Genomic DNA, 119924 nt, shown 5'->3' with positions numbered 1-119924 from the left:
ATTAGAAAAGGGAATATCGGGTTTGTTGTCAATCATTAAGTGCACAACTAGGGTTTCGCCACATATCCCTATGGAGATCTTTCTAAGGATCAGCTTTCCTTTCACTTAGGGACCCTCATAATTCATGTGTGCTTCTACTTCTTGCATGCCTTACTTAATTGATGTGGCACCAGTGACATCACCATTTGGCAGATGCTGTCTTGCTAGCCTTACATGGTGCCTCGCTGCGTTCATCCCCCTGGATATTGCATACGCAGGTGACGTTTGGACAAGGTTCCTTAGTAGGTCATGGCATCGCAGTGGTTGAGGGTTTATCACAGATCCATGTGTATGCAAACCTCTTCATGGGTTCATCGTAGAGGGAAAGTTAACTGTAGGCTGATCGCAAGCATCCATGTGGTATCAATACAGTGTTTAATGTGCTCTGAGGGACTGAATGAGCACTATATACCTACATTAACCCCCCTACTTATTGGTAAGTGGGAGCTTATCGATAAGCATTTTTCTTTCACATTTGTTTTTAAGTCTTGTGGTGGGTTTGTTTGCTTGCGTTGGGTCTGACGATTTACCCTATTTTGTAATTTTTGTGTAGATGGTGTGCATTTCACGTCTTCGATGGGGGTTTCTTGCATTTCATGGTTTAGCTGAAGGAATGAAAGATCCATCATATGTATGGCTGAACCTTGCAAGAAGGCTGGGTGAAATTTCAAAAATTTCTCTCTCTCCCCTCTGGGAATCGTATTCCCTATTTTAGAAATCCGCATTTTCAAGAATCAATCTTGAAACAAACCGGACCAGATCTGAAACCAAAAGGGAGGAGAGGGATATACCTGATACAGAGTAATAGTAACTTCCAATGAAAGTGTTCACGCCCAAGGCGAAGACCAAAAATTGTTTCTACTAAAGATGACACAGTGTGAGGTGAAGCAAAATCAGTAGGATGACTCTTCAGTAAGAATGTAGTAGAGGGCTGGTGAGCACAACTTCAGATTACCTCTTCTACCAAGAAGAAATATCAAGAACGACTCTTGATCACTCCCACAGGTCGAGATCGAACTGGGTAGGGGCAGATAGAACAGGAAGAAAAAAAAGCAGAAGATAGGAGCAATCAAACTGTGAGTTGTCTTCTCTCTTAATTCAATAGACTGTGAGTCTATTTTGAGGTCCGTCATGCTCTCCTATTTATAGCCTTAAAGAGAGGATCTCCTAATCCTATTAGGAGTTTCCTAATCCAAATCTTTTATTTGGATGTGGACTCTCTTTAAGAGATAAGGATAATCCCTTATCTTATCTACAGATAAAGATCAGCCTTCCTAATCAAATTAGGAGTTTCTTGATCCAAATATTTATTTCGATCTGGATTTTTTAAGTGGATAGGGATAATCCCTTATCCTATCTAGTAATCCAAATTCCTAGAACCGCCCCTATTTAATTAATCTCATTAAGCCAGTTCGAATGGCCTTTAGGCCCATTAAATTTATGTACTCACTTAACCTCTTAATTTGTTGCCAAGTTGGCTATCCTTGTATGGCATGGGACCCAAACATTGATCTACACATCAGTCAGATGGGTTCAGCCCAGCCTTTGTTACAAGGCCTGTCTGAATTCACTGTAGGAGACAGTGAACCCCTGAGTCCATCACCATGGGCTCTTAATGGGCCCAACATTTACACTAAATGGTCCTTGGGTCCAGCCACCTTATGAAAACCCAAGGACTGTGGGCAGATGCAAGATTATCCCATCAAGTATTACCCTCAATGGTCTTACACTTAACCTCTTAGGCCATAATGATTAAACACTACCCAACATGAGATGACCTCTCCCCCGGCTACAAGGTGCAGTGCCACACTCTCTACTCACATGGATCCTGGGAATTAAAACCTTTTGTAAACATTTTGAAACCATAATATATATGTATATCTTTATATAAATATATTTTGCAAAACAAATTTCAACGGTTGAAATCAACTACCAGCAGTTTAGGTTACCATCATAGAGAGTTCATTCCTGATCATTCACTTTGTTCGACAAAGGGGATGATCTTGTCACTATGATCACCCACTCAGATGAATTCTCAGGCTATCCCAATATACCCGGGTTTTGACCGCTCTAAGGATCTCATTGATTGGCAGGTGTAACATTCCAATTTTGCCCATCTGTCTCCAAGGCCTGGCAATATTGGAATTTTGGTCCGGTTCAGTGTTTCAAGAAAACCCACACTGCATGCACCTCAGGTCTCACCCTAGCAGCTAAGACAAGCCACCCCAACCAACTTGGCGGCACATCAGTGTCAGCCTTGGCAGGATAAATCTCCCCAGATCTATCCAACGACTATGAAGATTCTAAACTAACACAAGTTTCATAAGTGTCCAATTTAAGGGTATTACACAAAAACACACCACAATGACATGAATCAATTATGTACTTTATTCATTTATAGTAAATGTCAAAATGGTACATCAATCTGATTGGAGCTAAGGGCATAACTATCTAACATTAGCCCACTTGTCTTTTGATGATTTCCTTTCTGTCAATGGGCAATGTTGTGCCTCGTTTGTGTGTTTCAGCCCCCCTGACTGTTGACAGGAAGAGAATTAGCAAAAAACACTACGAATTGCACTATGCATTACCCCTTTCTACCAATGGGAAAATTCATCTTGAGTTTTTGAATTTCAGCCCCCTGATTGTTGTTTGGAAGGGGCTGAGCAGGAGGCATAGGGTATTGCATCATCTGTTGCCCCTTTCTGGCAACGGGCAAGTTTGTATTGAGTTTTTGTATTTGAGCCCCCTGACCATTGTCAGGAAGGGGGTGAGGAGGCAAACGGATGTGCAGTGTGTGTTACCCATTTCTAGCAATGGGCAAGTTCGTGTTGAGTTTTTGGATTTCAGCCCCCCTGACCAGTGACAATAAGGGGCTTAGCAAGAGAAACTAATGTGTTTTGTGTCGGTGTGGGGTTCTGTGCTTAGTGCATGGTGTAAGTAGTATCAGTGATTCAACAACGTATCATATTCTATTGTTGATGGGAAATCGGGAGAGTCATTGGGAGATGGCCACGTGGCAGTTATGATTAGCAATATCTTGTTCATCACTCCATAATTAATGTGGCATGCCTACTCGTGTGGCACCATTTTAGTCTCTGGTATTTAAATGTGGCGGTTGTTGATGTGGCGCTGCATTTAAATTAATGCGCCGATATGTCCCTTCCCTTTGGAGGGTGTTTTTGTAAATTAACATATTTTACTTTTTTGATAAGCAACATGTGGGTGCCCGTGCTTGCACCTGTTCATCTTCCTCAGTACATTTTCCCTTCCCGACACATGAGAGGTCTTTTATAAAAGGATTGTGACTCGCATTGAATCCTCGCTTTGTCTTCTTTCTCTTGCTGGCTTATTTTGCTTTCGTGTTTCTTCCTTTGCCTTTTGTTTGTTTTTCTGTTGACCTCCTTGTTTTGTTTTTCTTCCTCTTGTCTGTGCATCATGGATCCTCGTCAAAAGAAAGGGGAGGAGGGGATGGATTGTCCTTTCTATGATTTCATTAGTGAGGGTATATTCGACCCCATCCATGGGACCGAATTGTTGTGTCTATCACCGAGTCGCCACTGCCTATCACCACCAGACAAATTGACAAGCTAAGATTTCCAATCGAGAGGTCAAGTCCATTTTAGAGAAGATGGTGAATCCAGGTAGAAAGGATTGGAGCTTACGTCTAGATGACGCACTTTGGGCATATCGAACCGCATACAAAACACCAATAGGGATGTCTCCTTATACGATAGTTTTTGGAAAATCTTATCATTTACCAGTTGAAATTGAACATAAGGCATGTTGGGCAATCAAACGTTGCAATATGGACATAGGAGAAGCTGGCAAGGCAAGAAAGCTCCAATTACAAGAATTTGAGGAGTTGCGGTTAGAAGCATATGAGAATTCGAGAATCTACAAAGAGAAGACCAAGTTGTTCCATGATAATTTGCTTTTAAGGAAACAATTTATGGTTGGTCAAAAGGTATTATTATATAATTCTTGACTCCAACTCATGCTAGGTAAGTAACGTTCTAGTTGGATGGGTTCATTTGTTGTTACTAATGTGTTTCCTTATGGTGCAATGGAGATCAAAAGTCTTGATACAAATAAGGTTTTTAGAGTGAATGGGCATAGATTAAAGTTGTTCCATGATGATGCAAATGTCTCCTCCTTGGTAGACATCTCGTTGGATTTCCCTCATTATTCATCAAATTAAGGAAGCAAGGAAGGACGTCGAGCATAACGATGTTAAACAATTGTGCTTGTGAGAGGCAACCCATTGTGTTTAATTATTTTTGTTCAATTATTTTTATTGTTTTTAATTTTAGGAACATGGTCGTGTTTAGCAGCTGATTTCACATCGGAAGGATCTCAAAAAGGCATTCAGGGAAGTTCCCTTAAATCTTTCTAACGTACACACAGTCATATACATTCAAAATTCTGACGGGTTGTCGAAGCCCTCAAAATTAATTCTAGTCCCACCTTACTATAAACTTGTAGTAATAGTGGTACCAGGTCGAATCCCACAGGGAGCCAGTCATTAATTTCCTAGCCGAATGCGCAATTTAAAGAGTGGAAAATTTGAATAATTAAAATTCTAAAATAACAAAAGAGCAAATAACAACTAACAAGGAATATTCAGTCTTACCAACTCTGATCCAAGGGTTCAAATTGAGTCAATTGGTCATCGATCATAGGTAAAAATCAGCAGTCTTGCAATTCAAGCATTTAACCTTTGGATTTATTAGGATAGCCATAATAAACCTCGTGTTTTCCTAATTTAGTTAACCAAACCCAGCATTCGATCAACACTTATCATTGACCGACTGGGCACGATAGCGCTCCATATCAATTAATGATAGCAATAACCTCTATGAAAATAGTTAAACCAAAATAAAAATAATTGAGATAGCTGCAATTATCCAATTTTGTTCCTTTGATTCTCTTCAGGTTAAAACATGCCAATACATTGGTCAAAGGCTGTCATGAACAATTGACCCAAAAAGATATTAATCTAATTGCTACTTATACCACTATTCGTGACAATTATGGATCATCGAATTATGGATAGCAGTAGGAAGATCAATATTAATTAATTTGTCAGACTAATCAACATTAACTTCCATAAGAATATGCACAAGAATCAACGAATACTTGAATTAAAAATAAGAAATTAAATTAAACACACCTCACAATGACACAATCGAATCAACAATCCCCCTTGAATCAGAAAAGAAAAGCTCAGCCGCTCATAGTTGTCGTCTCCTTCTTGCTTTGCTTCCAAGATGGGTGAAATGCTTGCTTGCTTGATTGCTTGATTTCTTGATTGATTGATTTCTTGATTGATTGACTTCTTGATTGCTGCCCAAATTGCTACTTCTTTTGGAAACAACCTTCTTGCCCCGTTTAGAACTTGATTCCTTCAAATCCGAATCATCTTCCTCTTCTTCCTCAAACACACGTCTTCTAGTGGACTTAGAAATAGATGGGGATTGCAAATCATCTAGCCTCGCATTCAACTTTCTAAATTGTTCATTAATAGCCCTTATGAATAATTTCATGCCAATCTCTTGTGGTTCTCCTTCAACACTCAAGTTTATAATCTGCAAAAACTCACTAGAAATAAAAGAAATTTTGTTCCTCACCTCTTTTGCCCCTTTTTTTTCACTCAATCCAGCCCCCTTTATGTTCTTAACAGAATCAAGATCAAAAAATCTCAAGGAGCAATCGGTTAGATGGTGACAAATCTCAAAATCAGAACATTAAAGACTTAGTTGAGGCAAACAATAGAAATAAGGAAGGAAAAATCAATTATAGGAGCCAAAAAAATAAAAAAACTTCAAAAGGGAGCAAATGACATGCAAAAGAAATTCAAACTCAAAAAGGATTGAGTGAATCCTTTTTGAACCCAAATAGAATAACTATGGAGCATGAAATTAAATTAATGTAGACACAAGAATCCTTATTTGATAAGGATTAGTACTAAGTAAGACAGTTGTTTAAGGAAAAGAAATTCAAACTCAAAAAGGATTATACAGCTGGCTCTTGAATTAGTCAACTAGTCAAACCCAAAAAAGAAGGGAGAACTCGTATGGCTTATAGGAATATGACCTTGAAATTCAAGAAATCTCATTCTTGCTGGGAAAATGATTAAAATTAGATCTGCAATCTAACTCCCTTTTTTTTTTTAATTGGATGTTCTTTCATGTCTCTTTTTTTTTCTTTTGCCAAACTAAACACACAAAACTGAATTGTATCTATTCAAAAACACAAAGAAGCTGAATTGAAGAATTCAAAGAAACTATGCAAGGACAACACAAGAAACGTGCAAAGATCAAAGAAAAACACAAAACAAGGATAAGAAAAGGATAAGTAACCTGTTTCTAGAGCCAAGGCTCTGATACCAAATGATAAGAACCCACTAGACGACCTGCTCTAGGAACTCTTGAATCAATTTGTTATGCACACCCAGAAGCTAGAAAACAAGTTGTAGTTGATCAGATTAGAACCTTAAGGAAACTAAGTCCTTAAAGAATCCAATCTTGAAGATGCCACAAAAATTGATCACTCCCTTGATAAGTCAAGATATTGTATTCTACCAAGAATACAAGAAGGCAAAGCGAACCTTGCAGAAAATACCTCTATATTATTGATGATCTTGTTTTACATAGTTGTAGCCTTTATATAGGCATGTAAACATCATTATCTTATAAGGAAATTCCTAATCTAATCATGTAAACATCATTGTCTTATGAGGAAACTCCTAACTAATGAGGATCCCCTTAATTTAGAAAAACATATCTAGCTTGATATAGGAATCCTTCTAAAAGACTACAACTAATGACAACTAAGCATAGAAAAGTCAAAGTAAAACAAAACAAGACAAAAACAAGCCCATCAATACATCTTAGCATGTGCATTGGGCCTTTCCTTATCATGTCCATGCACTTTGGTCTTATGTCATGGATTCCAAGCTTTGTTCTTCCAGATCTAAGCCTTGCACATCGTCTTGCACATAAAGATAAGTGATTATCCTTGGTGAAGCTTTGGAAACTTCTAGAACAGTCTTAGAATCTTCTAGAACAACCTCTTTGTCATGCACTTCCATGATTAAGCCTTGTAAAGCCTCTTTCATCTTCTTTGTCCTTGCCCTAGTCATTGGACCACTGATTCCTTGCAAAGGATCTTGAGAATATTTGGGAATATTAGCTTAAGCCATTTGTCTAGCACCTCGATCTCCACTATATCACAAGTTTACTCTAGCCAAACCTCATCACAACCCATTTTCAATACGGGTTCATCGTAATCATGTGATGAGTTATGATTTCATCACAAACATCCAATGAGTTGTAAACTCATCGCAAGCATCCATGTGGTACTATTTTGACACTTATGCTCTGATGATTTGAATAACCACTATGTACCTACAACTCATATGGATTCCAATGTGAAGATGATTAATAATCAAGGGGAGCCATTAAAGGACCTTACAAAGTATCAAAGACTAGTAGGCAAGTTGATCTATCTTACCATTACTAGGAGGCCTAACATCTCCTTTAATGTTGGAGTCCTTGATCAATTCATGCAGAATCCAACAGCTGGTCATCGAGATAGTGTTATGAGGGTGCTAAAGTATCTAAAGGGTGCTCTTGGTTGAGGGCTTTTGTATAAGAAAGGGGGAGATATGTCTTCGGTAGGGTATTTAGATGTAGATTGGGCAGGGTCTTTGATGGACAAGAAGTCTACTATAGGTTATTGTACCTTGTGCAGAAATCTCGTTACTTGGAAGACTAAGTAGAGTGGGGTTGCTAAGAGTAGTGCTGAAGATGAATATAGGGCAATGGCCCATGCTACCTGTAAAATAGTTTAGTTGAAGCATCTTCTTCAGGAGATGAATTTCACAATTTGTCAACCCATTAAATTGTTTCGTGATAACAAAGCTACAACACATATTATCTCCAATCTAGTGTTTCAATGAAGGGCTAAACACATTGAAGTTGATTACCATTTTGTGAAAGAGAAAGTGACAAGTGGAGAGGTTGTTACTGCCTATGTTAAATCTAAATACCAAGTAGCTGATATTTTTACTAAAAGTGTGGGTTGCTCAAGGGTGGATTATATTCGTAACAAGTGGGAACTTTATGATATATATGCTCCAACTTGAGGGGGAGTGTTAAAATTGTTAGAATTAGTTAATAGGGGCATTATTGTCTTTTTTATGTTATTATTCTCTCTTATGTCTGTTGTAACTTTCCTAAGGGTATTGTAGTCATTTTAGCTTTAGTAGAATGCTAATACAATCCGGGTCGATAGCAAGGAGAGAAGATTAGATTTCTCCTTACTAGTTTTCCTCCTTTCTTCTCCTTTTCTTCTCTTTCCCTTCTCTTTCTCTTCCTATATTTTCTTTCTTTCTCTTTTCCTTTTCTTCCCATTTTCTTTTCTTTATTAAATTTGGAACACCCACAACATATTATAGGTCTGATGATAAGACAATATAGGATGGTGTCCTTGAAGGATGAACATGGGGTAGAACTTAGGTTAGGGTCTCTAGGTTAGCGTAAGATTTTGGAGAAGAATGGGTTGATTTTTGGATAATGGATTCTCAAAGTTCTATCTTGTGTCATGCAATTTGCTTCCTTCCCTTTTTATAAAGGCGATCCCAAAGCCATAGGGAGAAGAGTCCAAATGAGGACTTTTCCTATTGAAGAAGGAGATCCTTGTCCTCATGTCAACCACTAGATAAACACTACTAGGTTTTTTCCACGTATCCAGTGGGATTCTCTAGGAACAAAGTTTCCTTTATCCTTAGAATTCTCACATAGCACATGCTAGCTACGTCCCTCTATGGGTTCTCTCATGGCCATGTGCCAAAGACAAGATCTTACTCTAGTTAAAGTGTTCAAACGTCTCATTAATCATCACCAAGGTGCCTCGTCACAACTTGTTGTGACCGAAAGAAGTGTAAGTCGCCAATGAGCAGGTATTGCAGGTCTTGGGCTTTATCTATCATTCATCACGGCATAAACTGCTATTCAATGCTTATCATGGGGTGTTGGTAGCACAATGAGTCAATCACAGAGTTATGATATCATTTTATACCCATTTCTGGTCTCGGATAGCACTTTGTGTTCATCGCAAGTCCCTAAAGGGACTTCATGCACATTGCAATCCTTAAATGGCCTTCTGTGCTCATCACAAGTGTTTTATATTACTTTGACAAAGCATCATCGTGCTATTACAGAGGTGTCTCAGTTTCCCTGGCACTTCATACATCTATTATTGCCTTGTTTAATCTAACTACATTGTTTTTTCTATCTGGGATCTCTTTATGTCATCTTCATTTAAGGCTTTTATTGTAATTTCCATAATGATGAGCTACATATAATTCATTTCAATTGGCCCCCCTACTTATTGATATGAGTATTCTTGTTGATGTGTGGCTCATTGTGACACTAGCAAGTGCACTATCCGTTCAAGTAATAAAGTAGTGAGTGAAGTATCATTCCCACGAGGATTTAAGAAACAATTACCAATACTAAATTGAGCACTTCTTATCTGATCAACAAATAAATCAAAATTTAATGAAAGCTAAAAAAATCCTAAATTAAAATCTATCTAATCATTGGCCCAATTTCCTTCAAATCAGGTTAGAAGAGTAAGCAGTAAATGTCAATCTCAGAATTCAGCAATCTATCAATTTGGATCATTCGAATAAATCATGATTGAGCCTTGGTTTGGTGAAACCCCAAGGTCATGAACAGCCTCTCTCAAGCGCATGTTCATCCTATGCATGAGTGACGATTCTTCTATCTCTAGCAAGAATCTAATCCCCATGCATGCATTTCTTCAAACACTTCTAAGGCATCAATTCAAATCTGAATTGATCACCAACTGAATTGTGCAAGTTATCTCTAACCTTGCACTCAATTCAGTTCTTGAATAGTAGATCTGAATTCCTAGAGTCTCTCTCAAGCACTCTAGGAATTCCAAGCTGTAGATTAATTCGCCCAATCTGAAAATTGCAGATCTGAATTCTCTTTCAAGCAATTCAGATCTTGCAATCTCAGATCTGAGAATTCAGATCTGAGTTTTGAAGGTTAGTTGGCCGAATTAATCTACAATAACACCCTTATTCAAGAAACTTCAAGTACAATTCATGACCATTTGAATGAATCAAAAAGAATTAGATTGCTGAACTAAAATTTTACAAGCTGAAATACATCAAGGAAGAATGGAAAAAAAGGAGAAAGAAGAAAGAAAATATAACAAAGAAACTGAATTCGAATCAAAAGAGAATGAAACTACAATTGATTTATTACAAAAGATCTTTGAATCACAAACCCTCAATTCGAACTCACCTTCTCTTCTAACTTGCTTGTCTTGAACTTCCTTCAGCCCTTCTTCTTCTTCTTCCTTGCGCCTAGCCTTCTTCTCTTCTCTTCTCTCAAGGTGGCCGAACCTCTAAGAGTGGGAGAGCCTTCCTCTCAAGCAATTGAACACCTCTCACCCCTCCTAGAGGCCTCCTTATATAGTTTTTCAAGGGGGCTCTTGCCCCTTCTTGAAGTCTCTAGAATTGGGTGTATTACACCCCTCATGAACCTTCTAGAGTGCTCCCTCCTTCTCTTCAAGAAACTTCTAGGAGTTGCCGCCCCTAGCTCCCTTTGGGCTGCTATTTGGGCTACAACTTAGCTTGCTTTTGAGCTCATGTGGGCTACACTCTAGGCTGTTATTTGGACTAAAAATGGGTTGGGCCGAAATTTCCTTCTTGCTAGGCTTCTTCCCTTGGGTTTTCCAAAGAGTTAGCTTGCACTACTTGGGCCGAATGAAACTCCCTTGCTCTCATGGCTGGGCCGGGCTGAACTTGATAAATTTTGGGCTTTCTTTTCTTGCTTTTGCCTTCTTTTTGTTGATTTGGCTCCCCCTGAAATCTTTCTTGCAATCAAGTTAAAATAGGGCAAAATCTAATTAAACCAGCATAAAATTTCATGCAAAAACCTCATAAAATATAGATAAATTATAGGTTCATCACTCGTCAATAAGCATCCTTTGCAGCTTGGTTTTCACTTATTTGGGAGTATATGTTTGTAATTAGGTGTTTTGATGATGGGGGAGTACGTTTCTTATAGATTATGATTCCATTGGCGTAATAGGAGGAAAAGGATTTGATGATTTTGTATTTTTTGAGGCAAAGGGAATGATTAATACCTATTCATTCAAATTTGATATTGTTCTACTGCTATTGCCACATTAGTTTATATTACTTTCTAGATTATTTAGGTTGTGTGCATGGTGGTGGCAATGGGACCATGTAAAATCTTGGTAACTCTGTAGATTGATGCCTTAAGGGCATCATTTTAGGGGTATTTTGGGCCTTAGAATAGTCAAAATGTCTCTTTTTCTTAGTTAAATTCAATATTGTGATTTCTGAGGGTCTCTGTGCAATTCTTTGAGAAATCAGGGGAAGTTTCAAGGCTGAAATGCAGTTTTTGGGAAGCTAATGTGAATTCCAACCAAGAGAGGGCACCCCTCCTATTGTATTAGCATAATCCCCTCTCCCTAGTAAACCCTAGGGCACCTCTCCACCCATTCTTTTCATCTCTAACAAACCCTAGCTGTCCCTAACTGCAAAATCCTCTCCTTCCATCCCTTCCTAACATCTAATCTCCACCCTCTATTCTAGGGCACCCTCTTTGAAGTGCATTCTAACCCTAGGGCGCCACCTAACTTCTAACCCTCACCATTCAGCCTTTAGCCACTAGATCTCAGCCCTTTATTCCACTCTCTATCTCAGCCATTCAACTAGGGTGCCACCCATTACTTTTAATCTCCACCTTTCAGCCCTAGGCGCCCAAATCTCCACCATCCAATTCTGAGTGTCCTAATCTCAGCCCTACATGATATCGGGCACCCTCTCCTTCTCTTCTCAGCCTTAGGATCACTTTAGAACCATCCTAACCCTTCATTCTAAACCATATGGCACCCATATTTTTGCTAAAACTCAGCAGCTGCCCCACTCTTTATCTCTAATCCCAGTTTTATCCACCATTCTCTATAAAAAGGACTCAATGACCCATGGACTCCTGATAAGGGGTTGGATTCTACCCCCAGGTCAGACGGAAGGCTAATCTTGAGAAGTTCAAGGGTAGAGGAAGAGGAGAATGCCCAGGCAAGAGGAGGGGTTCCTGCTTGCATTTCGCCTAAGCCACTATTGCCACCTCTGGATTCAGATCTGAACCAGTTTACTTTAGTTTTAGATTTAGTTTCTGTTCTTTAATTTTTAGTCCTTATTTTTCCTTTCTACAATTTACTTTTATCTAGTTTAATTTTTGTTTTCTTTTTTGCAAGTCTGGGATTTGGCCAGGTAAGACAGAAGGCCTAGCTCAAGGAGTTTGAGGGTCAAAGGAGAGATCTAGAGATTCCTACCTCTGACCGAGTTGCAGACTTTTCATTTAGTTTCTTTTATTTATTTATTTATGTTATTTATGTACTCTTCTGCACTTTTCACTTCCAGCTTTGTTCAAATTTTATTTTAATAAATTCTAGTTTAATTAATTAAAGTTTTGTGTTTCTACAACTTCCAATTGTGTTATTTTGTCTGGATTGAAGTATCTAATGATTTTTCCCTCGCTTCCCTATGGATACGACCCTTTTCTCACCACTAATTATGTTTGTAGATGTTTTGAGAATCAGAGAATTTTATAAATATTGAAACTGGTGTTCCAAAATAGTTAACGACATGCTTTCAAACACACCATGTTTTGGGCGCCGTTGCCAGGGAAGCAACAGAGAATTTTTTATTTGCTTTGTCAGGATCTGTTTCATCATTTTTTTATTTTTGATTGATTATTTGATCAGTAATCTCATATTATTTCTTATTTCTCTTTTATTTTGCAGGGCGTAATAGCAAAAGGTGGGGTACCGGAGCATTACCAGACTACTGAAGAAAAGAGAAGAGAATAGAAATTGGATTGCGTTTTAGGTGTAGTCATCCTAATTTAGTTTGGTTTTTCTATTATTATTTTTGAACTCCTTTCTTTTTTGGTAAAATAGAGATTTTTGAATTCTTAATTAATTATTTTTTTCTTTCTTTTTTTTTCTAGATCCGATTTATTTTTTTTAGTATTATTTATTTTTCATTTTGTTTTTAGATCTATTTTTTTCTTTTAATTTATTGAGTGAAATTCAGTTTAGGATTATTAGTTTCTATTTTTTTATTTTCATATTAGAAACTCACTTCCTTTATTTTATTTTATTTTCTTTTGTTTCAGCATATTCTTATTTTTTTTATTTTCTGTTTAATCCTTAGAATTTATTTTTGTCGTTGTTAATTTTTTTTAGCATAACTAATCCTTTTATTTTCAATTTGCTGTAATTTTTGGTTGCTTCATTTAATTGCCCTTTAATTAGTTATTTAATTGAATAATTAATTGTTAGTAGGAAATTATTCAAATTTTCAAATTTGAGTTTATATTTCAATTTTTAATTCAAATTTTAAATTTTAATTCGAATCTAAATTTGAATTTAAATTCAAATTTAAATTTAAAATTATGAATTTCAAAAAAATTTAAAAAATTAAAAAATAATTAAAAAATTAAAAAAAAATTAATCAAAATTTTAAAAGTTTTGAATTTGCATTCCAACATTTAGGGTTTGATGTTCTAGAGCATGCATCATATAGGATTATTTGATTGTTGAAATTATCTTGTTAGTTGTTAATGTGTTAGGGTTTTTATTTTTTTTTATTGTTCCTTTTGCTGAATTAGTGTTATTTTATTATTTTATGTTAAATTGCTGAATTGCATATTAGAAATAATTGTTCATGCATTGTAATTAGTTGCATTTATTTTGTTTATTGTGTTTTTATGTTAATCCATTTAAGGGCAATTTAACTTAAATAAGATAAGGTGGGGATTTCATCACCCTTCCTTGGTCCAAAAACCACCATCCTTTCACATGCGGTTCACCCTAAACCCTAATTTAAAATTTGGATAGCAAGATCCTTTAGGGAGCCTCACATTTGGTTCAAAAGTGTGTTGAATTTTAGGGAAGCTTGTAATTACTTTCCATAACTAGTGGTTGGTGTCTAAGGAAAGAGATTAAACAGCTAAGCCTAAGTAGGTTTTGTAGTTACTTAATTAGGTCCTTGCGAGAGCAAGGGGAGCCTCCCACATTCCCACCTCTTACCTTCCTAACCAAAGGAAGTGGTGTAATTCCAAGTGAACCTAAAAGGATTCACATTATTTGAAACACTAGTTTAGGAAACCTTAGGTCAGCCTATAGGTGGTGTGCTTGAATTTATTGCATTTTTTTTTTAATTTAAAAATTCAAATTTGAATTTAAATTTCAAAATCTTAAATTTCAAATTAAAAAAAAAAGAGAAAATAAAAAATAAAAAAATATAAATTTGAGTTTAAATTACAGAATTTAAATTTCAAAATCTAAATTTCAAATTAAAATTCAAAATTTAAATTTCAAATTTCAAAAAAAAAAGAAGAAAAAGGCAGTTAAAATGAATTCAATGGCCGAAGTTTGTGGAATGAGAAACTACTTCCAACCTGTGCCACGGATAGATTGGAACCATGTGTCTCAACAACTGGATAAGATTAATGGGATGGCCCAAAGACTTGATCAAGTCCTTGCATTTTGTCAACAAAGTAGTCCATACCCAACTGGATAAGAAGTAGGGCAACTACCGAGTCAACCGATTGTGAATCCCATAAATCAGCCATTGGGTTTTCCTCCAAAACAGATTCAACCACCTCCTAAGAACCCTCAGCTTGAAAATACCAAGGCTATTACAACCTTAGGGAGTGGGAAGATTTTAGAGGACCTATATAAGAAAAAGAGAGTAAGTGAAGAAGAAAAGGAGCAAGAAGACCATAAGTTGGGGGGGGGGGGAGAAAAAGGAAAGGAAAATTTAGAAGAAGAGCTTATAGTGAACCAACCTGTAGTTCCCTTTCCAAATGCACTCACAGTCAGGCCGGTGCAAAAGAAGAAAGAGATTCGCAATGAGGAGATAAAGGAATTATTCAATCAAATCCATATTAACAGCCCTCTCCTCGATGCAATCCAACATGTCTCGGCCTATGCCAAGTTCTTGAAAGAGCCACGTTTGGCCCCACAAAAAGTGATGCCCTTGGCAGATATTAGTGCGTCTCTCCTAAACCAACTTCCCCAAAAAATGAAAGACCCTAGTGCTCTTCTCATAAGCTGTGTCATCTCTGGAATCACTCTTGATCGGGCCCTATTTGATCTTGGGGCCAGAATATATTTGCTTCTGTCCATTATTTATGATAGGTTTAGGATCGGCGAGTTAAAATCTACCCTGATAATTATGCAACTCGTTGATCGATCAGTTAAGACTCTTCAAGGTGTTATTGAGGACGTCATTGTCAGGGTAGAAGGTTGTCACTTCCTAGTGGTTTTTATCGTCCTAGACATCACCCCAACCGAGGAACTGAATAATAACCCGATAATCTTAGGATGTCTGTTTCTGGCAATGGCCAATGCAGACATCAACTATAAATTGGGAGAAATGGACATTTCATTTGGGGAGTAGAAAGTCTGGTTAAATGTTTTTAGTGCCTCTAAGTATCCAAACCTAGGGGAAGATGAGTGGAAAGTGGATGTAGTAGACGATCTTTTAAATGCCTTGTCTACCCCTTGGTTAGCCAATCAGAGCCCTGTATGTGTGAGGAAGAAAGCGAGTCTAAGAGTGTAGATGAGAGAAGTGCATGAATGTGTCCAGCTGAAGACGTTAAACTTAGCACTGGTTAGGAGGCAACCCAACATAGTTTCCAATTGTATGTAGGATTAGAGTTTTTGTTTCTTTTCTTGATTTGAGACCAATTGGCAAACCTTGAACCCCTCAGGAAAACCCTCTTAATTGTTTCCTTTGGCCCAAGTCCTTTTTGCATCAGTCTAGTCATGCCATTGGGGACAATGGCATTTAAGTTGGGGGTGAGGAAAGAGAGAGAGAAAAAATGAAAAAAAAAAGTTGAGAAGCTAAGCCTTTAAATATGTAGAATTAGAATTTTACTAAAAATTTTAAAAATTCTTTCCATTAAAAGAGATTCCCAAACAAAAAAATATTGAATTTTGTAGAAATTGGTAGCAAGTGATAGGAGTCAAAATTGGTCTTATTTGAATATTGTCAAAACCGAAAACATTTAGAAATTGGAAAATACTCCCAAATTTGCCTCTACTAAGATAAGAAGAGAAAGATTGAGAAATCAAACACAAATATTCTTCAAATTGTTGGAGACAGTGAACTATCCTGAACAATGTTTCAAAAAAAAAAGAATAAGAGGTCAATGGACACCCTAGACTTAGTAACTGGGTCTCTTCACCTAAGTGTCGAGATTTTTGTCAAACGAAAAAGGGAATGCCAAAGACAATCACCTAACACTTAGTAACCGGGTCTTCACCTAAGGCAAGTGTCGAGATTCGCGTCAAATGGTGAAAGGTAGCAAAACAAATAAGTGTGCATATCAAGTTCAAGGGTAGAAATCCACTATTAGAAATGATAAGAAGAATATCCACCTAATTTTAAAAATCAATCTCAACTTATCGAGACAGTCTGCAAATGGAAGGGTATATAAGATTTTTAAGCCAAGTTTCTATAATGTTCAAAGCAAGACAATTTTACCCTTAAGCCAAATACAGATATATACAAAGTTTGAGAGTTCTGAAATCAAGATACTTAGCTAATTTTGTCAATGATGATATTGCAATGGGAATGATCTCTTTACTTAGTATAATTTTAAGGCTGCATTGCTAAGGGACTAGCAATGGTTAAATTGGGGGTGTGATAACTCTATAGTTTGATGCCTTAAGGGCATCATTTTAGGGGTATTTTGGGCCTTAGAATAGTCAAAATGTCCCCTTTTCCTAATTAAATTCAATATTGTGACTTCTAAGGGTTTTTGTGCAAATCTTTGAGAAAACTGGTGAAGTTTCAAGGCTGAAATGCAATTTTTGGGATGCTGATGTGAATTCCAACTGAGAGAGGGGGTGTTTTTGTGAAAAACTAAGCACAGGAGGGCACCTCCTATCTGCTAAACCCAGAATGGTACTCCTCCTACTATATTAGCATACTCCCCTCTCCCTAGTAAACCCTAGGGCACCTCTCCACCCATTCTTTTCATCTCTAACAAACCATTGCCGCCCCTAACGGCTAAATCCTCACCTTCTATCCCTTCCTAACATCTAATCTCCACCCTCCATTCTAGGGCACCCTCCTTGGAGTGCATTCTAACCCTAGGGCACCACCTAACTTCTAATCCTCACCATTCAGTATTTATCCACTAGATCTCAGCCCTCTATTCCACTCTCTATATCAGCCATTCACTCTAGAGTGCCACACATTCCTTTTAATCTCCACCTTTCAACTCTAGGTGCCCAAATCTCCACCATTCAATTCTAGGCACCAAAATCTCAGCCCTACAAAATATTGGATGCCTTTTCCTTCTCTTCTCAGCCTTAGGATCACCATAGAACCATCCTAACCCTTCATTCTAAACTCTAGGGTGCCCATATTTTTGCTAAAACCCAGTTGTCACCCCCATTTTTATCTCTAATCCCAGTTTTATCCATCATTCTCTATAAAAAGGACCCAAGGGCTCCTGAGAAAAGATTGGATTCTACCCTAGGTAAGATGGAAAGCTGATCTTGAGAAGTTCAAGGGTAGAGGAAGAGGAGAACGCCTAGGTAAGAGGAGGGGTTCCTGCTTGCAATTCGCCCAAGCCACTACTACCACCTCTGGATCTGGATCCCAACCAGTTTACTTTAGTTTTAGATTTAATTCCGTTCTTTAATTTCTAGTTCTTATTTTTCCTTTCTGCAATTTACTTTTATCTAGTTTAATTTTCGTTTTCTTTTCTGCAGATCTGTGATTTGGCCAGGTAAGACAGAATGCCTAGCTCGAGGAGTTCGAGGGTCAAAGGAAAAATCTAGAGACTGCTACCTCTAACCGCGTTGTTGATTTTTCATTTAGTTTCTTTTATTTATTTATTTCTATTATTTATTTATTCTTCTGCACTTTTCACTTCCAACTTTGTTCGAATTTTATTTCAATGGATTCCAATTTAATTAATTCAAGTTTTGTGTTTCTGCAACTTTCAATTGTGTTATTTTGTTCGGATTGAAGTATATAGTGATTTTTCCCTGGCTTTCCTATGTATACAATCATATTCTCACCACTAACTGCATTTGTAGTTGTTTTGAGAATCAGAGAATTTTACAAATATTTAAACTAGTGTTCCAAAGTGGTTAACGACATGCTTCCGAACACACCAATGCTTCACGAGATATGGTTTGGTACCTCATCTAGTTGATTCCCCCTTATTTCTTGATGGAGGGTCTTCTGTCAAGAAACATGTGTTGTGATTTATGGGTCTTTTAATTTACAACCCCCCATCTCTTGATGTAAGGCCTTTTATCAAGAAACATGTGTGTTGTGATTTGTTGGTTTTCTAATTTTCAGCCCCCATGTATCTTGATAGAAGGTGGTTTGCAATTTTTGGAACCCCCCTATGTTTGTATAGAAGGAGTTCTATCAAGAGTCAAGTAGAATTGGGTAGACAAAGTGTAAAGCCCCCTGTAGATCAAACATGCGATCGACCATTTGAATCATAATGGGAAAATGCCCATGCAGCCGCCGACACATTGGGTTGTGTGCAGAGTCACTGTAATCATCCAAATGATTTGGGGGGCGTGGCAGCTTTATTTAATGTCTTTAATAACATCTCACCCCTTTGAGGATAATGGTGTAATTGTTTGTTTTTATACTCGATCCGGATTGTACGAGTCATATAAAAGTGTGGGCGGTCATTTCAATTGTTGTGCAGCACGACCTCAATCCTCGATGTGTGTCATTATGTTTGAAAGGACATGCAAGGGGGTCTTCTTCTTTCCTAAGTTTCCTTTGCTTTGGTTCTTCCTTTAATTACCAAAGACTTTTGTTCGTCTCTTTGTGTTGCCCATAGTTTGTTCCTTCCTTGTGGTGGTATTCTCTTTGAGTATTTTTAGGGTTTAATATTTTTCTGAATTAAATGGCTCCCTGGAAGTAGAAGAAAGTGGTCTAAGACGTCTACATGTTCGTGGATTTCATGAAAAAGATTGATATGGTGGAGCTGTTCTCCGATTATGAGACAGCCAAAACATCATCTCTTGGCAAGGTATTTTGGCCCCCTGTACCGGTATCGTTGGGAAAAGACAATACTTATGGCATTGTGGAAGGCAACAATCTCCTTTGCTTATATGGCCGGCAGAAATGGAGAATAACGTACAGGTGTTCGGCGCCAAAGACTGGAATTGTTAAGGGCTCCACTAGTTTCACTTCCTGGGTGCTGTATATTTTGGAAAATCCCATGTACTAAAGGATTCTACATAATGTCGGTCTTCTAAGGTTAGTCAACTATTTCATGCATCTACCTGGCTGTGATGACGTGGATTTTATGGAATTGCTCTTGGCTTATTGGTATTGTTAGACCCACACCTTTATTGGTGCTTTCAACAAATTTAGGGTTACTATTGAAGACATCACTACTCTATTGGCACTCCCTTTGGTTGGGACTGTTTCAGCCCATCACTTGGAGCACTCAGAGTCTGTCCCTTGTGAGCTTTCAAGCATCTATGAGGAATTCGTGAAGGAGGTGGAACAGTTCAAGGCCAAGGTAGATGCCACTTTGGCTCACAGTAAGATGCCCATGGATGTGTGGATTAAGCATTGGTTCGAGCGTAAAAGTGCAACAAATGTTATGTTATGGTTAGGAAGGTGGACAGCCAATGTTACTTGGTCTTGTTTATCCTCTACATCACGTTGTGATTCTTTCCCTGGCAGTCCTGACTATGGCATCTAGATGGTATTATCACCGTTCGTCGTTCTTACAAAATACAGGCATCAACTTCCTTTATCTTTGATGTTCTTGGGGTATTTATATGAAAAAATGGTATTATCACCGTTCTCCTTAGCTGTAGTAGGCGGTCTTCATACATTTTCTCCCCATTCCTTTTTATGTTTATTTGTGAGAAGTTCTATTTGGATGTGATTCCCCGGGATCTCTCCCCAATGGATGTTTATATGACTACCTTGGATGGGATGGATTTAGAGGATGTTTATCGTAGCAAGCATTGGTTGAATGCCAGGAGGGACAAGGGCTTCAATGCTAATAAAATAAAAGCCCAATTCATGTGTATAGAGAGGGTTTCTTTTCCTATCCTTACGCAAGGCATGTTGCACATTCCATACCATTTTGTATTGGCACGAATGTTCCTGAAGGAGGTGACTAGAAATATGCAGTTGGCATTGATAGTCCAGTAATGGGTGTTGCTCATCTTGTCATGTAGCCTAGGGTTACTAGTTATCTGGATAAGATGGGGGAGGCCCAATTCTGCATATACTGACACGATCGCCACCTCCAACAGTTCATCTATGACAATTTGGGTCCTAGTTTTTGCATTCCGATGGCGAGGACGTCTTCTGGTAGAGACACAATGGCCTCGCCTTTGCGAACATTATGCGCTTCCCATTAGTCGGGTTCAAGTGCGTGGAGGTATGCAGTTCCCTCCACCGTGGGTATTTGTGTTCTTTGTTCAAAAAGTTTCAGTTGTTTTTTAGTGACCGAACCACGCCCAAGGCACGTCATGGCTCCTCCACCTGGGCAAGTTGTAGAACAACCGGAGGAGAGGCCTCACACCACCCATAGTCGGCAAGTTGTGCTGGTGTTGGTTTCTGAAACACACATTCCTGAAAGGTAGTCGATGACCCCCACTGACATAGGGAAGCAGCTCATTGATGAAGTGGGCAAAAGTAGTTGACCTACCCCTGCGAAGAAGCAAAGGATAGAGGTGACAAGGTGACTAAGAGAGCAGGTCACATCCGTCTAACTCCCATGAAAATAGTAGGGAGACGTTTACACCTCATCTCACCCGTGGACGCTCCTACTAAACAAGGTGTACAGGTGACTGTGCCTATTATGGAGGTTCACCAAGCAGAGAAGGGGGGGTCTGAAGTGCCCCTATGTCTGTGACTCTATCAGAACAGGCCACTCCTATCATTGAGCCTGAAGTAGGTCAACTAGTGAATTAACCACCTATAGAGGCAATAACAGAGCCTTCGATGACTCCTAGTGTTGAGATATAAAAGCAAAGATCAAAGCCTTCGATGGGAGGGGATGTGACCCATGCAGAGGTGGTCGAAGAGGAAACCGTCTAGGTGGATACAGTGTAGAGAGATACGGTGCAAGGGCCGACGCAAAGAGAGGTGGTACAAAAATAAATGCAAGAAGATATAACTCAAGGGGAGTTGTGGGGCTTTGGTGATTGCCCCAACCTATCAGTAGGGGAAGATTCTGTTCCTGGAGTTGTTATTACTGTCCCTATCACCAGTAAGCGTGTGAAGAAGATTGCTACTCGTGCGTGGGAAAAGGTGACTAGACCTAACTTGGTAATTCCTTGACTTGATCTTCGTGCTTAATTGCTTTATGTTTATTTCATCGCTCGATTCTAACTAATGAATTTTTTGAAGGGGGAGATCACTTCGATCAACCAGAGTTCATAGGCCCTCGTTTCCTATTAGGCAATTTATTCTTGAGGTACACTATTTGGATTCGCTACTATAGGGATGGCAATTTCTCCCATTTCCCAGATCCCTGTGGGGATCTGCCTTGAATAGGGTGGGGATGGGGATGATTTCCCACCCCCCCCCCATGGGAACGGGGATGGGGAAATTTTTCATCCTTGTTAGCGGGGACGGGGAGATCACTCCCCACTCCATGGGATCCCGACTAATTTTTCATCCATTAGGATCATGCTAACTGTAGCAGCATACCATGACTACGAGATTTGGCAAATGGATTTCAAAATTGTGTTTCCGAATGAAGATCTTATTAAAGATATCTATATGCAGCAACTACAAGGTTTCATAGCTGCATGTCAAACACATGGTATGAAAATTAAACAGATCATATATGGACTCAAGCAAGCTTCTAGGAGTTGGAACATCCAGTTTGACTCTACTATCAAAAAGTTTGACTTTGAGCAGAATCTAGATGAACCTTGTGTTTACAGGAAATCCAATGGGGATAAGGTTACGTTCTTGGTTCTGTATGTAGATGACATTCTACTCATTGCGAATGATGTAGAAATGTTGACTACGGTGAAAGCATGACTTTCACAGCAATTCTCCATGAAAGATCTTAGAGAAGCCTCCTATATACTGGGTCTTTGACTCTATAGATATAGATCGAAGAGGATAATTGGATTATCCCAATCTGCTTACATTGACAAGATAGTCAAAAGATACAGCATGGAGAACTCCAAGAAAGAAAATGCTCCTTTCAGGCACGGAGTCACTCTCTCCAAGGGGATGTCTCCCAAGACTTTCGAGGAGATTGAGGGCATGAAGGACATTCCCTATGCCTCAGCTGTGAAAAATATACTTAAGTACCTTCGAAGGACAAAACAGTTTTGTATGGTATACGATGATAGTTCACTATAGATCCAGGGATATACTGATACTGACTTCCAATCAGATTCAGATGATAGAATGTCTACATCTGGTTTATATCCTCACGATAGGATAGTGTGTTGTTTCTTGAAAGTCAGCAAACAGGGGTCCTAAGTAGTGAGAATAACAGTCCACAACCCAAGTCGAACACATTGCCATAAGTGAGGCTACCTAATGAATGAAGGTGTTCATTCTTGAATTAGGAATTCAGCACATCATCCATTCCACTATTGTGTGACAACACTGGATTTACGAGAGATTGATTTTAAAAGGTAGCACCAACGGAGAATGTGGCAGACCCATTGACTAAGCCACTGACACTGAAAGTGTTTATGAAACACGTGAAAATTCTAGGACTCTGGCTGGTACCAGATTTGACCTAAGTGCAAGTGGGAGCTGTTAGACAGTGTATGCCCTTAGCTCCAATCAGAATGATGTACATTATGACATTTATTGTAAATGAATATAGTAGATATTTTATTCATGTTATTGTGGTGTGTTTCTATGTAGTACCCTTAAACTGGACACATATGAGACTCGTGTTAGTTTAGAATGTTCACAACTATTGGATAGATCTGGGGAGATTTATCCTGCCAAGGCTGACACTGATGTGCCGCCAAGTTCGTTGGGGTGGCTTGTCTCATCTGCCAGGGTGAGACCCGAGGTACATGTAGTGTAGTTTTACTTGAAACCCTGAACCGAACCAGAATTCCAGTATTGCCCAGGACCTTAGTGATTGGTGGGCAAAACTGGAACGTTACACGTAACCCCTAGACTCGATTATGATACTACAAAAGGTGTCGGATTGGGCTGTCTTTGATATGCCAAACAGTAAGATCCTTAGAGGGGGTCAAAACCTGGGTATGTTGAGATAGTCCAAGAATTCATCTGAGTGAGTGATCGTAGCGACAGGATCAGCCCCTTTGCCGAAAAAGGTAATGATCGGGGATGCACTCTCCCTGATAGAAACCTAAACTACCGGCAGTTGATTTCAATCGTTGAAATTTGTTTTGCAAAATATATTTATATAGAGATATACATATATATATATATATATATTATGGTTTCAAATTGTTTGTAAAAGGTTTTAATTCCGACGATCCATGTGAGTACAGAGTGCAACACTGTTCCTTGCAACCGAGGGAGAGGTATTCTCTTGTCGGGCAGTGATTGATCATTATGGGCTGAGAGGTTAAGTGTAAATACCATTTAGGGTAATACCTGATGGGCTAATCTTGCATCTGCCTACAGTCCTTGGGTTTTTATAAGGTGGCTTGACCCAGGGATCACTTAGTGTAAGTAAGTGTTGGGCCCATTGAGATCCCATGGTAATGGGCTCAGGGGTTCACTGTCTTCTACAGTGAATTGGGCCATGCCTTGTAACAGAGGCTATCTGAACCCATGTGGCTGATGTGTAGATCAATGTTTGGGTCCCATGCCATACAAGGAAACCCAATTGGACAACAGTTTGGAGGCCGAATGAGCACATAGACTTAATGGGCCTAAAGCCCAATTCGAACTAGTTTAATTTGATTAATTAAAGAGGGGTGGTTCTGGGATTTAGATCAGCAGATTGGATAGGGAGTTATCCCTATCCACTCAGAGAGTCCAGATCCAAATAGAGATTTGGATCAGGAAGCTCCTAATGAGATTAGGAGGGCTTGTCTTGATCTTCAGATAAGATAAGGGATTATCCTTATCTTCTAAAGAGAGTCCAGATTCAAATAAGGATTTGAATTAGGAAACCCCTAATGAGATTAGGAGGAGCTCTCTTTAAAGCTATAAAAGGAGGAGGAGGACAAACCCCAACTCACTCAATCAGATATCAGATCACAGAAAGAGAGAAGACAACAACAGTAAGACTGCGCCATCTTCTGCTCTTGCGCCCTCCTCCTATTGCCGCCATTACCAGTTCGTTCTCCACTATAGGAGAGATCAAGAAGGGTTCTTCATATCAGTTTTTGGTGAAAAACTGATCTAAATTCGTGCTCACATACCCTCCATCGAATTCTTGCTAAAGGATTCGGTTCTTGTGAAGAACCACCTACTGATTTTGCTCCATCCTGCACTCGGTCATCTTTAGTGGGAGTAGTTTTTGGACTTTCCTTGGGCGTGAACACCTTCATAGGGAGTTATTATTTCTCCTTATCAAGTATCTCCCTCTCCTACCTATTGGTTTCAGATCTGGTTCGGTTCTTGGTTCAAGATAGATTTTTGAAAAATGCAATTTTTCTAAAACAGGGAATGTGATTCCCAAATGGGAGAGAAAGAAATTTTTGAAATTTCGCTCAACCTACCCACAAGGTTCAGCCATCCATATGATGGATCTTTCATCCCTTCAGTGGTATCAGAGCCAGGTTCAAATCCTGAACTGAAATAGATCAAATCTGAACCTGCGCAAATGGGCAAAAGTTGTTCTACCCGATTTGCGCTGATAATTGATTTTCTGGGAAATCGGTTCCCAGATTAAGGGTTGTTGATCTGAAATTAAATCTTTATAAATCTGAATTATATTCAGAATAGTTCTTTATATTTTTCTTGATTTATGGGTTGTTCGTACGGTGGAGACCGAAGTCTTTATTGGCGCAGCAAATTTGCGATTTTGCAATTCTATTACTTTTGGTCTGTAATTAATTTTTTTTTTATTTCTAGACTGAATGTATAGGAATTCGATCAGATGTAATATTAAAAGAAAATTAGGGCTTTTCTATTTTATTTTATTTCAAGATCAAAGTTGGATGCGTAGGAGAAGGAGATTTCGCATATGGAGAAATTGCTATCTGCGATTTGCAGTTTGTGAAGCTGCACACTGTGATCTAACATCTGTTTTGTAGGTTGCAAATGTACGAATAGCCCTAGTTCTGATTTTTTGTTTGTCTTTAATAAGAAATTTAATTTTTTAGATCAATTCTTAAATTATTTCTTGAATTAAAAATCAAACCCTAGACCCATTCGAACTAGATTGGATCAAACTGGTTGGACCGAATCTGTGGTTCGATGGGGGCTGATCTCAGCCCCAATTTTCCCACTCCTGGGTCAAGAGATTGATATTTAATTGGACCATGGCTGACTGCACATCATTGTCATGGTGTCTCTAAAGATCATTGGATGATCTCCCTTTGTAGTGGGCCCCACACTTCCCTAAAGAGGATCCTTGCGGAACCCTAGCCATTTAGGGCCCACCGAAATCTGGCTTTATGAAAGTCAATGGGAGCCACTATGGTTTGACCTAAATTAAACTAGGGCCTAATAACTTTGTCCCCTCCTAAAATATGAGTGCATGTGATAGGGAGATTCATATGATGAACTCTCTAAAGGCCTTCCATCATTAGCATGAAAATGGGTCATTCAAGTAATGAGGAAACGCACCATAAAATTGGGCTATCCATTTGCTGCTGGATCTGTTAGAATGTTTCATAAGATGATAGGGGCATCATAGACCAATGTGGGAGGGGCATATCCTAAAATGGAAGACTCTCTCACGGTACCTTGTCTGACTGGACAGAAAGGTTTAACCTAAAATGGAAATGAACCTTGTCTGACAGAGGCCAAAGGGAAAGCTCATACGATGAGTGGATATGATCCTTCACAGAAAGATGGTGGGGTTATGTAGCTGAAACAGTTGGCTCCATGCACCCTATGTGATTTCCCACATTTCCAGAGGCAATTCGCAGTCTCCGTCACTGAGATGGGAGAAAAATCTCAGAGATGAACAAATGGAAATGGAACATAGATTAAAAGTCATACCTATGTAGATAACATGAATCAAATTAGGTTGTGGACTAATGTTTGCTCTTTATCAGAAATGGCAAACGGACAATTTGCAAAGCTGTTGGATGACAACAAACTGAAAGGACCAAACTATGCTGACTGGCACTGTAACCTTATGCTGGTCCTAACTTCTGAAAAGTTGGACAAGGTGGCTAAAAGCCCTGCCCTGGAGCATCTAGGAGATAGGGCTTCTGAGGCCCGCAGGAGGGACTACCAAGAATGGGAAGAGAAAAATTCTCTAGCCAGGTGTTACATCATTGCCTCCTTGGACAATCCGATACAGAGGTAGTTCAATCAGATCGAACTGGCCAATGACATATTGGATAGTATAAAGACAATGTATGAAGAGCAAAACTATTCTACTCGCCAAAAGGTCTTGAAACAGTTTGTGATTGCACAAATGTTCAAGAACTAGCAGGTTCATGACCATTGTCTTCGGATGATGGGATATATCAATGAAATTGAGACTCTTGGATCCGGGCTGGACCATGTGACCAAGGTAGATGCCATCCTGAATTCTCTGCCCTCTACCTTCAATCAGTTCATCTTGAATTACAACATAAACAAGCTAAATGTTAGCATCCAGGAACTCAGCAATATGTTACAGAGGGCCAAGGAACTGATAAAGAAGGATGAGCCCCTTGCTATGATTGTTGAAACTAGCAAATCGGGCAAGAACAAGAGGAAGGCAAAAAAAAGACCCTAGAAGAAAGCCACCAAGTCCAGCAAGCAGAAGAAGGACAGAGCATCAGATGCTTGTGACTTCTGCAAACAGACCTACCACTGGAAGAGGAACTGTCCTCAATACCTGGAATCCAAGAAAGGTAATTTCGAATCTTGTGTCATAGAAACCAATCTGTTGGTAACTTCTGCTTCCTAGTGTATTGCTCCAGGGCTTCGACTCATGCATGTGACTCACTACAGGGGTTCAAGGTAAGCAAAAGACTGAGTGACGGAGAAGTAACTCTTATTTGGGGACTTCTGCAAGTGTTGCAGTTGCGGCAATAGAAACCGTAGAGTTAATTTTCAGAGAAGGAAATATTGTACTGAAAGATTGTCTTTATGTATAGAATTTGAGAAGAAATTTGATTTCTGTTTCAAAATTGTGTGTGGGTGGATATTCTATTCTTTTTGGTAATACGATTACTATTAAAAGAAATAAAAAATTCATGCATACGGAGAACTTGAGAATGGTCTCTATGTTCTCCATCCTTCTCTAGAAACTAACCTAGCTGAAACTACGTCGGTTGATATCCCCAAGAAAAGAACCCATGATACAGTTAATCCCATGTGCCTGTGGCATTACAGACTTGGTCATATCAGCATTGATCGTATCACAAGGTTCGTAAAGGATGGTCCTTTGGATTTTCTAACTGTAGAAGATCTTCCCACCTGTGAACCTTGCCTTCAGGGTAAGATGACGAAACAACCATTTAATCGTAAGCCTAAAAGATGTACAGACACGCTTGACCTGATACATACTGATGTATGTGGTCCCCTGAGTGTTAGGACACATAACCAACACGTTTATTTATAACATTCACCGATGATTATTCTCGGTACGGTTATGTGTACCTATTGAGACACAAGTCCGAATCCTTTGAAAAGTTCAAGGAGTTTAGACAAGAGGTCGAGAAACAGTTAGGGAGAGAAATTAAGACCCTTCGATCAGATCGAGGTGGCGAGTATCTCTCTAACAAATTTAGGGTCTACTTAAAGGTCAACGAGATAGTATCACAGTTAGCTCCTCCTGCTACACTACAACTTAACGGTGTTTTAGAGAGGAGGAATAAGACCTTATTGGATATGGTTCGGTCACTTCTCATGCACTCAAAGTTACCCACATCCTTTTGGGGTTACGCATTGGAGACTGTGATATACGTGCTGAACCGAGTTCCAACCAAATCAGTTCTGAAGACTCCCTATGAGCTTTGGACCAAAAAGAAACCAAGAGTGTGACATTTGAAGATTTGGAGTTATCCAGCACACATTAAAATAATGAGTGCGAACAAATTGGAATCCAAGACCAGTTGTTGCCTATTCGTAGGCTACCCCATGGGCTCTGTGGGTAACCTATTCTATGACCTAGGTAAATAGAAGGTGTTCTGTAGCCGAAATGCCCATTTCTTGGAGGATGATTACATCCTAAACAATCATCATCAGGAAATTGTTCTTGATGAGGAGAACTCAAGAGTAGTGGGAGGAGTCCGACAAGTTCCAGGTAGTGACCAACCTAGAACATCTACCCGAGTTTATAGGCCTCCAGTCCATTTTGGCTATGACCAGGATAGTTACTTGGTGCATGCTATGACTTGTGAGGAGGATCCCATGACTTATACGGAAGCTATGTTGGACATAGATTCCTTGAAGTGGGTAGATGCCATGAGACCGGAGATGGACTCAATGGAGACCAGTGGAGTTTGGACTCTGGTAGATCCGCCCCTGGGTAAAAGATATTGGTTGCAAATGGATCTATAAGAGGAAGAAGGGCTACAATGGTAAGGTTGAGACCTACAAGGCTCGTTTGGTGGCGAAAGAGTACACTCAGTAAGAGGGCATCGATAATGAGGAAACCTTTTTGCCGATGGGCATGCTTAAATCCATTAGGATCCTACTAGCTGTAGCAGCATACCATGACTACGTGATTTGGCAAATGGATGTCAAAACTGCATACCTGAATGGAGATCTTACTGAAGATATCTATATGCAACAACCGCAAGGTTTCATAGTTGTGGGTCAGGAACACATGGTATGTAAATTAAATAGATCCATATATGGACTCAAACAAACTTCTAGGAGTTGGAACATCCGGTTTGACTCTACTGTCAAAAAGTTTGACTTTGAGCAGAATCTGGATGAACCCTGTGTTTATATGAAATCCAGTGGGGATAAGGTTACGTTCTTGGTTCTGTATGTAGATGACATTCTGCTCATTGGGAATGATGTAGGAATGTTGACAACAGTGAAAGTATGGCTTTCACAGCAATTCTCCATGAAAGATCTTAGAGAAGCCTCCTATATACTGGGTCTTTGATTCTATAGAGATAGATCGAAGAGGATAATTGGATTATCCCAATCTGCTTACATTACCAAGATAGTGAAAAGATACAGCATGGAGAACTCCAAGAAAGGAAATGTTCCTTTCAGGCATGGAGCCACTCTCTCCAAGGGGATGTCTTCCAAGACGCCCGAGGAGTTTGAGGGCATGAAGGATGTTCCCTATGCCTCAGCCATAGGGAGCATCATGTATGCCATGCTGTGCACTCATCCTAACATTGCTCAGGCAATGAGTGTGGTAAGCAAATTCTAGTCCAACCCAGGGCAGGAGCACTGGACTGCTATGAAAAATATACTTATGTACCTTCAAAGGACAAAAGAGTTTTGTCTAGTATTTGATGGTAGTTCACTTCAGATCCAGAGGTATACTGATACCGACTTCCAGTCAGATCCAGATGATAGAATGTCTACATGTGGATTATATCCTCACAATAGGATCGTGTGTTGTTTCCTAAAAGTCGACAAACATGGGTCCTAAGTAGCAAGAATAATAGTCCACAACCCAAGCCGAACACATTGCCGTAAGTTAGGCTGCCTAATGAATGAAGGTGTTCATTCTTGAATTAGGAATTCAGCACATCACCCATTCCACTATTGTGTGACAACACTGGATCTACGGGAGATTGATATTAAAAGGTAGCATCAGCGGAAAATGTGGCAGACCCATTGACTAAGCCACTGACATAGAAAGTGTTTATGAAATACGTGGAAATTCTAGGACTCTGGCTTGTACCAGATTGGACCTAAGTGCAAGTGGGAGTTGTTAGACAGTGTATGCCCTTAGCTCCAATCAGAATGATGTACATTATGACATTTATTGTAAATGAATAAACTACATATTTCGTTCATGTTATTGTGGTGTGTTTCTCTGTAATACCCTTAAACTGGACTTATATGAGACTCGTCTTAGTTTAGAATGCTCAAAACCGTTGGATAGATTTGGGGAGATTTATCCTGCCAAGCCTGACACTGATGTGCCGCCAAGTTGGTTGGGGTGGCTTATCCCAGCTGCCAGGGTGAGATCCGAGGTACATGCAATGTAGGTATACTTGAAACCCTAACCGGACCAGAATTTCAGTATTGCCCTGGACCTTGGTAATTGGTGGACTAATCTTGAGGGTAATACCTGAGGATAAGGTGGCTTGGCCCAGGGACCACTTAGTGTAAGTAAGTGTTGGGCCCATTGAGAGCCCATGGTGATGGGCTCAGGGGTTCACTGTCTTCTACAGTGAATTCGGCCAGGCCTTGTAACAAAGGCTAGGCTAAACCCATGTGGCTGATGTGTAGATCAATGTTTGGGTCCCACGCCATACAAGGAAACCCAATTGGGCAGTAGTTTGGAGGCCGAATGAGCACATAGACTTAATGGAAGTTATCCCTATCCACTCAGAGAGTCCAGATCCAAATAGATATTTGGATCAGGAAGCTCTAAATGAGATTAGGAGGGCTGATCTTGATCTGCAGATAAGATAAGGGATTATCCTTAGCTTCTAACGAGAGTCCAAATTCAAATAAGGATTTGAATTAGGAAACTCCTAATGAGATTAGGAGGAGCTCTCTTTAAAGCTATAAAAGGAGGAGGAGGTCGAACTCCAACTCACTCAATCAAATCTCAGATCATAGAAAGAGAGAAGACAGCAACTGCCACCATTGCCAGTTCGTTCTCCACTATAGGAGCGATCAAGAAGGGTTCTTGATATCAATTTTTGGTGAAAAACTTATCTGAAGTTGTGCTCACATACCCTCCATCGAATTCTTCTTGAAGGATTCGGTTCTTGTGAAGAACCACCTGTTGATTCTGCTCCATCCTGCACTGTGTCATCTTTAGTGGGAACACTCTTTGGACTTTCCATGGGTGTGAACACCTTCATTGGGAGTTATTACTTCTCCGTATCAAGTATCTCCCTCTCCTACATTTTGGTTTCAGATCTAGTTTGGTTCTTGGTTCAAGATAGATCCTTGAAAAATGCAATTTTTTCTAAAACAAAGAATGTGATTCCCAGATGGGAGAGAGAGAAATTTTTGAAATTTCGCCCAACCTACCTACAGGGTTCAGCCATCCATATGATGGATCTCTCATCCCTTCTCTAAATTCCTTCTCAAGCAATTCAGACATTACAAAGATTAAGATCAATTCGGCTAGCAGTTTTAACAATTAAATTTCTAATCAAGAAACATCAAAATTGAATCTACTCCATTCGAATAACCCTAGAGAACTAATTACATATCTGAAATTACATGAAACATCATTAAACTACAGCAAGAAAGATTGAATTAATGGAGAAAATAAACATGAAAGCCCTAGCTGAATTCGATTACCACTTGTGCAGAAATCAAGGAAGAAAACAACCTAGATTGATCTCTTCCAACGGCTTCTTCTCCAAATTCAAAATCAGCTTCTTCTTCTCTTGAATATTCTTGAATCTTCTCCTTTCTTCTCCTCTCTTGTGCCTACCTTTCTCTTCTCCCCAAAAGGAATTCACCCCAAAAAGTTTTTGACCCCTTTTCCCCTCTTTCTCTTCAGCCCCTTTCTCTCATCTAAAAAGTTCTCTCATCTAGAAAGTTTGGCGCCTTTAGCCTCTCTTGAACCTTCTAGAAGTTGCTGCCCTTAGCTCTCTTGAACTTTCTAGAAGTTTCTACCCCTAGCCTCTCTTGAAACTTTTATAAGTTACTAGTGTTAGCCTCTTTTGAATCCTCTACAAGCTACCGCCCTTAACCTCCTTCGGCTTCACTTTGGGCTGCTCAGCTGCTAATGGACCTCCTCCTTGTTGGGCTGAATAGGCTCTCTTGGAATGTTGCGGCTCGGCTCTCTCTTTGGGCATCTTCCAAAGAGTGCAGCATAGGTTGTATGGGCTGAATGGCCCTCCTTTGACCTCTCGGCTAGGCCTTGCTCCCAGCGAGCTGTATTACCTCCAATTTGGCCTCTTGTAGCATGGTTTTATGTTATTTTTCCCCTAAACTCATCCCCTTTGATAATTTCCTGATATCAAGCTAAATTGGGTAAGAATTCACACAAATCAGCATCAAAACCATGCATAAACACTAGAGTTTATATGTAAATTGTGCACACATCAAACACCCCCGCACTTAAGCTTTTGTTTGTCCTCAAGCAAAGACATCACCCATTGACTGATCATCCCCCCTTATTATTACCATTTATTGGATGAATTTTTGGATGAGAATGCATTGAGTGGTTGGGAAACTTGTCTAAGTATTCTGATTCATTACTATGAAATACCATTCTTATCACAGACATAAGAGCCAAGGAAGGGGAGAATATGAAATTCTTCATACTCCAACATTCACTTCCATTCAATATGTAAATCAGCACCTTGACCTCTAAAATTAGCCATTACTTTGAGCTTGGTTTAAAATCTGTCACTACATCTAATTGAGTGGTCAACCACATTTTGTCCCTTTGAACCTCAGCCGTCACCAAAAAAAATTTTTTCTTTTCTTTCCCCTATTTTTGGGTGTGAGTGCATTTTATGCTCCATCTCACATTGGTCACAAACTTGAGGTAGATAACAATACTCATATTCTAAGTTGCGAGTTTTACTATTCAGCTCGGAATAGCGGAGTCAATTGGACTTTGTCCTTTTTCTTTTGCAGTTGTTGAACCTAATGCATTAACAATTCAGATGTGAACATAGCTCGAATGATCATCAATTATTCAATCAAGTGCATTGTACACATGAAAGTAGCTAGGGCCAGTCATGCTGAAAGTCATATTCAGCTCCCTTGACCTCATGAATTGTGATAAGTTTGGATCATTCACAAGAATAAACTCGGACACTTACCTTGATTTCCCTCAACTCAATGTATTCCCTCTTAGAATTCACCTAATAAACAACAATAATCTGAGGGGAATTCAGTCTATTCGGCTTGTTAATGCATGCATATACGTGTTGAGATGATTGAGGTGCATAGCTATAGCTGAACTCCCCCACATTTAGGATGAACATTGTCCTTAGTGTTCCTAGTGTTAGAGAATAAACAAAAAAATCCAGCAATGAGGTTAAGGGCATGAATAGCAATATCAAGTAAGGAGAGGGGTTTAAAGGACTTCCCTAAAGATCATTCAGGACTTCCCTAAAGATCATTCTAAATTCTACAATAGCTCCTTTGATGGGCAGCCTCTAGCTACTAAGAATCATATAAAACTAGAAAGAGAGATCAGCAACTTTATTCAACTAACAACCTAAGTAACAAAAACTAAACTTAAACTCAACTAGTATGACTAAGAAAAGCAGAAAGCAAATAAGACAATTTATGACTAAGCGCATCTGAATTGGGGTGCCTCCCAACAACCTCTTGTTCTCTTGGATCCACCACGGTGTTGCTTGGTAGAGTGATCGGTACCCTTGCTGAAATCATTTGTGCCAACTGCCCAACTTGATTCTCCAATTTCCTTATTGATGCTTCGTTATTCTGAAATTCTGTTTCAGCACTAGCTATGAACTTGGTCATCAACTCCTCTAGGTTAGATTTCTATTCTAGCTGATGGAAGTTTTGGGAGAAGGGCTTCGGCACATACTGATTTGGCCATGTTTGATTTGGGTGGCCTCTCCATCCGGGGTTGAAGGCATGATGGTACTGATTTTCTTGCTGCCTCGGAAAGTTGCCAACAAAGTCTACCTGTTCCGTGGACTATATAAACTGATTGCCAACTTGGCATTCAGTGCTGATGTGGACTCCCCCACAATTATCACAAGTCATGGACTGCACATGCATGTCTGCCATCTGCATCTCATCTACTTTCTTCCTGAGTGCACTTATTTGCGCAAATAGAGTTGTGTATGTGTCCACATTGTGAAGACCATGCTGTTTCCTCACTTGTGCTCTCTCTAAATGCCATTGGTAATTATTGGCCGCCATCTCCTCTATGAGTGCATGGGCCACTTCAAGGGTCTTATTGTTGATGGAGCCCCCGGCTGCCGCATCTAAGATGGTCTTGTTGGCTTCGGTTAGACCATTGTAGAAGGTTTGCACTTGCAGCCATATAGGAAGTCCATGGTAAGGGACCTTCCTTAATAGCTCCTTATAACGCTCCCATGACTCATATAAAGATTCTCCATCTTGTTGGAAGAAAGTGGTGATGTCATTTCTCATCTTTGTTGTTTTGGATGGAGGGAAGTACTTGGAGAGGAATCGGCTACCCATCTCATCCCAAGTGGCTATAGATCCGGTTAGTAATGAGTTCAGCCAAGCCTTGGCCTTGCCTTTCAATGAAAATGGGAATAACCTCAGCCTAATAGCATCATCACTCACCACATTATGCTTGAATTGTCATAAATCTCCAAGAAATTGGCTATGTGAGAGTTTGGATCTTCATGAGCCATGCCACAAAATTGAACTGTGTTTTGGATCATCTGAATTATGGCCGATTTGATCTCAAATTTATTAGCCGCAATGGCTGGTCTTACAATGCTTGAAGCAACACCAGTTAGGGTTGGTTTTGCATATTCCATCATAGTCCTTGGTGAAGGTATGAGATATCCATTGTATGGACACCCGAATCTTGCGGAATAGAATGGGAAATTTTCAAAAAATTTCTCTCCACTCTACTAGGAATCGTATTCCCTATTTTAGAAAAATCGTATTTTTTAATGATCAATCTTGAACCATGAACTGAACCAGATCTGAACAAAAGCAGTAGGAAAGGGATATACCTGATAAGGAGAAATAGCATCTCCCAATGAAGGTGTTCACATCCAAGGAAGAGACCAAAAACTGCTCCCACTGAAGATGACGCAGTGCAGGATGGAGCAGAATTAGCAGTGTTCTTCACAAGAACCAGATCCTTCGCAAGAATTAGCTGGATGGCACGTGAGCACTACTTCTAATCAGCCCTTTCACAAAGGACTGATGTCAACATCTAATCTTGATCACTCCTACTGACAAGAGATCGAACTGGCAGATGTGGCAATGGCAAGAAGGAGGCGGCAAGAAAGAATTTGCGCAGAGCTGCTGAATTCTTTCTTCTATGATTTAAGCTCTGAAGAGGATTTGAATATGTCTTCTAAAGGCTGTCGCTCCCTCATCTTTTTATAAACTTAAAGGGATAAGCTCCTAATCCCATTAGGAGTTGTTGATCCAAATCATATTTGAATCAAAATTCCCCTTAAGTGATAAGGGTAAACCCTTATCTTATCTGCAGATTAGATCAGCCCCCTCCTAATCCTATTAGGTGGTTTCTAGATCTGAATGTGATTCAGATCTGGACTCTCTGAGTGGATAGGGTTAACACCCAATCCTATCTACTAATCTAATCTCAAAATTTGCCCCTTATTTAACTGATCAAATCAGCCCAGTTCAAAATGGGTTTTAGGCCCAATAAGGTTATGTGCTCACTTAGCCTTCCAAACTGCTGCCTAGTTGGGCTTCCTTGTATGGCGTGGAACCCAAACATTGATCTACACATCAGCCATATGGGTTCAGCCCAGCCTTTATTACAAGGCCTGGCCAAATACACTGTTATGGACAGCGCACCCCCTGAAACCCATCACATGGGCTCTATGGGCCCAACACTTACACTAAGTGGTCCCTGGGCCAAGCTACCTTGTAACACCCAGGGATTGTGGGCAGATGCAAGATTAGCCCATCAGGTATTACCCTCAATGGTCTTACACTTAACCTCTCAAACCATAATGATCAAACACTACCCGACAAGAGAGGACATCTCCCTCGGCTGCAAGGAACAGTGTTGCACTCTCTGCTCACATGGATCCCGGGAATTAAAACCTTTTGCAAACAATTAGAAACCGTAATATATATACTTTTATATCTCATATAAAATATATTTCGCAAAACAAATCTCAAACAAGTTTGAAATTGACTGCCGATAGTTTTGGTTTCCATCAGAGAGAGTGCAGTCCCAATCATTCACTTTGTCCGACAAAGGGGCTGATCCTGTCACTATGATCACCCACTCAGATGAATTCTCAGACTGTCCCAATATACCCAGGTTTTGATCCCCACTAAGGATCTCACTGATTGGTATATCAAAGAAGCCCAATCCGTCACCTAGTGTAGTATCATAATTGAGTCTTGGGGTCAAGTGTAACTTTCCAGTTTTGCCCATCAATCTCCAAGGTCCAGGGCAATACTGAAAATCTGGTCCAGTTCAAATATTCAATTAATCATACACTGCATATGCCTTGGGTCTCACTCTAGCGGCTGAGATAGGCCACCCCAACATTTGGTAGCACACCAGTGTCAGCCTTGGTAGGGTAAATCTCCCCAGACTTATCCAGTGGCTGTGAACAATCTAAACTAACACGAGTGTCATAAGTGTCCAGTTTAAGGGTATTACACAGAAACACACCACAGGAACATGAATCAAATATGTACTTTATTCATTTACAATAAATTCATAATGTATATCATTCTGATTGGAGCTAAGGGCATACAACTGTCTAACACTTGGTTTAGCCATCTCTTCAATTTCAGCTCTAACTTGTCTAGCAGCTCTTAGGCGGATGCGGAGGGTTTTTTCAATCTCTGGATCGTAAGGGACTTCCTTCGGTTCAGGTCTACTTGTCATAAATTGTACAAGTCAAAGCAAGAAAAAGACTAATGTACACCAATCAGAAATGTAAATAATCAAACAATCAACAATCCTAAAAAGAAGGTACTGTTAAACACTAAGATAGCAGCAATCTACAAGGCAAGGAGAATAGCAAAGAAAAGCCTCAAGAAAAAGAACACTACTGAAATCTAATATGAACAGATCTGAAATCTGATGCACAAGATTGAAATCAAAGAAGTAGCCTTTCAACTCTAGCAGATTGCACACTTCTAAAACAAGAATAGCAGCCTAAGATAGAGACAATCGGCAAGAAGAAAGAAAAATTCTGATTTCAGCAATGAAGATCAATGTATACAGAACTGAATATCAGCAAAGAAGGTATATGTAGAACAAAAAAAAATAAGATCTAAAATCTATAACAGCAACCTATTGAATTCTTCCTACAAAATATAGCAAATCAGAAAAGTAACCTACATCATCAAGAAACTACAGTCTACTACAACAAGAACAACTATTGGTGTGTGTGCACAAATCTGATTTTTGATTTCAACAATGAAAGTTAATGTATACAGATTTGAATTACACTATTTTTATAAAGTATACAGAACAAAAATTCAGCTACACTACCTAAACTAGAACAGCAACCAAAGACTAAGCAAATCAACAATAGGGAAGAAAACTACTGATATTAGTAATGAAGGTTACTATATACAAATCTGAATCCTACTAAAAATCATAAATCTATCAAATCAGAAATCTATCAAGTCAGAAATCTATCAAATCAGAAATGAAATCTATAACAGCAAGCTATAGAGTTCTTCCTACAAAACACAAATCTGAAATCTACCAAATCAGCAAAGTAACCTATAGAATCAGTAAGCTACATTCTACAGAAATAAAAACAGCAACCTAAACTAGAAGCAGTCGGCAAGAAGAAAGAGATTACCTAAATCAGTAATGTAGGTTAATGCACACAAGTTTGAACTACAACACACAGAATTAGAAATCAAATTAACAGTGGCTAATAATTCCTAATATTGCTGCAATAAGTCCCCAGCAACGGCACCAAAAACTTGATGCGTATTTGCTACACTAGCAAGTGCACTAGCCGCACAAGTAATAGAGTGATGAATAGAGTGTCGTTTTCCACAAGGACTTATGTAGCAACTACTAGTAGTATATCAGCCTACTCTTATCTGATTAATCGAATTGTAAATCTAATGCAAAATTGAAATCCTAACTAGAAAACTACCTCTAACATATTGGATCAAACACCTTGCAAGCAAATTGAAAGACAAGCTAACTATGCACAGAATTGATTCAATAATTAGATCTCTATGTCATTCGATTAGATTAGGATTCAACCTTGGTTTGGTGAAACCCCAAGGCAATGAATAACCTTTCTCAAGTGCATGTTCATTCTATGCATGAGTAATGATTCTTCTATCTCTAGTAAGAATCTAATCCCCATGCATGCATTAAGATCTATAAATTCTAGGGCATCATTTCAGATTGAATGATCACCAACCGAATTGTGCAAGTTATCTCTAACCTTGCACTCAATTCGGTTCTTGATTAACATATCCGAATTTCTAGACTCTTTCTCAAGCAATCTAAAAACTCCAAAAAAGAAGAACAGTTTGGCCAAACAGAATTTGGATTGCCTAAATTCTTTCTCAAGCAATTCAGACATTACAAAGATTAAGATCAATTCAGCTAGCAGTTCTAACAATAAAATTTCTAATCAAGAAACATCAAAATTGAATCTACTCCATTCGAATATCCCTAGAGAACTAATTACAGATCTGAAATTACATGAAACATCATTCAATTACAGCAAGAAAGATTGAATTAATGGAGAAAATAAACATGAAAGCCCTAGCTGAATTCGATTACCACTTGTGCAGAAATCAAGGAAGAAGACAACCTAGATTGATCTCTTCCAACGGCTTCTTCTCCAAATTCGAAATCAGCTTCTTCTTCTCTTGAATATTCTTGAATCTTCTCCTTTCTTCTCCTCTCTTGCGCCTATCTTTCTCTTCTCCCCAAAAGGTTTTTGACCCCTTTTCCCCTCTTTCTCTTTTCCTTTTATAACTTTCTATTCAGCCCCTTTCTCTCATCTAGAAAGTTTGGTGCCTTTAGCCTCTGTTGAATCTTCTAGAAGTTGTTGCCCTTAGCTCTTTTGAACATTCTAGAAGTTGCTGCCCCTAGCCTCTCTTGAAACTTCTAGAAGTTGCTGGTGCTAGCCTCTTTTGAATCCTCTAGAAGATACTGCCCTTAGCCTCCTTTGGCTGCACTTTGGGCTGCTATTGAGCTGCTAATGGACCTCCTCCTTGCTGGGCCGAATAGGCTCTCTTGGAATGCTACGGCTACGCTCTCTCTTTGGGCATCTCCCAAAGAGTGCAGCATGAGTTGTATGGGCCGAATGGCCCTCCTTTGACCTCTCAGCTGGGCCTTGCTCCCAGTTGGGCTGTATTACCTCCAATTTGGCTTCTTGTAGCATGGTTTTATGTTCTTTTTCCCCTAGACTCGTCCCCTTTGATAATTTCCTGAAATCAAGCTAAATCGCGGTAAGAATTCACACAAATCAGCATCAAAACCATGCATAAACACTAGAATTTATATGTAAATTGTGCACACATCATCCACAGTCCTTGGGCCTTCAAAAGATGGCTGGACCCAATGACCATTTAGTGTAAATGTTGGGCCCATTAAGAGCCCATACTGATGGACTCAAGGGTTCACTGTATTTAGTAGTGAATTCGGCTAGGCCATGTAACAGAAGCTAGGCTGAAACCATGTGGCTTATGTGGAGATCAATGATAGGGTCCTACGCCATACAAAGAGAGCCAAGCTAGCTAGCATAAAAGGAAGTGACCTTGAAAGCTTAATTAGCCTAAAGCCCAATTCGAACTGGGCTTAATATGATTAATTAAATAGGGGGCGAATCTGGGTATGGATCAGCATAATAGGATAGGAGGATAACTCTTATCCACTTAAAGAGTCCATATACAAATAGAGATTTAGATTAGGAAACTTCTAACTTGATTAGGAGTAGCTGATCTTGATCTACAGATGAGATAAGGGATTATCCTTATCACTTAAAGAGTTCAGGTCCAAATAAAGATTTGGATCAAGAAACTCCTAATCAGATTAGGAGATTGACTCTTTAAGGTTTATATATAAAGAGGATGGTGAACTGGGAAAGATATACACAGTTCTATTGCTTTCTTGTTCGATCTCCACCTCTTAGAGTGATCAAGATTGGATCTTGATATTGTTTCTTGGTGGAAAAAAACAATCTTAAAGTTGTGCTCACTACCCTATTCGATTCTTGCTGAAGAACTACTTGTTGATCCTGCCTCACCCTAAGTTGTGTCATCTTCAGTTGAGAAAGGATTTGGCACCCTCTTTGGGCATGAACACCTACATTAGGAGGAGCTTTTTGCGTGGATTCAATATCAGGTATTTCTCTCCCTAATCTTAGATCCAGATTTGGTCCAGTTTGTTTCAAAATGAACCTTGAAAAATGTAGTTTTTCTAAATCAGGGAATAGGATTCCCAGATGGGAAAAAGAATTTTATGAAATTTCACCCAGCCACCCTGCATTGTTCGGCCATCGATATGATGGATCTCCCATCCCTTCAACTAGCATCATCGTGCTTGATATCATTAGACATTTGGTCGATGATCTAAGTCATATTTAGCCAGAGAGCAGGAGAAAGGAGACAACTATAGTTGTTGATGATCGTGCAAGTGAGCAAGCTCCCATAGAGGAAAAGGGCGCATGAGCCAGTGATTAGTGTGAGATGGACATCAGACGTGAGAGATGGTAAAGGATGATGACAGCACTCCAAGAGCCGGTGTGTCGAGATGAGGCACAACTTTCTATGCAACCGCAAGATCCGGTGTTGCTTGTGTCCCAAGACCAGACAACTCGAGAGCGTCAGTTGGAGGGAGAGCCGGTCATGGTGAGAGATGTGTAGAAGTCTCCCCAATCTCTTGGTGGTGGAGGATGGTGCTTCAAATGTTTCTAAGGAAGGAGATCATTATTCTCATGTCATCCATGAGAAAACACCACTAGGGTTTCACCTCAAAGTTATGATATCATTTTATATCCACCGTTGGTCTTGGATAGCACTCTGTGCTCATCGCAAGTCCTAGAAGGCATTTCATGCTCATTGTAAGCTTTGGATAGCCTTCCACGCTCATTGCAAGTGTAGGTGGCTTATATTACTTCAACAAATAATCATCGTGCTATTATAGAGGTGTCTTAGTGGCTCTGGCACTTCAGACATCTCTCATCGCCTTGTTCAATCTAACTGCTCTGTCCTTTCGAGCTGAATCTCTTTATGTAATCTTCATTAGGGCTATCAATGGGTTGGGTCTACCTGATAGAACTGAACCGACCAAACCAATTATTTCAGTTCTGGTTCAGAATTCTATCCCGTTGGGTCAGTTCTAGTTCTTTATTGTGTGTCTAGATTATTATCGATTTGAGACTAATTTTGATTGTCCCGAACTGACTCAGACCCAAACCGATTAAACATTCAATAATAACACAAGTACCTACTATTATCTTCATAACTTTCATGGCATTCTTGAAATTTTTATTATAGTAACATCTATGATTGCAACAATTTTTAAATGTTCTTTATTTACAGGTCATTAAATAAAATGTTCTTTGTTTACAAAAAACTACAAATTTTAACAATTTTTAAATTTTATCAGTTCTTATCAGGCCAGACCTAGTTGTGCCAATAACTGGTGGGATTGATACTGCTTTTAATTTTATAGAACCATTAGGGTCTGCTTCAGTTCTGGGTCTATTGATTTAATAGTCGATTTGGAATGTTTCTACCTTGTCCCAAACCGAACCCAAGCTATTGATAGCCCTAGTCTTCGTTTAAGGCTTCTTTTGTAATTCTAGTAATGACGAGCTACATGTACTTACACATACATCATGGACCTCTTTTAGTACTATGTTCCCACCTTCAACACCTAGGTAGTAATTGCATACACCATCGACCATCTTGTAGTACAAGAGACCCCAGTTACCAATTAGTATCATAGAAGAAGTTTGCTTTTGTTATCTCATAGTGAGGAAGTAGGGTTTTTGAGCTTCTAAATTATAGGGTATCTCCAGTCCTCTTCCCTAATTTGGTCTTGTGTTTCTAGCTAGAGTGGTAGTTTATTTATGGATGGTTCCCCTTGCATCTGAATTATGGGGTATCTCTAGTCCTCCTCCCTAGGGTGGCCAAGGCATTATCATAGTGATTCTTGGCGCAATTTGGTTGTTGATAGATGATAGTCAAGTGTTGGTTTAACTTTTGGATAAGGGTTCTATAAAGTAAAAGGGAAATTTCTTTTACTGTGAATGTCCAATTCATCTTCCCAATGACTAAGTATGAATTGCCTGCCACCATAATTTTCTCTACACCTAGTTCTCTCGCTATGGTCAATCCTAGAACAAGGGATTCATATTCTATAACATTATGTAAACGAAGGAATTGAAGTTTAAAGGACTAGGCTATGGTTTTCCCAATTTGTGAGGTTAGGGTTACTCCAGATCCTGTGCTAGAATTAGCGTAGCTTCCATTATCCATCTTCAACAACTGTGATTAGGGTAGGTCCTGGTATCTCCTCTGAATCTTCTAAAGGACTTCAGTGTGATCATTTTTTTTTTTTTATCACGATGTCTTCTACATAACATTCAATCTTCTTGTGAATCATATCGCGAAAAACAGAAGTCCATCGCCCTTTAGTAGGTTACCTTAGTATTCATCAACCTAAACGACATTGCTTAGTAATAGAAGTTCCCCATAGGTGTTTTGAAGGCTATATGAAGAGCATGTAAGGGGCCCATGAAAATCCTGATTTTGACCACTATAATCATCTAGGAAGAAGAATAATCTGTTGCCTTTTATTACATCTATGAGTATCTCTATATTAGGCAGTGGAAACACGTCCTTAGGGCAAACCTTATTGAGGTTCTGGACTTGACGCAACACCTATAAGGGATTGGTGATATATAAGGTTAGTTTCAATACAATGTAAATCGGGGAGATGTTTTCTAGTATTTGTAAACTATCTTGAGTTAGTTCTTCATAGGGACTATGTTAGCTAACCACTTAAGCCAAGAATCCGTACCTTGGGATTTTTGCATGGACACATGGTGAAACCTACTTGTGCTTGTTTATTTTAGATATAACAAAATAACAAACTTTCTTGTTTGAAAAAAGTTTCCTTCCTTTCCACACGACTAGCGTCTATAAATAGAGGCCTGAAGCCCTCCTTACCTGAAACTTTTAGAACCATTTTGTAAGCTCTATCGACTGAAACCCTAGCCTACCTAGGCTTCCTTGCAACGTCTCTCCTTCCTCTCATAGAACCATCTACCATCCTTCAAGTAGACCTTTTCGTTGCCTTACCCACCCTACTCACCCCTTTTGTTGCCTTACCTAAGCTTCCAAATGTTTTGCAAGGATTCATCCATTGAAGATAATTAATCATTTATTTGTTCTGAATTGCTCGGCTTGAAGAGTTTTGGAAACATTTTAGTATGATTATGGGGATGGACTATAATGGGAATGAATCTATTCATGCCTTGCTACTGAGATGGTTTCACTTTGGCAAAAGCTTTCTCAACATATATGTTACAAGGTCGGTATGAAAACTTGTTTTGTGGCATGGGAGTTATGACAACCCTGTGCATTTGGGGCTCCTGCCAATGCCAGGAACGGATGTACACGGCCTTACCCCTACAGATAAAGAGAGAGGTTATTCACAAACTCCAATATTTTGAATAGAACCCCACCGTTGCGCCAGAAAAGAAATAGGAATTAATTTGAAGACGACATTTATCACAATAATTAACTTCGATGTAAGTAACCCAACCGTCGCGCCAAAGAAGAAATAGGAACCGTTGCTAGGTTAAATTACCTCAATAATTAACCTAGCAACTGATTATCACAGCTTTACTACAGAAATTTTCTAAAGCGTGTAGAGGATTTTGCTAGTCTTGCACTTCCTGAGTGTGGTTCGACTTAAAAGGAAAATTATCATTTACAGAAAAAAAAAAAAGAAAATTACAAGGGAACAGATGGTCAACCAAGAAGGCACCCAATGTATCTCATGTAGAATATCTTCCAGTACCGTCAAATTGTCGCCTTATGATTTCAAGGACAAGTTCGTTCCATGTATCAACTGGACCCGGCATGCACCAGTGCAAACAATCCTGTGGCGGGGGCTTGCCATCTGGGCCACGTTTTGTGATCTTGTTTGGATCAGGACTGCGATATGGTCCAGGGTGCCCATCATGACGGTATCCAAATGCTTTCGTGATATCCATCAACTTCAATTTCGAACGGTTTGATAACTTCTTGAGTGCACGATTGAAACCTACCACCTGTTTCTCATGCATCACATCAGTAAAACCATTTGGTACCAGTTCACCTTCCAAGGCAGGCTTTGTCTTTCCCGTGCATGACCCTCCTGTGTTCCAGGCTCCACCATCATAATGATCAGGTGAATAGGAACGGATTATGGTCAGGCCTGTATAATTAGGGTGGGTTGCAATAGCGGTGAGAATTGTCTCAACAGAGATCCCAAAAGCTTCAACGTTATCAATTTTCTTTGGGCGGGACTTGTCTGGCCACCATAGCTGTCCTCCAACGATCTCATTGTTGAATATGTAAACCGATTGTTTGGCAAACCAATGGCCAGAGGAGAGGACAACCACATCAAAGCTTGGGAGAAAATCCAAAAAATCTTCATCCGGTGCATCAAGGTGAAGCTTTACCACCCCCTCAGGAGCAAAGTCAAAAGGTTCTGAAGTTTTGTGGACTAGCCAGGATGACCATATCCGGACAATGGTAGTAGAGGTTGACTTGAAATACCAGCGCTGCATTCTCTTGTTGCCACGGTTTCTTGGAGCTTCAACCTGAATATGTGCCAATGGAAGAGCAAAATTAATTATTTAGTCGTCTGAAAATGCAGAAACTTTCATGGATGCATATATAATAGTAAATCGGCTGTATAGGAAGGGTGTTTGAGTGATTACCTGCCAGAGGATGCATAGCATAGATTCCATCTGGTTCCGAGCAACTGAGTCTCCAATGAATGCTAGAGTCTTCCCTCTCATCAACTCTAGGAATTTGCTGGTATTGAACCGAGGGAGATCACACCCTGATGGTTTCCATCGCCAGTTCTCATAATCCTTGTCAGGCCTCCCATTTCCCTGGCAGTTCTGCATCTGTGTTAGGACAGGACAAAAGTTGTTCGTATATAAGGGCCCGGATGAATCATAGAACCATTTTCCATTGTACAGGTCGCATATCCCTAAATAATAAAATAAAGTTCAAATTTCAGAAACATTAATGTAAGAGACGAAATAGAAAGACCAAATATTTTGGCAAGAAAACGAGAGACTTGAGGAATAATGACAGGTTCTGCTCAAAGTAAGTTTTTCTATAAATAGACAATTATAATGCAATTGAAGCAGTGACTACATAGAAAACACGCACACACACACACACACAAAAAAAAAAAAAAAAAAACTAAAAAAAACTAAAATGAACCCTTCAAATTATGCAATACCCAACCTGGATTTGAGGTGTGACATTGTAACATAATGGCTAATGGCCAGAAGGGGTCATGGGGAGAGAAGATGCTATGTTCATTAATAATCCTATTGGTTTGTATCGTCTTAACAGCTATGCATGTTGCATTAATTTTGAACCTTCTATTTAAAAATTTAAAATGACAAAAGAAAAAACACTAAGCAATGATTGTTAAGGTGCTACTCTATGTGACAGTGGATCACCTAGTCACCTAGGTAAATTGGGTCCTTTAAGCAATAATTGTTCAGGTACAACTCTATGTAAGTTTCATTTGGAAACATGGAAACTTGTATAGCCTTATTTCTCTCTATCAAAACCCTTGGGTCCTTTATGTTTCAGCAGCAACACCCTACACTAGTGATACAAAAAGTATATGATAAGATGAACCAATATGATGCATCCATGCTAATAATATTATAATAACATGTCAGTCCTGCAATTCTTTTAACCTAGACTACACCTTGAAAACTATGAATAAAGCATTATAAGCTATTGAGCTAGGAAAAAAATATCCAAAACAATCATAATATGTAGTTTCAATGGTTCCTGAGAAACTTTCATAGCTTCAAGGAAATAAATGAGAAAAAAATGGAAATGTTGGAATTGAATCACTGCAATTAATGAACAAATATATTATTTCTTTTCGATCTCACATCTGCGGCAGCCACAGTCGCTGCATCAACCGACAACCTCCAATACCAAAGGGCCACGTCACTCTTTTATCAGGTTTCAAATATTAATGATGTTTGGGGCCTAAACGGTGCGGATCTAAAGAAAAATGAAATTTTGTTTTAATTTTATTTGGGTTACACAATCTTGAGAGAGACAGAGGGAGCAAATGCCATCTTCCCTCGCTCAGTCTTCATTTTCCGGTAATTTTTTGGCAACAAATGGAGAGAGAGAGAGAGAGAGACGGATCATCTTCACTTGCCGGATAATAATGAGAGAGATGGCATCTTCACTGACAATCATAAACATCATCTCACTTACAAAACACATTTTCTGGATGACTAACATCTATAATCTCTCCTGTTTTCTTATGTGAACAAAACAGTTTTTCCTTTCTATTAGAGCCTCCCTGTTCTGGATTACAGCAATTAAATCAGTCCTTACACTTATTATCTTAAACTGTCGTTTCACTCATTCTCTTCTCCCCACTCCCTCCCCTGAGCCTCCTCTCTCTCTCTCTCTTTTCCCGTTTTAATCAATGTCAATAACAAGATCACCCATGAAAGGCCACCGGATGGGCAGCAAGATAATCCTATCAAGTGCATGTGGATTCAATATGGAGAGCATGTTAGACAGTTTTTGTATGCCCTTAGCTTCAATCTGATTTGATGTACTTTTGTTATTTAGTGGAAATAAATAAAGTGCATGTTTGATTCATGTTGTTTGGTTTAATTCTGTGTAAAACCCTAAAACTGGACATTTATAGAGACTCGTGTTAGTTTTAAATGTTCACAGCCGTTGGATAAGTCTGGGGAGATTTATCCTGCCAAGGCTGATACTGGTGTGCCACCAAGTGTTGGGATGGCCTGTCTCAGCCACCAGGATAAGACCCGAGGCACATGCAGTGTGGGATTACTTGAATCCTTGAACCGGACCAGATTTCCAGTATTGCCCTGGACCTTGGAGATAGATGGGCAAAACTGGAAAGTTACACCTGACCCCTAGACTCGATTATGACATTTCACTAGGTGTTGGATCAGGCTGCCTTTGATATGCCAATCAGTGAGATCCTTAGCGGGGATCAAAACCTGGGTATGTTGGGGCAGTTTGAGAATTCATCTGAGTGGGTGATCATAGTGACAGAATCAGCCACTTTGTCGGACAAAGGGTAATGATCGGGAATGCACACTCTCTGATGGAAACCAAACTGCCGGCAGTTGATTTCAATCGTTGGAATTTTGTTTTGCAAAAATAATATATTTATATATATATGTACGGTTTCAAATTGTTTGCAAATGGTTTTAATTCCCGGGATCCATGTGAGAGGAGAGTGCGGCACTGTTCCTTGCAGCCGAGGGAGAGGTCCTCTCTTGTCGGGCAGTGCTTGATCATTAAGGGCTGAGAGGTTAAGTGTAAGACCATTGAGGATAATACCTGATGGGCTAATCTTGCACCTGCCCACAATCCCTGGGTTTTTATAAGATGGCTTGGCCCAGGGACCACTTAATGTAAGTGTTGGGCCCATAGGGTCCATATGATGGACTCAAGGGGTTCATTGTGTTTTTCAGTGAATTCGGCTGGGCCTTGTTTTAGAGGTTGGGCCGAACCCATGTGGCTGGTGTGTAGATCAATGCTTGGGTCCCACGCCATACAAAGAAGCCCAACTGGGCAACAGATTGGAAAGTAATTAGACACTGAACACTTAATGGGCCAAAAGCCCATTTCGAGGTGGGCTGATATGATCACCCATCCTTGGGGCGAATCTGAGATTAAAGTTAGTAAAAGGATTGGGCCTTTAGCCTTATCCACTCTTAGAGACCAAATTCAAATTAGATTTGAATCTGGTAACCTCCTGATAAGATCAGGAGTAAGCTAACTCTATCTGCAGAAAGGATTAAGATTATCCCCTATCCAAATACTGATTTGGATTGGGATAACTCCTAATAAGGAGGTTTCTTAATCAAGAAGAAAGGAGGAGATTTCGAACCAAGAAAAATCGCAAGAAAGGTTCCTGCGAATTGAGATCAGATCTCATACTCTCCAGAAAAAGAAAAAAAAGCAGTTCAGCCTTTTCGCCTTTAGAGTTCTCCTCCTGCCGCCGCCATCTGTTTTTTGCAAGATTAGATCTTTGCAGAAAAAGAAAGTCAAGAAATCTGTTCTTGACATTAGATTTGCAACAAAGACTAAAAGGATTCAGTGTTTAGTGTTTCCAGAGGATTCTTGTGAAGGATCCAGTGTGTAGGACGCACCCTGCTGGTTCTGTTCCATCCACAGCTGTGTCATCTTCAGCAGGAACGGATCTTGGAGCATTCTTTGGGCGTGAACACCAACTTTGGGAGATACTGCTTCTCCGGATCAGGTATATTCCTCCCATTTATCTTTTGGTATAGATCTGGTTTGATTATGGTTCAAGTAGGATCCTTGAATATTGTATTCTAAATTTAGGGAATATGATTCCTAGTTGGGAGAAGGTAGGAAATTTTTTTGAAATTCGCCCACCCATTCCGCAACCTTTATGGCGTCCATTAGATGGATCCTACCATTCTTTCAGAGCATTCTCTTTTTTAAGTCCTTCAAATCCAAATAGCCTCTTATGGGAACTTTTCCTCTTCCACTACCTTTAGGAAGTTTCAGCTTTTCGTCATAGATGAAACAGTCGTTACCACCGTCCGTTGTCACCACCTTTCAGATTGCCAGAATTAAATGTCTGAGACATTTAAAACTTTTCATGTCTGCGATTCTGAGTGAAGTGTGAAGGTGAAGATGAACTCTGTCCCCAAGGACAGCGTTAACGTTAAGTTTAAATGTATTAATTTTATATGACGTGTTCAATTTGTATTGGATGTTTCTGGTTTATGCAGCAACCCAGTTGCCACAGATGTAAGCTCTTTCTTTTCTTAACATGTTAGAAGCATTGATTGGATATAGCTTCAAAGCAGTGTTTCTCTGTACTGATGTAACAACGAAGTAACCAACAGAGTTTAGGAAAAGGCAAAGGAAACCTAGTTTCAAGTTATGAAAAAGATCTATCAATTCATTCTATGTTTTTTGTGGAGTTCCTGCTCAACTCAGGGGTCACTTCGAGGGTGACTCAATCTCCTTACAGGAGAGAGAGAGAGAGAGAGAGAAGTGAGAAAACAATGAAATTGAAGTAATCAATCTCTGCCCTCATTTACCTCAACCAAACTTTTTATCTTCCAATTACAATTTGAAATTCATCTAGAAGCTTCTAGATCTAACTGTCATGGAGTTAGATCTAACTTGCTGATATGGCTCAATCCTCCTTGTATAGACAAGACATACGGGACATGACTTAGCAAGTGGAGTTGTGGACTATGGGCTGGCATGTGTATGGGCCTGCTTCTGGGATTGGCTCTTAGGAACTGTAGGTGACTGAGCCAAGGTTCCCACCATTCTTCAACAAAGCAGACTGAAGGAATAGCATTTATGGTGGGAAGAAGGAAGACCTAGGGTGGGTGAAATGTAAAGGAACGTTGTTTCATAGGAAATTACAACTTTTAAAGGGAAGAAGCAAGGAATAGAATATTGAACATTTTGGAACACTAAAAGAAAAGAAACAAAAGGTTTCTGATCAGATTGAAGGATTGGATGCAAAAGAATCACAAGGCCTCTTTGAGGAAAGAGATAGAGAAATAAGGTGTTCACGGAAAAAAAAAAAAAACAATTGGAGGACGTCTTACTGAACAAGGAATGGTTGGAGGAAAAAATTGAGGAATAAGTGGATTAAAGAGGGTGACAAAAAGAAAATATTTCCATGTGATGGCCAATGGCCGAAGAAGGAAAAACTGTCTCTAAATTGGAGACGGAGATGAGGTGACTCAACCAAGGAAGATTAACAGGGCTTTTGTTGATCATTTTAAATCAATTTTCAAAAGGCCTTTAAACAAAAGATGTTGGATAAAGGGTTGGACTGGCCTAGTCTCCCTAAGAATTTGAAGATTTGGATAAAAATGTCCTTTGACTTGGAAGAGATAAAAGAAGACGTGTTTTGAATGGATAGGTCCAAAGCACCAGGGTCAAATGGATTCACTATGGCTTTCTACCAAGACTATTGGGATATTTTGAGGGGTGATCTTACAGAGATTTTTAAGGAATGTTTTGAGGAGAATAATCAATCTAGGCTTGAATGCCACTTTTATTACACTAATCTCCAAAAGGAATGAAACTAATCACCCTAAGAGTTCAGACCAATTAGCTCGGTGAGTAATTTATATAAGATAATAGCAACATCTTGTCTCTAAGGATTTAGAAAGTGCTCCCTCTCATTGTTTTCTCAAATCAAGGGCCCATTGTGCCAAATAGACAAATTATAGATTACATCTCAATTGCCAATGAACATGTTAAGGAAATGAAAAGATCTAGGAAGAAATGAATAATTTGCAAGTTGGACCTAAATAAAGCTTGAAGAAATAGTTGGTTAGCCACGAGTGTGTGGTTCCATACCCACACTCAGGCTCTAGTGTGTGGTTCCATACCCACACCTAGTTGTTTCTAATTTCTTTTATTAGTTGTTTCTAATTTCTTTTAAGTTGGACCAGATGGCCTTATGAAACTAGGAGAAAGGTTATGTTGCAGCAACAGCCCTCCGAATCAAACTTGGCAGCAGTTAGACCTAAATCTGGGGGGGATAAGGAGAAGAAGGGAGCTAAAAAGGTCTTAGTAATGTGAACACTGCAAGAAACCTAAACATACTAAGGAAACCTGTTGAAAGTTGCACTCTCATTTAGTTCCAACAAAGCTCAGAAATAAGAAAGGGAATGCTAATATGGCTGTCAACACTGATGGTACAACTTCATCAGGCACAAGAGACACTCCTTTAGATACTCTAGCTGCAGTCCGAACTGCTCTGGCTCAGCTAGGAAATGAATTTAGTAATTCAGCTCAGCCTACATCAGCTCAACAGCCTACTTCAGCCCTTGATCATACAGGTACAAGAGCTACTGCTTGCCATGCTTCTGTCCCAGGTAATACTAGACATTCCTAGGTAATGGATTCAGGTGCTTCAGATCATATGACTAGCATATCTACTCTATTTAGCACCTATTGTTTATCCTCTGGGAGAGACAAAGTTTCTATTGCTAATGGCTCTCTTGTACCAATTTCTGGCAAGGGAGACATCAGATTATCAAATACCATCACTATACCCTCAGTTTTGCATTTTCCCAAGCTTAGTGCTAACTTACTTTCAGTTAGTATTTTTCAGGATCTGGAAACGAAGAAAGTGATTGGGATTAGCCGTGAGATGAATGGAGTCTACCTACTACAACATTCATAGGGGGAGCAGAGTGAAGCAGGGAAATTGTTTGTTTCTCAGTCTTGGAGTAAGATTATGCTTTGGCATAACCGCTTAGGTCATTTATCTTTTGGGTCTTTAAAGAGTCTTTTTCCAAACTTGTTTGAATCAGTAGAAGTGTCTGGGTTAAAATGTGAAAGTTGTAAACTTGCAAAACACAATAGATCATCTTATCCTTTAAGTAAAAAAAGAAGCAACCTTCCTTTTGAGATTGTGCATACCGATGTTTGGGGGCCCTACCATACTCCCACCATGGGGGGTACAGATATTTCTTATTATTTGTTGATGACTAAACCTGTTTTTCATGGGTCTATCTTATGCATTCTCGAGATGAGGTCCCCTCTCTGACCCAAGCTTTCCATCAGATGATCCTAACCCAATTTGAAACCAAGATCAAGATTCTTAGATTTGATAATGCCAATGAATACTTTGCAAAACCCCTAGCATCCTATCTCCTTGATCATGGGATCATTCATCAGAGCACCTGTCCTCACACACCTCAACAAAATGGGATTGCTGAGAGAAAAAACAAGCATATTTTAGAGGTAGACAGAAGCATCATACTCAACTCCAATGTTCCCATACGCTTCTGGGGAGATGCAATCCGTACAGCCATATACCTCATTAACAGGGTTCCTTTACGGGTCCTAAACATGCAAACCCTGTTCAGTCTTCTATATCTAGATAAGGACCTATTCACTATTCCCCTCAAAACTTTTGGGTGTACTTATTTTGTTCAAATCCTTGGACCTCATCGCTCCAAGTTTGACCCCAAAGCCACTAAGTGTATTTTCCTTGGGTATGCACAAAATCGAAAGGGATATTACTATTATGAGCTAGTTTCAGGGAAGCGCTTTGTGTCCATGGATGTCACCTTCTTTGAGGATATGCCCTACCATTATAAGGCTTCTTCTCAGGGGGAGAATAGTGAGGAAGGGATTTCAGTTTCAGCCCCAAGAATTCCTTTACCTGTCCCAGTTACTGAGGGGGGGAGTTGCGAAGAAAGTTGTCAAAAATGTAGGGAGCTGAGAGTGTATCACAAAAAGTGGTGGAGGTAGGTTGATTCTCGTACTCAACAGCAATCTAGGCCAGTTCCAACATCTTCTACAGTTCTACATCCAGACACTACTACTATTACTCCCACTGTTGATCCCACTGTTACAGATGCTTAGCCTTCACCGACAGATGACCTTGATCTTCCAATTTCTATTCGTAAAGGGAAGCGTCGTTGCACCTCATCCATTGCCCGTTGCATCTCCAAGTTCATTTCCAATATTGTCTCTCAGAATCCTACAGATCTTACTTGGCATCTATTTTTGCTATTCGTATACCCAAAAAAGTGCAAGAAGCACTTTTGATACCTGAATGGATGGAAGCAATGCAAGTAGAAATTGATGCTCTTGTCAAGAACAACACATGGGAACTAGTTAACCAACTTGAAGGGAAAAAACCTGTTGGATGCAGATGGGTGCTTACTGTGAAATATAATATTGATGGTACTATAGGGAGGTATAAGGCTAGATTGGTTGCAAAGGGACTCACACAAACTTATGGCATTGACTGTACAAAAACCTTTGCACCTGTTGCAAAAATGAACACTATCAGAGTTCTTTTATTCATTGCTGCAAACTTCTCATGGCCACTATTTTAGCTGGATGTTAAGAATGCCTTCCTCAACGGAGACTTGTAGGAGGAAGTATACATGGAGTTACCCCCTAGTTTTTATAGTACAGAAATAGGAAAGAAAGTTTGCCTTTTGAAGAAGGCCTTGTATGGGCTTAAACAATCCCCAACAGCTTGGTTTGATAGGTTTAGACAGGCTTTGGACAAATTCGGATACATACAGGCTCAGTCAGATCACACTCTTCTTTAAGAAGACAAGTCATTCCCTGACTCTACTTGCAGTCTATGTAGATAACATTGTGATAACAGGAATTGACTAGTGAAATTGAAACCCTTAAACAACACCTTCACAAGGAATTTGAAGTAAAAGACCTAGGAAAGTTACACTATTTCCTAGGAATTAAGGTAGCTCGATCTAAGCATGGCAATTTCATCTCCCAAAAGAAATATGTTTTGGACTTATTGGAAGAAACTGGCAGGTTAGGAGTGATACTTGTTGATACTCCCATTGAGCCTAACCATAAGATAAGTGTAGAAAGTTGAGAACTCCTTGAGGACAGGGCAATGTACCAAAGGCTGGTTGGGAAACTTCTTTATCTCTGTCTAACCCGACCAGATATTTCTTATGTTGTCAGTGTTGTTAGTCAATACATGCATTCTCCTAGGACCACCCACCACCTTGCAATAGAAAGGATCCTTGCCTACTTAAAGAGATGTCCAAGGAGAGGTATACTCTTCAAGAATAATGGTCATATGAAAATAGAAGTGTATACAGATGCAGATTGGGCTGGATGTGTTCATGACAGGAGGTCCACCTCTAGATATTGTGCATTTGTGGGGGGAAATCTTGTTTCCTGGATAAGCGAGAAACAAAATGTTGTTGGTCGCTCCAGTGCAAAAGCAGAATACAGATCCATGGCCAATGGTGTTGCAAAAGTGTTATGGCTGAGATCCTTGCTTAATGAGTTGGAGATTGATTATGAGAAGCCTCCGATGCTATATTGTGATAACCAAGCTGCAATTAATATTGCCCACAACCCAATACAACATGACAGGACTAAGCATATCAAGGTTGATAGACATTTTATCCAAGTGCGAGTCACATCTCAAGAAGCATGCCTTCCTTACATTGCCTCAGACATGCAGTTAGCTAATCTTTTCACCAAAGCAGTCACAAAAATCAAATTGGAGACAGATCTACACAAATTGGGCATGACAAATATCTACTCCCAGCTTGAGGGGGAGTGAAGAAATAGTTGGTTAGCCACGAGTGTGGGGTTCCATACCCACACTCGGGCTCTAATGTGTGTGGTTACATACCCACACCTAGTTGTTTCTAATTTCTTTTATTGGTTGCTTCTAATTTCTTTTAAGTTGGGTCGGCTAGCCTTATTGTTTCTAATTTTTGTTTTAATAGGACTAAGACTTTATGTTTATTTCCTATTCTTGTAAGGAACCTAAAGCTACAAATAAAGAAGTGTATGGGGCGGCAGATCATCAATCACCGAACCCCTTCTTTCTTCTCCTCCTCTCTTCACTCTTCACTCTTCTTTTCTCTCTCTCTCTCTCTCTCTCCTTCTCTTCAAACCTGTATTAATTCTCTAATCACACAGTAACAGTTTTACTTCTTACAAGTAAGCTTATTATTTGGTTAATTGCACTTTTTTTTATTGAGGTAATGAATCAATGTGGGTTTGGAGATAGTGGTGTAAATGAATGGATATGGGGGTGTTTAAGAACTTGTCCCCATTTGATGGTAGTTGTAGTGATTCAATATTTTGTTGTTTATTTTTTGGCTTTATGCTTGCTTTCTTGTACTGTTATAGGTAACAGGGAATTTTTTGTCCTTTTACCTAATGTTATGTTAAACATATAAATAATACTGCTTAGGGCGGCAGTAATTTACTTTTCGCCCATTCCTCTTGTTCTCCATCTATTCTCTTCTCTCTTCTTCTTCCTTTCAATTTCTAGGTTACTTTTCAACCTAAAAGTTTTGCTAACAATAGTAACTTCAAGTTGGTATCAGAGCAGGTTTAGTTCTGCTTGTGATTCTCAGGTGACTTCTTCCCAGCCGGCTACATGAGATTTTAAGAGGGCTGGAGATTTCTAGGTTACTTTTCAACCTAAAAGTTTTGCTAACAATAGTAACTTCAAGTTGGTATCAGAGCAGGTTTAGTTCTGCTTGTGATTCTCAGGTGACTTCTTCCCAGCTGGCTACATGAGATTTTAAGAGGGCTGGAGATTTAGTTCTATAAGTGGCCTGATTCTTGGAGATTGGTGGGGCTCAAAGCCTTTGCCCACTTAGTTACAAGAGCCACTATTTTTCATGCCTCTACTCTAGGTAACACTAACCCTACTTGATTATAGACTCTGGTGCATCAGATCACATGACAAGCTTGTCTTCATTATTCACTTCATATAATTTGTCTTCAAGCAGAGATAAAGTATCTATAGCTGATGGCTTCCTTGTTCCCATTTCTTGCAAGGAAAACATCAGTCTTTGATGCCATTACCTTATCCACAGCCTTACATGTACCTAAACTTAGCACTAATTTACTTTCACTCAGTAGTCTTATAAAAAGCCAAAATTGTTCAATAACCTTCTTTCTTGGCCATTGTATTTTCCATGATCTAGTGACAAATTGGGACTAGCCATGAGATGAATGGAATCTACCTATTCAAGTACCCACCTAGAAGTGATAACGGAGTTGTGAAGTCCTTTGTTTCTTAGTCAATGAGTCAGATTATGCTTTGGCATAGTCGTTTGGGTCATCTGTCTTTTGGGTCTTTAAAAAACTTGTTTTCAAATGTCTTTTCTAAAGTGTGAGATGTGAGCTTGCAAAACATTGTAGATCCTCTTATTTTTTGAGTAATAAAATAAGCAATACTTTTGAAATTGTGCATACTGATGTATGGGGGCCATATCATATTCCTACTATGGGGGAGTATAAGCATTTCTTATTGTCTGTTGATGATTACTCCCCTTTCTCATGGGTTTACCTTATGTGTTCTCGAGACGAGGTTCCCACCTTAACCCATTGTTGACAGGTGTACTATATGTACTATACATAGGTTTAGTACCCGCAGGGGTATTTTGTAATTTTACAGTCTTATTGTGTTGTACGACCAGTATAGTATAAATACAATGCTTCACTCGACTGAAGCAGAACTTTTGAGGCCTCAACTCAGTTGCCTCTTCTTTCTTCTTCTTCTTCCTTCCTCCTTTCTTCTTCTCCTTCTCCTGCTCAACATGGTATCAGAGCAGGACCGTCCAGGCCTGGAAAACAACCAGCTGAGGTCTCTCTCCATTGCTGCGTAGAAGCTTAGTCCTGATGCTCGAAGACAAGGAAGAAGTTGAACTAGTATACTCTAGTGTTGTTACTAGTCTCCACTGCCGAGTAGGGTTCTGCTACAAGAAAGCTGACTGTTCAACTTCCTAGCGCAGAAAGCTGACTGTTCAACTTCCTTCAGCCTTAAGTGCTGGTAACTGGAGTTGCTCGGCTAAGAAGACTGTAGAAAACCATCCCAGATGTACGAAGGAAGGTTCTGATTTGAAGAGAAGTTCGAGTCCTTGACTGTACTGCCTATTCACAGTTTGGGTGACCTAGGTACTGAACTGTTTTTTTCTGTTTATGGTTCTCTTCTTGTACGACTATTGATGTCCCAAAATCTGAGTAGGAACTGTCCCCCTTCCTCCGATTGTGTGTTGCTCTATTCTGCTCTCTAAGGGACTATTGATGAACCCTAGACCCTAAGTGACTATTCGGCTGCCCTGGAAAGTGGATATCAACCGATTAAGTGTGGTGAACCACCACTCATATTGTTGTTCCTACTGAATTTTTTTTTTCAGCTGAGAAACTGTATTAAAGTTGTAAAATTGTAGGTCATTCAGACCTAGTTACACTACAAGTGCAATTCATATATTGTTCTGTGGACTCCTACACAGTGTAGGTCATACAACCTAGTACTGCTGCTGTAGTGTTTGTACTTGGTTCCCTATGAAACCGAAAATCTGCAAATGCCTAGTTGTGGACTGTAGCACCTCTGTAAGGCAGTGTGCCTATGGTTCTGTGTACTTCTCAACCTAGAATCATGAATAGTGAAGATTCAGTTACATCCGGAATCTCCACAATGCTGAATGGAATGAGTGGGAACAGTGACCTATCCTTTCCTACGGTTGTTGTTCCTCTTGATGTGTTAAACTACCTAGAGTGGTCAAAGGGGATCAAGTTATATATAACTGCAAGGGGAAAAATAGGCTACATAAATGGAAGAATCAAAGAACCAACTTCTGGAAATGCAGAACATGATAGATGGGATCAGGAGAACAACATGGTTATGTCTTGGCTTTTGATCTCCATGCAACCGCAAATAAGGAAGAACTTCATGTGGGCTGAAATTGCAAATGAGATTTGGGAACAAGCAAAATCCACATATTCTGAACTTCGACACTATGCCAAGATTATCAACTGCAAGCAGCTTCATCTACTTGTAAACAGGGGGAGAGGAGTTTATCAGTTTATTACTCTGACTTGACAACTGTTTGGAAGGAGTTGGACCATTACCAGAATATTGATTGGAAGTGTGATGAAGATGCAAAATTGTACAAGAAACTTGTCTCACAGCAAAGGGTGTTTGCCTTTTTACATGGTCTCAATCCTATCTATGAATCCATCAGAGTACAAATTCTAAGTTCTAAGGATCTTCCTTCAATTCAGGAGGTCTATGCTCTTGTCCAGTCTGAAGAGAGCAGAAGAAACTTGATGAACAACACTGAAGGGGATGCAATTGTGTTGGCGGCAAAGGGGGGTTCCTCTACTAGTGGTGGCCCTTCTTCCAAAAGAGGGGATCTCTAGAAGAAAGCAGAAGATAAGGAAAAATTGTGTACTAATTGCCAGAAGCCCCGGCACACCAAAGATACTTGTTAGGATCTCCAAGGGAAACCAAAGTGGGCTCAAGATCTACCTAAGAAGCAAGGCACAGATGTAATTAGAAGACCCGGGCAACAAGGTACCCAGAAACACCACATGGCCAATATGGTTACTCGGGAGAACCAGCCCTCCACTTCTACTGTGACTCAAACACAACATGGCCAACATAGCTACTCTGGATCTTGTTAGACAGTTTTGTATGCACTTAACTTCAATCAAAATGATGTACTTTATGAGTTTATTGTAAATGAATAAAAGTGCATACTTGATTCATGTTCCCTTGGTATGTTTCTGTGTAATACCCTTAAACTGGACACTTAATGAGACTCGTGTTAGTTTAGAATGTTCACAGCCAGTGGGTCGGTCTGGGGAGACCAATCCTAACGAGGCTGACATTGTGGTGCCACCAAATCGGTTGGGGTGGCTTCTCTCAGCTACCGGGGTGAGACCCTAGGCACATACAGTGTAGGATTAATTGAATCTTTGAACTGGACTAGATTTCCAGTATTGCCCTGGACCTTGGAGATTGATGGGCAAAACTGGAAAGTTACACCCGACCCCTAGACTCGATTATGATACTGCACTAGGTGTCGGATTGGGCTGTCTTTGATGTACCAATCAGTGAGATTCTTAGCGGGGGTCAAAACCTGGGTATGTTGGGACAGTCTGAGAATTCATCTAAGTGGGTGATCATAGTGACAGGATCAACCCCTTTGTCGGAAAAAGGTAATGATTGGGGATGCAATCTCACTGATGGAAACCAAGACTGTCGACAGCTAATTTCAATCGTTGAGATTTGTTTTTGCAAAATATATTTTATATGAGATATAAAAGTATATATGTTATGGTTTCGAAATGATTTGCAAAAAGGTTTTAATTCTAGGGATCCATATAAGCAGAGAGTGCAACACTGTTCCTTGCAGCCGTGGGAGAGGTCCTCTCTTGTCGGGCAATGTATAATCATTATGGGCTGAGAGGGTTAAGTGTAAGACCATTGAGGATAATACCTGATGGGCAAATCTTGCATCTGCCCACAGTCCCTGGGTGTTACAAGGTGGCTTGGCCCAGGGACCACTTAGGATAATTGTTGGGCCCATAGAGCCCATCTGATGGGTTTTAGGGGGTGCACTGTCCATAACAGTGTATTCAGCCAGGCCTTGTAACAAAGGCTGGGCTGAACCCATGTTGCTGATGTATAGATCAATGTTTGGGTCCCACGCCATACAAGGAAGCCCAACTGGGCAGCAGTTTGGAAGGCTAAATGAATACATAACCTTAAATGGGCCTTAAGCCCATTTCGAACTGGGCTAATTTGATTAGTCACTTAAGGGGGCGAATTCTGAGATGGATCAGCTGATAGGATTGGGCCCACACCCTATCCACTTAGAGAGTCCAAGATCTAAATAAGATTTAGATCTGGAAACTTCCTAATTAGATTAGGAGATGGCTGATCTAATCTGCAGATAAGATAAGGGTTATCCCTTATCTTAAAGGGACTTCTAATCCAGATATGATTTGGGTTAGCAACTGCTAATGGGATTAGGAGCTGATCCTTTTAAGTATATAAAAGGAAGAGGGGGCGGCAACCTTTAGAGGTCACAAGCAAGCAATAGATAGTCTTGTCTTCAAAGCTGAAATCACAGAAGAAAGAATTCTGCACCCTGCAAATACTCTCTTGCCGCCTCCTTCCTGCAGTCGCCGTCTACAGCAGTTTGATCTCCAGTTCTTGGGAGAAATCAAGATTGGATCTTGATTCCAATCTTTTGGAGAAAAGATTGGTGGGAGTTGTATTCACAAGCCGTCCAGGTGATTCTTGAGAGGGATCAAGTTCTTTTGGAAGAACACTGCTGACTCTGCTCCACCCTGCACTACGCCATCTTCAGTGGAAGCTGATTTTGGATCCTTCCTTGGGCGTGAACACCTCCATTGGGAGATACTACTTCTTTGTATCAGGTATTATCTCTCCCTACTCCTTTTGGTTCAGATCTGGTTCAGTTTATGGTTCAAGAATGATCTTTGAAAATATGATTTTCTAAATAGGGAATTCGATTCCTAGTTGAAGGGAAAGAAAATTTTTTTGAAATTCGCCCCCTTATTCCGCAATCTTTGGGCGTCCATGTGATGGATTTCCTATCCCTTCAGTGGTATCTCCATGGAAAACCTAAATGGGCACAGGATTTGGGTAAGATGTCAGCACCGGATCAGGGCAAGAAACTAGGCCAGCATAATCAAAAAAGGTATAACTCAGCTAATATGGCATCGACAGAGACTAGTCCTTCCGTAACTCAGGAGAGATATCCCGGTTCTGACCCTAAGGAAGATATTACCAACTCCTTCCGTGAACATTTGGAATTGTATGGTAGGACTCTCCGCCAGGTGGATTCAGGGCCTACTCCTACCTCATTTGCGTCTACATCAAGTAATGCCACAGCCTTCCATGTGTCATCTCATACTACTGATTCACCTTGGATTATTGACTCCGGAGCCTCAAATCACATGACCGGTAAGTCAAATTTGTTCCAGACATATAACCTTCTCTCTGGGAGAGATAAGGTAAGACTGGCTGATGGTTCTTTTTCTACCATAACTGACCGAGGCACCATATCTCTCCCACTTGGCCTTACTCTTCCTAATGTCCTGCATGTTCCGAAATTACCTATTAATTTGTTGTCCATTAGTAATATTACTCACTCTTTGAACTGCTCAGTCACCTTTTTTCCGTCTTCATGTGTGTTTCAGGATTTGACCTCGGGGAAGATGATTGGTAGAGGCATGGTGGATGGTCTCTACGTGTTGGAGAATAATGCTGGTCTAGTGGCGACTGAGTCCACAAGTTCATCGAGTGAGAGTCAGGCCTATTTATGGCATAGTCGTTTAGGTCATCTTTCTTTTGAGTCGTTAAAAGTTATGTTCCCAAAGTTGTTGAGTCCTTGTCAGTGAGTCAGTTACAGTGTCAAACTTGTCAGTTGAGTAAGCATTGTAGAAGTTCTTTACCTTCAAGAAATAAAAGATCTGAATTTCCATTTCATATTGTTTATTCTGATGTTTGGGGCCCTGTTACTCTACCTACTGCGGCTGGCTATAACTATTTTGTTACTTTGATTGATGATTATTCTCGATACACTTGGGTTTACCCTATGCGATCTCGAGATGAAGTGCCACAAATTGTGAAAGATTTTCAATGCATGGTGGTCACTCAGTTCCAAACGGAAATTCATATTTTCCAGTCGAACAATGCAAAGGAATATTTCCATAATGATCTCACGAAGTTCTTCGCTTCGAGTGGGTCACTTCAGCGAAGCTCTTGTGCCAGGACACCCCAACAAAATGGTGTGGCTGAACGAAAAAACCGTCACCTTCTCGAAGTTGCTCGTGGCTTGCTGATTCATATGAATGTGCCAAAACAGTTCTGGATGGATGCAGTATTGTGTGCGACGTATATCATTAATCACATGCCCTCTCGACTACGAGTATAAGGCCCCACATCAGCTCTTGTTCCCTACAGCCCCGTTGTCCACCATTCTGATGCGTGTTTTTGGGTGTCGTTGTTTTGTTCACAACCTGTCACCTACTCGTGGTAAACTTGACCCTCGAGCTATTCCTTGTGTTTTTCTTGGTTACCCTTCATCTCAAATGGGGTATCGTTGCTATGATCCCATTGCCCGCAAGTACTATGTTTCCATTGATGTCTCATTCTTTGAGAGTCAATCGTTCTTCTCGGTTTCTCCTCAGGGGGAGAGTAGGGTTGAGGAGAAACAGGCGATAACTCAGATTCAACTACCTCCTTTACCCGATCCTCCTCCATTCCGGGTTTCTCATCGTCGCCATAAGAGCCAGCAAAGTTTAAGAGTCGTGGAGCCGAACACTATGCAACCAACATTATCGGATTCACCCGAGGCAGATCCTTCTCATTAGCCAGGTACACTTGCTCCCATTGCTCCTTTAAATGTTGATTCACCTGTCCCCAATGATCTTAATATTCCTATTGCTAAGAGAAAGGGTGTTAGATTTTGTACCACTAATCATCCTATCTCTAACTTTGTGTCCTATGAGCATGTTTCACCTTCGTACCGTGCCTTTCTCTCTTCTGTGGATAGTGTCCCCATCCCTAAGACCGTGGCAGAAGCTTTGTCAAAACCTGAATGAACAGATACAATACAGGAAGAAATTGATGCCTTACACAAAAATAGTACATGGGAGTTGGTAGATCTTCCTGAGGGGAAGGAACCAGTGGGGTGCAAGTGGGTGTTCACAGTGAAACACAAAGCTGATGGAACTGTTGAAAGGTACAAGGCTAGACTGGTAGCAAGAGGCTTCACACAGGTATATGGAGTGGACTATGCAGAGACTTTTGCTCCAGTAGCGAAGATGAACTCCATCCGGATTCTCCTTTCCTTGGCAGCAAATCTTGACTAGGATTTTCACCAATTGGACATCAAGAATGCCTTCTTGAATGGTGACTTGGAAGAGGAGGTGTACATGACCCAACCCCCAGGGTTCTGTGCCAAAGGCAGTGAACAAAAGGTGTGCAGGTTAAAAAAGTCCCTATATGGGTTGAAACAATCACCTCGGGCTTGGTTTAGTAAGTTCATTTTAGCAGTCCAACAGATGGGATTCAAGCAATGCCAGTCAGACCATACCCTGTTTGTAAAAAGAGGTAAAGGTAAAATTACAGCTCTTATTGTGTATGTGGATGACATAGTGATCACAGGAGATTGGGAGGCTGAAATCCAGAGACAAAAAATTCTTAGCCACTAAATTTGAGGTGAAGGATCTAGGCCCCTTACGATACTTTCTTGGAATTGAAGTTGCCCGCTCTCACAAGGGCATATTTATTTCCCAACGGAAGTATGTACTAGATCTACTAGAAGATACAGGCAAGTTGGGGGTAAAACCATCTGATTCACCTATTGAACCTAATCACCATCTGGGAGACAGTTAGGGAGAGTTTTTGAAATATGTAAAGATGTTCCAGAGACTCGTGGGGAGATTTCTGTATTTGTCTATGACCAGGCCTGATACTGCCTATGCAGTGGGTGTCCTTAGTCAATTCATGCATAGCCCGAGGACAACTCATTTTGAGGCTGCAGAGAGGATCTTGAGATATCTCAAGAAGTTTCCTGGAGCTGGTTTGTTGTTCCAGAAACACACACTTAAAAGTGAAAGTATATACTGATGCAGATTGGGCAAGAGCAGTCAATGACCGAAAGTCTACTAGTGGTTGTTGTGCCTTTGTAGGAGGAAACTTTGTCACATGGAGAAGCAAAAAACAAAGTGTGGTGGCTAGATCCAGTGCTGAAGCAGAGTATAGAGCGATGGCTCATGGGGTTGCAGAAATCATGTGGATAAGAAATCTGTTACGTGAACTGGGTTTCACAGTAAGCAATCCTACGTCACTCTACTATGACAATAAAGCTTCCATCAATATTGTTGCTAATCCAGTTCTGCATGATAGGACGAAACACATTGAAATGGACAAGCATTTTATTAGAGAGAAACATGAAAGTGGAGAAGTGTGCACACCATATGTCAGCTCGGAAGAGCAACTTGTAGATATCTTCACCAAAGGTCTTCATCATGTGCGGCACAAAGATTTGTGTGACAAGTTGGGCATGATTGACATCTATGCTCCAACTTGAGGGGGAGTGTTGGAATAATGTTAAAATAACTTAGTTGCAGATGTTAGGGCCTGTTTGGCTAATTAAAGTTTTTTTATTTCTGTTATGTCTGTTATTGTACTCAGGGGCACAAGGGTCTTTTCCCTTGTTATTTTTGTTGCCCTATATATAGTAAAATAAACACTAGCGCCGCCAGTAACTGTTACATTGCAAACCTTCTCTCTTCTCTCCTCTCTTCTCTCCTCTCTTCTCTTCTTCTTCTCTTCTCTTCTCTCCTCTCTTCTCTTCTCTTCTCTCCTCTCTTCTCTTCTCTTCTTCTTCTCTTCTCTTCTCTCCTCTTCCACTTATCTCTGGCCGGCTACACTGTCAAGAGATACAAAGTACTTTTTGCAAATAGGGTGAAAGCAACAATAACCCTTTTGGGAAAGAGGGTAGCCAAGGAAAACACAAACAATGGCTTTGGGATCTAGCTTCCCGTGGGTAGGAGACAAATCATGGACAAAACATTTACACCTAAAGGCACGCATAGGGATAGAATACAATGGAGCAGTGGGGAAGTTAAGCTGATGAGGGGACTTGTATTCCAAGAGACGAGATGGCATCTAATTGATAAGATAAGCCACTGTCATAACAACATCCACCCAAAATCATTTTGGAACATTCATGTGTATCAGCAACCCCCGAGCGACCTCTAGAAGATGACGGTTCTTTCTCTCTACAACCCCATTTTGTTAAGGGGTTCTAGTACAGGAGCTACCATGAAGAGAGCCACAAGTTCCAAAAAATTCCGTGAGATCACCATGAAAATACTCCTTGGCATTGTCTGATTGGAAAATTTTAATCCCTGTCTGAAATTGAGTGTACACCATACGTTGGAAGGCTTTCACAAGTTTAGGAACTTCTCGAGAGTGCAAAGGGTACACCCACGTGTATCGAGAGAAGTCATCAATGAAAGATATGAAGTATATGTAGCCATTCTCCGTTGGAATATTTACAGGTCCCCAAACATCAAAATACACAATGAATATTTACAATGTTTACTTCGCTGACACACTTGACACTAAAAGTCATTAACTGAAAGTCATTAACTGACACAAACTTAAAATAATCACTTGACACTGATTGTGCCACAAAGTAACTTGACTTTTATTTGACTAACTCAAAGACTCTAAGGCCATGAGACCAACTTTATTCTCCAACACATATAGACCATTTACCATGTTCCCTTTACCAATCGTCCTCCCGGAGGCCAAATCCTAAAAGACACAAGATTGAGGAAAAAGAGGTCACTGAATAGTTCAAAGAGTGTGTAATGCTACTAATAGAAAGTAGGTCAATAGGCAGTTTAGGAACATCTAAAACATTGGATAGAGGTAAGCTGAATGGCAAGGATATAGATCCTCGACCAACAATGGACGAGAATCATCGGCTAACCTCACTTTATCTTTGCTAGAAAGAAGGGTGTTTGATTGAAAAAATTTTGACTTACCAATCATGTGATCGGAAGCACCAAAATCAATAATCCATGGAGATTCAGAGGTATCAGTAGACACAGGGAATACAGAAGCTAAGCTACTTGAGTTAGAGAAAAGGAGGTTGAAGGAGTGGGTCTAGAATCTACTTGTGTGAGAGCCCTACCATATTGTTCCAAATGGTTACGGAAGGCAGAGATAATATTTTCCTTGAGATCAACCTAGAGGGGAAATCCTGAGAGTTCACAGTAATTCCTCCATTCTGCGACTCATGAGAAGCCAAGTTAGCCGAGGTGAACCTCTTCTGATCTAGTTTCTTGTTCTGTTCTTGAGCTGATTTATTATTTAGGTCTTGTGCCCACTTCGGCTTTCCATGCAATTCCCAACATGTCTCCCGTGTGTGTCGGGATTTCTGACAATGAGTGCACCACAGTTTATCTTTATCATCAACCCTTTTGACCATCTCCCTCTTTTGCTGAATTGGTATTACTTCTAGCTAAAGCAATGGTCTCCCCCTCGGAGGGGTTCATGGCATATTTTCTACTTTCCTTGGACTGGACTAGAGCATACACCTCCTGGACAGAAGGAAGGTCCTTACTACCCAAAATTTGAACTCGAATGGGTTCATACATAGGATTAAGCCCTAACAAAAAGGTAAACAACCGCTGCTGTGACACTAACTGTTTGTAAGCTTTGGCATCCTTTTCACTCTCCCAGTCGATGTTCTAATAGTAATCTAACTCTTTCCAAATAGATGTAAAGGTAGAGTAGTAGGTGGATAAGCTTCTTTTCCCTTGTTTGCATGTTGCCGACTCGGCTTGCAATTGATAGATTCTGGCAAAGTGTCTCTGATCGGAGTAAGTTGACCTTGCTTGTTCCCAAATTTCCTTGGTTGTCTCAGCCCACATAAAGTTCTGCTTAATTGATGGTAGCATAGTAGTCAAAAGCCATGATATAATCATGCAGTTTTCCTGGTCCCACACTCCCACTTATCATATTCAGCATTACCATCCTAGGTTCCTTCACTTTTTCATTGAAATACCCTGCCTTACCCGGGCTGTGATGTACAGCGGCATCTCCTTAGACCATGTCAAATAATTTCTGCCATCTAAGGGAGTAATGGTCGTTGGAAAGTTCATAGAGTCAAGACTGATGTTCATTCCTCCTTGGTTAAAAGAGGTTCCAGAAGTTGCAGAGTCTTCAGAGGCCATAACAAAGGCAACTAGCAGAAATTTCAGACCTATAACCCTCCTCACACAGTTCACACACAAACACACAACCCCCACTGTAAGATTTCAGGTCAAAATGCAGCCACAAAAACACAGCACCTGCTGTCACAGATTTGCAGGTCTAACTGACCTCACAAAGGTTGCGATCACAGTAATACAGCACCTGCTGTCACAGATTTTACAGGTCTATCCGACCTCACAAGGGCTAGTTTAAGCCACGCATAACATCTACACTTCTGCTGATGTAATTCTTCATCTGAACCAGGTCACACATGACCTACACAGGTTCTTCACCCACACAGTTTTGGATCACCAATCTACAGAGGTCATTAAACACACCTACAGCATTCAGCTAGGGCGGATTTTAGGATGTCCTTGGTAACAGTACCAAAATCCATTGAAAAAAGAGAACTTCAGTCAAGGTTCCTGATCAGTTAGACTGGTTTTGGAAGTTACAGTCTAGAGAAGAATGGGAGAGAAGAAGAAAACAGCCACCGACCTCTAGAAAAAACTCAGTCAATCATCCGCCAATCTCTGGATTTGATTTTTCTTCTCAGTTTCTGTTTAAAAATTAATAGAATAGAGTCCAGAAACAGTTCTCAGTGCAGGTCGAACAAGTTTTCTCATTCTCAGTCCAGGTATGTAGTTTGTAAGACCTTCGATCAGATAAAAAAACCTTTTTTACAGAGTGCGGTCCTGCTCTGGTATCATGATTTCATTCAAGAGTGAAGAAGAGAAGAGAAGAGAAGAAGAAGAAGGAAGAAGGAAGAAGAGAAGGAAGAGAAGAGAAGATGGAGATCAAACAATTCTATTCTGGCGGTGCCAGACTTTTAATTTAAATAATAGGGCGACAACATAAGAAAAAAAATAATTGAAAAGACATAAGTGCCCTTGCGGCACATAACTAAGACTACATCAATGATAAATAAAGGAAAAAAATATTACTAAAAAAGGAGATTACAACTCAACAGGTGACAAGAGGTCACCCCAGAGGAAACCAGAAGAAAAAAACAAGAAAACAGACTTAAAAGCAAAATACATCAGAAACACAGAAAATTAAGCATTTAAAGAGCTCCAGAAGTCTGCCCCAAAATCTTCATTCTTCAATCCTTGAAAATATGCCGAGTTTACACCGAACCAATGACTGATGAACTGATCCAAGCCACCACCTCTTCCCAACTTTTCTTCTTATTCTTGAAGATTCTTCAATTTCTTTCCTTCCAAACTTCCCAGCACACTGCAAATGGAATGCAGCTCCACATCAGCTTGACCTTAGGACCACCCTGAACTCTTGGCCAACGTCCAAAGATTTCAGACTGATCTGGAATTGACCACCGATCCATTTAAACAGCTTGAAAAAAGTAGAAGCATATTACACCTGTAGAACAAATGCATAACATTTTCTTCTTCAGATAAGCATAGGGCACACCTGTTTGGAAATTGAAATCCTCGACTCTTTATGATGTCCTGAGTCAGAATACACCCCCTGACTATCGACCATAAGTAGAAGCATATTACACCTGTAGAACAAATGCATAATATTTTCTTCTTCAGATAAGCATAGGGCACCTGTTTGGAAATTGAAATCCTCGACTCTTTATGATGTCCTGAGTCAGAATAGACCCCCTGACTATCGACCATGCAAAGGCTTCCACTCTTGGGGGCACAGGTTTCCACCACACTCCCTTAATTGGATCAGCTTCCACCATATTTCTGATCAGAATAATAGAGCACATTGACTAGATTGTAAATTTTTTCATCTTTGCATTTCTTCCACCATCTGATATCATCAATTGACGGATTAATTTCAAAGATTACAATTTGGACAGCAGTTCCACACATACCTCCAGTTTTCAGTCGAGTAAAGGTCTTCTGAAATTTGGTGTCCACACCACAACCATTTGAGACTTCGTAACATTCAGAAATAGGTACACCATTTTGACCCAATCTGTACAGCCTTGGATAGATTTCACAGAACTTCCCTAATCCAGACGAATTATCCTCCAGAATCTAATGCTGGACCCATTTCCCACCCTCCAGGAATAATGAGACCATTAAAGAATTGAAACTCATTATCCCTTTCCACGCACATAACCCCATAAGAGTGTCTTCTTCCCTTGAATCCTACCAGCCACTACTCTCCTCCATAATGCCTCCCTCTCTCTTCCAAATCTCCAAACCCACTTTCCCAACAAAGCTTTGTTAAAGACCCCCACCCTTCGCACCCCAAGACCCCCTTCTTTTTTAGGCTTGAACACCACCTCCCACTTAACTAGATGTATTTTCTTTCTTTCAGCCCTCATACTCCAAAAAGCTCCCTTTGGATTCTTTCTATCTCCCCCAACACTGTCTTTGGTGCCTTCAACAAAGATAGGTAATAGATCGACAGGTTCGAAATGATACTCTTTATAAAAGTAACTTTCCCAACAAAGGAAAGAAATTTTCCTTTCCAACCAGCCAGCCTTTGGTCAATTCTTTCTAAAACAGGTTGCCAGGTAGAAACAGCAGAATCCTTAGCCCCAAATAAGAGAAAGGGAAGTTACCAACCAGACAGCCCAAAGCTCCTGCACACTCCTCAAGAACAGGATTATGGATGTCTCCCACTCCAATCAAAATACTCTTGCTAAGGTTAACCTTGAAAACAGACAACATTTGGAAGCATTTCAAGATGCTTCTAAGTAAGCCCGCTCCACCGGTGCACCCATAAAGATTAAAGTATCACCATCATATTGAAGGTATGATTTGATTAATCCCTCCCTACCAAAATGCAACAGTGAAAGGGGGTCCCCTTGTCTTAAACCCCTCGAAGAGCTGAAAAATTCTGTTGACACTCCATTTACAATAACAGAAAAGGACACTAATGAAATGTGCTCAAAGAACCAGCTTCTCCGTCTTTCCCCAATGCCCATCCTTCTCAACACTTCTTCCAAGAAATCCCACTCCACATGATCATATGCCTTCTCAAGGTCAATCTTACAAATTACCCCTACATCCCCATTTCTAATATTTGAATCAACAAACTCACTACCAATCAGCACCCCATCCAAGATCTGTCTTCCTTGCACAAACGCCATTTGGGTGGGCCCCACCACATCATGTAGCACCAACTTTAGCCTCCCATCCAGAACCTTTGCTAGACTTTTATACAGGCTACAGATCAGGCTGATAGGTCTGAAACCTTAAACTCTAACAGCCCCAACTAATTTTGGTATGAGCAAGATAAAAATTGCATTTGCTGATTTTTCTAGCTTTCTCTCCCCCCCCCCCCCCAAAAAAAAAAACTCCTTAAACATTAGCATTAAGTCCACTTTAATGATGGTCCAACACATTTTGTAGAAACCAATGTTGAAACCACCCGGATCTGGAGCTTTATCTCATTTCATCTTCTTAATTGCATCCCAAACCTCTCCTCCTCAAATTCTCTCCAACCACTCCCTAATCCCTTCATCCAACTGCCCAAGCTCCATGTCCCTTAGGTGACATTTTCTATTTGGCAAAGCTTTATACAACTTCTCATAGAAACCCCTAATTTCTTCAACAATCTCCTGCTGATAGTCAATAAGCCTATCCTCCCCTTCCAATCTCAAAATTGTATTCCTTCTCCCCTCACCATAGCTTGGAAAAAATTAGTATTTCTGTCCCATTCTCTAAGCCACTGAATCCTTGTCTTCTACTTCCAAGAAATTTCCTCAGAGAGAATTAATTTTTCTAAGCTTTCATCCTCTCCGTCTCCAGCCTCCCTGCTTGAAATAAATTATCCTCCTCCTCTAATCTGTCCCACCCAGCTATTCTGTCAAGGACCTCCTTTCTTTTCACAACACTCCCAAAAATTTGAGAGCTCCTCTTCTTCAAATACTCCTCTCAAAATTTCAACTTCTTCATTAATTTGGAACCTGCTGAACCTTCCACCTGATAATGATTTCTGCTCTATAAATTCCAAAAAATTTGGATGGCCCATCTACATACTCTCAAATCTGAAAGGTTTAGGACCCTTCGGCCTCACAAACTCCCTCAGTAAGATTGGTTTATGATCTGAAAATGAGAAGGCAATTGTTTCTTGAATCAAATCTTTAAACATGATTTCCCATTCCTGGTTAAACAGGAACCTATCCAACCTCCTAAAAATAGGGGGATCTTTTCCATTTGACCATGTAAAGATAGATCCCACCAGCCCTGGCTCTTCCAACTCATTTCTCCTAATAAAATCTCCAAATTCCTAGAGACCCCTGACCATCTTCCATCTCTCCCCCCTTTCATTTCCCCTGGTCTCCTAACTACATTAAAATCCCCCCAATTAGCCAAGGAACCACCCCTACCTCATGAACCCCTTCTAACTCCTCCCATAGCTTCCCCCTCTCTATCTTGATTTGGGCCATAGACATTTGACACCATCACCTCAATACTTGAGAAAACATGCTCTAACACCATTGAAATGGAAAAGAACCTAACCAGGCTCTCCACGAGTTTTAACCGGCCTGAATCCCAGATTGTAATCAGACCTCCAGACAGTCCATCAGCCCCTTTGAATATCCAATCTCTGCTTCCAGAACCCCAAACCTCATTAATAATCTTCCAAACCACCTCCTCCAACTCAGATTCTTGCAAGAGTACACTTCAATCCTGAAACTTTCTCAGATGTTGCAAATGGATGGCATCATCAAAAATTGGAGGGAAGTGGCAAATTCTTGTTCAAGACTACCATTGATTGCTATTGGTCTGCACCAGGATAAGGGGCCATCAAACATAACTTTGATGGTAGTAGCAAAGGAAATCCAGGACCTTCAACTATTGGTGGTGTATTCAAAGATGAAGAAGGCAAGATAACTGGTCTATATTCAGGATTGGCAAGGGTGGGGGCCTCCCCTAGAGCGAAGTGTTGGCTATGATGGAAGGTGTACAAAGGGCAAAAGAACTGAACATTAGAAAATTATTGCAGGTGATTCAAACTTGGCAGTGAGTTGGATGCTGTCAACAGACCCAGAGCAGAATACAAAATTCTGGGGATGAAGAATGGATGATTCGACCCTACCCCAAGGGTCCTTTATATAGAAAGTGAAATTACAGAAATTACAGAGAGGCCCTTGTAGGGCAACACAATTTAGAGAATTTATAAAGAGGCCCTTGTAGGGCTGAAGTGAAAATAATAATAAATAAGAAAACAATACAATAAGGACTACAATAAAATGGTACATCAGGGAGTTCTTTCACACTCCCCCTCAAACCAATGCAGAGGCATGAGCATCAGTTTGCTTACTAGGAATAAGTGTCTAGATCTCATCATGGCCTTTGTGAAGATGTCAGCAACTTGCATATCAGAGGCAACATGAGGGAGAGAGATAGAGTTTGCAAGAAACAGATTGCGGATAAAGTGGCAGTCCACCTCAATATGCTTTGCCCTTTCATGAAAAACAGGACTAGAGGCAACCTTAATAGCACTAGTGTTATCCGCATACAGAGGAATGGGCGAAGGAGAGGAATGACCTAACTCCTGAAATAAAGATTTAAGCCAAACAACTTCACTACAAATAGATGACATTGCCATGTACTCTGCTTCCGTAGAGGACTTGGAAACAGTCTGTTGTTTCTTGCAGTCCCATGATATTAGAGTCACCCATGAAAACACACCACCCGGTAGTGGAGCATTGTGTGTCGAGGCATCCAGCCCGATCTGCATCAGCATAGGCCTTCAGTTGGAGAGAAGAAAAGACCCTGTGATAAGGAACCTCAAATATAGAGGATGATTCAATGCACCGCAGTCAAATGAGATTGATGAGGCACAGAGACAAACTGACTAACAACTTAAATTGCATGTGAAATGTCAGGACGAGTCATGGTTAGATAGATGAGAGACCCTACAAGTTGCCGATAGTGGGAAGCATCAGGAAGCAAGGGGCCTTCTGATTTGGATAATTTGACATTCAGCTCCAAGGGAGTATCAACCTAATTATTATTGGTGAGGTTGGCCAACTTAACAAGATCAGAGGCATACTTGTGTTGGCAAACAAAATAACCTTGGGAGCTCCGTTGGACTTCAAGTCCCAAGAAATAGTTAAGAGGGCCGAGATCCTTCATGTGATAGGAACTATGGAGAAGAGACTTGAGGTCCTGGATTCCTTCTATATCATCTCCAATCAATAGTATGTCATCCACATAAAGTAAGAGAATGGTAAGGCCCTGGGGTCTTTTCCGAACAAAGAGAGAGTAGTCCGATACACTTTGGCTATATCTGGCCTACACGACAACATCTTTGAATTTTTCAAACCAAGCTCGAGGGGCTTGCTTGATCTCATAGAGGGACTTTTAGTTGACAAACGAGGGAGGGATCATGTTGTGGATGCATTCGTTGGGAAGGCCGCAGGCAGCAGCAACAGCAGTGACGAGGTGTCCACGTAGGATTAGGCCGCAGCTTACTTTATCTTATCTTTCACAGTTATCTTATTTGTTTTTCTCATTTATCTAGTCCAATAAGGTTTAGTAGGGAGTCTTATAGTAGGAGTTTAATTTATCTAGGGAGTCTTATCCTTCTCAAGATAGGGATCTTATCTGTAAGAAGTTGAATCCAATAAGGAGTATCCCTACCTCTTGTAATCTCCTATTTAAGGAGCTGGAATTAAAGAATAAATCATCAAATTTCCGATCAAGGAAGGAGTAAGGAGAGTTAGGGTGATCTCTTGAACAAATCACCGCCCCAAGTCGCCACGATAGGGTCGGCACATAAGGAAAGGAACAAGGGGAAACTAGAGGTTCTCCCCATGGACCGACCCGTGACGCGATCCTACGCCCGGGCCCATAACATCTTGGTATCAGAGCCTACCGTCATGGGAGATCTGGAGAAGCTATCATCCAGGGTCCACGAACTGGAGCATAGGCTCGTGGAAACCAGTGTGGAGGTTCATGAGGTCAAAGACGATGTCCGGGAGCTACGACGCTTGCTGGAATCGTATTTCTCTAACAAGGAAAGGAACTCCGAGCGAACCGCCACCACCAACAGCCGCCACCAGACTAGGCAAAGACGTCCGGTGAACAACAGACCACCGCCCCAGCAGCCACGGTTGTTCCCAAGTATAGTCGGCTGGAATTTTCGTCTTACAACGACACCGGAGATCCACTGGGATGGTTATATCGCTGCGAACAGTTCTTTCGTAACCAGCGCACGGATGACAGAGACAAGGTCAGTCTGGCCGCTTTCCACCTAACGGAAGAGGCATAGCTCTGGTTCTACCGTCTGGAGCAGGAAGAACACGGGCTTAGTTGGGGGCAGTTTAAATCCTACTGCCTCCTCAGGTTTGGACCCCCGTTGACGAGCAACCCGTTGGGCGAATTAATTAACCTCAAGCAAACTAGAACCGTGGCTGAATACCAGCACCAGTTTCAAACCCTTCTCACCAGGGCAGCCTCGGTATGACCAGATCAGCAAGTAGATACATTCACCGCGGGGTTAGCAGAACCCCTAAGGGTGGATGTGGAGATGCAACACCCTCCCAACCTGGTCATAGCCTTGAACCTAGCACGCGCCTTCGAACGCAAACTACAGCTCACCCGCGAGACCTTTAGTGTGGGTCGGACGACGATGACCTGGGCACCTCCGAAGACAATCGAAGTGTCCCCTTCTTCGGCAGCCAACAGGGAACAGAGGCCTCCTACCGGTAACACTCCCAGGACGGCATCAAGCATGGGGAGCAGCATGACAGCACCACCCATTAGACGGTTGTCCCGAGCCAAGATGGCAGAGCGTCACGCAAGGGGGCAGTGCTTTAACTACGATGATCTATATTCCGCCGAGCGCAGATGCAAGAGGCTATTCTGTATTCTGGTAGACGAACAAGAAGAGAACGAGGATGAACCCGCAGCATCAGAACCCGAGAGCTCCCTTCACGCAATCACGAGGATAAAAAACTCAGAGACCATGCAACTGAGGGTGCAGGTAGCAGGGAAACCAGTACGCATCCTCGTTGACTCAGGAAGCACGCACAACTTTGTCAGTGAGCAGGCTGCCCGCCAGTTAGAATTACCTATGGAAATCAGGCCACAACTACAGGTAGCTGTAGCAAACGGGGAAAGTTCACAACCCCGGAATCTGCAAGAACACCAAAATTCAGGTCAAATCAGAATCCTTCTTTGCTGATCTATTTGTGCTATCCTTAGATGAGTTCGACATCGTCCTAGGAGTCAAGTGGCTGATCACTCTAGGGCCAATCTTATGGGATTTCAGCGCCCTAACCATGACATTCCACCTGAATGGAAAACCAATTACCTGGTAGGGAACCCGGATAAGTGCAAAAACGCAGTTGCATACACTTCAGGGCGAGAATATGCATACAGCAGATATGGAGAGGCTCCTCACGGATTTCTCTACTATACTCCAAGAACCCAAGGGGCTTCCACCCTCCAGAGCTTGCGATCATCGGATCCCTCTGATAGCCGGATCAGATCCCGTCGTCGTCTGGCCCTATCGCTACCCACACCGACAGAAGGATGAAATAGAAAGGCAGTGTGCGGATATGATGCAGCAGGGAATCATTCATCCTAGCCGCTCCCCCTTCTCGCCGGTTCTGTTGGTACCCATGAAAGATGAGACTTGGAGATTTTGTGTGGACTACAGAGAGCTTAACAACCGAACAATCAAGGATAAATTTCCTATCCCCGTCGTAGATGAGCTATTGGACGAACTCCATGGGTCCCAATACTTCTCAAAATTAGACCTCCGGTCGGGTTACTTCCAGGTCCGGATGACTTCCGAAGATGTGGAGAAAACGGCCTTCAGAACACATCATGGCCATTTTGAATTCCTAGTTATGCCATTCGGCCTCACCAACGCTCCTTCCACGTTGCAGTCTCTAATGAACGAGGTATTTCAATCCCACCTCCGTAGATTTGTCTTAGTATTTTTTTATGACATTCTAGTTTACAGCAAATCGTGGGTAGAACACGTACAGCATCTACGAACCGTTTTTGAACTCCTGTGCCAACACAAACTCTTCCTTAAGCAATCCAAATGCTCCTTTGGGGAACGTCGGGTCCTTTACTTAGGACATGTGATCAGCGGGCAAGGGGTCACGGTGGATGACTCCAAGATTCAGGCTATCAAAGGATGGTCCAAACCACAATCCGCCAAGGCTTTCCGCGGGTTCCTAGGGTTGACGGGTTACTACCGCAAGTTTGTACAAAATTACGGACTTTTGGCAGTCCCACTAACCAATCTGCTCAAGAAAAATGCCTTCCATTGGGATAATGCAGCCGATGCAGCCTTTGTGAGTTTAAGAGAAGCCCTCTCCTCCACGCCAGTCCTGCAGTTGCCAAACTTTGACCTCGAGTTCACAGTCGAATGCGATGCATCCGGCACCGGCATAGGTGCCATACTACAGCAATAAGAGCACCCGGTCGCCTTCTTCGGGGTAGGCGCTGTGAAGATCGGTCCAAGGAATCCAGGTGGCCTCAGCTGATGGTAGTCCGTCCCATTCCACTAGAACCTCGAAGGTACCCTGATTGATGTGCAACCGTACAAGAGCCCGAGGTAGGAGGATGGGTCTGCCGTCCTTTAGAGGTGGTAGAGGAGGCACTTGGTTCGGGGGAGTCCCTGTAAAAGGCTTCAGGAGGGACATATGGAAGATGTCATGGATTCTGCTGTGCTCTGGTAGCTCAAGTTGATAGGCAACCTTCCCGATCTGCCTGAGAACCTTGAAGGGCCCGTAAAATTTTGGGGCCAGCTTGGGGGGTCCTCGACGCCTGAGGGAGAGCTGCCGGTAGGATTGGAGTCGCAGCCAAACGAACTGTCCCGGCTCGAAGGTGACTTCGCGGTGGTGCTGATCATAGGCGTGCTTCATGCGCGCCTATGCTTGCTGTAGGCGCAAGGAGACCTCGGCCAAGAGGGCGTCGCGATCTTGGAGGCTGCGATCTACTTCTTCCAGCCGTGTTGAGCCTGGCTCGTACGATAGGAGACGGGAAGGGTCTTGGCCATATACCACCCGGAAGGGAGTCATGCCAAGGGAGGAGTGGTAAGACGTGTTATAACAATATTCGGCCCACGGAAGGCACTCCACCCAGTGCCTGGGCTGGTCTTCCCACAAGGCAGCGGAGGTACATCTCTGTTGTCCGGTTCACCAACTCTGTTTGGTCGTCCGTCTGTGGATGGTAGGTGGAGGAGAAGGCGAGGTCTGTTCCCTACAGTCGGAAGAGCTCCTTCCAGAAGGCGCTGGTGAAGATCGGGTCCCTATCACTTACAATGGACTCGGGTAGCCCATGTAATCGGAAGATGTGGCCGAAGGCGTGGGCCACTGAGACTGCGCTGTAGGGGTGAGATAAGGGATGAATCAGGCATACTTTGAGAAGCAGTCTACTACTACAAATATCACCGATTTCCCTCCCACCTTGGGTAACCTTCGATGAAGTCCATGGAAATATCTGCCCAGATCTAAGTGGGGAGGGCGAGGGGTTGGAGAAGGCCTGCTAGGTGCAAGTTTTCCCACTTTTGCTGCTAGCACGTTGAACAATTCTAGATGAAGTCCCGTACCGAAGCCTTCATGCCCTGCCAGTGGAAATCTGCATGGATGCGGTGCAGTGTTTTCTGGATACCCTGATGCGTGGCGTTGTGTATGCTGGAGATAACGGAGGGAATTAAGGGGTAGTCGGTTGGAAGATAAATTCTTCCCTTGTCTAGTACCAAACCTTCCTGTATGCTCCAATTGGAGTTGGCTGTTCCCGCCTATATTGTCCTGAGCAGATCGCTCCATTCGGGTGACTGTGGCAATTCATTCCGAATGTCTTCCAGCAGGGAGGCTCGGGGCTGTGAGATTGCATGGAGTAGCATGTCGTCGTCGCAACGGGACAGGGCATCTGCGGCACGGTTCAAGGCCCCCGCCTTGTAGTCTACCCGGAAGTCGAATCCAAGGAGTTTGTTGACCCAATGCTGTTGTGGCGAGGTGGTGAGCCATTGTTCCAGCAGATATTTGAGGCTGTAATGGTCCATCTTGACTATGAAGGATCTGCCCCACAGGTACGGCCTCCAGTGCTGCACAGCCTTAGCTAGGCCAATAAGTTCTCGTTCATAGGCGGGCAACTTAATGTGACGGTCGGCCAGCTTGCAGCTGAAAAAGGCGATTGGGTGCCTTGTTGCTGTAGTATCGTGCCTATGCCAGTGCCGGAGGCGTCACACTCCACTGTGAACTCAAGATCAAGGTTTGGCAACTGCAGAACTGGTGTGGAGGAGAGGGCTTCTCTTAATTTTACAAAGAATGCTTCAGTTGTACCATCCCAGAGGAAGGTGTTTTTCTTGAGCAGACTTGTTAGCGGGGCTACCAACAATCCGTAATTGTGAACGAACTTGCGGTAGTAGCCGGTCAGCCCTAGGAAACCACGGAGGGCCTTGGCGGATTGCAGTCTGGGCCATTCTTTGATGGTCTGAATCTTGGAGTCATCCACAGTGACCCCTTGACCGCTAATCACATGTCCTAAGTAAAGGACCCTGCATTCCCCAAAGGAGCATTTTGACCGTTTGAGGAAGAGCTGATGTTGCTGCAGGAGTTCAAGAACAATTCGCAGATGTTGCACGTGCTCTACCCAAAATTTGCTATAGACTAGGATGTCATCGAAAAATACCAAGACAAATCTGTGGAGATGGGAGTGAAACACCTCGTTCATCAGGGCCTGGAATGTGGATGGCGCATTGCTAAGACCGAAGGGCATGACCAAGAACTCGAAGTGGCCATGGTGTGTTCTGAAGGCCGTTTTCTCTACATCTTCTGGGGTCATTCGGACCTCGAAGTATCCTGATCGGAGGTCTAGCTTGGAGAAGTACTACGCTCCATGGAGTTCGTCTAACAGCTCATCTACGACTGGGATGGGAAACTTATCTTTGACCGTCCGACTATTAAGCTCTCTGTAATCCACACAGAATCTCCAAGTCCCGTCTTGCTTGGGCACCAAGAGAACTAGGGAGGAGAAGGGGGAGCGGCTAGGGCGGATGATCCCTTGTTGTAACATGTCTGCACACTGCCTTTCTATTTCATCTTTCTGCCAATGTGGGTAGCAATTGTTAGACAGTTTTGTATGCCCTTAGCTTCAATCTGATTTGATGTACTTTTGTTATTTAGTGGAAATAAATAAAGTGCATGTTTGATTCATGTTGTTTGGTTTAATTCTGTGTGAAACCCTAAAACTGGACATTTATAGAGACTCGTGTTAGTTTTAAATGTTCACAGCTGTTGGATAAGTCTGGGGAGATTTATCCTGCCAAGGCTGATACTGGTGTGCCACCAAGTGTTGGGATGGCTTGTCTCAGCCATCAGGGTAACACCCGAGGCACATGCAGTATGGGATTACTTGAATCCTTGAACCGGACCAGATTTCCAGTATTGCCCTGGACCTTGGAGATAGATGGGCAAAACTGGAAAGTTACACCTGACCCCTAGACTCGATTATGACATTTCACTAGGTGTTGGATCAGGCTGCCTTTGATATGCCAATCAGTGAGATCCTTAGCGGGGATCAAAACCTGGCTATGTTGGGGCAGTTTGAGAATTCATCTGAGTGGGTGATCATAGTGACAGAATCAGTCACTTTGTTGGACAAAGGGTAATGATCGGGAATGCACTCTCTCTGATGGAAACCAAACTGCCGGCAGTTGATTTCAATCGTTGGAATTTTGTTTTGCAAAATTAATATATTTATATATATATATGTTCGGTTTCGAATTGTTTGCAAATGGTTTTAATTCCCGGGATCCATGTGAGAGGAGAGTGCAGCACTGTTCCTTGCAGCCGAGGGAGAGGTCCTCTCTTGTCGGGGAGTGCTTGATCATTAAGGGCTGAGAGGTTAAGTGTAAGACCATTGAGAATAATGCCTGATGGGCTAATCTTGCACCTGCCCACAGTCCCTGGGTTTTTATAAGATGGCTTGGCCCAGGGACCACTTAATGTAAGTGTTGGGCCCATAGGGTCCATATGATGGACTCAAGGGGTTCATTGAGTTTTTCAGTGAATTCGGCTGGGCCTTGTATTAAAGGCTGGGCCGAACCCATGTGGCTGGTGTGTAGATCAATGCTTGGGTCCCACGCAATACAAAGAAGCCCAACTGGGCAGCAGATTGGAAAGTAATTAGACACTGAACACTTAATGGGCCAAAAGCCCATTTCGAGGTGGGCTGATATGATCACCCATCCATGGGGCGAATTTGAGATTAAAGTTAGTAAAAGGATTGGGCCTTTTAGCCTTATCCACTCTTAGAGACCAAATTCAAATTAGATTTGAATCTGGTAACCTCCTGATAAGATCAGGAGTAAGCTAACTCTATCTGCAGAAAGGATTAAGATTATCCCCTATCCAAATACTGATTTGGATTGGGATAACTCCTAATAAGGAGGTTTCTTAATCAAGAAGAATGGAGGAGATTTCGAACCACCTTGAAGAGGTATAGGATACCTCCTGCGAATTCAGATCTGATCTGATTCATACTCTCCACAGAAAAACGGAAAAAGCAGTTCAGCCTTTTTTTGTTTTGGAAATCTCCTCCTGCCGCCGCCATCTGCCATTGCAAGATTAGATCTTTGCAGAGAAGAAAGTCAAGAAATCTGTTCTTGACATCAGTCTTGCAAGAAAGACTGAAAAGGATTCAGTGTTTAGTACTTCCAGAGGATTCTTGTGAAGGATCCAGTGTGTAGGACGCACCCTGCTGGTTCTGTTCCATTCACAGTTGTGTCATCTTCAGCAGGAACGGATCTTGGAGCATTCTTTGGGCGTGAACACCAACTTTGGGAGATACAGCTTCTCCGGATCAGGTATATTCCTCATATTTATCTTTTGGTACAGATCTGGTTTGATTATGGTTCAAGTAGGATCCTTGAATATTGTATTCTAAATTTAGGGAATATGATTCCCAGTTGAGAGAAGGTAGGAAATTTTTGAAATTCGCCCACCCATTCCGCAACCTTTATGGCGTCCATTAGATGGATCCTACCATTCTTTCAGTGGTATCAGAGCCACAGGTTCGAATCTTGAACCAAAAGAAAATCAGATCTGACCCTGCGCAAATGGATAGAAGGTGTTCTTTCAGGATTTGCGCAGATTGTTTTCTTTTTTCAAGAAACTGTTTCTTGTTAAGGGCGATTGATCTGAAATTAATTTTATTAAATCCAAAATTTATTTAGAATTGTTCTTTATTTATTTTTGATTTAATGGACTGTTCGAACCTGGAGATCACAGTGCAGATTTGGCGCAGATAGTCTGCGCACCCTTTTACTTTCCTTTTATTTATATTCGGTTTGTAAATAATTTTTTTTATTTTAGACTGAATGTATAGGATTTGATCAAGAATGTAATTAATAGAAATAGGATTTCTGTTATTTTTCTTGATTAAAGAAGAAGGAAGAAGAAGGCGGCGCTGGAGATTTGCAGTTGGAGAAATCGCTTTCTGCAATTTGCAGTTTGTGAAACTGCAACCCTTGTGATTAACCTCTGTTTTGCAGGTGGTGCGAACAGTCCATAGTTTGATTTGTGATTGTTTGAAATCAAAATTATTAATTTCAGATCTTTCATGAATTAATTCTTGAATTGAAAATCAGTTTTGGATCCTCTCGGACTAGATTGGACCAAAACTGTTTGGACCGAATCTGGGGTTCGATAGGGACTGTTTTTCAGTCTGTATTTCTCACACTTGCTGTTCCAAATCTGATGTTCAATTACAAGGATTAATTCGGCCCACCTGTAAAGCCCAGTTTTAAAGGGTTAAAACTGCAAAAGGCCCATTACTGTGAGATAAGTTGTATGGGCCAAACTACTATCTGCGATTCAGCCCATACACCTGGTAGTCATTAATTGTTAATGACTTAGTTTTTAAATGGGCTATTCAATGGGCTTTACAGCAGTTAATTGATTGGATCAATTCCTCCTTTACATGTGATGTTTGGATGTTTGATGTGCTGCGACCATGGGCCATAAGTACTTGGCCCATGAAGACTCGTTAGTGGCTCTTGCGCACACCATGGCTGAATGCACATCATTGCCATGGTGTCCTTCAAGGTCATTGGAAGACCCCTCTTTGCTTGGTGGGCCCCACAACCCTGAAAAGGGATGCGTACGGAACCCCTAGCCGATTAAGGCCCACCAGAAATCTGACTTTATGAAAGTCAGTGGGAGCCACTCTGGTTTGACCTAAATTAAAACTAGGGCGTTTTTGTTCCCTCCAGCAAATATGAATGCATGTGATAGGGAGACCCATATGATGGACTCTCTAAAGGCCTTCCGTCATTAGCACAATGATGGGTCCTTCAGTAATGAGGAAACGCACCATGAAATTGGGCTATCCATTTGTTGTTGGATCTATTAGAGTGTTTCATAAGATGATAGGGGTGTCATAGACCGATGTGGGAGGGGCTTCACCAGAAAATGGGAACTCTCTCACGGTACCTTGGCGTAACCTGAATATGATGGGTAAGCACTCACTGGACAGAAAGGTTTACCTGAAAACGGCTCTGAACCTTGTCTGACAGAGGCCAAAGGGAAACTCATTTGATGAGTGGATATGATCCGTCACAGAAAGGTGGTGAGGTTATGCAGCTGAAACAGTTGGCTTCACGCACCCCATGTGATTTCCCACATTTCCAGAGACATTTCGTCGTCTCCGTCACTGAGAAAGGAGGGAAATCTCAGAGATGAACAAATGGGAATGGAACATAGATTAAAAGCCATATCTATGTAGGTAACATGAATCAAACTAAGGTTGTGGACTAATGATTTTGCTATTTTATCAGAAAATGGCAAACGGTCAATTTGCAAAGCTTCTAGACGATAATAAGCTAAAGGGCCCAAACTATGCCGACTGGTACAGAAATCTTATGCTGGTCCTAACTTCCGAAAAGTTAGACAAGGTAGTGAAAAATCCTGCACCGGAACGTCCGGGTGATAGGGCTTCTGAGGCCCGGAGGAGGGACTACCAAGAGTGGGAGGATAAGAACTCCCTAGCCCGCTGCTTTGTCGTTGCTTCATTAGACAACTCAATACAGAGGCAGTTTGATCAGATCGAACTAGCCAAAGACATATTGGACAGTCTAAGAACAATGTATGAAGAGCAGAACCGTTCTACTCGACAGAAGGTCCTGAAATTGTTCATGACCGCGCAGATGACCAAAGGGCAGAAAGTTCATGACCATTGTCTTCGGATGATGGGTTACATTAACGAACTTGAAGCTCTTGGATCCAGGCTAGATCTTGGCACGCAAGTGGATGCCGTCCTCAATTCTTTGCCCTCTTCCTTCAATGCGTTCACAATGAACTACAACATGAATAAGCTGAATGTCAGCGTCCAGGAACTCAGCAATATGTTGCAGAGAGCCGAGGATCTACTCAAGAAGGATGAGCCTGTGGTTATGCTTGCTGAAGCTAACAAATCGGGCAAGAAAAAGAGAAAGGAAAAGAAGCCTCAGAAGAAGGCTACCAATCCAAAGAAGCAGAAGAAGAACAAGGCATCTGATGTCTGTCACTTCTGCAAGCAGACCGGCCACTGGAAGAGGAATTGTCCTGCCTACCTGGAATCTAAGAAAGGTAACATCGAAACTTGTGTCATAGAAACTAACATTTTAGTTACTTCTGTATCCTGGTGTGTTGACTCCGGGGCTTCAACTCATGCGTGTAACTCACTGCAGGGGTTCAAAGTTAGCAGAAGGTTGAGTGAAGGTGAAGTGACATTATTCTTGGGAACAACTGCAAGTGTTGCAGCAGCGGCAATAGGAACCGTAGAATTGGTTTTTAAAGAAGGAATACTTGTACTTAAAGATTGTCTTTATGTACAGAACTTGAGAAGAAATTTGATTTCTGTTTCAAAACTGTGTGCTGATGGATATACTGTTTATTTTAGTAATGTGATTACTGTTAAACGGAATAATAAATTCATCGCATGCGGGGAACAAGAGAACGGTCTCTATGTTCTACATCCTTCTCTGGAAACTAACTTAACCGAAACTACGTCGGTCGAAAATCCCAAGAAAAGGAATCGTGATACAGTAAGTCCCACGTGCCTCTGGCATTACCGACTTGGCCATATCAGTATTGACCGAATCACAATGTTGGTAAAGGATGGTCCTTTGGATTTTCTAACTGTAGAAAATCTTCCCACTTGTGAACCTTGCCTTCAAGGTAAAATGTCTAAGCGGCCATTTGACAGTAAGCCTGAAAGATCTGAAGTCACACTTGACCTAATACATACTGATGTATGTGGTCCCCTGAGTGTTAGGACACGGAATCAACACGTGTATTTCATCACCTTTACAGATGATTTTTCACGATATGGTTACGTGTACCTAATGAGACATAAGTCTGAATCATTTGAAAAGTTCAAAGAGTTCAGACAGGAAGTCGAGAAGTAGTTAGGGAGAGAAATTAAGGCCCTTCGATCAGATCGAGGTGGCGAGTATCTCTCTGACGAATTCAGGAACTACTTAAAGGCCAATGGGATAGTGTCACAATTAGCTCCTCCTGCTACACCTCAACTCAACGGTGTTTCAGAGAGGAGGAATAGGACCTTGTTGGACATGGTCCGGTCACTTCTCGTACGCTCACAATTACCCACATCCTTTTGGGGATACGCATTAGAGACTGCTATCTACGTGCTGAATCGGGTTCCAACCAAATCAGTTCCGAAAACTCCATATGAACTTTGGACCGGAAGGAAACCAAGTGTAAGACACTTGAAGATTTGGGGTTGTCCTGCACACGTTAAAAGAACAAGTGCGGACAAGTTGGAATCTAAAACCAGTCGCTGCCTGTTTATAGGCTACCCAAAGGATTCGGTGGGTTATCTATTCTATGACCCGAGTGAGCAGAAAGTGTTCTGCAGTCGAAACGCCCAGTTCTTAGAATCCGATTACATCCTGGACACCCATCGTCAGGAAATAGTTCTTGATGAGGAGAGCTCAGGAGCAGTGGGAGATGTCCCACAAATTCCAGGTAATTACCAACCTAGAAGAACCACCCGGGTATCCAGACCACCAGTCCGATATGGTTATGACCAGGATAGTTACCTGGTGGAAACCTTGACTAGTGAAGAGGATCCCGTGACTTACGCGGAAGCTATGTTAGACATAGAATCCCAGAAGTGGGTGGAGGCCATGAGAGCTGAAATGGACTCAATGGAGACCAATGGAGTCTGGACTCTAGTGGATCCGCCCCCCGGGGTAAAAGCAATTGGTTGCAAATGGATCTACAAGAGGAAGAAGGGCCCCGATGGCAGGATTGAGACCTTTAAAGCTCGCTTGGTGGCGAAAGGGTATACTCAGAAAGAAGGCATCGACTATGAGGAAACTTTTTCGCCCGTGGCCATGCTTAAATCCATTAGGATCCTGCTAGCTGTAGCAGCGTACCATGACTATGAGATTTGGCAAATGGATGTCAAAACCGCGTTCCTGAATGGAGATCTTAGTGAAGATATCTACATGCAGCAGCCGCAAGGCTTCATTGCTACTGGTCAGGAACACATGGTATGTAAACTTAATAGATCCATATATGGACTTAAGCAGGCTTCTAGGAGTTGGAACATCCGTTTTGATTCTGCAGTCAAAACGTTTGACTTTGAGCAGAATCCGGATGAGCCCTGTGTTTACAGGAAGTCCAGTGGGGATAAGATCACCTTTTTGGTGTTGTACGTGGACGATATCCTACTCATTGGGAATGATGTAGGAATGTTGACTTCGGTCAAGGTATGGCTATCACAGCAGTTCTCCATGAAAGATCTTGGAGAAGCTTCATACATACTGGGTCTTCGACTCTATAGAGATAGATCGAAGCGGATAATTGGATTATCCCAGGCTGCTTACATTGACAAAATTGTCAAGAGGTACAGCATGGAGAACTCCAAGAAAGGAAACGTTCCTTTCAGGCACGGAGTCACTCTCTCCAAGAAGATGTCTCCCAAGACTTCTGAGGAGATTGAGAGCATGAGAGACGTTCCCTATGCCTCAGCCGTAGGGAGCATCATGTATGCCATGCTGTGCACTCGCCCTGACATTGCTCAGGCGGTGAGTGTAGTAAGCAGATTCCAGGCAAACCCAGGGCAGGAGCATTGGACTGCTGTGAAGAACATACTCAAATACCTTCGAAGGACAAAAGAGTTTTGTCTGGTATTCGATGGTAGTTCACTACAAGTTCTAGGGTATACCGATGCCGATTTCCAGTCGGATCCAGATGATAGAAAGTGTACATCTGGGTATGTTTTCACGATAGGATCGTGTGCTGTTTGCTGGAAAAGCAGCAAACAGGGGTCCACTGCAGACTCCACAACCGAGGCCGAGTACATTGCCGCAAGTGAAGCTGCCAAGGAAGCCGTGTGGATGAAGAAGTTCATACACGAATTGGGAGCTATTCCATCCAGCACATCTCCCATCCCGTTGTTGTGTGACAACAATGGAGCGATCGCCCAGGCTAAAGAGCCTCGGGCTCACTCGAATTCGAAGCACATCGAGAGAAAGTACCATGTACTGCGGGAGATCGTTGGTAGAGGGGACGTCCTGATTCAGAAGGTAGCATCAGCGGATAATGTGGCGGACCCATTGACTAAGCCACTGACACAGAAGGTGTTTGAGAAACACTTGGAAAGTATGGGACTCCGGCTTGTACCAGATTGGACCTAAGTGCAAGTGGGAGCTGTTAGACAGTTTTGTATGCCCTTAGCTTCAATCTGATTTGATGTACTTTTGTTATTTAGTGGAAATAAATAAAGTGCATGTTTGATTCATGTTGTTTGGTTTAATTCTGTGTGAAACCCTAAAACTGGACATTTATAGAGACTCGTGTTAGTTTTAAATGTTCACAGCTGTTGGATAAGTCTGGGGAGATTTATCCTGCCAAGGCTGATACTGGTGTGCCACCAAGTGTTGGGATGGCTTGTCTCAGCCATCAGGGTAACACCCGAGGCACATGCAGTATGGGATTACTTGAATCCTTGAACCGGACCAGATTTCCAGTATTGCCCTGGACCTTGGAGATAGATGGGCAAAACTGGAAAGTTACACCTGACCCCTAGACTCGATTATGACATTTCACTAGGTGTTGGATCAGGCTGCCTTTGATATGCCAATCAGTGAGATCCTTAGCGGGGATCAAAACCTGGCTATGTTGGGGCAGTTTGAGAATTCATCTGAGTGGGTGATCATAGTGACAGAATCAGCCACTTTGTCGGACAAAGGGTAATGATCGGGAATGCACTCTCTCTAATGGAAACCAAACTGCCGGCAGTTGATTTCAATCGTTGGAATTTTGTTTTGCAAAATTAATATATTTATATATATATATGTTCGGTTTCGAATTGTTTGCAAATGGTTTTAATTCCCGGGATCCATGTGAGAGGAGAGTGCGGCACTGTTCCTTGCAGCCGAGGGAGAGGTCCTCTCTTGTCAGGCAGTGCTTGATCATTAAGGGCTGAGAGGTTAAGTGTAAGACCATTGAGGATAATGCCTGATGGGCTAATCTTGCACCTGCCCACAGTCCCTGGGTTTTTATAAGATGGCTTGGCCCAGGGACCACTTAATGTAAGTGTTGGGCCCATAGGGTCCATATGATGGACTCAAGGGGTTCATTGAGTTTTTCAGTGAATTCGGCTGGGCCTTGTATTAAAGGCTGGGCCGAACCCATGTGGCTGGTGTGTAGATCAATGCTTGGGTCCCATGCCATACAAAGAAGCCCAACTGGGCAGCAGATTGGAAAGTAATTAGACACTGAACACTTAATGGGCCAAAAGCCCATTTCGAGGTGGGCTGATATGATCACCCATCCATGGGGCGAATTTGAGATTAAAGTTAGTAAAAGGATTGGGCCTTTTAGCCTTATCCACTCTTAGAGACCAAATTCAAATTAGATTTGAATCTGGTAACCTCCTGATAAGATCAGGAGTAAGCTAACTCTATCTGCAGAAAGGATTAAGATTATCCCCTATCCAAATACTGATTTGGATTGGGATAACTCCTAAAAATGAGGTTTCTTAATCAAGAAGAATGGAGGAGATTTCGAACCACCTTGAAGAGGTATAGGATACCTCCTGCGAATTCAGATCTGATCTGATTCATACTCTCCACAGAAAAACGGAAAAAGCAGTTCAGCCTTTTTTTGTTTTGGAAATCTCCTCCTGCCGCCGCCACCTGCCATTGCAAGATTAGATCTTTGCAGAGAAGAAAGTCAAGAAATCTGTTCTTGACATCAGTCTTGCAAGAAAGACTGAAAAGGATTCAGTGTTTAGTACTTCCAGAGGATTCTTGTGAAGGATCCAGTGTGTAGGACACACCCTGCTGGTTCTGTTCCATTCACAGCTGTGTCATCTTCAGCAGGAACGGATCTTGGAGCATTCTTTGGGCGTGAACACCAACTTTGGGAGATACAGCTTCTCCGGATCAGGTATATTCCTCCCATTTATCTTTTGGTACAGATCTGGTTTGATTATGGTTCAATTAGGATCCTTGAATATTGTATTCTAAATTTAGGGAATATGATTCCCAGTTGAGAGAAGGTAGGAAATTTTTTAAATTCGCCCACCCATTCCGCAACCTTTATGGCGTCCATTAGATGGATCCTACCATTCTTTCAGCAATAGGGCCTGACAACAATGGGAGCTGATCCGGTTATCAGAGGGATTCGGTGGTCACTAGCTCTGGGAGGGGGAAGCCCCTTGGGCTCCTTGAATACTGCAGAGAAGTCCGTAAGGAGCCTTTCCATATCTGTTGCGCGTGAGTCCCCACCTTGGAGTGTATGTAGCTGCACCCTTGTTCTTATTCTGGTTCCCCGCCATGTGACTGGTTTGCCATCCAAGTGGAAGGCCATGGTCAGGGCAGCGAAGTCCCATAGAATTGGTCCAAGCGTGATCAGCCATTTAATACCTAGGACAATGTCAAATTCGTCCAAGGATAGTAGGAATAAATCTGCTTAGAAGGACTCTGTTCCGACCTGAATTCTAGTGTCTTTGCAAATTCCGGGGCTGTGAACTCTTTCCCCGTTTGCCATGGCCACCTGTAATTGTGGTCTTCTTTCCATGGGCAGTTCTAACTTGTGGGCCGCCTGTTCGCTGATGAAATTGTGGGTGCTACCCGAGTCTACCAGAATACGGATTGGTCGCTCTGCTATCAATGCTCTCAGTTGCATGGTTTGGGAGGTCTTGACCCCCGTAATAGCATGGAGGGAGATTTCTGGTTCTGACGTTGCAGGTTCGTCCTCTTCCTCTTCGGGTTCTTCTACTAGAAGACAGAACAACTTCTTACACTTGTGGCCGGCGGAGTACAGGTCATCGCAGTTGAAGCACTGCCCCATTGCGTGCCATTCCGCCATCTCGGCTCGGGTCAGCCGCCTAATGGGGGGTGTAGACCTTCTACTTCCTATGCTTGACGCTGATCTAGAGGGGTTGCCCACAGGCAGCCTTGGTTCTCTGCTGGTGATCGAAGAGGGAGTCACTCCTGTTGTCTTTGAAGGCGTCCATGTTACTGTCGGCCGTCCTATACCAAAGCTCCCGTTGGAGATCTGCATCTTCCTTTCGAATGCGCGTGCGAGGTTCATAGTTGTGACTAGATTAGGGGGGTGCTACATCTCGACGTCCACCCTTAGGGGTTCCACTAGCCTTGCTGTGAACATATCAACTTGCTGGTCTAGACGTACTGAGGCTGCTCTGGCGAGAAGAGTTTGGAACTGGCGCTGATAATCCACCACAATCCCGGTCTGCTTGAGGTTGATCAGTTCGCCTAGCGGGTTGCTTGTCAGCGGGGGTCCAAACCGGAGGAGGCAATAGGATTTGAATTGTTCCCAACTAAGCCCGAGTTCTTCCTACTCTAGACGGTAGAACCAGAGCTGTGCCTCTTCTGTGAGGTGGAAAGCGGCCAGACTGACCTTGTCTCTATCATCGGTGCGCTGGTTGCGAAAGAACTATTCGCAGCGGTGCAACCATCCCAGTGGGTCTCCAACGCCGTTGTAGGACGGAAATTCTAGCTGACTGTATTTGGGGAAAACAGCGGCAGTCGGGGTGGCCGTCTGATGTTCGTGGCAATTCCTTCTGAGTTTCTTTCCTTATTGGCTAAGAATGTCTCCAGCAAGCGTCGAAGCTCCCGGACATCATCCTTGACCTCACGTACCTCCATGCTGGTCTCTACAAGTTTGTGCTCCAGTTCGTGGACCTTGGAAGATAGCGGCTCTTGTTCCCCCATGACGGTAGGCTCTGATAGCAGAATGTTATGGGCCCGCGTGTAGGATCTCGTCACGGGTCGGTCCACCGGGAGAGACTCCTGTCTTCCCTTGCCCTTGCCCTTGCATACAGACCCTATTGTGGCAATCGCATGGGTGATTTGTCCAAGAGATCACCCGAACTCTCCTAACACCTTTCTTGGTTGAAAACTGAATGCCTTTACTTCAATTCGTAGCTCCTTAAATAGGAGATTACAGAAGGAAACTCCTTGTTGGATTCGGCTAGGCTAGGTAATCCAACTTAACTCAAACTACTAATTACCTACTCCTAATGGTAACACAACTCTTACTTAAGATAAGATAAGGATAAGGGATGAGGAATGGAGTAGCTAGCGGCGAGTTGGCGAGCAAAGCTGATGTGGTAAGATAAGTGCGGACCCACCCTGATGAGCTGTCGTGTGGGTCCCGCCCTACTACTGCTGCCGGCGGCGCGCGCGTCTCATAGTGCTGCTACCATGCGGCGTGTGCTGCTGCCTTGCAGTGCGTGCTGCTGTGCTGTACTGTCGGGCGGTGCGTGCTACTGTGCGGCCTACTGTGCATGCCACTGCCTATGACTGCGCCGCAGTGTGCTGTCGGGCGGTGTGTCCATAACACGCAGTTACACATGAAGCACACCTATGACCAGCATCGACGGGAACTAACGTTTGAACCAGGTCAATTTGTGTGGTTGAAGCTCCAGCCCTACCGACAACGATCCTTGAGATAGTGGGCTCTCCCAAACTAGCTCCTAAATTTCATGGACCGTTCAAGGTTTTACGGCAGATCGGCCCAGTTGCATACCAGCTCGAGCTACCGGCGAACAGCAAAATCCATGATATCTTTCACGTTTCCTTGCTCAAGCCATTCACAGGAGATCCAACGGATCAGGTACCCCCTCTGTCGTCCCTCAAAGACGGCAAGCTCATCCTCCAACCCCGGGTCTTCGTCTGCTCCAGAATCAATCGGGGTGTCCTCGAGGTCCTTGTGGAATGGGACAACTTACCATCAGCCGAAGCCACCCAGATGCCCTTCACTGAACTACGGGACACATATCCCAATCTCGAGCTTGAGGACAAGCTCGTAGTCCCGGAGGGGTGTAATGTTGTGGATGATTTCGTTGGGAAGAAATACCGCCACAGGCAGCAGCAACAGCAGTGACGAGGTGTCCACGTAGGATTAGGCCGCAACTTACTTTATCTTATCTTTCATAGTTATCTTATTAGTTTTTCTCGTTTATCTAGTCCAATAATGTTTAGTAGGGAGTCTTATAGTAGGAGTTTGATTTATCTAGGGAGTCTTATCCTTCTCAAGATAGGGATCTTATCTGTAAGAAGTCGAATCCAATAAGGAGTATCCCTACCTCTTGTAATTTCCTATTTAAGGAGCTGGAATTAAAAAATAAATCATCAAATTTTTGGTCAAGGAAGGAGTAAGGAGAGTTGGGGTGATCTCTTGAACAAATCACCCCCACCTAGGTCGCCACGATAGGGTCTGCACGTAAGGGAAGGAGCAAGGGGAAACTAGAGGTTCTCCCCGTGGACCGACCTGTGACGTGATCCTACGCCCGGGCCCATAACAAATCACTATAGTACCCTAGAGGAGGTTCAATATATAGTATTTCTTTTAGATGCCCATGTAAAAAGGCATTTTTCATATCCAGTTGAAAGATTGCCCAAGAGTGAGCAGCAAAGAGGACTAAAAGAACACAAGTTGTAGTAATCTTGGCTACTCATGCTTATATCCTTGTGCCACAAGCCTGGCTTTGTAATAGTCCAGAGACCCCTCAGATATTAGCTTGATGGAATAGACCCATTTGCTCCCAATCATGGTTTCAAATGTAGCCAAATGTCGCTAATGTCACCCGACATATGTCGATGTCGAGGCTCACCGGCATGAAAATGGATGGTAATATAAAAATTACATTATGTCGATCGACATTTCCTATATTTTGGAAATGTCGACCAAATCGGTCCAAATAACCAAAAAAAATATTGTTTTTCCTATTATGTCGACAGGATGTCGACTAATGTCGACAGGATGTCGACCAATGTACATTAAAAATATAACATACTAGTATTTTATATTAATATAATACAGAATATTAATATAGATTATTCCATTAATAATTTCTATTTAATATTTTGAATAAAATATTTATAAAAAGAATTAACAAAATATAAAAACAAAAGAATAAATTATTTACTTTATAATATAAAACATAAAATATTTTTCAAGTAATAAAATATTAACTAGTTAGTATTTTTTAAAATACTTATTAAAATCAGAAAATGTTTATTAAATTTTATAATAAACCGTATTCTACATTTAATATAAAAATCACTATAAATTTAATAAATTTTATACTAAATCATAATTTATTATAAATTTAGTATTAAAAATCATAATAAATTCATTAAGCTTTATAAGAAATCAGAATTTATCATAATCTTAATACTACAAAAAGGAGAATCAGTTTATTAAATTTATAATAAAACATAATGTATTATAACTTTAATATTTAAAAAAGCAGAATAAATGTATTTCTATATACTAGTGTGAAATAAATATATTAGAATTTATAATAAATCAGAATTAAAAATAAGAAAAAAAAATATCAGATAACCTTGTAAAAAAATCAAAATGCATAATAAATCAGTAAATCATCATTTACTAATTTGTTATTGATCTTAGTTTCTTAGCTTTATATAATGGTTGGGAATAAGATAATAGTCTAGAAATATGTATTAATGCTTCTTTTATCATTTTACAAAATATCTTTGCATATTTCCACATATTTCATAATATTTCCACAATGTCCCTAATTTTTACAATATTTCCCCTCGACATTTCCGACATGTCCTATAGTTTGGTAAGCGACATTTCCATCGACATCGACATTTTAAACCTTGCTCCCAATAATAGAGCCATCTGAACGTGTTGGGACAAGGTCTCAGGTGTCATTCTCATGAAAAGCTTGAATCTCTACATCCATGGCTTCTTGCCACTAAGGGTTGCTACTACCCTACTGCTAAGAGCGGGGAATATCTATAGAGGTCAAAACAACAGAGAATGAACTATGGTTTGAAGGAAAACCATAGTGGTCAGGTGGTCTAGAGACACGAGCAGAACGACGTAAAGGAATAGGAGGAATCATTGAGGAATCTAAAACTGGAGAATCACTGGGCGAGGGATCCGAACCAGGAGGAAGAGGGGTTGTAGGCGTAGGAGTTGGACCACTAACCCGCTTGCGAGAGAAGACTAGAAGTTCCTTCTCATAAGTTAATGATGGAGTATCCTGTTGTTCAAAATCATGCAAAATTGAAACAAAGGGTGCGGATAACTTAGCAATTCCTGGAGAAAAAAAGATATGCTCAAGAAAAATCACATTTCGAGAAATATGAATTCGACGTGTTGAGGGATCGCAACAAATGAATCCCTTGTGGTTAGGGCTATACCCCACAAAAGCACACATGACAGATTGAGCCGAAAGTTTTGAATGTTCATGAGGAGGAAGATGAACAAAGCATGGACACCCAAAGACATGAAGATGGAAAGATCTAGGGAGGGGGGGGGATCCAAACATCTTTTGATGAGGAGAAATGTTAGCAAGAACAGATGATGGGATACAAGTGATTAGATATACTACGGTGCTAGTGGCCTCTACCCAGAATGTGGGAGGCACATGTGGTTCTTCTAGGAGAGTTCTTAAAACACTAAGAATGTGACCATTCCTTCTTTTTGCCACACCATTTTGCTGAGGAGTGTCTGGGCAGCATCGTTGGACTTGTATGCCATGATGTTTCAGGTAAGCCAAAAATTCTCTGTCACTGTATTCTCCCCCTGAGTCTGAGCGTAAGATTTGCACATTCACTTGGAAATGAACTCGAACCATGTTATTAAACAACTTAAAGGCTAGAAAATTTTCTGATTTGTGTTTAAGAAAGTAGATCCAAGTGTACCTGGTACAATCATCAATGAATAGCACAAAATACTTATATCCCATCCGGGAAACAATAAAAGAAGTCCAAACATCACTATGAATAATTTCAAAAGCCGAAGTAACATGTTCAACTCGGTGAGTGAACGGAAAAATATGACTCTTACTCGAACAAAAAGAAACACAAGATGTATCAAAGGATTTCATAGAAGGAATTTTAGTTTTAATAAAACCAAACTCAAACAAGTATTTAGGTTTTTCATAATTTGGGTGGCCCGAGAGTTTATGCCACAAATCTCAAACATAGTTTCTTTGACTAGAAACAAGAGTCAATGTAGAAGAGCTCAAAAAAGCAAAGGATGATGTTGATGGAGATTTCTCAAACTCCAATGCAAACAAGCGGCATGTTAGACAGTGTATGCCCTTATCTCCAATTAGATTGATGTACATATACATTTATTGTAAATGAATAATAATTTTTTCATGTTATGATTGGTGTGTTTCTGTGTAATTACCCCTTAAACTGGACACTTATGAGACTCGTGTTAGTTTAGAATGTTCTTAACCGTTGGATAGACTTGGGGAGTTTATCCTGCCAAGGCTGACACTAATGTGCTGCCAAAGAAGTTGGGGCAGCTTGTCTCAACTGCTAGGGTTGGACCCAGAGCACATGTAGTGTGTGTTTGTTTGAAACAATGAACCCGGACCAATTTCCAGTTATGCCTTGAACCTTGGAGATAGATGGACAAAACTGGAAAGTTACACATAACCCCTAGACTCAATTTGAAGGGATCAAGGATCCATCATATGGATAGCCGAACCCTACAAGAAGGTAGGGTGGAATTTCAAAAATTTCTCTCTCCCATGTGAGAATCATATTCCCTGTTTTAGAAAACTGCATTTTCAATTATCAGTCTTGAACCCTAAACCGAACCAGATCTGAAACCAAAAGGTAGGAGAGGGATATACCTGATACAGAGTAGTAGTAACTCCCAATGAAAGTGTTCACGCCCAAGGAGATCTCCAAAGACTACTCCCACTAAAGATGACACAGTGTAGGGTGGAGCAGAATCAACGGGGTGGTCCTTCTGCAAGAACCTAATTCTTCACCAAGAATCCGATGGAGAGCGAGTGAGCACGACTTCAGATCAATTTTTCTCCAAAAACTGATATCAAGAACACTTCTTGATCACTCCTACTGGTGGAGAACGAACTGGCAATGGTGGCAACAATAGAGGGAGGCAAGAGCAGAAGATGGCGTCAGTCTTACTAGAGTTGTCTTCTCTCTTGGATCTGAGATCTTGTTGGGTGGGAAGTAGAGTTCACCCTCCTCCTCTATTTATAGCCTTAAAGAGAGCTCCTCCTAATCCCATTAGGAGTTTCCAAATTCAAATCTGTATTTGGATCTGGACTCTCTTTAAGAGATAAGGATAAACCCTTATCTTATCTACAGATAAAGATCAGCCCTCCTAATCTTATTAGGAGTTTCCTAATCCAAATCATTATTTGCATCTGGACTCTCTGAGTGGATAGGTATAACTCCCTATCCTATCTGCTGATCTAAATCCCAGAACCACCCCTCTTTAATTAATCAAATTAAACCACTTCGATTTGGGCTTTAGGCCCATTAAGTTCATGTGCTTATTCAGCCTCCAAACTGCTGCCCAATTGGGCTCTTAATGGGCCCAACACATGCACTAACTGGTCCCTGGGTCAAGCCACCTTATAAAAACCCAAGGATCGTGGGCAAATACAAGATTAGCCCATCGGGTATTACCCTCAATGGTCTTACACTTAACCTCTCAGCCTATAATGATCAAACACTACCCGACAAGAGAGGACCTCTCCCTCGACTGCAAGGAACAGTGCTGCACTCTCTACTCATATGGATCCCGAGAATTAAAACCTTTTGCAAACATTTTGAAACCATAATATATATATATGTATATCTCTATATAAATACATTTTGCAAAACAAATTTCAACGGTTGAAATCGGCTGCCGACAGCTTTGGTTTCCATCAAAGAGAGTGCATCCCCGATCATTACCTTTGTCCGACAAAGGGACTGATCCTGTCACTATGATCACCCACTCAGATGAATTCTCAGACTGTCCCAACATACCCAGGTTTTGACCCCCTCTAAGAATCTCACTGATTGGCATATCAAAGACAGCCCAATCCGACACCTAGTGCAGTATCATAATCGAGTCTAGGGGTCAGGTGTAACATTCCAGTTTTGCCCATCAATCTCCAAGGTCCAAGGCAATACTGGAATTCTAGTCCGGTTCAAGGTTTCAAGAAAACCCACACTGCATGTACCTCAGGACTCACCCTGGCAGTTGAGACAAGCCACCCCAACCAACTTGGTGGCACATCAGTGTCAACCTTGGTAGGATAAATCTCCCCAGATCTATCCAACGGTTGTGAAGATTCTAAACTAACACGAGTCTCATATGTGTCCAGTTTAAGGGTATTACACAGAAACACACCACAATAACATGAATCAAATATGTACTATATTCATTTACATTAAATGTCATAAGGTACATCATTCTGATTGGAGCTAAGGGCATATACTGTCTAACACGATTATGGTACTGCACTGGGTGTCGAATCAAGCTGTCTTTGATATGCCAATCAGTGAGATCCTTTAGGGGTCTAAACCTGGGTATGTTGGGGTAGTCTAAGAATTCACTCGAGTGGGTGATCATAGTGACAGGATTAGCCCCTTTGTCGGACAAAGTGAATGATCGAGACTGCACTTTCTCTAATGGAAACCAAAACTGTCGATAGTCGATTTCAACAGTGCTTGAGATTTGTTTTGCAAAATATATTTATATGATATGTTTTAAGGAAAAGGGTTTGCAAAAAGGAGAGGTCCTTCCCTGTTGGGCAGTGTTTGATCATTATGGGCTAAGAGGTAAGAGACCATTAAAAGTCGTTTACCTTATGAGCTATTTCTTACTTAAGTCCGTTATCCTTAGGCTTTCATAGGATGGCTGGACTCAATGATCATTTAACTATAAATGTTGGGCCCATTAAGAGCCCATGCTGATGAACTTAGGGGTTCACTATGCTTGATAGTGAATTCGGCCAGGCCTTTTAGGATGGGCCTAAATGAGCCAACAAAGTGAACCTAAATGGGTCAGTAACTACATAGGGACGTGAGCCACTTACTTAATGGGCCTAAAGCCCATGATTAATTGGATTAATCAAGTGGTCCGATGACAGCTTAAGCAGTCACGTGACTTGGGTGAATATGGGTTTGGATAAGGGTTTGGAACATCCACTATGATAAGAAGATAAGTCTTATCCACTAAGAGAGTCCAAATCCAAATAAAGATTTGGATTAGGAACCTCCTAATTTGATTAGGAGTGATGTTCCTTAAGGTTAAAGAAAGGAGAGGTCGAACTGCTCCAGTGACATCATTTTCTCTCAGTTCTCTCTCTCTACTCTTGCCGCCCCAAAAACCCTAATTCATTCTCCACCTTTGGGACTAATCTTGATCAGTTCTGATATATGATTTTGCAAGAAAATATCAGGTTTATTTCGTGCTCACCTCCCTTGTACGATCCAATCAATTGGATTGTAGTTTTGCTAAACAATGCATTGTTGAACCAGCTTCATTCTAACCTGTGCCATCTTCAAAGGAGGCTGGTTTTGGGATTTAGTTTGGGCGTGAACTACCACTTTGGGAGCTACACTTGCAGAATCCATATCAGGTATACCTCTCCCTTCCTTTTGGTTTCAGATTTGGTCTAGCCTCGGTGCAAGAACGATTCTTGAAAAATGCAATTTTTCTAAATCTATAATACGATTCCCTGAAGGTTGCAAGAAAATTTTTTGAAATTTTGCCCAACCATCTAGCATGGTTCGTCCATCCATATGATGGATCTAACCTTCCTTCACGGCCCATCCTACACCCCTTCCCTTTCACCTTCACAATGCACTGGTCTAGTTGTTGTATCTCTTCCTTATTCATGAAAGCAGAGGATTCTCCCTTGGTAATAGGGGTATCAGACACTCGTCCCTCAAACACTTGATAAGCTCGTGGCTGATTCTTCTTCATGGGTCCCTTGGGTGGACGAATTGGGCAATTTGGAATGATATGTCCATGTCGTTTGCAATATGTGCAGACATTCTTCTTTTTACAATGAGAGGCTATATGTCCATATCCTTTACATTCATTGCATTGAGTTTTAGAAGGGTCCTTTCCACCAGATTTCTTATTCCCTCGTGCAAGAAAATCAATATCAATCCCTGAATCAAGATATTTCCCTTCTATGTTTGCTGCAGTTAGGAGTCTAGTTTCTTCCCTCAACGACTCTCCCATCATAGAGTTTAAGTCTGGAAGAGTTCCTCTACTCAAAATATTTGACCTGATTATTTCATACTCAGGTCTCAACCTCATGAGAAATTGGTTAACTTTCCTATTTTCAAAATGTTTCTGCAAATACTTGACACATTCAACAGGATCAAAGGGTTCAGTATGAACAAGTCCATATTTAACCCAGAGATCAATAAAGCCTGAATAGTATTCTTGTATCTTTTTTCCCCCTTGGCAATAAGCAAAGATTTCATATTCAATTTGGTATTGCCGTGACATATTGGACTGATGATAAACCTTTTTCAAGTAGGCATACATCTCGTAAGCAGTCCTCAGTCTTCTCATAGGAACACTAATGTGAGGCACAATGGAGCTCAAAATCCAGGAGACTAACTTTCCGTTGTCAAGCTTCCATTGTGTATAGGCTTTATTATCAACGTCAGCCTCATCAGGTTTACATACAGTCCCATTCAAGTAACCTTCAAGTCCCTTTCCCTCAACATAGAAATCAAAATGGAACTTCCACATGTTGTAGTTAGTTCTATCAAATTTTACAGGGAGAAAATCAACCTTTTCAGCCATCATAAATGAGCGAAAAAACAACCCAGAATAGCAATACAAACTAGGGCAGCACAAACTTTAGAAGAATAAAAAATCTTCCAATAAACACCACAGAATTAGGGCAGCACAAACTAGGGTTCCAAGGACTGATAACCAAGAGAAGAAAATACCCTAGGGCAGAACAAAATTTAGGGTTCCAAGGACTGATAACAGTCAATTATGACAATAGTGTGATGCACCAACCTGAAATGAGAAGCTTTCCAGATCAGCTTGAAGAGAGGACCTGATGTTTGTTGAAGTTCCTTGGTTAGAAAAAGAAACCAGGTTCAAATACTGTTGCTGTTGAGGGAGGAAGCAGCCAGACTGATGAGACTCCTTAAATCTATGACTGTTCAAAACTGAACGACAAAGAGAAAAGTTGCTGCCCCCCAGGAGAAATCAGTACACAGTCAGAGGAAGAAAACAAAACTGCTGCCGCCCAGGAGAGAAGACCAGAACTCCTCCAAGACTTGTTAGTTTCTGCTGATTTTCTGAGAGAAAGAAGAAGGTTCTAGGCAACACAGCTGGTCAGAAATCCTTCCAGACAGAAGGTTTCAAGAGGAACAAGGGTTAGAAGAGGCCTAACACCAGCCAAAAACACCCTGAGAACAGAAACCCTAATATGCCCAACGAATGAGCAAGGAAAGAACAGCCTGCTCTGGTACCATGTCAACAGACCCAGAGCAGAATACAAAATTCTGGGGATGAAGAATAGATGATTCGACCCAACCCTGAGGGTCCTTTATATAGAAAGTGAAATTACAGAAATTACAGAGAGGCCCTTGTAGGGCAACACAATTTAGAGGATTTATAGAGAGGCCCTTGCAGGGCTGAAGTGAATAATAATAAATAAGAAAAGAATACAATAAGGACTACAATAAAATAGTACATCAGGGAGTTCTTTCACAGATGCAAAGTGAGGGGATGAAGTTTTGGATCTTCAACAACAAAAAGAACTCCAGATGGTTACAAGAGACATGATGGAAGTAACTTTCAGCTACGTTAAGTGAAGTGCTAATTCCCTAGTTTGGGAGAGAAAATATTTAATGGGCACAGTTATAAAAGAGAGGGCATGGTTAGGGAGAGATAAGAGGTTTTATCTCTCATTGACTTTGATTTGTATTTACAGTCCTTGTACTCTAGTTCATTCTAATTGATGAATTATGAAGTAATTGATCAAAAAAGATAGCATTTATGCTCCAAACAACAACTAGGTGGAATAAGGACGATGATGTTGATGAAAACAATGATGAAAATAGTAATAGAAATGATGACCCATGACTCATAATTTGCAGCCTCAGGTGGCTTTCGTTATAAGAAAGATAATTGGGAGCAAACCAGTACAGTAAAAAAGGGCAGAAAATATGAGATATTTGACACAACTGGTGAGGTCTTGGAAGTTGTATTGTTCTTCCGGGAAGCATGAGATATCTTTAAAGGTATGAGCTTTTCTCAACCCTAGACCTGAAGGGACTTGCATATTTAAGAGCAAAAGTTAATAAATGAATACTGGAATCTTTAGAAAGCATAACTGATTAACAGAAGAAACTCTACTAGATAAACAGATATTACAACTGGACTATTGAAATCAACACTGAAACCCTTAACAAATAGATGACACTGCATATATATTTATACCTTTGAAAGAAACAGATAAGAAAAATATATTAATGGCATGGAAGATTGCAGATGTACAAAATGGACATCATATATAAGCATCCCGTGGCATCTTGGACTCATCTTACATACCATCCTGGTTAACTCCAATCTAGTTAGACCATCAGTGACCACATTTAAGGCCCCTAGGTATCAACTTGAGGATTGTTTGAGAAGAACCCTAGAGAAGTTGAATTTCATTAAGCAGATTTAGCGATCTTCATGTAACCTTTCCAAAAACCTTCAATGAGGAGGGATGAGAATGTTGGACAGTTTTGTATGCCCTTAGCTTCAATCAGAATGATGTACTTTATGAGTTTATTGTAAATGAATAAAAGTGCATATTTGATTCATGTTCCCTTGGTATGTTTCTGTGAAATACCCTTAAACTGGACACTTAATGAGACTCATGTTAGTTTAGATTGTTCACAACCAATGGGTCGGTCTAGGGAGACCTATCCTGATTAGGCTGACACTATTGTACCACCAAGTCGGTTGGGGTGGCCTGTCTCAGCTGCTAGGGTGAGACCCTAGGCACATACAGTGTAGGATTAATTGAATCTTTGAACTGGACCAGATTTCCAGTATTGCCCTGGACCTTGGAGATAATGGGAAAAACTGGAAAGTTACACCCGACCCCTAGACTCGATTATGATACTGCACTATGTATCGGATTGGGCTGTCTTTGATGTACCAATCAGTGAGATTCTTAGCTGGGGTCAAAACCTGGGTATGTTGGGACAGTCTGAGAATTCATCTGAGTGGGTGATCATAGTGACAGGATCAGCCCCTTTATCGGACAAAAGTAATGATCAGGGATGCGCTCCCACTGATGGAAACCAAGACTGCCGGCAGCCGATTTCAATCGTTGAGATTTGTTTTTGCAAAATATTTTTTATATGAGATATAAAAGTATATATATTATGGTTTCTAAAATGTTTGCAAAAGGTTTCAATTTCCGGGATCCATATAAGCAGAGAGTGCAACACTGTTCCTTACAGCCGAGGGAGAGGTCCTCTCTTGTCGGGCAGTGTTTGATCATTATGGGCTGAGAGGTTAAGTGTAAGACCATTGAGGGTAATGTCTGATGGGCTAATCTTGCATCTGCCCATAGTCCCTGGGTGTTATAAGGTGGCTTGGCCCAGGGACCACTTAGGGTAAGTGTGGGCCCATAGAGTCCATTTGATGGGTTTTAGAGGGTGCACTGTCCATGGTAGTGTATTCGGCCAGGCCTTGTAACAAAGGCTGGGCCGAACCCATGTGGTTGATGTGTAGATCAATGCTTGGGTCCCATGCCATACAAGGAAGCCCAACTGGACAGCAGTTAGGAAGGCTAAGTGAGCACATAAACTTAATGGACCTAAAGCCCATTTCGAACTGGACTAATTTAATAAGTTAAATATGGGCGAATTCTAAGATGGATTAGCAGATAGGATAGGGTCTAAACCCTATCCACTCAGAAAGTCCAGATCTGAATGTGATTCAGATCTAGAAACCTCCTAATGAGATTAGGAGAATGCTAATCTAATCTGCAGATAAGATAAGGGTTTATCCTTATCACCTAAAGGGATGTCTGATCCAAATCAGATTTTGATCAGCAACTCCTAATGGGATTAGGAGCTGATCCTTTAAGGTTACAAAAGGAGGGGGCAACAGCTTCTAGAGATACTCACATCCTCTTCAGAGCTGAAATCACAGAAGAAAGATTTCTGCTATCCCTACGAAAATCTTTCTTGCTGCCTCCTTCCTGCAGCCGCTAGACATCCAGTTCGATCTCTAACTCTATGGGAGAAGTTGAGGTTCGATCTTGACATTAGTTCTTTGTGAAAGAATTGATAGGAAGTTGTGCTCACGTACCATCTTGTTGTTTCTTGCGAATGACAGAGTTCTTGGAGAAGAACACTGCTAATTCTGCTCCATCCTACACTGTGCCATCTTCAGTGGGAGCAGTCTTTGGATCCTTCCTTGGGCGTGAACACCTTCGTTGGGAGATATTATTTCTCCGTATCAGGTATTTTCCTCTCCTACTCCTTTTGGTTCAGATCTGGTTCAGTTTATGGTTCAAGATTGATCCTTGAAAATATGATTTTCTAAACAAGGAATGCGATTCCTAGTTGAAGGGAGAAATTTTTTGAAATTCGCCCCTTTATTCCGCAAGTTTTGGGCGTCCATACGATGGATCTCTCATCCCTTCAGAGAAAGACCTTAAAAAGCATGGTGGGACTAAGCTTGAAGAAAAGCCATCATTTCAAGCTTTAAGGAATCTTCTCCAACACTTGGTGCACTCATAACCCAAACCACTACCATTCCTCTCTGAAACTGAACCACCAATGCTTGATGACCATGGGTGGCATACAAAACAATTTTCCAACCTCAACTCCTTATTGAAATCTCCAGATGGATCAATATCACAAATGGGTTAAGGTGAGGACTACAGAAATGATAGCAGGTTCCTACATACGCCATCCCACTGCTTTCATAGTTAACATGATCACTTATATTTGCAACATTCATTGGAAAATATCCAAGCTAATATAAAAGGAGATCTATCTAATGTATAACTCCACCAGTGTATCTTGTCTCATACTTCTCAAGCCCAAGGAAAGAGGGTTGTGTCAAGTTGGCAGCTGATCTGCAAAATACTAGCCAATCCAATATGAACACAATTCCTAAATCATTTTGTGCAATCATCGGTGTTCTATGGATAACAATGCATTGCATCGACACTCAAAATATACAGTGGTTCACCATTATAATGTTTTTTCATAAATGATTTATTGAGACTATTGAGATTGTTTGGGGGCAAGGGTATTTTGTCATTTATGTTCTTTTATAATTGGATGCCCCTGTGAGGGCTTACTTCTAATTTCTCTCAATAATATAAAATCTCAAGTTTGAGAGAGTGAACAATAACCCTCTCCTCTCCATTTGTAACTCTCTTTCTATTCTCTCTTTCCTTCTCTTTTTCTTGTTTTCTTTCTCAATAAAACCCTTAGATATTGCAGCTTGGTATCAGAGCAACTAGAAGGTCTTGGGAGAGTCTTTCTCTACCTCTGAGCAAAAACCTCTCTTGATGAGAGTCTTTCTCTACTGGTTCTTCCTCTTGAATCAGAATACAAACAACCTCTTTTGAGGAGAATTCTTTTCTATCGGGGGGGAATTGTTGGAGATCACATTGAGACTGATGTCTGCACATGTTTCGCACTTACATTAGGTGCAGAAGACATTAGTTTAGGACATATTTTGCTTAATGTAGGATTTGGGTTCACTTGTAAAGTTTCATTTTAGTAGGGGTTATTTTTTATTTTTATATTTGGTAGGGGTTATTTTGCTTATTTTTTAGGGCTATGTTATATTTTTGAGAAATAGAAAGTTTTGAATTCTTCTCCTCGACTTATTTTTCCCCTCTCTATTGCATCTTCACTTCTCTTGTTCCTCATCTTTCTTCTTCTAACAAGTGGTGCTGCATCACCTTGCCACAAAGCATATGCATTAATGCCTTTTAAAACTATGGGTTGAATAAGCCTAATATTGAACTCAATCATGTCACATCCAAAGTCGCTTTCCTCGACATGAGTACACAAAAAGTCCCTATAAGAATATTACCATTAAAAGTACAGATGGTCTCCAACACCCTCCCACAATGAAAACCCCTATATAAGCATACACAACCTTAATCTTTCCACAGCCTCCCCAAAACTCAAGCTTTAATTAGCACTTAGAAAGCCAACATGAAGTAGTTAACAAACACAAGCCTATGGAAGAGGGAAAAACATTAACCATCATCACCCAAACAAATCCAACCAAAGATAACATATTCACCAAAACACCCAAAAAGAGTATCAAAATAGTCAATCTTGCACCAATAGAAAATCAACATATCAAAAAAAATTGATGATATATTGATATCATTTGTAAGACTATGCGATTAGTCATCACACACCACTAGCAGTGAAATAGGATGGCATAACAACATGAATCCAACTGATCACAACTCATAAATCATGATGAGATGGGAAACCATGTACATCGCATTGTATTAGTGCATTAAACTCCCTGACAGAACACCCACCTATCATTTTTTTAAGAGTAAATGAAAATTTATTAAATCTAAAAAGAAGAGTACAATCCAAATGGTGACAAGGTGTCACCACTTCTCACACAACAAACTAACTGTTAATAAGAGCAGACAATAATCCAAATTACAACCACTGAATTTCTAGAATATTCCAAAAATTCCTTCCCATTTCAGATCTACTGATTTGATCAACAAACTCCCTGACATAACACCCACCTATCGTATCCATCACAAGTAATCCCAAACTTGAACAAAGATCAACGGCCCATACTGAATTCAGTTTGCAAAAATTTTGGTAAGCCATAAAATCTTGGATGATCAGCACAAGTCTCAAAACCCAGTCCAAAACTCATGAAACATGAGTTATTCTCTCAAGTGTAGTGAAAATCTTCAAGTTACCTTTGAACACCAAAAATATCTCCAAAAAGAAAGGATGTGAATCAAAATATTAGTCTAATGCCTCTAATTGATGCAGATCTGAGATTAGTACTGAGATCTGACATTTTTATATGTGACATTAAATTTATTTATTAGGAGAAAAGTTGAGTTAATAATACAAGCCAAGCATCCCTATCATTCTGTTGGCAGCATCAACAAGCCCCCATTTTATTAATTATAATGTTTACAACTGTCCCAAAGCAACCAATTCCTATTAACCCCCTGCTTAGCAAGCCCATTATCTTGACTATTGGCTACCCTTGGAACCAAGTGTAGCTGACTTGAGTATCCCTTCAGAGATTCCTAATTTCCCTCATTATGTTTGTGTGGCCATTTCTATATGCTGCTTCTCCTTAGCTACCGCACTACCACTTTTGAATATCCTTTAGTGTAACATTCCTGAAATTTAAGGTTTTCCCCAACATTTAGTCCATGCACAACCATGGACAACTGCCAACAGCTCTGCTTTCATGGAGCTTCCATGTCCAATAGAACCTGAAGAAATTGCTAGGGTAGAACTAAGGTAATTTCCAAAAGCCCCTCCAACTGAAATCAGACATTTTTCCCTTGCAAGTCCCCCCCCCCCCGTCCTCCTCCCACCCCCCAAAGAAAAAAACAAGACAAAGATACCATCTAGGATGCTTTCCTGAAATTCAAAGAAAATCCCCAATGAATGATAAATAAATCTGAACCCCAAGGAATTTCAAATAACCAGAAACTCTAGAACTATTTGTTACAGCCCCAAAAAATTGTCCAGAATTCATGAAATAACCCCTGAACTGTTGTAAATTTCGTTTTGACTGATGAGTGTACCAAAGGTGTACGGTGTACCACTGCACAAGATGAAAGACAATCTATGCAAGCTAGTCAAGTATTTATGCCTAGCTTGAGGGGATGTGTTGAGAGGCACTAGCCAAAGGGCATTTTTTTCTATCTTTAATTTTTATTTAATTAAGGGCAAAATTATATAGGTATTACTACAAAGTCTAAATAGACTATGCCCAATACCTTTTTGGCCTCTTTTACAAACTTCTCTTTATTCTCTCTTCTTTTCAATATCCTTATCCTTCTTCACTCTCTAAACCAAAAATTTTCTTCAAGAACATCTTCTCATATTTCTTCAGTTCCTCCCTAGATGTGTTTCTTTTCCAAACATAGTCCTCTGTCTACTAGTTGAAATTCTAGGGTTACTACCACGATATATTAGCAAGTTGTAACAATTCTACAGTGGACAAACACTGAGTTCCAAGCACTCATTGAAAACAACACTTGGAATCTTGTTTTGATTCATCTTACCTCAAAATGATTTGGAGCCAAATGGCTATTGATCAAAAAAAAATGGAACCAAATGCTTTTTTTCAGTTAACCTAAATTCAGTGGAACAATTGATAGATAAAAGGCACACAATGTTACATAGAGTTATAAAAGAAGCATGCAGTATATTATATAGAAACCTTCACTCTTGTTGCCAAAATGACTACAATGCATATTCTGTTTTCCATCTATACAATTCCATAGTGGACCATCCTTAAGATTGATGTCAAAAATGACTTTTCCTAACATCTAAAACAGACAGCCTATATGGTACAAGTCAATGGTTTTTGTAATTGGAGAATTCACTATATGCTCTAAAGCAAGCACTTGGGGCTGGTTTGAATGATTCTGACAAGCTATCAATGAATGTCATGTATGTACATATGATAAATCTTATGGGAGTTATTCCACTTCTTGTTACTGTGGAAGATAATTTCATGCTCACCAAAAAACTGGCTATGGAGGAGAGTTAAGGAGGTGGTGTGGTCCATGAACAAGGATAGTGCTCCGGGTCCAGATGGCTTTACGGGGTATTTTTTTTCACCCACTATTGGGAAATTATCTCTAAGGATGTATTTGCGGCTGTTGATCATTTCTTTCTGGGTGGTGAGCTACTGGTACGCTATACATCTTCTTTTATTTCGCTCATTTCAAAAGTGAAAACACCCAAAAGGTATGCTAATTTTCATCCTATTAGTCTTAGTAATTTCTGTTACAAGATTATTGCTAGATTGATGACATCTAGATTGTCGGGGATTCTCCCTGAGTTGATATCCTCTGAACAGGCTGCATTTGTGAAGGGCAGGATGATTACAGACAACATCTCGCTAATGCAGGAGATGGCCATTGATATTGATAAAAAGGTATTAGGGGGAAATTCCATTCTTAAACTGGATAAAACTTTAGTGCAAGTAATAAGAAATGATTCAAGGGCCCATAATTTAACAATGGATATGGCACTGAACAGGATGGAATGGTGAAACAGGATTCATGTAGCCAACCCCATATAGTTGGAACAAGGCTTAGATGTTGATGATGATGATCTGATGTACCTTAACATAATTATTTTATCTATTTTATGTGTTGTACCTAGAATGGTACTGATGTAAAATCTAACATTCTAATATTAAGCTATAAGATTAATACCAAAAAAGATGTTAAGTTATAAGTTATTTTTGGCCACTGGATTAGATAGAGTACTCTCTCTCTCTCTTACAGTATTTGCATGACAGATGAGACAACTGTTTTACCTATAATATATTTGATTTTTCTTTCCTTTGTAGTAGACACATAACTTTATTTTAGCCCCACTAGCATCCAAAGAATCCCCTGATACTTTTGTTTTTTCTCTCTCTCATAGCATGAATGTCTATTGGTAATTGCATGAAACAATTATTTTACTTATGATATATTTGATTTCTCTTTCCTTTGTAGTGTACACATAACTTTACTTCCCCCTTCTTGTATCCAAAGAACTCCCTTGCTCCTTATGGTATTAGAAGCACATTAGCAACTTCTGCTAGTGAAAATTTTATAGGAAATTCTATCTGTCAAGTGTACACAGGGTTTCAATTTTCACTTTTTTAATTCCCTATTCACAAATACCCATAAAGTTAAAGTAGTATCAAGAACACCTTTTAAGAGATTGAATTTTCAATATGTAATTTGGTGAAGAGAGCAAATCTACTCAGAGTTCATCTCAAGCCTTTTTTCAAAAAATTTACCATTTTTTATAGACTACAGACGTTGTATAAAATCATCAAGAATCCTTTGTTCTTAGAATTTAAACAAGCAATGAATTACTAAACCACAAATGCCCATAGTTGTCAAGGCGACGCCTAGGCAACAAGGTGCCCTTTGAGGCTCGCCTCGCCTAATTGCCAAGCAGTTTTGTACTTTCTATTATAAAATACTTTTTATTCTTTATTTTTTGAGATTATAATTATAAAATAGATTTTATTAAACTAATTTCTTTTTATTATTTTCTTATTTGTTAGGGTTTAATCAACACAAACATTGCTAAATTATATATTGAAACCTCAAAGACTTCAAAACCTGAACCAATAAGTAAGGAAGAACTTAAAATTTTGTCTAATCAACACATTTTCTTCTCTTCTTCTTCTTCTACTACTACTACTTTTTCTTTTCTTCTTTTCCTTTAACAAAAATAAGGGTTCAGCCTCTATATTTTTTGAATTTTCTTTTCCATCTTTTTCTTCTCATTAATATGTTGATTTTCTATACTTTAACATGAACTCTATACTTTCCTTATGAAAATTATGAATAATTATTAAGGAAATATGGTTATGGTACCTAGGGAACTACTCTTAAGATCTATATTTTTTATACCACCTAGGAAACTAGGCAACAAGGCACCCCCCCCCCTGTCACCTAGCCTTGCCTTGGCGCCTTGAAAACTATGTACATGCCTTAATATTCAAATAATACATTCTTTAATCATTTCATGATCCTAAAGAAAGAAAAGCTTGATTGACTACAGTACTTTATATAAGCAGCAAGCTGTGATACCATTACTAACACAGTTATGATACCGTGTAGAATTTCCTTGAATAATTTCAACATTTTTTAAGCCTTCATTTATGATATACATGCAAAGTTAGGGATACCAAAAAGAGATATCAATTTGTAATTCTGTCTTGGGTCAGCTTCTATGCTGATTCCTTTGTAACTTCTTGTTGTACATTAAAGCATCTTAACTAATGAAATTTTTCAGAGTTATTGATCAAAAAAAAAGTTAGGGATACCAAAAAGAGGACATGTAATGAGTATACTTTAAGGTAAATAAAATCTTCTAACTTCTCTTCCATCAAACAGGATTATATTTACAAGGGAGACAATTCATAGATGGTGAATGAATATGGTTGTTGTGGAGCTACTTTTAGTAAGAAATCTATGTGAAATTTGTGAAAGAAGGGGAGAGTATGCATAACACGAAGAGTTTAAGAAACACATGAACCCTCTTATTAACATTTGGAATGAAAACCAAAACAAATGTGTTTCCGATGGGAAAAAATGCTACATTATGTCAAAATAAGGTATGTCTCCCCATATCAATGACCTATAAGTAGACTCGGATATGGCCTTCCTCCAACTAAAAATCATACTCAGAATAAGTAAGAAAAATAGCCATCCAAGATTCCCAGGGCAAGCATTAAAATGAATCATTTATGAACCATAATCCTGGTTTCAAATAAGGTGAAGTAAGGCATGTTCATTAAAATTTCAGTTCAGAATAACAATATTAAGTAAGAAAATATAGCATTTGAACTGCAGGAATGTAATAAATAGACAAACAAAGACCAATCTTGAATTAATTAAAATCAAATTAAGCGAACGCCACAAATCCAGAAAATAAATATGCATAAAAACAGAGCTTAAATATGAATCCAAATTTTAAGATATAAAGAAGTCATCGAAGTAGGATAAGAAAATAAATCAAGAAAATATATAAATAAACAGAGAAAAGTTACCTGATTCAACTGTATTCACTTGGCTAGTTTTCTTTGGTGGTAGGGGTGAAGAGGAAGAAGAAACTGAGGCACCATTGTCTTTTTCCGTGTAAACTCTACCAGTGTCATTTAACAAATATTGAGCTGTATCTTTTGAAGTCTCCTTGGTCACTAAAACATTGGGAATAACAGAACTACTTGTTGGCACCTCAGGTTTTTGTTGATTTACGGGTTCCACTCCTTTACTTGAATCCGTGGGAACCAATTTCGTTTTTTCACCTGAACCAGATGAGAATTTCAAGTTTATAGCATCTGAATTACCAATTTGAGAATAATTCTGAGAAATCACAACTGCGGTATCGTTACCAAGAGGCAATGGCAACCCGACTTTGCTCGAATGATCAATACCTTGAAAAGTGGAACCACTGGGATAAGAAATTAGAAGCCACGATGCAAAAATTAGAAATAGAGCTAGTCCTCCCACTGTGATTACAATGGAGGTAAGTGTCCGTGGAAAAGCCGCCATGCTTTAAAACCCAGGCGGCGCCAATGTCATGGCTTTGCAATACGATGACTCTACTTCCAAAACGCACAACACATTTTCCGCAAATAAACAAGATTCTACAGAATTGTGGATTTCGTATTCCGAAATTCAAACTAAACCAATGACATGATCTAAGATCCACGTAGATAATCACCCGGACCAAATCGTAAGACTTCGTGACTAGAAAACTGAACAAATACAAAATGCATTCAATCGACCTTTATCTCACAGTTCAACAACAAATTGGCGATAATCACTCAAATTTCCAAATCTGTCAACTCAACTTCAACCTTACCTGGATCTACACTTCAAACTCTAGATCCCATTAAATACAACTGAATCCCCTAATATAATTAAACAGCTTCTTCTCTCAAACTCCAAATTCTCATTAAATTACAGCAAAAAAAATTTAATAACGTCAAACTCAATAAATGCATTTCGATTTCTCTTCCAAAGATTTAACCTTCAACCGTAAACAAAACTCACAATGCAAATCCGAACGCCGAAATTTACCCATATCAATAATTTTTCCAGATTCCAACCACTAGCCTACCATAACCATAAGAAACGAGCAATCCTCAACTTACAAAACGAAATCCAAGTCCATGTAAGAACACGGACGAGAAAACCCGACCTGCCTGTCAACAAAATGAAAACTTCTTTTTCTTTCTATGGTAATGCTACAAGCGTCAATTGCTCGATTCGACGATAAAAATGGAAACGGGTCTCTATTCCATTGACCAGATTATCCTACCCTGCTTCCATTTTGTATAGCGGACATCAGGGTTATTCTTGGAAATATAAATCAATAACCGTGTATTTAGACAAGTGTAGTGAAATCTCGGATCCAGAGACGGAATTTTCCGCCATTAAAATATGCGGAGTTCGGAATACCATTCGGACCAGTCCGGATTTCCTGCACTCGGTTTTCTCCATGCGGAGTACACTTCCAAGATTTGTCGTGGTTCACATGCACACCCAGCTCACGGATACACCCTTCATTCTAACCCTTTTCTTTGTATCATTATGTGAGCATGAGCTCACTATAACCCTACTTCTACAAGCCTCTCATGCTTTTGACGTTTTAGTTGAAATATTAAAGTGAAGGTTTGTCATCATAAACTTGGGGTTTTTATTGTTCAGTCCACGCCAAAAACCCTAGCTCCACGTACAGTTGGGTGTTGGTGTTATCTCGGAATTGATATCAATTTACGGGCGGGTATGGGTGTTATAGGTGGAGTTGTTTATAAATTTGAATTGTCTTAGGTTGCAGTTCAAATCAGAATTCTGAGATAGAGTACAGTCTAAAAATCCCCATAAACTTTTGTATGTTATATTGCCACGTTGCAACACATAGGCAATGTGCCATTATATTGCAAAGGCTATATTGATGACCATTGAATAGACAATTAACATTAGCATATCAGCCAAACCAGCTAGAGTTAATTGGCCAAATTTCAAAAAAAAAATTAATATGAATCTGAAAAATGGATTCTCCAAATTTAGAGAATTGGATTCTCTGAAATTGATCTAGTATTGGATTGAACCAGATTTGATTTTAAAATTAAATATGAGCATATCTGATATGGAGACCATAAAGTGCAATTCCCAAAGTGGTGGTTCATGTGCAATATTCAAATCCAAATTGTCCTCTCAATTAAAGAAGACGAAACCAAACCTACAACTAGTTTTTGAATGAAGGGTTAGGATCCATTATATGGATGGCCAAACCATACTGGATGGCTGGGAAAATTTTCAAAAATTTCCTAATCCTTTCAAAAATTGAATTCCCTATGTTTCGAAAAACTGCATTTTCAATGATCGGTCTTGTATTGAACTAGACCAGATTTGAAACCAACCAAAGAGGGAGATGTATAATTGATACGGATACCACAAACGCAAATTCCAAGGTGGAAGTTCACTCCTAAATCAGTCCTAAAACTAGCCTCCACTGAAGATGGCGCAATGTACTCCTGGAAACGGTTCAGCAACGCAGTTTTCAACAAAACTGCAATCCAACTACTTGGATCAAACTGGGGAGGTGAGCATGAAATTTCTCTGGATTTTTCTTGCAAAAATCAGAGGAAAACTGATCTCTATCAATCCCAAATAAGCTATAGTCAAACTGGGAAAAACTAGGAGACAAAAGAGTGCAAAGAGGACCAGAAACTACAAAAATATGAATTTGTCTCGGACAGGTCCACCCCCTCCACTTTTATAATCTCTTATGGAACTATCTCCTAATCTAATTAGGAGATAATCCAGATCTAAATCAAATATAGACTCTAATTAGAGAGATATACCTTATCTTCTTATAAGATTAGGCTTGATTTGTATGGCATGGGACCCCACAATGACTTCACATAAATCTACATGACTCTAGCCCGGCCTTTGTGGAGATTTATCCTGCCAAGGCTGACACTGATGTGCCGCCAAGTTTGTTGGGGTGGCTTGTCTCAGTTGCTAGGGTGAGACTAGAGGTAGATGCAGTGTGGGTTTTCTTGAAACCCTAAATCAGACCAGAATTCTAGTATTACCCTGGACCTTGGAGATTGATGACCAAAACTGTAATGTTACACCTAACCCCTAGACTCGATTATGATACCGCACTAGGTGTCGGATTGGGCTGTCTTTGATATGCCAATTAGTGAGATTTTTAGAGGGGGTCAAAAGATGAGTATGTTGGAAAAGTCCAAGAATTCATCTGAGTGGGTGATCATAGTGACAAGATCAACCCTTTGTTGGACAAAGTTAATGATTGGGGATGCACTCTCTCTGATGGAAATCAAAACTGCCGATAGTTGATTTCAATCGTTGAAATTTGTTTTGCAAAATATATTTATATAAAGATATACATATACATATATATATTATGGTTTCAAAATGTTTGCAAAAGGTTTTAATTCCCGGGATCCATGTGAGTAGAGAGTGCAGCACTGTTCCTTGCAACCGAGGGAGAGGTCGTCTATTGTCGGGTAGTGTTTGATTATTATGGGCTGAGAGGTTAAGTGTAAGACCATTGAGGATAATACTTGATGGGCTAATTTTGCATCTACCCACAGTCATTGGGTTTTGTAAGGTGGTTTGGCCCAAGGACCACTTAGTGTAAGTGTTGGGCCCATTAAGAGCTCATGGTGATGGGCTCAGGGGTTCACTGTCCCTTACAGTGAATTCGGCCAAACCTTGTAATAGAGGCTAGACTGAACCTATGTGGTTGAAGTGTAGATCAATGTTTGGGTCTCACACCATACAAGGAAACCTAACTGAGCAACAGTTTGGAGGCCGAATGAACACATAGACTTAATGGGCCTAAAGCCCAATTCGAGCTGGTTTAATTTGATTAATTAAAGAGGAAAAGTTCTAGGATTTAGATCAGTAGATAGGATATGGAGTTATCTCTATCCACTTAGAGAGTCCACATCCAAATAGAGATTTGGATCAGGAATCTCCTAATGAGATTAAGAGGGCTGATCTTGATCTGCAGATAAGATAAGGGATTATCCTTTTCATCTAAAGAGAGTCCAGATTCAAATAAGGATTTGAATTAGGAAACTCCTAATGAGATTAGGAGGAGCTCTCTTAAAGGATATAAAAGGAGGAGGAGGACGAACCTCAACTCACTCAATCTGATCTCAGATACAAGAGAGAAAGAAAACAACATTAAGATTGTGCCTTCTTCTACTCTTGTCTTCTCCTCCTACTGCCACCATTGCCAGTTCGTTCTCCACCTGTAGGAGCGATCAAGAAGCGTTTTTGATATCAGTTTTGGTAAAAAACTGATCTGAAGCGTGTTCACTCACCCTCCATCGAATTCTTGCTGAAGGATTCGATTCTTGTGAAGAACCACCTGCTGATTTTGCTCCACCCTACACTGTGTCATCTTTAGTGGGAGCAGTCTTTGGAGTTTTCCTTGGGTGTGAACACCTTTGTTGGAAGTTACTGCTACTTCGTATCAGGTATATCCCTCTCCTATCTTTTGGTTTCAGATCTGGTTCAATTTAGGTTCAAATTTGATCATTGAAAATGTAGATTTTATAAAATAGGGAATGTGATTCCCACATGGGAGAGAGAGAAATTTTTGAAATTTCGCCCTACCTACCTGCAAGGCTTGACTATCCATATGATGGATCTCTCATCCCTTCAGTGGTATCAGAGCTAGGTTCAAATCTTGAACCGAAAAAGATCAAATATGAACCTATGCAAATGTGTAGAAGGCGTTCTACTCGATTTGCGCAGATAATTGATTTTCTGGGAAATTGGTTCCCAGATTAAGGGCTGTTGATCTGAAATTAAATCTTAATAAATCTAAATTATATTTAGAACAGTTATTTATATTTTTCTTGATTTATGGGTTGTTCGTAGGGTGCAGATCGAAGTCTTTATTGGCACAACAAATCTGCGATTTTGTAGTTCTATTACTTTTGGTCTGTAATTAATTATTATTTTTTAATTTCTAAACTGAATGTATAGGAATTCGATATGATGTAATAAAAATAGAAAATTAGGGATTTTCTATTTTATTTTATTTCAAGATCGAAGCTAGATGCGTAGAAGGAGATTTCGCTAATGGAGAAATCGCTATTTGCGATTTGCAGTTTGTGAAACTGCAAACTATGATCTAACATCTGTTTTGCAGGTTGTAGATGTACAAACAACCCTATTTCTTATTCTTGTTTGTTTTTAATCAGAAATTTATTTTTTCAGATCAATTCTTGAATTATTTCTTGAATTAAAAATCAAACCCTAGACCCATTCGAACTAGATTAGACCAAACTGGTTGGACCGAATCTGTGGTTCGATGGGGGCTGTTCTCAGCCCTAATTTCCCACTCTTGGGTCAAGAGATTGATATTTAATTGCAAGACCTAATTCGGCTTTCACCTATAAGGCCTAGTTTAAAAATGTTAAAACTACTTAAGCCCACTAACTACAGAAAAACTATATGGGCCGAATTGCTTAATGCTATTCAGCCCATATACCTAGATAATATTAATCAGTAATATTATGGATTGAATTGGGCTTTAATGATGGACTTTATAGATATCAATTGATTGGATCAATTTTATCCTTGCATGTGATGTATGGATGTGTGATGTGCAACGTTCATGGGTCATAAGCACTTGGCCTATGCTGATACGATAGTGGCTCTTGCGCACACCATGGCTGAATGCACATCAATGCCATGGTGTCCCTGAAGATCATTGGATGATCTCCCTTTGTGGTCGGCCCCACACCTCCCTGAAGATGATCCGTGCGGAACCCTAACTGTTTAAGGGCCATCGAAATTTGGATTTATGAAAGTCAGTGGGAGCCACTTTGGTTTGACCTAAATTAAACTAGGGCATAACTTTTGTTCCCTCTTAAAATATGAGTGCATGTGATAGGGAGATTCATATGATGAACTCTCTAAAAGCCTTCATCATTAGCATGAAGATGGGTCCTTCAAGTAATGAGGAAACGCACCATAAAATTGGGCTATCCAATTACTACTGGATCTGTTGGAATGTTTCATAAGATGATAGAGGCGTCATAGACCGATGTGGGAGGGGCCAATCCTAAAATGGAAGACTCTCTCACGGTACCTTGGCGTTCATGAATATGATGGGTGAGCACTCACTGGATAGAAAGGTTTAACCTAAAACGACAATGAACCTTGTTTGACAGAGACCAAAGGGAAAGCTCATACGATGAGTGGATATGATCCTTCACAGAAAGGTGGTGGGGTTATGCAGCTAAAACAGTTGGCTCCATGCACCCTATGTGATTTTCCACATTTCCAGAGATAATTTGTAGTCTCCGTCACTGAGATGGGAGGGAAATCTCGGAGATGAATAAATGGAAATAGAATATAGATTAAAAGCCATGTCTATGTAGATAACATGAATCAAATTAGGTTGTGGACTAATGTTTGCTCTTTATCAGAAATGGCAAACGAATAATTCGCTAAGCTGTTGGATGACAACAAACTTAAGGGACCTAACGATGCTGACCAGTACCGTAATCTTATGCTGGTCCTCACTTCTGAGAAGTTGGACAAAGTAGCAAAGAATCCTACCCTAGAGTGTCCGGGTGATAGGGCTTCTGAGGCCCATAGGAGGGACTACCAAGAATGGAAAGAGAAAAATTCCTTGGCCCGGTGCTACATCATTGCCTCCCTGGACAATCCGATACAGAGGCAGTTCGATCAGATCGAGCTGTCCAAGGACACATTGGACAGTCTAAAGACAATGTATGAAGAGCAGAACCGTTCTACTCGTCAAAAGGTCTTGAAGTAGTTCATGACCACACAAATGTGCAAGAATCAGCAGGTTCATGACCATTGTCTTCGGATGATGGGCTATATCAATGAACTTGAGGCTCTTGGATCCGGGTTGGACCATGTGACAAAGGTAGACACCATCCTGAATTCTCTACCCTCTACCTTCAATCAGTTCATCATGAACAAGCTAAATGTTAGCATTCAGGAACTCAGCAATCTGTTGCAAAGGGTCGAGGAACTGATTAAGCTTGCTATTCTTATTAAAGCTAGCAAATCAAGCAAGAAAAAGAGGAAGGCTCGAAGAAAGCCTCAGAAGAAAGCTACCAAGTCTAAGAAGCAGAAGAAGGACAGAGCATCATATGCATGTCACTTCTGCAAGCGGATCGACCACTAGAAGAGGAATTGACCTCAATACCTGGAATCCAAGAAACAAAGTAATTTCAAATCTTGTGTCATAGAAACCAATTTTTTGGTAACTTCTACTTCATGGTGTATTGACTTTGGGGCTTCGACTCATGCGTGTAACTCACTGTAGGGATTCAGGATAAGCAGAAGACTGAGTGACGGAGAAATAACTCTTAACTTGAGGACTTTTGCAAGTGTTTTAACTACGACTATAGGAACCGTAGAGTTATTTTTCAGAGAATGATCTATTGTACTAAAAGATTGTCTTTATGTATAGAATTTGAGAAGAAATTTGATTTTTGTTTCAAAATTGTGTGTAGATGGATATTCTATTTTCTTTAGTAATACGATTATTATCAAAAGAAATAACAAATTCATTGCATACGGAGAACTTGAGAATTGCCTCTATGTTCTCCATCATTCTCTGGAAACTAACATAATCGAAACTACGTCGGTCAATATCCCTAAGAAAAGAACCCATGATACAGTTAATCCCACATGCCTGTGGCATTACCGACTTGGCCATATTAACATAGATCGTATCAAAAGGATGGTAAAGGATGGTCCTTTGGATTTTCTAACTGTAGAAGATTTTCCCACCTGTGAACCTTGCCTTCAGGGTAAAATGACGAAATGGCCATTTAACGGTAAGCCTAAAAGATGTATGGGCACGCTTGACCTTATATATACTGATGTATGTGGTCCCCTGAGTGTTAGGACACGTAGCCAACACGTTTATTTTATAACATTCACCAATGATTATTCTCGGTACGGTTACGTGTACCTAATGAGACATAAGTCTAAATCCTTTGAAAAGTTCAAGGAGTTCAGACAAGAGGTCGAGAAATAGTTATGGAGAGAAATTAAGACCCTTCGATCGGATCAAGGTGGCGAGTATCTTTCTGACGAATTCAGGGACTACTTGAAGGTCAACGGGATAGTATCAGAGTTGGCTCCTCCTGCTACACCACAGCTAAACGGTGTTTTAGAGAGGAGGAATAGGACCTTATTGGACATGGTCTAGTCACTTCTCGTGTACTCAGATTTACCCACATCCTTTTGGGGTTACGCATTGGAGACTGCGATATATGTGCTGAACCAGGTTCCAACCAAATCAATTCCGAAGACTCCCTATGAACTTTGGACTGGAAAGAAACCATGTGTAAGGCACTTGAAGATTTGGGGTTGTGCAGCAGACGTTAAAAGAACGAGTGTAGACAAATTGGAATCCAAGACCAGCTGTTGCCTATTCGTAGGCTACCCCAAGGGCTTTGTGGGTTACCTATTCTATGACCCAGGAGAGCATAACGTGTTTTGTAGCCGAAATTCCCATTTCTTGGAGGATGATTACATCCTAAACAATCATCGTCAGGAAGTTGTTCTTGATGATGAGAGCTTAGGGGTAATGGGAGGTGTCCCACAAGTTCCAAGTAGTGACCAACCTAGAAGATCTACCCGGGTTTCTGGGCCTCCAATTTGTTTCGGCTATGACCAGGATAGTTACTTGGTGGAAGGTACGACAAGTGAGGAGGATCCCGTGACTTATACAAAATCTATATTGGACATAGATTCCTTGAAGTGGGTAGCTACCATGAGAGCTGAGATGGATTCAATGGAGACCAACGGAGTCTAGACTCTAGTAGATCCGCCCCCCCCGGGGTAAAAGCAATTGGTTGCAAATGGATCTATAAGAGAAAGAAGGGCCCCGATGGTAAGGTTGAGACCTACAAGGCTCGTCTGGTGGCAAAAGGGTATACTCAGAAAAATGGCATCGATTATGAGGAAACCTTTTGTGCCAGTGGCCATGCTTAAATCCATTAAGATCCTGCTAAATGTAGCAGCATACCATGACTACGAGATTTGGCAAATGGATGTCAAAACTGCATTCCTGAATGGAGATCTTACTGAAGATATCAATATGCAATAACTGTAAAGTTTCATAGCTGCGGTTTAGGAACACATGGTATGTAAATTAAATAGATCCATATATGGACTTAAGCAAACTTCTAGGAATTGGAACATTTGGTTTGACTCCACTGTCAAAAAGTTTGACTTTGAGCAGAATCTGGATGAGCCCTATGTTTATAGGAAATCCAGTGGTGATTAGATCTGTTTCTGGTTCTATATGTAGACGGCATTCTACTAATTGGGAATGATGTAGGAATGTTGACTACAGTGAAAGTATGGATTTCATAGCAATTATCCATGAAAGATCTTGGAGAAGCCTCCTATATACTAGGTCTTCGACTCTATAGACATAGATCGAAGATGATAATGGGATTATCCCAATCTGCTTACATTGACAAGATAGTCAAAAGATACAGCATGGAGAAATCCAAGAAGGGAAATGTTCCTTTCAGGCACAGAGTCACTCTCTCTAAGGGCATGTCTCCCAAGACTCCCAAGGAGATTGAGGGCATAAAGGACATCCCCTATGCCTCAGTCGTAGGGAGCATCATGTATGCCATGCTGTGCACTCATCCGGACATTGCTCAGGCAATGTGTGGTAATCAGATTTCAGGCCAACCCAGGGCAGGAGCATTGGACTGCTATGAAAAACATACTTAAGTACCTTCGAAGGACAAAAGAGTTTCGATCGTAGCTCACTACAGATCCAGGGGTATATTGATACTGACTTCCTATCAGATCCAGATGATAGAAGGTCTACATCTGGATATGTTTTCACGATAGGATCATGTGCTATTTCCTGAAAGTCAGCAAACAAGGGTCCTAAGTAACGAGAATAAAAGTCCACAACCCAAGCCGAACACATTGCCGTAAATGAGGCTGCCCAATGAATGAATATGTTCATTCTTGAATTAGGAATTCAACACATCACCCATTCCACTGTTGTGTGACAACACTAGATATATAGGAGATTGGTGTTAAAAGGTAGCATCAACGGAGAATGTGGCAGACCCTTTGATTAAGACATTTAACATAGAAAGTGTTTATGAAACACGTGAAAAGTCTGGGATTCTGGATTATATCAGATTGGACCTAAGTGCAAGTGGGAGTTGTTAGACAGTATATGCCCTTAGCTCCAATCAGAATGATGTATTTTATGACATTTAATGTAAATGAATAAAGTCTAGGGGTTATGCGTAACTTTTCAATCTTGCCCATCAATCTTCAAGGTTCAGGGCATAACCAGAAAATGGTCCGAGTTCAGTGTTTCAACCAAACACACACTACATGTGCTTTGGGTCTAATCCTAGCAGTTGAGACAAGCTGCCCCAATTTCTTTGGTAGCATATCAGTGTCAACTTTGGTAGGATAAACTCCCCAAGTCTATCCGACAACTGAGAACATTCTAAACTAACACGACTCTCATAAGTGTCCAATTTAAGGG

The 119924-nt window shown here is 40.7% G+C and overlaps 1 protein-coding gene and 1 non-coding gene across 4 annotated transcripts; one reads left to right on the top strand and one right to left on the bottom strand.

Annotated features, from left to right (window-relative positions):
• Positions 1-34370: 34370 nt before the first annotated feature.
• On the top strand, positions 34371-34477 carry LOC148852724 (small nucleolar RNA R71). The gene has a single exon (XR_016100070.1). It is a non-coding gene; the product is annotated as a small nucleolar RNA R71 (small nucleolar RNA).
• Positions 34478-43882: 9405 nt separating this feature from the next.
• YLS7 (trichome birefringence-like protein (DUF828)) lies at positions 43883-110939 on the bottom strand. Of its 3 annotated transcripts, none has more exons than XM_088946944.1 (4): positions 109774-110939; positions 109387-109644; positions 44956-45233; positions 43883-44835 (listed from the first exon to the last, which is right to left on the bottom strand). In XM_088946944.1, exons 1-4 carry the CDS (start codon positions 109889-109891, stop codon positions 44026-44028), a joined length of 1464 nt encoding a protein of 487 aa, XP_088803070.1. In that variant the 5' UTR covers positions 109892-110939; the 3' UTR covers positions 43883-44025. The 3 variants fall into 3 exon arrangements, with proteins under 3 accessions (XP_088803070.1, XP_088803069.1, XP_088803067.1); XM_088946943.1 differs by having other exon boundaries at positions 109732-110677; XM_088946941.1 differs by having other exon boundaries at positions 109387-110684.
• Positions 110940-119924: the final 8985 nt, after the last annotated feature.

The sequence above is a fragment of the Nelumbo lutea genome, chromosome 5, assembly GCF_056320005.1.
Source record: "Nelumbo lutea isolate HS-2025 chromosome 5, American lotus-T2T, whole genome shotgun sequence".
Taxonomy (NCBI): Eukaryota; Viridiplantae; Streptophyta; class Magnoliopsida; order Proteales; family Nelumbonaceae; genus Nelumbo; species Nelumbo lutea.
Note: the sequence above shows the minus strand (reverse complement) of the source record. Positions and strands in the feature narration are given on the sequence as shown.

Coding starts and splice junctions, on each gene's coding strand:
- YLS7 (XM_088946941.1), bottom strand. CDS start 109,891: ATGGCGGCTTTTCCACGGACACTTACCTCCATTGTAATCACAGTGGGA. Junction 45,234..109,386: donor AGTGAATACAGTTGAATCAG/GTAACTTTTCTC, acceptor TTTATTATTTAG/GGATATGCGACCTGTACAAT. Junction 44,836..44,955: donor TGCTATGCATCCTCTGGCAG/GTAATCACTCAA, acceptor GCACATATTCAG/GTTGAAGCTCCAAGAAACCG.